This window comes from Athene noctua, chromosome 17 (assembly GCF_965140245.1).
Source record: "Athene noctua chromosome 17, bAthNoc1.hap1.1, whole genome shotgun sequence".
In the NCBI taxonomy this organism is placed as follows: Eukaryota; Metazoa; Chordata; class Aves; order Strigiformes; family Strigidae; genus Athene; species Athene noctua.
The window spans coordinates 13,546,282-13,690,460 of NC_134053.1; the positions used below are offsets into that span (position 1 = coordinate 13,546,282).

The 144,179-nt window shown below is 47.3% G+C and overlaps 1 protein-coding gene and 1 long non-coding RNA gene across 9 annotated transcripts; one reads left to right on the forward strand and one right to left on the reverse strand.

Moving 5' to 3' along the window:
* Positions 1-18,698: 18,698 nt before the first annotated feature.
* Positions 18,699-103,625, reverse strand: TBX5 (T-box transcription factor 5). 8 transcript variants are annotated; one of them, XM_074920995.1, is made up of 9 exons: positions 103,536-103,625; positions 56,189-56,364; positions 54,283-54,377; positions 51,428-51,547; positions 50,629-50,776; positions 48,248-48,400; positions 39,419-39,510; positions 28,062-28,288; positions 18,699-19,776 (listed from the first exon to the last, which is right to left on the reverse strand). In XM_074920995.1, the coding sequence occupies exons 2-9, from the start codon at positions 56,333-56,335 to the stop codon at positions 19,193-19,195; spliced, it is 1,566 nt and encodes a 521-aa protein (XP_074777096.1). In that variant the 5' UTR covers positions 56,336-56,364; positions 103,536-103,625; the 3' UTR covers positions 18,699-19,192. The 8 variants fall into 8 exon arrangements, with proteins under 8 accessions (XP_074777096.1, XP_074777097.1, XP_074777098.1 ...); XM_074920996.1 differs by lacking the exon at positions 103,536-103,625 and adding an exon at positions 87,886-87,990; XM_074920997.1 differs by lacking the exon at positions 103,536-103,625 and adding an exon at positions 63,979-64,214.
* LOC141967322 (uncharacterized) lies at positions 60,438-67,308 on the forward strand. The gene is made up of 3 exons (XR_012634683.1): positions 60,438-60,609; positions 62,615-62,725; positions 66,176-67,308. It is a non-coding gene; the product is annotated as an uncharacterized LOC141967322 (long non-coding RNA).
* Positions 103,626-144,179: the final 40,554 nt, after the last annotated feature.

Here is a 144,179-nt window from a genome sequence, read left to right on the forward strand (position 1 = left end):
CCAGCGAGAGAGTTTCCACAGATTTTCCCAGGTCTCTTCTGTAAGAAGCAAACAAAACTATTCATGGAAAGCAGTCCTCATCTTGTATGGTGAAATGTTTGCTTTGGAGAGTAGAAGAACATATGCATTAGTGGGGTGGAAAATGGGGATTAGGTATTCTCATGCAGCTATTTATCTCCTGGGCCCACCTCTGTAAAATAGTTGAGCAGGTGCATAACTGAATTCACTGCTGGAAAATGAAAATGCAGAGTGAGCATGTGCTAGACCAAGCATGAGAAAAGCGCTGGTGAGGACATGGTAGTGCGAGTTCAGCACATGCCCAATGTCAGAGATGGTTTGAACTTAGTTGGCAACTTGTGCAAGCAAACACCATTATCTCACCCTCACTTACCTTGTGACCAAAGGCTGGATGGTCAAGGGATTTAAACAAACGTTTGATTTTAAGTATTACAGGTTTTTACTGGTCTAAGGCTTAGTGAAATACAAGTTCTCCCTAAGGCTGGTCTTTGGGTGAAGTTCTTGGCTTTACAGAGGCCAATTCCCTCTCCTGCGTACCTCACCAAGTACAGGGAAACCACAGAGTCTGGCACTCTCCATTGGTCTTGCAAGCCCAAGCCCACATCTGCTGGAAAAGTTCCTCACTCCATCACCTAGCATGCTTGCCAGTCTCTGTAGATGTTGCTTTGGAAGAGATTTGCCATCTGTGGGATGAACAGGCAACAGACTCACTGAAGAACTGTAAGAGCCCAAGAGGGGCCACATCTGATGAGCCATAAGCCATCCAAAGCTCCTCCCTTCCAAACAGTGCGAGGTTGTCTTTTATGTCATCATACTCAGGTGATCAATGGAACTGTCTGCTAAAGAATCCATTGTTTATCTAACACTGCTAAGTCCACAGCTTTCTTACACCTAAAAGGAAAAGAAGGTCCTGGAGCAAAGGGCTTCAGCCAAAGCATGGTTGTGTCAATGGTATATGTGTCATTTACCTCACTGATGCCTCCATCCCAGCAAATTTGGTTAAAGCAAAGATGTTTCATTTTTGACTAGCAGATTGACCTACTGCCCATCAAAGAGAACAGAAAATTTGTTCTTGATTTGCAATGCTACATCAGGCTCCTGGGTGTTGAACCACAAAGCCAGCCCTGGGGAAAGCCTGAAGCCAGTCGGTTTCCTTTTGTAGCACTGTATCTCTCTTTCTATTTCTAGTGCACTTTAAAGTACAGGAGGTTGTGTGCTTCTTATCACTTCCAAGCAGCGCTATAACACAAGAAGCAAGCAGCAGACAGTCCATGCCAAAGCATGAGTTAGGAAACAGGCCTAGTGGGGATTTTTTTTTTTGCTGTTGCTGTGATGATTATAGTGTTCTTGTTGACTTTGTCTCTGCTTTAGAAGAATGTAACCACCACCAAGAGCAAATATCAGAATAGAAGCTGCATTTCTGTGGAACCAGCCACTGTTTCCCATTTCTGTTTATCTTTCTGTCTAGGCATAGGAGAGGCTCACAACAGAAATCTGACTCTGTGCCAACACCATGTCCTCACCCAAAGCCAGTGCATTGTCTCGCACTTCTGGGGCATCCCTACGACCACGTGTTTTATCTGTACTTTTGCTGCAGTGCTGACCTGCAGTGTCTCTAGGAGCCAAAGAATACACATGTTGCTTAAAGAAAATCCTGAATGGTTATCTTAGATTTGGTGCCTTAATTTCAAATTCCTAAAATTATATGATGAGGACTCTCAGCCCTGACTGCAAGAACAGCTGATCTCTCTGGGAGGTATAGTTTTCTCCCTGTGCTCGTTTTGGCTGGGATCGAGTTAATTTTCAAGGAAAGCATGTGTGGGGATGGGGTTACACTGCCAGCCATCCCATTCTGCCCTGGAAGAGGGATAGATACTGTGCTTGCCAGGGTATTGCAAGTGCTGGTACAGTCTATGCAAGGTGAAGGCTCCCAAGTATATTTTGGTGTTTTAGTACCTTTTTCAGTAGGTTGATGATTACAGTGCTTGTAGGAACATGCATCAGATGGACACAAGTAGAAGATGAAGTTCACAGGCATGTTCTCTCAGAAAAGCTTATGGGCTCTGCTCTGTTTGGACCTGATCTCCCTAGGTCTTGTTCCAGGCAGCCTCATACACAAGTCAGGGTGGGAATTTGCTGGAAAAGCCCCTTTCAGGTTGACATTAGGGAGGTCAGGACACAGATCACAGGAGACAGTCCTACAGACAGTTCTCAAAAAAAGGGCCATCAGCCCCAAAACACATCCCTGTTCTCACTTATTGCATCCCATCCTCCTCTCAACTTTCACTCCTTTCCCTTCAAGCTCCCCAGCACACGTTTCTTTTTCTATAAAAATGTCTAGCTGGCTCTTAAAAGCACATAAGACCTTTGTGACCTTCATTTTACTGCCCTGTCAGGGAATTTTGTCTAGAATTCCCTTTTCACTAATGGCCAGACAGTGGTCCCACTGACTTTGAACCTCCTTCCCAATACCAGTATGAGCCATTTACCCTGCTCAGTCCCTTCCTAATTTGGAGAACCTAGATTTAGGGGTTTAGGTCCCCCCACAAAGAGTATGCTTTGGATGCAGACTCATCCCTGATTGCCCCAGTCCATACGAGAGTAACATCCTTCCTTACAACCACAAGCAAAAGCGGTTACTGTTTTGAGTATGGTCACTCTCCCAAGGTGATGCCATAACTTGTCTAAGTTCCCAGCTGATTCCTTGATACAGGGAAGCCCAGTGTCCCTTGTCCTTTTTCTAGCTGAGTTTTTTACCCTGTTGTAGCTTTAGAGCTGAAGACATCAAAAGATTTCTGTGATTTATGCAAGGGCTTTATGCCTTCCTCCTTTCTCTTTTGTTCTAATAGTCTGACTTCTCAATATGACCTTGAAAGCATTCTGATGTCTCATCATATGGTTTAAGAAGTGCACATTTTTGTGCCAAGAAGAGTGATTATTGACCAAGAATGAAAGATCTTGTTATTTAGGCTCTGGAGAACAGAACAGAAAGAAGCAGCTTGGTAACTTGTCTTGAGTAAGAGCAGAAGCAAAGCCTATAAAGCTGTCTGCCTCTCTGCCTCACTCCCTTTCGGACACATCTTTCAAAGCTTCACCTCCAAATGTGAACTTCCAAAAGCTACAACCTTATCAAAGGAGAGGGAACACAGCCCAGTCATTGTTATTCCCTAGAGAATTCAAAATGACATAAAAACAAATAAACCCAAAGATTACATTACAGAAAACTACTGATGGATTTGAAAGACAGCATATAGAGGGCTGTATATTCCAGACCCTTGGGCATTGCAAGCTCCAGGGATGCTCAGACTTCTTCCTTTTGCCAACATTAATAAGACATAGCTTGAGGTCATTGCTCACACCAAAAGCAAAAGTTATCCAACTTCTCTTATCTGCTCCCCTGTCTTTATCCAGCCGGAAAACACTGTGTATTCCTTTAACCATCTTTCAGACATGGTCTAGTTACTCATTAGACCTTAAAGTGGAGGCTTTGGTGCCTTGGACAGAGTGTAAGCACTTAAAAGAGGAGGGATGGATTTATCAGAGCTGTGGTTTTCCACTTGTGGCCATCATTCCCTGGGGACTCTGTGGCTTACATTCAAAGGGAAGGGCTGGTGCCAGTGGGTTTGACACTCACCTCTGCATCAGGAAACTTTTCAGGGACTCTGGACAGATGGTTGATCAAGTGAAGAGAAAAAGGAAGGGGTGGAAGCCCCTCAGGAGGCGGAGAGAAGCAGAGATAGCATGAGAGTACAGTCCATTTGCATTTTCTTTCATTTCCAGGGTAATTTCTGCCGTTGCATTTACTCCAAGGGGAGCCAGCCTGGATGGGTACCAGGGGAGACCTACCAAGCCACAGTAGACTAGAGAAGAGAGGCACTGAACTCACACTCACTGGAGTACAGGCCCCCAGGTTGTACCCAACTTTGCTGAATGATTCCCAGCCAGAGTGCCCACTACCCAGAGCCCCAAGGGCTACTCACCTGTTGCTGTATCTCAAATCACCATTCCTCTGATTCCAGCTCCATCAGCCAACACACAGGAGAACAGTCTCTCTCCTTACATGAGAAAACTCAAGTCCAAAGGGGCATCCTGGGAGTCCCGGAAATAATTTCCCAGCTGAAGCAGCCATCCCTCCACCGCACTGAATTACTCCCAGCTGCCAGGACTGAGGAGCAGAAGTGACTGATGCCAGCTGACTAAAAAGGCTAGATGGACAGGCAGACAGACAGAGGGATGGATGGATGGATGGATATATATATACACACACATATACATACACATTGAGTTGGATGCATAGAGAGAATTATAGTTTCTTGAAGCAAGTTTCTGCCCCACAGCTTATTTGACCTCATATTCTGTTTCTCCCTTGCTAAGCTAATAATCTCACTCGCGGAACCTTATCAAGTGATGTTTGACAATCCACTAACTATACTGCATCCAGGAGTTTTTTTGTCCCGCACCACAGCAGCAATATCTCCAAAGAACTCCTACTAAAGCCAGGACCACTCCTCATAAATCACACACACACATTGGCCGTCTCGTAATCAATCTTCCCCAGGTGTTCCCTCACTCAACCTTACCACGATCATCTTGAGGCTTTTCCTGGCAACTCCAATTTTTATTTCCCCCCCACTAAAGCAACCGCCTGGCTATGCTCAGCGTCTTTGGCTTTTGTGTTTCTCCCTGGTAACATCCTGCTACCACTTTTCTTTTTGCTGAAGTTTCAACAGTCCATAGATACCTTCTTCAAATGTCTGATGAGGTTGCAACTCCCACAAAGATATTATATTGACATCTCCACCTCAATGTTTGGTTGCCTACCAGTCAAGCAGATTAAAAATATTTTATAGACACCTTACAAATACCTTGTGTATATATATATTAAAAAATATATAGTATATATTTATATATCTTATTTATGGGTTTGGGGGTTTTTTTTAGATACATATAAAAATATAAAACCAGCCCACTTCATTCCTTTTCCCTATCATCATGGCATGAAGCTACAGATCTCCAGGAGCCCTTCCCTGGTACCCAGAGAAAGTTTTTTCTCTTGAAACACTTTTTTTCAAGAGAAAATGTAATTTTTTAACAATGATAATTTTAAGCTTAAATTGCCCAGTGTATTTGAAGGCAGTTGATAAATCATCAAAAAAGTGAAACATTTCTCTACACTGAATTATCTTGTAATGAAAAAAAAAAGATTAATTTTGCTGTAGCTTCAGTTTTGAACAACTTTTTTTTGCTTGTTTTCATCTCTCACATGAAAAACATGCTGTTTGCTAGTAAAACCTCTACTGCTTTTCATCTTTAAAAAATCATTAAACAAAGCATTGAATGCATTTTTAATTCCTATTTTTGGTAATAGCTCAGGCTTAGCACCACACTGACAAAGCCACATGCCTTCTAGTGCAGAGCTGGCTGACATCCAGTCAGCTGAGGGTACGGGCAGAGAAGGTCATGTCTGCTTGCAAAAGACCACACAGACGTCCCCTGAAATCCCTCTGAGGTTCTCTGCCTAAATGCAAAGCTAAGTGTCAAGAAAAAGCCCCATTCCTGGGATAGCTTCTGTTTGTGCAAGACTATCAAAGCTAAGAAATAATCTGGGACTCTCTCTTCTCCATCTTGTCTGGCTTTTCCCTACATCCCACCAGGCTCCTGGAGAACCCTTGCAGTGGGGGACATGCTGTGGGGCACCTGCAGGTAGGGACATCGCTGCCGGCACGCCTGCAGCAGCACGGAGCTCGTTAAACCTGCCTCTCCCAGCCAGAACAGGGGTTCCCAGACCAGGGGGCACAGAGCTGCTCTGGGTACACAGACCACTTCACGGTGGTATTTGAAGTGCTTGAATGCAGCCCAGAGAGCTAAGAGCCTTCTCTGGGGCAGCACGTGGTCCCCGGGCAGAGCTGGGAGCTGCCACCACCGTTGGCCGGTGCTTCTGATGTGCACACAAGCAGCTTCCCCAACACCCGTGCCAAGCTGGGGACCAGACGCGTCTCTCCACAGCCCAGCCACTGGCTGCGTTTTGGGGATGGGTAAAACGCAGTAAATGCCACGAGTCAGCGAAAAAAAGTTTTGCAAAGTGGTATCTCTCTATTACTACCCTGAAGCCCTCTGTTTGGGTCAAAAAAGGAAAAGTTGGCATGTCTCAACTTTTTTATTTTTAATTTTCTTGGGTGTTAATAAAACTTGTTGCACATAGAAAGTCACAACCCTCTCCTTTTCCCAGGACCATTTGCACAAGACCCCTGCTCTGAACCATCACTGGAGCTGCCTGAAAATCTTGGGCTGCCCCAACAATCTGAGCCTATTTGGGATGCTTGAAGACAGAGGAAAAAAAAAACAAACAAACAAAAAACCCCACCACATTTCTAAGTAGCTTTAATATATGGTTAAGGGAGCCCAGCTCCTCTGAAACTGAGACCATTGTGACTAAAGTGTTAGCCACTTGAGATAGCACAGAAAAGTCGAGGTCCCCGCCCTTTTTATATCTATTGTCTAGTTCTGGAAACCATCCTGTGAGTAGCCACTTGGACTTTAATAGGATGAATCATTGTTAAAACCATCATGTGCTTATAAATGTTTACATGAGTGGGCCTTAAATGGAGACACCACAGGGGGGGGAAAAAAAAATTCATTAACCTAACAGCTGCAGCCAGAGCTGAAAGGTACTTGTCTGATCTGACGTTTCTTGATTTAAAAATCAAACTATCCTCACAGGTGCAGAATTACTAACCCCAGCACTTGGGACATCCCCAGAAGTAATTTCCTCTGCTAGTAAATGACACCAGTAGTCATAGTGTCTGATGCAGACACACCAGCAGTACTAAAGAGGAAAGTAATTCAAGGGAATAAATGTCTCCTGGCACTGGGAGTTACAGGACTAGACACGTGTTGGGAATGGAAGGGTCTAAATCTACAAGGAAAGACCCATGTTCATCCTAAAGAGATCACTGAGAAGCAGCAAAGAGCAGCAGAGAAAGGGCAGCCTGACCATGCCTTTCCCCTGAAGAACACCCAAAGCACACGCACATACACATATTTCACTCCAGTGAATGATGTTGCCCTCTGCCATCTACCTTTAGAAGAAATTCCCATCATCTCCTGGTCATTAACCTGCTACGTCTTTCTTGGTTTATCCTTTATTTGAGGTAATCACATTGTGTATGTGAGATAAATTCTAGTCTTAGATCAAAGTTTAGGAAAGTTTTTGAGACTGTTCCTTGCAGCCACACGTGTTATTTTTAAATAACATGCACACTCAGGATACTGTCAGATAGGCAGCTCCTCAGGGTTAGTGGTAAGATTCCCACCAACTTCAGCAGCCTTCAGATCAGGCCCTCTACGAGATAAACCTTAGGCCCCTACCAGACTTCCCTGGCATGGGATCTGGGAGGTTTGCCATTGGCTTTGAGACTTTGAATCAGGGCCAAATGATTGCAGCTCCTGGTTTAGGGGAAAAGGAAACAGAAAGGAACTACAGTCTTAAAGGATTAGAAGGAAGAGCTAAAAATAAAGTACCAGCAATGCCAGATCCCAAACTTTTACTGCTTTCCTTGCAAAGAAGATGGGCTTTCCTGTTGTTTTACTGAGGGGAATCAGCCCTCTGCGTCACTTGAAAGAGCAGGACACTGATGGAAAACTTACTGATATTATTCAAGAGCAGTCATTCCTGTTGTTCTTCCTTCTTCCTAGGACTCATCCTCTGGCTAAACATGGAGAAGAGCAAGTGATTCAGCCTCTTCCTAGTGAGCATTGCCTAGCCACTTCAGCTGATTTCCATGAAGAACTACGGTCTATCAGTGGGTATTGCTACTTGTGCAGCTTATGATGGCAACCTAAGAACAGAGAAATATCCCTGCCTTTGCTTCCTCCTGCCTTGCTGTTCATCCCCTCCTGCTTTTTCCTTCAAGTCTACATTGTTTTTTCTATATCATCCAGACAGCAACGACACTCAGGAAACAGGAGTGGAAAAGAGAATGTGGGAGCAGTAAACTGAGAGACGCCAAGCTGGTTGGAAGTGATATGGGGTGGGAGGATAATGAGGGGAGAGCTGTATGGGTGATGCTGGTCTTGAGATGGGAAAAAGCAGTCCCACAGGTACCGTGGGCTGGAGGTATACTGTCATCACCTGCAAGGTGAGAACTAGACAGGATTTCAGCTGCAGACCACAGGTGGGCTCCAACACCATGGAAAGCCCAGCTCCTGTGAGCATCAGCCCGGTCATGGGATGTTAGCAGAGCACCTACTGAGCTTTTGAGCTTCACTTGCTGTTGACATCCAAATCCAGTGCTGTGTGAGGCCTGGTTCATGGTTAAGATTACCAAAAATCCTGCCTGAGCCTTTGAACCAAAATTCCAGTTTTCAGTCTAGCTGATTCTGCCTTGCGGCCTGGATGACATTTTGGGGTCCTTCAGATCATATCTCCCACCTGGTCCCTTTCCAGGTCACCCCACCACAGATGGACAAGAACAGAAGCAGGTGTCACCAGGACACCACTCGGCAAATTAAGGCTCATTGAGGGATTTTTCTGTGAATAAATGAACAGCAGAATACCACACTCAAACTTTTCCCGAGCAGATAGTTCACTCTTGAGAGGGAGCCCAATGCTTGGACCTAAAAAACTGTACACACAGAGATATGTTACATATTTATTCAAGGCAGAAATTGGCCAGGAAATGGCTATAAAACACACATTTTGAATAAAAGGAGGGAGATTTATGGCTCTTTTGCAAATCTGAGTCATATCTTTCTGCATCCCCCAGGCAGGAATACCCTAATCACTAACATACCCCAAACATGTACGCACAGTGGGCCTAGAATTGCTTCCTTCTGGCCACAGCTCCAGCTAAAGACGTGATAGGGATTGAGCTACTTTATCTGACAGTTGGTAAATGAATTGCCAATTCATTCTGAGCTCGGAGGGGGATTTTTTCCCCTTTAAAAAAAAGGGTCCTTTTATATACGTCTTTGATCAGTCAGGGCCTTGACAAATTATTTTCTGAGGAATTTCTTGAGCCCTAATGCCATGAGGAGGAAAAAAAGAAAAAAAAAAAAAAAGGATTTGCTCTCAAAGAAAAGCTTTTATGTCTCAAAAATGACAGCGATGTAAGGGGCTTTCCTCCATTTCCCCTCATCTCCTTCGCTTCAAGAAATGGAGGCAGGTAGCCTGAAGATTTTTCCATCCCACCTAATGCCAGGAGGCAAACAGGGAGGAGGCACTGCCAGGTCTCCCAGCCTGATTCCTCCCCAGCATGGGGGAGCACCGTGAACTCTAGCAGAGACTGAACAGAAAGGTCATGGTCATCACTGACACTAATAAAGAGGCCCTTCAGCACTAGTATGAGCAATGGGAGCAGAAGACAGCTCAGGGTTGTGTCACCAAGAAGCTGCTTGCTTACCACAAACAGCAGCACTAAGCATTTTGGAAAGGTTGAGCTACAAGGGAGCATCTCCCCGCTGGCACTGCCGGCTGCTGGGATCGCTCCAAATTGTGAGAATAAAGCAAGATTTTCTTGTCTTCTACTAGAGTCTGGGGCAGGAGGGGAGTTTTCTGGGTTCGTCATTTTACTCTTTTTATCCTGTCTTTTCATCTCTCTTCTCCAGGCAAGTATCGCATCCTTGATTGAATCCCAAGCAGTACAGGCAATGAGTCACACGAGACAGTTCTGGGCAATGGCCACACAGTCTACTATCATTAATGTACAAATAACTTATCCCCCAGTTATCCCAATCATCTGTCCTGCAGGAGGACAGACTCCCAACAGTACAGGATTCAATTAATACAGTTCCACTACACTGAACTTTATCAGGATGGCTCAAGCTCAAAAAAAAACCCACAAGACTTTTTTTCCAGCCTAACCCTGCATGGGCACATATGTAACTTGTCTACAGGAATATTCCTACTGGAATCCCAATAGCAGCCCCACTGCAGACAAGACTGATGGATAAAGCCTTTTGCTTAAGGGTTAGATGGTCCAGAGAGCATGTTGTAGCTTTATTTCCTAAAGAAATGAGACTAATCAAATCACTGCAGCTGTCTCTGGGGAGCTTTTCACCTTCATGAGTCAAATTCAACCACCTTCAACAAAAAGACAGAATTAAAAATTTCAGGTTGAATATTGTTGAAGGTCCTCATTAAGAAGACATAGAGCTTGAAGAGTTTTTCAAGCTTGGCCACTCTTTAAATAGTACCTGTTAAACTTTTCCTGGCTCACAAAGCCTCCAGATTTGGCTTCAGATTAAGTCCTAATTTAGGTTATATATAGCTACTGTTACATCTCAGCTAGCTGCATCTCTCAGGCATAGGGCCACCTCTCTTGCTCTTAGAAGTCAGTCCTCTTGGGAAGAGCAGCAGCCCTCTGCCAACCAGCAGGAATAGGAGACACCGCTACAGGCTGGACCCAGCTAATGAAATGAGGGGGGGCTTGCCCCATCCATCGATAACTGATCAAGTTGTTAAAGTCATCCTAAAAGCTGCCACAATCAGATGAGAAAAAAAGATATCGCACACACCTTTCCTGCACTTTATTAACAGCTGTGTAAACATGAGTAAAACCCAAGCAAACCAAATTAAAAATAATCCCATCTAAGGATCAGCAATACCCTGGGATGGTGATAATCCTGTTCAGAGCGAGAGCTCACTTCCTTATGGGCAAGAGTCTTCAAATGTTGGCATAGACTAAGCCACCATGTCTGGAAGACAGACATTAGGAAAATATTTAAGATTTTTTTAAGATTTTTTTTTTTTAATGCTATAACACAGCTAGGAATGAGGTGGTTCTTTTGATTCCTAGTCCTGACTTTGGCATGTTTTGTTTCTCTTCATTAGAGTTGAGCAACATTTTTGGATGGTGGGGTGGCATGAGGTGAAAACTGTCTTTTTTTCCACAAAAAAAAAGCTAATTACATCATATGCCCTTACAAAAGGATTCAGCCACTGCAATGAGAGCTACCCTCACCTCCCATCCCAGCAGCAGTGTTTTATGTCAAAATTTAAGCAGCTTTTATGTTTCCTGTTCCAGGAGATGCTTTACGTAGAAACATATTTTATTGTTTCAGGTGATTTGTTTAAAAGTTGAGGGAAAACCAAAATTATTTCTTTGTAACCTAGACAAATTATGTCATTCAAGCTGGTTACATACACCCCAAAAAAAAAGTGGTTATCCGCATTGGTCCAATAGTGGTATTTCATTTCCTTTGCAAAGGGTTTCTGGAGGCTTTGATGGTCACCCAATAGTGCAAGGTTGCCTTGTATGTGGCTTGTGACCCTGGCTACACAGTGCTGCTTCCTTCCCTTGCTACACAATCTCAGTGTAGGACACTTGGAAATGAACCAAAACAGAATTTTATTATTTGCTCCCCACGTAGGCAAGTGCTGCAGTCGCTGCCAAGCTGGGTTTGTCATCACCACCTTGACTGGCATTGACCCAATAGTAATATTGGTGTCCATCACTCAGTGAGGCTGTTAAAGTGTCTGTGTACAGGCACACACTCATAACTCACTGACCAGCTCCAGACTGCTTATGGCATCATGGACCATCCATGGTCCATCGACCCTCTGTCTTAAATTAAAAGCTCTTCAAGTGTGGAATTACCTCTCCTTCCCTGCCTGGGCATGCCAAATGCCAAGCTCAGGCAGAGTAGCCAGCACTACTTGAACAGCAGCAAATAGATCATGCTAACCTAGCTTTCCAAACAGGCTTCAGCTAGACTTGCTTTCCCCAGATATGTGCCCCACAAAACCATCCTGTGTTTTAGTGGGCCACAGTGTTTCTAATTAAAGGCTACGATGAAGAAGGTGCATGCAGACATCCTCAGGTTTATAGTGATCTTGAGGTGGAAAATGTTAGAGAACCTGCCCAGCCTAACTTTCTGATGAATATCAGGACCCACAACTTTGACAGTCTCTTATAGTGTTCTCCAAGTTCAAATTGATGAGGTATGGACTGGATAAGTAGACAACAAGGTGAGTGGAAAATTGGCTAGATCATCTGGTGTAAAGGATGGTCAGCAGCAGCAAAAAGTCCAATTGTGCTGGCTACTAGCAGCATCCTTCAAGGGTCAGTATTGGCCAATGATACCAATGCTTTTTGGTACCTTAATATCTTAACGACCAGGATAATAGGACAGAGCACACTCTCACCAAGTTCACAGATAACACCAAACAGCCAATCCACCGGGAGGCATAGCTGCTACTCAGAGGGATCCCAACAAGCCGGAGAAGTGTGATGGCAGGAACCTCATGAATTTCAAAGGTTCAGAGGCAAAGCCCTCCATCTGGCATGGGCAATCCCATACAACAGGACAGGCTGGGGCTAGAAAGCAACTTTACAGAAAAGGACTTGGGGGTCCTGTGAACAAGTTGAACAGGAGCCAACCATGCAGCAAAGATCAGCAGCACCCTAAACTGTAGGAGCAGAAACATAACCAGCAGGTCCAGGGCTGTGATCATAAAGGATGTGTTAGTAGTCCAGACACCAAGAGCAAGAAAAGAGGAAATAGTACTCCATCGTGACCACCTCATTGCCATTTAATGAAAGTCTTCCTCTGAAAACCCCAGGGACAACAAACCAATTTCTGATTCACCACATGCCAGGTCTTAGTAAAAGCTGAAGTGAAGTACTGATGATTTTGGGATCCCTAGAGCTGGCGATGGGGATATCACAACAGCACAAAGCCCCACAGTGATACAGATACACATTAGTAATGGTGTTCGCCACATGCCAGATCACAGAAAGTAGAGGAGTAGCAGCGGTATACTATTATCGTGATATTAGCAAAAATAATAATATACTTGTCTGGCCTTATGCAACAAAAACATAATACCATCATTTACGAATATAAGTGCTACTGGAGCCCTCAATCCCTTGCTATTATAAGAGCTCACTATGTGCTGCAGCAGGTTTCTGCCTCTTCCCCCCCCGTCGCAATTTAGTCCCATACTTTCTGTTCATAATTCAAGCAACATTTTTTGCCTTGAGGCAGATTAAAAGTCATTTGTTAGGTCTTAAGGAGAGGACACACACCCCCCACGTCCGCCCCAACTTGTAGCACGTTATACACCCCTAAGTGAGACCACTGCACAGTTACATAGAAACCCATTCATAAGGTCCAACTGCCATCTCCTCATCACATCCCCCTTTTTTACTTGCTTGTGCTTAAATGTGCTCCCAACAGCAGTAGTGCTGCTGAGCTGACACTGTCACTAACAGCTGCTAATGGAAAAACTTCATGGCAAAGCCCAAGACTGGTCTTGTCTCTGCCTTTAATCCCTGTGGTGGGAGGGTTTATCCTGGTGGAAATGATGCTGATGGAAAGCCTTGGGGAGTGTCCCCAGGTGCTGCTGCCTGACTCAGGGTGGCTGCAGATCCCACAGGACTCTCCTCCTGCTGATGGACAGCAATAGGCATTGCCCAAGTATTCCCAGGAGAGGGGCAACGTTAACAGCACAGCTGGCTGGGATGCTCAGAGAAGCAACATTGCCCCACCACCAGCTCTCCTGATGGACAGTAGGAGCCATTGCTCCTAGCTGCATTTTATTTATCTCATAGGGGAACCATGGCAGACTCTTGCTGACATTTCACTGTAGCTGAGTCCTCCCAGGTGCAGGGTAAAGCCTACAAAACCCACACCAAAGCACAGTCAGAACCAGCCACTGAGGCTGTAGGATTTGTTTCAACCAAACAAAGGAAGTAGAAGACATTGGAGCCACCGGGTGTGATGGGTTCCAAGGGAAACATGTCAGTATTTCACTCTGAAATGAGTTCAGGTTGAAAAATTTCCTTTGAAATTTCAAAAGAATAAAATCTTCTGTAAATAAAATATTTCTCCTTTTTTGGGATGGGAATTTATTCAAGCCACTTTCTAAACATTTTCCATTCACTTAAAACTTTGAAATTTTTATTACTAAAAAAAAAAAATGCAGTGAAGGCATTCACTTTTCCAGGGAGAACTCAAAAAAACCCCCCAAAAAGCAAAATATTTTTTGTCTGGTGATGAGTTCTAGTCCCACCTCCAAGTGGGACAAGTCATTTCTTTTCTCTGCCTCACTTTCCTCTCCAGTAAAATTTCCAACTTTATTATATATCCTAAAACTCAACAAAGAAGAAAAAACAAGGTGGTAGTGGGGGAAAGACTCAGAATCCCTTGAGAGTGTCATATAATCACAGGACTCCAGGAACTGGAAACTTTAAGAGAAAAAAAACCACACTTTTGCGAATCACATGAGACCCATCATAAAATTGTCAGAGTTGGCAGCACCGTAAAATCTATGATATTGTGGGCTGGATTTATGAGCAAGAATCTTGAGGCTTTGGGATATTTTTTTCCCTCAGCCCTAGAGGCACAAAGGCAGTTTTCGGGAGGTCGGCTCTGCTCTGGGAGCTCAGCCCAAAGCAGCACTGAGCAGGAGAGGGGTGACTTTGCCCCTCTCAAGCATCCTTATCCCTAGGAAAAAACCTCAGCAGTGCAGGTCTGGGAGATGCTGATCCCAGCAGGTACCGCAGTGGGGAAAAGCCACCTCCCGAAACTACCCAGCATCCTTGCTGTTGAAACCTGAAATGTGGAGGTGAGCTGATAGGGGCAAACAAAGAGCTCTCTGTGCCTGCTCAGGGCATCTGCAGCCTCCCCAGGTATGAGCCATGGTAACTGCAGGGAGTACTTTAGCCTAGGAAGGCAGCTGAAAAAACAGCATTGTGACCACAGCCTGGGAATTTGTGTTTGCTCTTTCAAAGATGTTTTTAGCAGAGATTGGGTTTCTTTCTATCCTTCTCTGCTTGAAGGAATTAAGCAGCCTGCACTTATTTATTATGGTTCATCTATAAAGCCCTGTTTTTCTTCTGCCTGATGATGTTTCACGGCTACTTTCCACACCTCCAGAGAAGGAAGTTTGCTTCAAGGCTCCTCACCAAAAGGTAGAGGTTTGAGGCAAGGAGGTCTCCTGCCCATGAGGAGGAGGGTGGGCCACCATTGCCTTCTCCACCCACCATACCAGCCCTTCTTGGCTTTACAGGGCTCCCTCTGGAGAGCAGCTCCCTCCTCATCCAGGGACACCATCCACCCGCCAGCAAGTTCAGCTCTCCTGGACAACTCCACCATCCCTGTCCCCAGGCCCATGGCAGAAGCACCCCAAGTCCAGCCCACCCCTGACACGCTCAGTGGTGCTTATGGGAAACCACCAGGCAATGCTGAGGATTGTTTTCTGCCTCCTGGGACTTGTAGGCAAGAAGAGAAAGCCTGGTGGTGGCCATGCTCAGTCCTTTGTACCGCGCTGGGATGGTGTTCCTCAAGGTTCAAGGCCTCTTATAGATCAATTGCCAGTTTTGCTCTGAATAGGGTGAATTTTGCAATCTCTTTTGTCCAATTCTTTCAATGATAGTAACTCTTCAGTAATTTGTTTCATTGATTGTTTATTATTATTGTCATCATTATCATAATCTGGTAAGGAATAAGTCCGTAAAAAGAGAAATGAAGGAAATCACTCCAGGCTCTTTGTAATATAAAATCACAATCAAAGGGAGAGAAAACTCCTTGACAGCTCCTAGTATTGTTTTGGACCAGTTGGGAGGAAGTACAAGCTGTTTCTCAAGGCTCAACATAGACCAGGCACGTTCACATCCAGGCTGGGAGTCCCCATGGGCCTTTGAACAAGTCACATTTTTCTTTCATGTCGTATCACACTCCTCACTGTCCTACTCACTCGAATGGAAGAGCAGGCTATGCTCATATGGCCCAACTGGGCTTCATCAAGGAAAAAGCACAGAGAGGCCATATGGAAGCAGTAGCCAGTAACAAACTCTTTGAGAAGTAGAAGGCTATATTGCATCCTCCTACCCACCTTTGCTTTTATCCCAGATTTTGTGGGTGTGACAGGTCCATCCTCCTGGTCCATCCTCCTGACACTGATGGCCTCCCTACTCCTCATGCCAATGTGGCCTCACAAGGCTGTGTCCTTGAGGAGATACCTGGCTTTTCAGCAGCCAAAACCCAACAATCAGAGCCCATTGTGGCCTTGCAGACTCTGCCAAAGAGCCTTGATATTTCTCTGAAGAGCCAAAAAAATAATGCAAGGAACTCGGAGGAAATTAGTCAAGTTGAAAGCTTGAGGCTTTCCTTATGAGGCTTGATAAAGAATTTACCATGCAGGTTTAGTTTCCGTAATATTCTTTGAGATGCATGGCACACATTTCTGGTAAGACCTTTTTACTTACAGAATAATCACTGGCCGTTTAATTACATGTAAATTACCACATAGAGATAAGATGATTACATGATTATCAGTGGGATAATGAAGCCTGGAAAGTACAATGTAATTGACAGCTAAATACAGTGTAATTTTTTTATTCCTTAACTCAAAATTCAGTTTACTCAGTCATTTATCTTGGACAACTGCATATTCTGAAGGAACAGCATGTGATTTACTGAGCAATGCAACATTTGAATAATTCCCTGGAGGTGGCTCCACAAAGACAAACAGCTTTGTGTATAACTTGAGGTCCCAGCCGTGCCTGCGGAGGGGTTACGTGATGCCTACATCTCCTTCTTCCTACAGATGCGGCCAATACCCAGAGTGAGTTCCGAGGGCAGCGCAACATTGCATTTTGGCTGTGTCGAACACAGCTCTTGCAAGCAGAAGACAGTAAAAGCAGAGACAGCTGAAGAAAGAAAGCTGCGTTGTAGCCAGTGCTGGGACAGCTCCAACAGACACCATTCCCCAGGTCCCACCTGCCAAAAGACAGCTAGGTGGGAACATCACTGTGAAGGGGCTCTACTAATCCTACTTGCTTTCCGTCCCTTTGCAAGGTGTGCCTAGATCTCTGGTGCCCAGGAGGCTGCCAGGCGTGCATTGGCAGTGCCGCTGCTGCAGCCAGATGTGCCGTTGCTGGTGGGACAGCCTGGGGACACCTCTGTGCTTCATTCGCAGGACCCAGCCATGCTGCTCCCTGGGGTGGCCACAGCTCACCGGCCACACAGAGGAAACCTTTCTGCTGGGCTTCTTGGATGCAATCTCTTTATTTCTCTGGAGCTCATTTTCCCATTTTGTTTCTAATCCACAAGACATCCAGATCCTCCCCTCCTTTGCTGAGGCTGAGATGTGGCCCCACACCTTCCCCAGGCCAGACATCCCCCATCGACCCCACCTACATAGGAACAGGGGGCAGCTCCACCTCCATGAGGGCTTCGTAGTGCCACCCCAGCACCCACCTGGATTCCCATTCCCCTGCTTCTAAATCTGGCTCAATGGGCTAGTGACCCCAGGAGAGCATGTCCCTTGGGGATGGGTTGGGTGGGGAGGACCTGGGGGACCCAGGCAGCTCTGTAGCAGACAAACACACAGCCCAGGGCAGAGCAGTCTCAAGCTCAGCCTGTCACTGCCTGACAGCCTTCCCCACTGGGATGCTGTACCTCCTGTGGTACATCAGAAATAAATAAAAATCAAACTGACCGACATCAGGTAGAAATAACCATAAAAACCCACACCAAAACCAAAAGAAAATTTAAAATGGGTGGCCAGGTCCCTTGCCATTGAGAGCATGTGGTATTTATTAGACATAAATCGGCACACAAGGATAGGAAAGCGTAGCTAGGTAGGGATAATTTTTTTCTTCTTAGCTACCTGTCGATAATCCCTCCCATGCACATACCAGCACTCCCACACATTCACACCCACATTCTGAGTTGCTGACACACAGGTATACCTCTTGTTAATTAGAATTACTTTTAATTAAAAATATATGTAAATTATATAGTGTGCACAGCATGGAGAAAAAAAAAAAAAAAAGAAGAAAAGAAAGCAAACTTCTGTTTCAATAAAAAATTTAACCCCTTTGAATCAGCTGCTTTGCTGGCTTTGTGACAGACTATGAGTTATTAGAACTGCCATGTATAAATAAATAGTACCAGGAAATTCTACACCTGAAAAATTCTGCAGTAGACATGTTTACTTACACACATTTGGTTTTTCTTCTCTTCTTGCATCTCCAACTCCCAGCCTCTCATGATCATTTTCTGCTTCTTTTAAACACATTTATTTAATATCTCACCTAATATACCCAGACTAGTATCCTTTTTTCTTTTTTTCTTTTTTTTTTTTTTTGAGAGGAAGAAAAAGAATACACAATAAAATTAAAGTCCGGGATTGCAAACAAGCATCATCATCATTTTTATGAGCAAACTTTTTCCTTTTGCTGTCTGCATCCTCTCCCCCCCTTTCCCCCCTCGCAGTTGGCTCAGAGCCTCGCTTTCCACATGCCGGTAAAAATTCGGCAGGAGACAAGCTGTGGCTGTTTTTAAGTTTGAAAGATACCCCGTGCTTCCATCAGAGACAGCTGATGGACTGGGAAAGACTGGGAGATGGGAAGGAAAGAAGACTGAGAGAATCACACGCAAGTGGGAAAGGAGATGAGTTTACAGGGCTTGTTCCTGCAGAGACATGTTTTGGGGCATTTGTAAGGAAACACAGCACCCTGCAGGGAGTGATTTCACCCGTGGTACAATGTCTGGGTGAGGTAGGTACCTGCTTTTCTTATTTGTGGGTTTGTAAAACCTCTTTCTGTTGAAAAGTAACAATGATAATACTAATGCCAAAAAAAAAAAAACCCACAAAAAAACACCACTCCAAAATCCACCCTTGGTAAAAAGGGCTGGTGTCTTTTTTGAGAAAATTGAAAGAAAAAATATATATATATTATTATTTATTATATAACATTGTCAACATCAACACCACAAAAAAAGTAACATCCTAGTTGTTTTCGTTCAAGCACTCTGACTGTGTTGAGAAAGGCAGTAGGAGTTTGGTGTCCCTTGGAGAACAAAAAGAGCAGGAGGGCAGAGGAGGGGGGGGACAAGGGCACAGGGCTGGCGGTGGCAGCAACACAAACTGGGTGGGGACCGTGGCAGGGAAGAAATGTGTCGATCTGTTGATTTTTCTTTTGAAACAAAAGAAAAAAAAAAAACGGGGGGGGGGGCAAGTCACACCGAGGCCAATGACTATTTCATCTGTGGTTTCAGTGTCCATCCCTCTCGAGTGCTATCAGTGAACATTCAGTTAAAGGAGTCTTGCAAAATACTCTCACTTTTATTATCAACAGGGTATTTTTTTCCTTTTCCTTTTCCCTTTTTTTTTTTTTTTTTTTCCCGTGGCTAATGCTCTTGCACTTTCCTGACCGCCTTGTTAGCTGTTCTCGCTCCACTCTGGCACCATGCCCACGCCATGGACCGAGTGGTACTGGTGGGGCGAAAGGGTTCGAGGCACACCGTGGGAATACAGGAACTCTGCGGGCTGTAAGCTGCTGGGGGGGGACTGGATGCCAGTTTGAGGTCCACACTGCCGGACGATGGGTTGGTGAGAAACCGAGGTTTGGTGCTGAAACATGCTATGGGTATCTCCTATTTGGGGGGAGGTATGGTTGGCCACACTGCTGAGCCGGGGCATCAACGGCCCCGAGGTGAAGTGGGCAGAGAAATGCTGGTAGGGTAACCTGTCCATCGGCTGCATGGCAGACACTGTGCAACTGCTGTAGGATGGCACGCTCGGCCACGTGTTACAGCTGATGTCTTCTAGGCTGGGCACAGGGTCCGTGGGGGGCGCGGAGCTGGCATACATACATGCTTGGCGCTGGGCTGATTCAGTCCTGTATGAAGTGTTCAGTCCCTGCTGCTGGGGGTAACTGGACCTGTAGAAAGGATCCTCTTCTGCTGGAGAAGTTTCCATATAGGGCTTCTTGTAAGGATGTTCGGTGGTGGAACATTCCTCATCTGTTGGGAGAGAAAACTCCTGGTAACAACCAACAATACTATGCCCTTGGTTGAATTTCCCTCTCCATAGTCTTCATTTTACCAAGGACACAGTCTGCACAGAGCTAATCCAGACACTTCTTTCAGTTACATCAGCGTAAATCCAGATTCCTTCCTTGGAATCTATTTCAATCAATCCTGCTGAAACCAAGCCTTGCACTTGGCCCTGTCTGCTGGACTGGGGATGGTATTAACTGGGAGCTCTGGGATGAAAATCAAGGCTATAAGATGCTGGAGGGATCCTGAGGATTAGCTTGCTTGGGGATACCCCATGCACAACCCCACACCACCAAGCTCCTCATCTGCTTTCTGCTGCCAGCAGAAGTAACATCTGCCTGCAGATACAGTGCACCTAACAGAGGTCCCCATTCCCAGCTGAGAGGCTCAGAGCTGATGCTGTTAACTAAAAGCCTTTACAATGATATGTTTTTGTGACAAATGAGACAAAAATGAAGATCACAATAAAAATCCCCCCTGGAAAGCATCAGCGATGGCACAGTTGAGACAATCAGATTTAGAGTTTTAGAGCGCCTGTCTTTAGCTGTGCCAAGGGAGCTGGGCATATAAATCCACACAGGGCTCTGTGCTGGAGCCAAGTGTAACAAAAAAGAAAAGTAAATTTCACAGCTAGAAACAAGAAGGCGCAGCTTGCAGAGCCCTTTGTTTCCTGCAGCATCCCAGGCCAACAGAGGGAAGGAGATAAACAATTTAGGTGAAATCTCTAGGGTGAAGCAAAATGAATAAATGAATATGCACTTATTTATTCATTCGCAGGGTCATCAAATGAAATCCAGCTCTGCTGGAATGGATGGCAAAGTTCCCAGGGATGAGAACTTCACCAAGAGATTTTAAGGACAGCGAGGCAAGGGAAGGGGAGCCTGTTCTGACCCGGATTAACTTTGCTGCTGCTTCAAGAACAAGATTTCTGGTGCAGGCAGAAAAACATCCCACTTTGTATAAAGTCCTCTTGGCTGCACCCTTTCAATGGGGGTAAAAATTGAAAGAATACTGCAATAAATGGCCCTTTGCGAAGTTTATCAATCAACATATTTTGAGCTCAAATTTTTTTCACCCCCAAAATAAAAAAAAAGAAAGAGTTCCACAAAAAAAGAGGACTAAAAGCATCTGCCTCTGAAGAAGCACTTGTGAAAACAGGGGTGTTGCTGCTGAGCTGCTCCAAAGCTGTGCCCATGTCTCACCTTCAAGAGGTGCAGATGGGCAGTGCAGGCACCTTTTGTTTCTTGTAAACCTACACATGTGCATACCCTTATTGCTATAAACAGCCACGTGCTTTCTCCTGGAAGTTGCACCCACTCTGCTTGTAAAATAACCCATTACTTCCACTCAGGTGACTACCAAGTCCAGCTGGAACAACTGCTGCTGTTAATCTTCTTGGCCTGACAACCCCAGAAAACATCAGGCGCTGAGGTACACACCATGCAGACTTTCCCCGTGGTGTCCTTTGACTTTGTAATAGCAGCTGCCCGTAAAGTCAGCTGGAAAGCCACGGTCCCATTTCATGCTTTCTTCCTGACAACAGCAAAACCTGGCTTCTTAGTTCCAGCAATGCAGAGCCCTGATAATCAAGTTATCTTCCTCTTCTGACTTCTCTTGTAAGTAGGATGAGATAAGCAAGCAGTGCAATCACATCTTTAAAATAGCTGACACAATACACAGATAGATGCAAAAGTGTATCACACTCCTTAATCCTGATCGGGTTCATTTCATATAGGAGTGGTGGAGAGGATGTAGACCCCTGAAAGACAAAAGCTGGAAACACGGGTCTAAGCTCCCTCCTGAATGTGGGTCTATCACAGGAGGTACATCTGGAAGGACAGCCTGAGCTCTAGCTTTTACAGACAGCCTAAAAGTTTTGGATCCCTAACCCACCACTGAGTAATAAGAACGCTAGGGTGGAAAAACAATATCTTGTAAAATGAAGCATTGTTCTGCTAATAAAGTTTTCAGCATTAAACCGCATTACTCTGCTGGCATTAGAAATCATTGGCTTGGGGTTTGACTGTTTATTTTATTTTTTTAAAATATACAACACAAAACAGTCAAACTCTGTTTTCCGTTGTGTAAAAATGTGCCTGACTTACAACCTGAGGTTGCTAATTTTTCCATTTAGCCCAGACATTTTGCTGCCTGCCACAGCCCAGCCAGGCAGAGCCGCAGCATTACAGATCCACTTCCAGAATTCATCGCAGGTGAAGAGAGAAAAAAAAAAAAACCAACCACGATTTCAGTGGAAACCCTATAGGTGCTCTCTCTTCTTCTGTAAGCTCTCACGATCATGCTGGACTCTCTAGAGACAGGCTCACTGATGTCATTTGTGGAAAGGACACCATCACCCCAGATCTGAAGATGTGTAAAGGACACCATACCCATCTCCAAACAGGACATAGTCACTAATGAAGGATTACAGCCTACTCTAACAGCTTCTGCCTGCCCTCTGGCCCCTCTTCCTGATGATTTTCCCCATCTATGTAACCTCAAAGTGCTGGAGAGGGAAGAGAACAGTCCATCTTCATCTTCAGATGGGATGTTGCAGACCAGAGATCCTCAGCTGGTGCCAGCTAACAAACATAAACTGCTCTAGGCACCCTAGTCTGATCTAGCATTGTCCCACCACTCCTCACAGAGGAGACCAGAGCCAGCACAGAGAAGGTGAAGTGCATCCCCATGGTGTGTGGAACAGATCTGGGGGTGGAAGGGGGACATCTTCAAGTAAGAGAATGACAGAAGGAGGACAAGTCAAACAGAGCTCTCACGCAATGCTGAAGGCTGGAGTTTAAATTAATCCCTACCTGCTCTGGAGCCTGGACAGACTATCTCAAGGCCATAATCCTCTCTTTGAAGGTCCTCTCACCTTCTTGGCATCAGCATAAACAGAACATAGGAGATAACTCCTCTAGTCTGGTCTGGGTTTGATTATTGATGTTGGTTCCCTGATAGCACTTCATTTTCCTCTTCCTGGTGCCACAGAGCCCTAGGAGGTGCTGGGCACCTCTAGGAGATGCTGGGCACCTTTCACTTCTGTTGCTATTCTTGGAAGCCAAGGATGATGATCAGCTCTTGTGACCAGCCCCTTGATACTGTGCAAACCTCAAAAAGCAAAAGGTTCTGCCAAGCAGGGGAAGCTGCCAGCGCTTGGGAGAAGCTGCTCCGAAGTGGATCCAAGGAAAACGGAGCCTGCAGAATGGGATGGAAACTGGCTCCCTCACAAGGAATTTGATGATCTATCTAATGAAGGAGCTTGAGCGAGAGCATAAGCAGTTCCAAGATTTCCGGTATTTACTACTTCCAGCTGGGTTGTAAATACCACACAAATGGCTTTTTAAATGGAATTTTCCCAATTCCAAGATTAGGGCCGTCCAGAATGAAATGCAAACATGTACAAACTCTGGGCTTCAGGGTGCACTGAGCCCATCTCCTCCCCTGGTGTAAATCAGGAGAGCTTCTTTCCAATTCATGACAATCAGCTCCCTAGGACAGAAGACAATGAAGGATGGGGCCCAACTGTTTTAGTTTTTAAAGTTCACCCACACTTCCAGGGAATTACAGTAGGTTCATCACAACCTTGTGAGGAAGACACAATGGGTGATTATCACTAACACTGCTGTTTTATCCAGTCTGGTTTCTAGTATGAATCTAGCACGAGCCTGAATAGTCAATACCAGTGTGCAAGACCGACAAAGGTTGTCAAAGAAGAAAAGAAAATGGCAGATTCAATCAAAACAAACATCCCTAAAGGGCAAATAAAACATACATCCTAGGACAAGAAGCCTGAGACACGCTCGTTAATTCAGCAATCTCACACTTTGCAATGGCTGTGTCGCATTGCAGGGGAACACGACAGAAGGGGTTGTGGGGCAGAGGCAATCCAGCACTAAAGTCTGGAACCTCATCCAGAGGCAACAGGTTGCCAGCACTGCCTGCAGAGGCACAGGAGGCACCTCCTGAGAGGAGACCATGAAGCTACTGAGACTACAGTGCCACAAGCAATGTGGCTGCACAGCAAAAGCTGGGTACACACGAGACCCCTGAATATCTCCCCACCCTGCAGGCAGGCTCTTCTCCTTCACCCTCAGTGCCCCAGCAGCCACCTTGCTCCAGGCTCCACTGCCTCTACCCAAGCTGTAGACAGCTCAAGCTTTGGCCAACTCATTGCATCTCCTAACATCAGCAGGACAAGCAGCATGTCCTCCAAGAAGACATCCCATACCTGACAGTTGTCCTACAGACTCATTGAGTGAAAGAAAAGCCAAGTGGGGTGAGGGAGAAATCAGTTCAGTCAACAAAGAGGTCTAGCCACCCTAACAGTACCTGTTCTTGAGGAGAAGGGGGAAAGGCATTGCTGTATCTCCACCGACCTCATCAGAGCAGAAAGGAGATGAAAGGTATATTCTTCCCCATGGTCAAGGTCATGTCCAAGCTAGGTGGCTGAAGGATACAGTCCTCACTGGTTGGAGCCGGTGCGTTCTGCCACATCCCTCTTCTCCCTCAAAGTGCCAACATGACAACTTTTATAACCTCCCCAGGGAGAGGCTGTTTCAGTCGCCTCCTGTTCAGCATCACAAGCATCCCAGAAATCTGCCAAGTGGTTGAGATTGTGTAAGGCTGGGAGGGAGCAGAGGTTTAGAGTGATGGCTTTTTAGTTCACAGGAAGTCTGAGGGAGAGGATAACACAAGGGAAAACAAGCCCCAATGCCCTAATTGGGATGTGGGGCTAAAATGAAAGACAGAAAGCAAGCTGCCTGCTGGTAAGTCCTTTTGGGCTTCTCCAAGCACAACAATGAGAGAGGGAGAGGTGGAGAACAACTAGAAAAAAGGCAAAGCTCTAACTGGTCTTTGCCACAGCCTGAAAATCCACATCAAGTACTGAGGCCACTCCTTGGTAGGATACTGGATTGGAGTTAATTGTGAAATGCCATAAGCAATCTCAGTGTGGAGCTGGGATACAGTGCAGGATGATTCTCTCCTGGGGGACTGCCATTCCCTGACATTCAGCATGTTCACAAAGTGCCTGGAGCAGCGACCCTGTTGCACCATGCTAGGGTCATTCCCAATGCTGCAACCCCGCACTCCCACCTGTGCACCAGGAATCGCTAGATCTAGGGGTCTGGGATGTGTCCTTCCTTCCTTCCTTCCTCCCTCACCCAAAAGAGTATCACGTCCCTGAAACAGAGGAGCCTTCAAAGATAACCTCCCCACCCAGCCCTGCTGCCCTCCCCTAATGCAATTCCATATCAGATCTCCAGAGTGAATCCATCTTGACTTGACAGCTAAGAACAACACTGTCAACCACAGAGCTAAATCTTTGTCTTGGGTCACCAAGGAAGTAGAAGTTTAATAAGGTGCCTTTGAGTTGCTCAAATACAGATCTGTTCTTAACTGAGCCTAAACCAAGACCTGACCTTCTGATTAAAAAGCATACAGAGAAACATCATGAGATGTCAAAGCTGGAAGGAGCCATATCTGAGAGACTATCTTGGAAAACAGTGGCGGTATTTGCTACAGAAGGTACAGATACCAGCTGGTCTCAAACCCAGTTGAGCTGCTCTCTGCCACTGCGAGAATTCATCTTTAACCACAGCCTTGTAAAAGGGAAATAATCTGTTTGAGATAAATCCTAAGATGACTGAAGAGGCGTCAAAGTTTGGGGAGCTGATGATCCAAGGAAATCAATAAAACTTCCAGTCCAGAAAATGGACAGAGATGCATTAGGGGTGAACACGCTCTTGTTTTCATGTTTTCTTAGATGGTGAGGCTTGTTAAAAGTTATGCAGAAAAGTAGGAAAGCAGGATTGCTCTGAGGGAAAGCTTAATATTACACTTAGAAAGGAAAGGCTGGAGAAGGCAGGAAAAGCAGAATATTGTAGGTAAGTTTCTTTTCCCAAGTTCAATAAAGATCCTTGCTCAGTGCTAGAAGAAAGTGCCATGCTCACTCTGAGTTTGAGATGAAATCTTAGATCATGTTCTGATTTATCTGAACAGAATTGCTCATCTCTAGTGACTTTTTTTTTAATTAATTTCACTTTGGAAAGAGCTGCTTGGCAGCTTATGTTGGCTCTCTGTTTCCCATTAACTTTGTGTTTCTTTTCTTTAAGCCCCAGTGGCTGTTTTCGATTTACTAGATGCATGGGGAGGGGGAAAAAGGCACAAGGAGGAAAGCAGAGACTTAGGCTCCTGAGATGTACAGCTTCATGGAAGAAGCCAGTGGTATCGGACAGGACACTGTCTCTCTTTGATTAAAGCATTTGGCGGCTTTGATAAAAGGCCCTTAACTGCTTGTGCCACTCAAGCCATCGTAGAGATAATGAGGGGCCATCAGCCGTACAGACAAGGACTCACTTTGCCAGTCTCCTGCAAGGGCCATGCAGGCCAAAAGGGGCCAGGGAGCTTATTACAGGGCAGATAGTCGTCTCTTTCGTGACAATAAGAGGAAGTGAGATAATTGAGGGATTGAGGGAAACCACCCATGGAGACACCACTTAACGGGAATCCCAAAACTGGAAGGAAACCTCTGTTGGTTCCTTATCACGTTACAATGTGGAGGCAAATGATGAATTGCCCTGTGGTACAGGGACATGCAGCAGTCAGAGATTGTCCAAAGGGTTTGTTGCCATTTGGGCCAGATTGTTTTGGTTAGTTTTTGCAAAGGGGAAGAGGAGCGGTGAAAGCTCAGCTCTTGGGGCAAAGGAGCACTGAGGACAGATTGCAGGCTGAGGGACGCCAAGGGCAAACTGGACCTGTCTTTCCATTGCCCACAGCCACCCATTTGTGTCCCAGCACCTCACACTTACAGTCCCGCACCAGCACAGGGGTAGCAAGGGCCCCACACCCCACCTCTGACCTTAGGGGACACTCCAGGAAGTCACATCAGCTCCTTATTCCCTATATTACAGGTAGCTCAAGTCTAGCATCACCATTTCCAATCACAGCTATGATACACACTATATGAGTACAAGGGTTGCCTGGTCAGCTGGAGAAGTCAGAAAATGATGCCTCTGTTTCCCACTGTTCTGCTCAGTTTCAGGAAAATATTAAGATTTCTCAACTTTTTTTTTTTTGTTGCATATATACTAGTACACAACACACATGATGTTACAACATTCAGGGGATTCACCAAGGATGTGAGAGAGATTTCCACTGCCCTCCCACCTCATCTGCCAGCACTCCCCAGCATCCACTACCTTAGACTGTGTGTCTACAGTGCACATCCCAGTGCCTCAGGGGTGACGTTACTAAAAATAATGACATGTGGCTGACTGATAGGACTGTGCAGGGAAGCAGGAAGGGATCTGTTGTGGGGAGAGGCTACAGGGCTGGAGAACTTTTCAGTGCATTCAAATACCATGGTGCATGCTGACTCCTGTTAACTTTTTCTGTGCAATGAAGACTAAATCCTGAGAAAGAGGAACAGGGGTAGGCAGTAACTATCTCCTGCCCACGGCATAGGGTTACATTCAGCCCTGGAAATTCTCTATTTCATTCTGAGTGTCTGGGGTGGAGCTGATCTGAGGCTTTTGCTATCTCAGTCCTGTAAGTGTTTCTGCATCTAAGTACTCCCCTTGCTTTGGGAGAGACTGCAAACTGCTCTCTCTTGCCTGAGAACAATTATCCCATCGATATCATGGGGCTCTTCACGCCAGGACGAGCTGAGCAGTCAGTGTAAAGCCCTCACAGTTTGATCCCTCAGGCTCTGTCAAAGCAGGTCAGTCGCACCAGAGGTGAAGGAACATGGATATCATGATTTTCAGTCCCACGGCCCATTCATTAGACCGAGCATTTAAGTGGAATTGCATTCTACAGACAGACAACTGTCTCCCAGCTGTGAGACTCTTAGTTGAAAACTGCAAAATCTAAGCTGTCAAGGTATCTCCCTTTGGAGATTAACCCTCTTTGAGGGGCTATGGAGACAGATAGGTCATCTTTATCTCCAGCACTAGCTATCTTACTAAATGTGGATTCAACATGGGTGAAAGGTACTGCCAACCCTCCAAACAGCTTGCGCCCAGTCCGGCAGCAGAGATGGGATTTTAGGCAAACACTGGTGAGAGTAGTTTCCCATGGGGAGCTGCCCGCCTCCAGCGCACAACCCTCATCCCTTGCTCATCAAGTGTCACCGTAAAGAAAGCTGGGGCTGTCCAGCTTGTGGGCAAGGGGAAATTGTAGAAAACAATGCTGTCAGTCATGTCAGGAAGGGGAAGGCACCGAGTGGGGAGCAGCCAAGGTCTGACCTTTTCTCTTGGTGCAGTGGTAGATCTGGCTGTGCTCCTGGGAGATCGGGTAGGGGTTGGCAGGCGGTAGCAGGTCCTGGGAGGTGCTCGACACCCCGTTCTCGCACTGGTACTGGGAACCCAGGTTGGAGGAGGCAGAAAGGACCCTGGTCTCACCACTGAAGGGGCTGTGATTCGAGGACACTTTTTGTCTCACTGTGCTCCTGGGAACAACCGGGTACTCTTTACTAAAAGCAAAGAAAGAAAAGAAAAAAAGAAAAAAAAAAAAAAGAAAAAAAAACCAAGGCAGAAAAGCAATAAATTAATAAGTAGATCAGTGGATTAACAAATGAAGGCAGCACATTAGTGTCATGGTGTTTGTTTAGACTTTCAGGAAAATAGAGACATTCCTCCCAGGAGACTGCAGCCCCATCACACTTTATCCATGCAGCACTCTTGTATTTCACCTTCCTTTTGGTATCTTTCTCTTTAGATTCATGCCTTTTCCACCACAACTGCTATTTTACACTCATATGTAAAATAGGTATTTGCAGATATAACAACATACACAAGATTCATATTTACATATTATGATAGCATTTATAAATTATATACCGTTTATACTGTATATGTGGTACCATTTATACTGTATATGTGGATGCACACGTGCATGTAAATAAAAAGCTCATTTCTGCCAAGCTGACTTGGAGATGGATTAAATATTTAGGTCTACTTTTTCCCCTTATGGTATTTATCCCCATTCCTTTTCCCCAGGGTCTGCCAGCCTGGTTGTCCTGGATGGGGGAATCACTGGACTAGAGAACAAGCTCCACTCCAGAATGCTCAGAAAAGAGAAATAAATAAATCACCAAGACCTGATGCACGCCAGAGCCACACGCCTCGGTGGAGCCAGGCTGGGAGGGTGAGCACTAATGGAAAGTCTGGTTTGTTCCTTTGCTCTGAAATCTGGTTTGAAGCAGAGATGCTTTGCCACCACTGGCTGGAAATCCCCTCTCCTACAAGACCCTACAGTGTGTTTTTGAGACATTTCTCCAGGCACATCAGCAACGTGGCTGGATAAGATTATTCCTGCTCTGCAGGAGAGAGAACTGAAGCTGAGTAGGGGGTCTCAGAGACTCCAGGCAAGGTGCAAGCCTCCTCCTGGGCTGTCTAAGACAGCTGGGTGCTTCCTGAACCCAAAGACTTGTTAAGATGCATAAAGATAAGGTAGTACAGCAGCACCTTGCAAAGAGCCACGAGGCTCAGAGCAGTCACAAACCAGAGCCCAGATTCCAACACAAGTTTCCTTCTTTAAGGCTATAACCATTGGACCAAGCTGGCTTTGAGATACCCTACTCACATGCCCAAAATCATTGTGCTGGAACAAGAACAGATCCTCAGATCCCAGCTCACCTGAACACTTACATGTGGAGGACGAGCCCTGAATCTCCATTTATGCCCCTTAGAGAGGACCTATCACTGTAGCAACTCAGAACTTATTCACAAAATTTAACAATACCAATTATATAAACCTACTCACAGCAGGGAGCTTTCATCCAAACCACTGCGGTGGTTGCTGCCAGAAACATCAGCAACCAGGCTGTAATGGAGGGGAAACTCACCCAGGAGCTCAAAACCAAATAAATGTGTCTCTTATTGTGCCACGAAAGCTTTCCAAACCCTGGGCACTGGTGGCTTGCCAAGGAGAGTCTATTCCAAAGGTGGGGTTTCTTCCCCTGGAAGCCCAGCAGCTCTTCCCCACAGGGCTGGCAGGAGCATGGCTTCCCATTCCAGGCAGATTTTCCCAGAACAGAAGTCTAGACTGTGCACGAGGAAGATGGACTGGGAGGATGCAGAGACCTATCCCTCAGATACACAAGACAGCAATGGATGCCAGGGTATGTGGTGGGCTTCAGAGGACCTCTTTGCCTGTGGACCCCCAGCACAAGCATTTCCACCCCAAGAGCTCTTGCTGGAGGGCAGCTTTAGTGGCTTTTCAGGAAGGTCAGGAGCTATAGCCTTAAAAACATCCTGAGTGACCTTCAAATCTACATTCTAGAGGATCTCCCAGCCCTACCAGGTCTCGGTTTTGAGATGCCTGCTCCTGTCATGCTCCACCTTCACACAGCAATTCCTCATGGAAATAGTATCAGCATGACACCCCAAAGTCGCATCCCCACCATGTTTCTCTTCCAAAGAGACAATCTACAGGGAGATGATACATGGACCTTGCCCTTAGCTCTCCTTCCTAATGAGAGGCTGCTGCATGGATTGGCTGGTTCCTTCTTCCTCAGCTCCAACACTACTAATATCCAATCCCCCCAAGATATGACAAAGTCTCATTTTTTTTTCAGTGGGGTACCTGTGAGCTACAGCAGAGGAGAAGGACCATGGCATGATGCCACAACGAGTTCTCTGTGTCTTTTGGGGGGGGATGTAGAGATGACTGCTTTCACAGTTTCTCCCTGCTTCAGTGGGGGGAAACTGAATGTCTCTTTGGGATGTGGGATTAGATCTGTATGGGGGTTTCCTACAGTAAATTCTCACGGTAACTTACAGGGACCCCATCAAAACATCAGACCCTCACTGTGCAAAGCACCACACAAACACTAAGAAGCCATCCCCATCACGGATACTTCTCACCTAAATCAACACTTTCTCTGTCTCAACAGAGAGCTGAAAGGGAGAAAAATTTACAACCTGATTGTTTTTTCTTTGTGAAAAAAAAAAAAAAAATTTCTTTCCTTAAAGGAGCTGTCTGCCTGAAACAGTAATATTTTTACCCTGAATGCCAGCATAGGTGGTGTCAAGATCCCACTCTCCCATTGTGCACTGGAGATCAAATTCCTTTCAGACTGCATTTCCCAGGGGACAGGACAGCCTCCACGGCCATAAAAGAGGGCCGTGGTGTTCTGCAGGAGACACGGTGCGAGCAAGGAGTCATGCTAGAGAGGGAACAGGTTGGAGACAGCAGGTTCCCAAACAACAGTTCCCAGGAGGTATCGCAATGACTTCCCTCCAGACTGAAATATTTCCATTTCAGTCAAAACATGTTGGGTGTTATTTTTGCCAAAAAATCAACTATTTGAGGAGGGAGAGGAAGGAAAGTATTTTCTAACTAAATATCTAAAATATTCTCTTCCTTTCACTTTGCCATTTTTTTGTACACAAAGGTGGTTATCTCTGTATTTCTGCCTTTTTCTTCTTTACAGGAGCTGAGCTCTAGCAAAGAGATATCTCTGGTACCTTGTAAAGCAACAGTCATCTTGAACTATTTATACTGTTTCCTGAGCCCACTCAACATGCAGTGTGCACAGCTACCATGTCCGTTTGTCCTTCAGTCCTTAAAAATGTATTACATACTTTTTTTTTTTTTTTTTTTTTTAGTGCCTAAAAGTCACTATTCCCAAAATAGCTGATTATAATCCTGGGTCACAGTTTAATGGAATGAAAGGTTTTGCTCACTGCTGGCACAAAATGACTGTTGTGTCCAGAAATTTTGCTGTCAAAAAAAAATTGTAGTAAAATAGGAAGGGGAAAAAAAAGTGTTAAAGCTTGACTTTCACGGGCAATATAGGAAATTGTCCACACAGCAAGGAAGAGACTGTTGTTCCTGGGCCAGAATATGAGTTAGTTTTACATGGGAGTGTTAATGGGCTACATTTTTCTTGCATTAAAAATTGTAAAATTAGAAGAAAAAAAGATGTTGGTTGGGGAAAGAATTTACAAGGAAGGAAGCTGTCACTGGTCTATTTAAAGTCTGTTGGAGGCTAATGATGAATATTCAGTTACCGTAGCTGGTGCATTACAATAGCAGAGGAGGATGGGGAGGAAGAGGGGAGCACATTGTGCAAGGCTCTGTACAGTCTGTGCCACCAGGCTTCCAGCGAAAGGGCCACCAGGAGAGAATATTACTTTGATTTTTCATTAAAGCTTGGGGGAACAAATCAGGGATGAGGTCCAAGTCTATCGTGAAGGCACTCAGTCCTGAAGTCTGGACCGCTAACTCCCACCTGGCTAGATGTTTCCCCGACACCAGCTCTGCATAACCATTTCCTAATAACACACGCATTCCTCTTTTGAGTTCATATAAACCTGACCCTACAGATCAGGACTTACAAGGGAATACTTCCTGCATTTCCCCGAGCTCTTCCACCCAAATCAAACCTCTCCCAGGTGGAATTAATAAACAAGATGTCATTTTCTCTCATGACATCTTACCCCTCCCTTGGCCAAATGATGCCCTCACCAGGACAGGCTCAAGAATTCCGTAAGATCACCAATGCCACAAATTCATATCTAGCAAAGAATTCAAAGGAGCATATTCAAGACTGTTTTGTAATCTCAGAGCTGAAAACCTTGTTGGCCTCTGCAAACTAACAAAAACTGTGGAAAAATTATAAATACAGACCTCCACAGAGTGACATACGGTCTATTTTCTTGCTTATCACTACGCTGTAAAAGAGTAATAATTTTCAATGTGTTTTCACACGCAGACTTGAGGCTTCCTAATATACAAGTCAGTGCATAGTAAATGGAGTTGCCAGACAAAAACCTCCTTAAAATTTTTTTTTAAGATCCACAGTTTATAAACAGGAAGCTTCTGCCTTGAAGCATCCAACCCCTACTGGTCCTAAGCAAATTATTTTAGAAGATGCTTCTGATATTTCTGCAACAAAGTATTATATACCAAGGCTTTCCAGAGCTACTGTAGCTCATGGTAACAAGACTTCAAAAGATTTATTAAATGTGAGGTCCCAAGGACCATACTGATATCTGCTCAGGACTGTGATATGGAAGATTTCCCTGTGGTTAGTTGCTGCCATGTTCTTACGGCATCCTTTTGAAGCCCCTGAGCTGGGCACTGTCTAGATCTTGTTTCCAATGGCAATTCCTAGCCTAAAATCTGACCAAAGGTATATCAGTGGCCAAACAGAGTGATTCCCCTACACTCTTTCCAAACTGCTGGGAGATTTTCACCTCTCCTTGGTCTGTCACTATAAAAGGACAAATGTTTGTCATCCTATCAGTCCCATCCCCTCCGTCCACCCAGCACCGTGGATACAGTGGTGCAGACTCAGACCTCAACTCCAGATGGACAATTATAACTCAAAGGCATCTGGGTCTGTATTTCCCAGGCCACCAATTGTTGTCCTTCCTGCTAAGACTCAAGAGTAGGAAAGAAATGGAAGCCAGCCATAACAGATATAGAAAGAGGAAGAGAAAAAAGTGGCTGGAATAAGTATACCATCTCCCAGGAAAAAAATAAAACAGAAAACAATTGGCAATTGTCAATGTACATTCATTTCAGCTTATTTCCAGCATATTTAAATAAAATTGAACCACTCTCAGAAGACTGTCTGGAGAGTCTGAAGTGCGTAAACTACAGCAGAAAAGGACTTTGTAGGAGAGGAACTTCTGAGTATTCCCTTCAGTCTTACCCTCAGATCAAATATGAGCTCTGTCTGCATGGGGGCTGCAGGCCAGTCCCACAGAAAATAATACCCTAGACTATATGTCTCGTTATATAAGTCAGAATGTTCACTGAGCATTATGGGAGGCTGCTCACTAGAGCATTCTCCACCAACATATCAAATGTCCTGACCTTCTTGCCAAGATGTGAAAGGATCCAATAACCCTGGCTTGGGTGCATGAATGGTATGTTAACATTAGTGCAGCAGCGCAGCCCAAAGAAATCCCTGCAACAAACCCAAGAACCAGCAGTGAAAAGAACCAGCTAGAGATCTAGAGCTATCATTATCAGACAAATAAAAAAAACTAGATTCCTGCAGACAAATACCACTGTTCATATTAGAGTAAAAGGAGATGGAGCATGGATGTTGGCCAATAGAGACAGCATCAGCATCCCTTCATGCTGGGCTGAGCTTCTGCCGATCAGATCCTGCCGATCAGAAGCATCTTCAGCAGATCCCCCAAAGAAGGGGCAGCGGAGAAAACTGTATCTATCCTGTGTTTCTTAAGCTGACTTTCTCACTTTAAAAGAGCTGTGGATACCCCTCCAGTGAAGTCTGTAGAGCCTTATTTTGGATTTCATCTGAATTCCATCAAATTCTATAGAATACGGTTCAAGCCTACAGTTTCCAATGGGGCTTTGACCAGGAAAATTTCCTTGGGGACATTTGCTGGAGGAAATCATCGTCTCTCCAACAGATGTTATAACTCTAAGTTTCACACTGAAAATGTCTCAGACAGTGTGTGACTCTCGGGAGATTTCAGTAACAGAACATGGGAAATAAAAGTGGATGTAAAGATGCAATGAGAAGATGCAAGAAGAGCAAGGCTGTTTGCAGTGGACCAAGATCTACTTGTATTAGTCAGACTGGTGCCTATCTGTTGAACATGCCAGGGTAGACAACCCTTTTGTAGCCTAGAGGCTCATCCATTTATTCTACTGGAACTCCAAAATGCACTGTCTTCTCCATTATGCCAGCTCTGAATCATGGTACTGATTTTATGTCCTTTTTGTCTGACCCAGTTTCTGTTCTCAGTTACACCAGGGAATCTTTGAAATAATTCCTTTGGAGCCAGGAAGATTACTGTGGACTAATGCCAAAGACAGCAAACTATAGTTCATGATATTTGCTGGAGAAAACTTATACACAACATCAAACTACATGCCACTCTTCTTTGTCAAGTGGATCATTCTAGATCTTTGTCTCACTTTGAAAGGGCCCAGGATACCCATCAAGGGAGCTAAGAGCCACCCTTTCATGTAATCATCTTTCCTCTCAAAAGCTTTCCTAATAAAAACCTTCAAGGACTAAATTGCATCAATTTGAATGAACAGTAACTATAGCCCGAGACTTCCAGAAGCATTTCAGCACCCATAATAACCACTGAAGACAATGGGAGTTGCAGATGATCAGCAAAGAGTTTAACAGAATTTCTCTTTCACAGTGCTCTAGCCCCAGACCCACAAACATTTCTGCCCTGCTGTCTTTTGGCAGTCACAGATTTTAAAAATCCCAACAAACTAAAAGCTATGACTTGCATGCAACTCCCCAAATCACTCAATAGTTTTGGGTTATTAATACGGCTCCATTGACTCTCATGCATGGGGAATTTCAAGGGCAAATTCCTACACTGGCATCTGCAATGCAGATCTCATCGTCTCTCTGCATAAGCTTCACCATCTGTGGATTTCTGCTACGTGTTTTGCTCTTGCTCTCCACACCAAATTCCCCTTGGCAGAGGCAGAAGTTCTAAGCAGAGACAAAAGGAATTTTTACAGTACAGAGGGGCAAGAAATCCAAAAGGAATACTTTGCCCCAAATTCCCAGCATCACAACTACATAATTTTTACCTGATTTATGTTTTTTAATTGCAGTGTGACCACAGGATACAGATGCAATGTAATTCACATCACTCTACACATTTTCCTCTAGTGTGTTTTCCTTTTTTTTTTTTTTTTTTAATTCAAGGAAATAACAAACTCATGCTCAGGAACTTGAAAACTTTTAAAAAGTCTGTACTCCCAGAGCACTCATCCTGTCAAAGAAACTGCTAAAGTGGTCCCATGCATCTTGGGAAAGAAAAGCAGTAGGGGGAAAATGAACACATATCAGAGGTCTCTGTGTTCACTGAAATTTGGATCTCTCTGAAGCTCATGGCTATTCTTTTTTAAATGAAATCATCTGCTGTTGAAAGGCTTAATATCACTACTGAATGAAGTTTCCTACCTGGACAGACTTATTAACTTTTCTTCTGGGAAAAAGGAGGAGAAAACCACCACAGAGGCCTTGCAAAGGAGAAGGACACAGAGAGGGATGGACACAGAAAGACATCGTCATCCACCCTGCAAAGTTCCTGTCCCCAGAGGACACTCAGGCCAACACATTGTTCTTGCTTGGCCAGAGCACTCGGAAGCAAGCAGAGATGGAGGGAGAGTCCTCAATGAGGCACCCGAGACCTTGCTCTGAGCTCACTCTTGGCACTGGAAGTTGTCTTTCTTCCCTGCTACATCTTTCTTTCTCTTAGTCTGTACCGTTCGCCAAGGGTAGGTGTTCAATGGATAAATCATCAGGACAAGTCTCCACTGGCACTTAAACCTACTTCTACTTGACCCGACTGCAAGACCTGTTCAGAGGTGAGTCATTCTGGACCCAGCAAACTGGTCTCCCTCCCACCCTCTGACAGCCAAAGGCACAAAGAGACCACCAGAGCTGGCCAGATGGCAATTCTTTCTGTTAGGATGTACTTTATCTCATGTAATTTTAGGTATTTAAAAGGCAGGCATCTACTCTAAGCAAATCATTCAGACTGCAGGTGAGACAGGCAGAGGGAAGGCTCCTCACCCACCATGCCATCCAAGTGGTGAGTTCTCAAAAGAAAGCAGCTTTGCTCTCTGGAAGCGCCCACCATGCTCCGCTTTGCGCAGAGGGAGCCTAGACACCAGTCCAACCTGGGGACACTGCTTCTAGACGGCATCTTCAACCACCACACACCTCCTCTAGTCTGACCACACAGCACATTAGGACCTGAAGGTTTAGTGCTAGAATCTATAAGCACACACCAGGGCTCAGGCCTCCAAGGCATGCAAGTGTAGGGGGGGTGAGCAGAGGGACACGTTTTGGCCATAGCTGGGGACAGCTTTCCCCAAAACTGGGATGTCACAAGCCAGCTCACACACCCGGCTGGGTCAATGCTGCCTCTCATCCTTGTCTGCTGGGGTCTGCTTCTCCCAGGGCTGCTTTCAGCTAGGAGATGCCCCTCTGCAATAGCCCTACGCAGGGAATCAAGAAACATTTGAGATTTAAATAAAGAAAACATATAGGTGCCGAGGCTTTCCTCAGCATGAAAAATTCATTCTCTCCATGACTATACCCCTTAATGAGATGATCAGTGACCTGATGAATGTCAGGTCACCAGTTTCCAGTACAAAAGGCTGTGCACTGTTTTTAAAAAGTGTTGTATTTCTAGCTACCTTTTGTCTATAATGAAGGCATAGCACTAAAAATACATCCCACTATATTCTCCAAAGGCATAAATAGACATCATTCCCCTAAAGCTAAGACAGACTTACTTATGCCTGCTAGCTGGGGAGCAGGTCCATCCCTGGGAAACAACTTCACTACATATGCACACACACACACATACATTTATATATTAGAATATATTTTTATATATTTAATTATATTTTAATATATATTTATATGTTAAACCTGTATAAACCCACAAAGGTAGGTCATACTTCTCTAACATACTCAATCCTGAATGGTTCTTTATCTTATATATGCAATTTATTTTTATATATATAATTTATTTTATATATGTTTTCATATATTTTTATATATAATTTTGTATATATTCAAATATATATAAAAAACCACAAAGGCTGGTGCATATTTGTCTAATATTTTCAACCCTGAATGGGTCTTTGTTTTACTATAATAATCTTATCCTGCTCTCCCTTAAAAAAATGACATCTTTGTAAAGGTACACAGTCATTTCTATGCTATCGGTACAGAGGATAAGTTATTAAGGAAGTGAGCATCAGAAATTATCCTGTAAAGCCAACGCTGTGGATTTTAACCCTTTCAACCCTACCAGGTCTGAGAGGGTGTATTTATATATTCCAAGTGTTTCTGTTCACTGTATCATCGACTATGACCACAGGCCCGCATAAAAATGCCAAGCAATTTTTAGCACAAGCTCAGCATGGCTAGATGCCATGCTCTTCATATGGCATGAAGCCCTTCTAATAGTCCTCACTGTTTTACCTCCTCCCTCCTGCTCCAAAAAAACCTCCACGATGAATGTAAACCTTCAAATCTTTCCATTGACTGTAATGAAAGGGTAGTTTAGCAGCAAAAATGTGCGGGGGACATCGTTACTCAAGTTCCAGTAGAGGTTGGGAGGCTGGCATGGGAGGGAGGGGGAGAAAAACTATTTCAAGTGGTAGTGCACCCATAAATAAATAAATATTGACATATTATGCCAGGATCTGTGCTGTCGTTGGAAAGGGCAGGCAGGGAACACAGGGCACATTCAGAAGACCACAGAGATGATTTAGATTGAGAAGAGCAAGTGTTATATATACATTTAAACATATATATATATATATATCTATATGTTTTTCTGGGTCCAAGACTGAAAATGTTGGTACACAGGAGTACATTTGCCCATTTTGAGTAGAGTTATGAGTGTAAGCGTTTGCAGGATTACAGGCATTATTTGTTGCCCACTGGCACAATTTGCACAGCAATGGAGAGACATGCTCAGGTCACCAGCTATGGCAACCAGAAGAGACTCCTGCATCGGCACTGGCATCTGCACTCCAGCCTGCAGTGGCTGCCGGCAGCCGGCTCCCGGGTGGGCGGTGGAGAGAGCCCTCCCAGCAGAAGGTCACAGCGCAGGCCCCTGCAGCCCTCCGCTGAGAGCCAGCTCTGCTGCTCCCAGAGAATAAGGGGTCTGAGTCGCTCCTGTCCTCCTGGATGGAAAAAAACCTATATTGAGCATCGACATCTGCCTCAGCTATAATCATGGGTATGGCAATGTTCCTGCAAAACATTTGCACCAGGAAGCAACTCGACACACGGACAAAGTTCCGAGTGAAGTGCATGAAGTTAATTACTGGCAGTACCTGACATTTAGAAAAGGACTTTAAACAGGATTTTTAAACAAGATTTAGGCTTGATTTTCAGCTTAAGTACTTACATCCAAAACGACCTCTTCAGCCACCTGGCCCTGGAGATCCCAACATTTTCTAATACCTTCCTTCAACCTGAAACCACGTCTATGCTCCCACTCTGCACATCCAGAACCAACCAGGTAAACACCCCTCCTGCCAAAGACTCTCCAAAAGCCAGAAACCAGCACAACACAGCTCTCCACACCAAGATCTCCAGAGACATCTGGAGCATCCTTAACAAGCCTGCTCCCAGAAAAAGGCTGTGAGCTTTGTCTTTAAAGCACTGTCACCTGGGGAGAAAAGCACCCAACAGCTCTTCTGCAGCAGCCTGATGACCAGAGTGTGTCAGAGGTAGTCCAAGTCTCTTGTTGCTTTAGACAGGTTTAAGCACACATACAGCCACAGAGACATCTGTTTAGCACAAAGCTAGAGGCTGTTCTGAAAGGGCACATGTCAGAAAGAAATACAAGGTTTCTGCGGCCAAGAGAACAACCCACAAGTGAGATCCTACCTCTGTAACCCAGTAGTTAAGGCATTCACCTCAGAGTGGGGAGTCCTGGATTTTGGCCCCACATCCTGACAATATTTCAACAGCTTGCCATAAATTGCACATGCAGATGTCAGAAGAGGGACTGCCATTAAGTCCTGGCTTAACTCAAGCCACAAGTGACATGCAAAGCAAAGCCCAGGTGGCTCTCGCGATCCCCATGAAGGAGGCACGCATTACCTCTGCATCCTGGACATCCTGTGGAGCTCCATGTCATCGCTGCCGCGGAAGCCTTTCGCAAAGGGGTTGTTCTCAATCTTTAACTGGGTGATCTGAAAGGGAGGAAATGTAATGGGTTCATTGCAAGTCCAAGGTATGGCCAGGGAGAGAAGGGATATAGTTTATTAAACCCAAGCCAATAGGGATGTGGGGGAAAGCACAGCTTTCAGGAGCTCAAGTCATCCTTCAGCTCAGGCACTGACCACTCCAGATGGGCCTTCCTCTAGACCTCTCCTCTGGAAAAATATCTCCTGTCAACAACATCTCGCTTCTCTCAGGCTTCTCCCATAACTAACATGCGGGACTGCATGCACACACTCAAATTTGTCTCTGGAGGAAATCTGCTTTCTTAAAGTTACTTACTTACTTTTTGCTGTTGGGACAGAAAGGGCTGCAGTGACCAGAGGACCAAGGACAACAGTCATACTGCCTGAACAAATCCCACTGATGCCAACAAGCATTTTCTCATCAATGTGCAGCCATGAACAAAACCTTACCCTTCAGACCCTCGATCTCCTTACTGAGACTGGTAAGGCTCACCCTTTCTGTATTTCAGACCAGTCAAATGTACTCCAGGTGCTCTGCATCTGACATCCTTCCCCAACCAGCCCCACACCTGTAAACACCACATAGACTAACTACCTAAGGTACTTGAAGAGCACCTCCACCTCTGACCATCATGCTGTGGAGGAATATTTGTCTCCCCATCAATCCTAGAGGAATTAAGAGGGATTAGTTTGCTCCCTCAGTTGGCTGCCTTCAGCATCTAAATGTCACCTCAGACTCCTAACTTTGGTCCTCTTACAGCATCTGAGTTAAACATTTAAAGCAGCTGCCGTACAGAACGCACCCTTATCAAAACCAACTGTGTTGCTCAAAGAGATGCAATCCTCTCCTTCACATACCTTCCCTGAGGGTTTAGGTGGGTAGGTTTTCTCAAGACAGGGGTTGTCATTTAAACGAATATTAGCTGTGGACCAGCAACACTCTCAAATGCCCTGCTGACCTTGTGCAAACTCACTCTGCCATGCCAGATGTGATGCAAATGCTTTGCAGAGCAGGGCTGAGTCTGGATCAAGTGTAATCTAGTTGCAACGTCCTAATATTCAGGCATAAGAGGCAACAGTTCCCCTTCTTTGCTTTCTCCATCGCTGCCTGGCAGTCCGAGCCCTCAGCCAGGAGAGCTGCTTGCACTTGTCCAGGAGGAGAGACAAGCCTGTGTTTGCCACTGGAGGAACTTCATGAGCTCTCCACATTTTATGGAAACACTGTCCTTCCTTCCTATTGAAAGTTGGCCAATGGGAAGGAAAGAGCTTGAGATTAATGCTGGGAGAACAGAGAGAGGTTCATGTTCACCAAGTCAAGCACACACAACTGGACCCACCTCTTTGCCAAAATTCAAAGAGAAAAATCTGGCTCAGCTAGTGTCAATAGCAAACCCCGCCAGGTGTCTGCATGACCAGATTATTTTTCTATTTTCTCATTTTATAGCATACTTTTTTCCAAAGGCTGTTTGTTTATTTGCCATCTTTGCCTAATTCAGCCCCAAATCTCACACAAAGACCCCATCACCCCTACGCTTGTCCCCGTGGGCATTCCCATTAAATCTTGACCTAATTTAGTACATAAACAGGGCATTGCGGTTTTTTTTGTCACACATTTCAGTTTCAAAGAGAAGGGTAAACAACCAATCTATTTGGTCCAATTCGCCATTTGAGCCGTTCTCTCTCAGTAAAACAGGGGTGCATTTTATAATTAAAAGCCCTGAATCATTAGACAACGAGCTGCATATTTTGCAAAGAAACTGCCTATCGGTTTCCACCATAGAGGTGGTGGCACTTCTATAATGAATAATAGGCATTATTCAACTTTTTGAATGTTTCTAAGCAATTTGCATTCTGAAGCACACTAAATGTACGAGTTGTCCTCACTTGCCGAACCCAATGGCAATATTTGCTTGCATAAGTGAAGTCCTTCACTGAGTGAGGATTTACAGTATTGGCACCAGCACACAAATGTACAAAGGGCCGGATTCATCCCAACCTAACCGAAGGCATTTTAACCAAGGCGCCTGCACTGGGAACCTCGTCTCCCAGCATTCCTGCTGGAATCAATGGAGGGAGATGGGGACTGCCAGAGGGCACTGGGGCTCTGAGGTGGGTAGCACTGCCGTCACAGGTCCCCCACACTCTCCATTCACCAGAGAAGGAGTCGTCAACATGCTAGCCCCTAATTTAAGGACCTCAGATGAATGCCCTGTTTGATGAATCAAGTCTTTAATCACCCACAAAATGTCGGACAAAATATCCTATGGACCTCAATCTTGCAAATATGTTGTTTTATGAGTAGAGAAGTCCCCTAACCCACATCAGGAACACTCTTACAAGCAAAGGTATTAACATACGTGTCGGTGGCAGAAAGCCCCAAGTGAAGCATGACTAACTTCAGTCTCCTTAAAATTAAAGATCTGCTGGATTGAAGACATCTAGAGACCAGGGACTACAGAAGGTTTGAAATTAGGTCTCAGCTCTTTGGTGTACTTCGGATAGATTGCAGCAGGAGCTTTCAGAACAAAGTTTCCCTGGATGATAACTCATGGCATCAGCCCTAGCACTAGGCCAGGAGAGTCCAAGCCAGATTTAAGAAAACCGTACACAACAAAACAGAAAATAGAGAAAAGTTGGTGAATCCCTGCTTTAGAAAACAGCCCGTGGAAGATATTTTGTTTGGCTAGTTTTTGCCTGACTTACAAACTATTTCAGATGTGGAAAAGCAAACGAATGGGTGGAAATAACCTTCTTCTGGATCAACTTTGCCATAGCAAAACTGTTTAATTGACTGTAACTCATTGGGGTGGGAAAGAAAAAGCTGTCAGAAAGTCAATTGACAGTTACATCATGAAAAATAAAAAAAATACAACGTCCTGCAAGGTCATTAAGACAGATTGCCCAGGGCTAAATTATATAGCACAAATTCAATAAAACTATAGGGCTTTGTTTATGTATTTGTTACTGAAAGAAATTGATGGCAAACTTCTCTCCTGACCACTGATTTCTAAAGCCACTGCAGACTCTTCTAAGACAAGAGCTTTCCAGGGTGAAGCCTCCCAGATTTACACTTTTCGGGGCTTGTCTGACCTATGGGTTCATCTTTACTTTAACGGGAAGTGACAGTTCCCAATGAAATCTCAGCGCTGCTCCTCTGCACTATTTTCTCTGGGCTAACTGGTCACAAAGCATTTCTGATGAGACATTTCCAATGGCATCTTTAGCTCCAGCATGATAAAATTTAGCTTTGCATCTAGTTAGGTCTAGGAAAGATGTTTCACTTTTTTCTTTTTTTTTTTTTTTTTTTTAATGGCCAGATATTTATATGGGTATTTGTGTCTACAGGCTCATGAATATTGCTATGGTCAGGGTCAAAACTACCGCTCAGTATTACTTTTTGTCAAGTGCTTGCCATAATAAGATTTTTTTCTCAATTTCTTCTAACTTTACAAAACTTTGTTAGGGCTGAAATGTTCCGCACCAGGTATATGTCCTGGTGTCCATTTTATTTACTTATTTTGCTATCAACCAAACGGGTCCCACTTTTGTTTGAGCACTTCAGCTAGGGGAAAACACACCACCCTGACCCTCTTGGGCTCTTCTGAAACTGTCCTAAAGGCTGGGCATACTGGAAAACGGACTTCATGTTCTACAAGGGATGGGACCCTTACTTTCCAAGCTCTCTTCTTGTGAACATCTCTTGAACCACTTAAAAGTCTGAGTTGGAAAAAAAAATACCATTCAGGTAGTGATGGAGAGGTTGAGGCATTACCCTTAAGCTGAGCATGCATGGACATCCTCATGCTGTGGGGATACGTGCTGTCCCTGCCGTGCAGGTGGCCATGGTTCTGTTTAACATGTCTGAGATACGTCAGGACCATCCCTGCCAGCACTGCAGCCAGCTGTGATGGGAGTAACTGGGAGACCGGGCTTCAGGCTTGAAAGCACAGAGCCTTTTTCTTTTACACTCTCACATACCCCAGGTGAAAACCAAGTCAGGATGGAGGAGGAAGCCAAACCAGAGAAGTGGGAAGGAAAGAAATAGATGAAGACAAGGTGCCTGCTGAGACTACATACAGCTGGCTGCGCCAAACAGAGGAGCTGGATGGGGAGCTGGGACTCAGAACCCAAAGTAAAGGCCAGGGGAAGGAAAGGCTGCTGACAGGGGGGAGGAGATGCTGAACCCAGAAGCCAGTGAAGGAAATGGGAGGGACTGAGAGCCAGTGTCTGGTCGGTGGTACTGGTGCAAGACAGAGGGGCTCATTGAGGAGGCTGCTGGCTGAACTGGGAGACAAGAAGAGAGAATGAGAAGAGACAGACTTTGCACAGTGTTGGGTACAGGGGGAAGGAGCTGGGTTGGGAGGCAGAAGTGAAGGTGGAGAAAGACTGGGTATCTTTACAGAGTTTGGTGAGGGGTCTGGATTGAGGATTAAAACAAGTGGGATGGGACTGGCTGAGCACCCTGTCCCCAGGCTGGCAGGGAAGCAGGGAGACAGGACTGGTTCAGACACAGGTTGTGAAGGACACAAGACCTCTTGAAGGCAACACTCTCCCAGTGAAGCCTGCAATGGGACTAAGCGTTTGAGAGAAGAGATATAAGAAGCCCCAGAGAAGGTCAGTGAGAGGAGAAGGGATCACTGCTGTCCCTGAGCGACCAAGGACTGCACAAAAGCCACCAGTCCTGGAGACAAAAGAGAGCTATATAGTCTCACTTCACTTAACCCCAGGGAGTCCTGCCTCTCTCAGTGCTTGTGGAACCCCCCTCCCTTTGGAGAACCCTCCTTTGGAGAAGGGCCTGCCCTGAGTAAGGAGAGAGGTTGTCCCTTCTTGACATCGACGTGACAAGACACAGGGCTAATGGCCCCAGGCCAGGCAGGGAGAATCTGGGGGACACAACCCTACAATACTGCTGCGGGGGACTGAACCAGATCCAGTCTCTGCATGGAAGCACTGCCTGGGATGCCAGCCAGGCCACCACATCGGCCTCTACTGAAGTGATGGAGGTGGCTACCTGCAACCAAAGACAAGGAGAACTGAGCTGTCAGGGCAAAACGTAGCGAGCCCAGGGACCTGCCCACCTCCAGCAGCAGCTACACCTACACAACCCTGTGAGATGCCTTAACAGAGCGGCAAAAGGCCACATGCTCAGAGGAGAGCCACACAGGCAACTCTCCAAAACTTGGCAGGATGGAACACCAGTTGACTTGGCCAATTTAACAGCACTCTTTTAGTACAGAGTTCTTTCTGAGATGGGATGAACCTATATAATCAGAAAGCTCACCAGCATGTTTCTCTGTACCCAGTGACTCTCTGGGAGTGCATCAGATTAGTCTTTAGCCAGGCCCTTTTCTGGTCCTCTGCTTTGCTATGGTGCACCTAGCATTTCTGGGTGCCTAGAGCATCCCAGCTGGGGCTAACATTTCCTTAAAAAAATGTGGGCTACCAAGAATGTTAAATATCTTAGGGGGAAAAAAAAAAAAAAAAAAGCATAAAACCGGATATCCTGAGGGGGAGAAACCAATATAAAGCCCAAATCCAGCTAACGGGGAAAGTAGGTTGTAAAAATTAATGAGAATAATTGTTGTGAATTCTTGCTTTTGAAAGAACCCTCAAGAGGGCAGAACCTTAATTATTTCTGTCTATTAGGGTTCATTTCCTGGTCCTAAGCAGAGAGCTCGTACCTAATAAATACGAGCTAGTAACACAATGATTTAAGCTACAGCAAAATGGTACTTAACTGCAGGGGAAGTTAATATTTGGGAATCAACCTGATTGCAAGCACCCATTGTGTAAATGGCAAGGAAATGAAATGTGCATGTGACCTATTTTAACACCTCAATATTTCTGGGGTATTTTTTCAGGGTTGCAGAGAGGGGGGAGGTGGTCAGCCGAGCTGCTGACAACCACACTGAAAACTTTACCAAAACTTTCTTCGTAGCTTAAGCCGCCTTTTGGGGAGTAGGGCTGGGGAAGGGGAGATCCCAGTGTGCTTAAATATCTTTTCAGGCTGTCTAAAATATCAGGGGAAATAAGCACAAGCCTACATTGGGATTGCAGCTGTGCTATTGAAATAAATTGACCGATCTGAAATTAGGCAGGTATTTCTATAAGCTGTGTAAGCATAGACACAAATGCATCTGTGGGCAAGTAATTCAATTAATATTGTAATATAGCCCACCTATAACATAGCCCTTGAAACATAAAACGCATGCATGTATAAATTCGTGTATATATGTGCATGTATGTGTAAAATACATGAGTGTGTAAAAACTGTGTGTAAAATATACAAACTGTGTGCGATTGTGCGGATAGGAAAGTTTGCATGAATGATGCGCTACAGGTGATGGGTGGAAGTGAGAGAGAGATGGCTGTAAATGGGAAAAAATAGGTTGCGCACTGACAAACAGACGTGGCAAAGGACAGGTAGACCCTCCTTGGGGAGCCTGATGCAGACAGACAGAGATTGGTGGGACTGAGGTTGTTTATGGCAATGGGAAATGCAGACTGCATCGCCACGTGAAAATACATTTTGCCCAGCAACATCTCAGCTGTGAAAGCTGAACTCAGGTTTCTGCCTGTGGAAAAGACCCCACTTGCCACTTGATTCAGCTGAAGGACATTACTCTGCGCACAGCCAGCTTCTGCAACAGTACCAGCTGCGCGCCGCCTCAGCCCCAATATTATTCTCCATCTGTACTGGGGCAAGCTACAAATTTTATTCCCTTCCCTGGAGGGAGATGCCATTTAGGGTAGATCATTCCCTGGTTTATTTTTATGGCTCTATCTTTCTCAATTGGGTCTTTATCTTGGGGCTACAGCCACTCTTTATTTGTTCCCCCGATGATTCGGTGCAGCAACAAGAGGAATGCGTGTGTTGGAGGGGAGGGATGTAAGTGTATGTAAAATGTGTAGGGGTGTGTGTAAAATATGTAGTGGTGTCTGCGCGCGGGTGCATGTGTCTGCTGGGATGCGAGCGCGTGTGTGTCTGTAGGGATCCCTGCGTTTGTCAGTGCGTATGTTTTGACAGAGACAGATACGCAGATGTCGTTTCTTATCAACCAGATGTTGTTGATTTACAATCAAATATTCCTGCTCCTCCTAATATGGCAGTTTTCCCAAACTACTGTACTTACATGTTTCTGCTTTGCTTTTATTTGCATGATAATTTCTTTTTCTATAAAACAGTCCTATTTTTCTTCAAAGGAAAGCAGTTAAATTCAGGTCTGCTTTCTTATAGGGAAATGCCTTTAAAGCAAGCAGTGTGTCCTGTTTTATTAACTCCCAGTTCTATTAATATTATATTCTTTCTCCGAATCCATCAAGCAGAAGTTAAACTTGATTTTATAGCATCCACAGTGGAGTTATAATTTAAGGCATAATTTGGCGAGTACTCAATTTGGATTCAGTTTGCTTGTCCTGATCGTGCCAACAGCTCCTATTTAAAGGGCAGGGAAGTATTTTCTTTTCTTCTTAGTTATGGTGAAACACTCTTTCTTCTCCAGCCTACCTCTGCTCTCTGTGTCTCCCTTGACAACTGATGGGCGAAGGAAACACAATCATTTTATGCAGGTTTAGGAGCTTCCTATTTACATTTCCAGGAAAGCATCTAGGACTTTTCTGGGGTGTTCAATGACCTTTCTCCATTTGAAAAACAATTATTTCACTGTCAAGTGCAAAGAAACCATCCTACCTGCCCCTAAGCACAAGTAAAACTTTGTAGTAATTATTTTCTATGCAAATGGGGGAGGATTTTGCTTTTATTCTGAAGGAAAATTGGCATTTAATGGGGCTCTGCCCTAGAGAGGGCCTGCAGACAGCAGTGAGGGGCAGCTGGTGAAAGGCATCCCTAATACATCTGCTGGGAACTACCCCAGCCTTGAGCCTTCCTCCCCCTCTGGCCTCACTGGGTGGGAAAGCCCAAAAGCAGAGCAGGGGAAGGTGAGGGGGCAGCAGCTCAGCAGCGGGGTCCTCCTGGGTGGGCAGAGGGGGACAGCAGCAGGAACCCACACGTGTCTGCCCAGCAGTACCCCAAGAAAACCTTACTTGAGGATTTTTTTTTTTTTTTTTTTTTTTTTGCTTTGTTTTGCTTGGGCAGGCAGGGAGCTGATTTCAGGCACAGAGCCTCCCTTTCCTTCCAGGGCCTCTTCGCTGCCAACCCCTCAGCCCCCCGCCGACCTCCCCACAGGGCTGCCCGAGGAAGGAGCCCTGTCCCAAACAAAGGGCCGGAGCACAGCCAGCCCGGGTTATCAGCCCCCCGGCCGCGGAGGGGAGCGCCGGGCTCCCTTCTGCAGATTACAAGCCTTTGACCGATGGGGAGAGGGGAGAAGATAAAGCCAACTTCCTCGGTTGGTTGTCTCCTCTCTGAGCAAACCATCCTGTTGAGTTAATTCCCCCTCGGCTTGCGCTAAGCCCCGTCTTTAGACATTTTGTATGTGTCGCCAGGAATAACAGGGGATGGGATGGGGGTGTGGTGAGAGGAAAGGAAAAGGGGGAAGAAAAAAAAAGAAGGGGGGAAAAAAAGCAAAAAGAAGAAGAAAACACAAGGGAGGAAAAGAACTAAAAGGAGAAGGGAAGAACAAACTAAAAGGAGAAGGAGGGAAGCAAAAGGAGAAGGGGGGTGAAATAGAAAAAGGAGAGGGGGGGGGTGTGGAGGGAGAAGAAGGGGAATGGGGAGCCAGGCCCTCGGGAGGAGGGGAGGCCGGGGACGCAGCGGGCCGGTGCGAGGGCCGGCCCAGCCCCTCACCTTGTGGTTCTGGTAGGAGGTGACGGCGATGAAGGCGGTCTCCGGGAAGACGTGGGTGCAGAAGGCGGTGTTCTTGGAGCCGAAGCCGTTGTTCTCGTCCGCTTTCACGATGTGGAGCCGGGGCTGGTATTTGTGCATGGAGTTCAGGATGATCTGGGCAAGGGGAGAAGGAGAGGACATCCCGTGGGAATGGAGGGGGCACAGCGCAGCTCATCCCCCTGCTGCCCGGGGAGGGGGAGAAGAGGAAGAGGAGGATGAGAGGGGCCCGCAGGTCCTCGGCTTCCCTTCCCTAAAATTTTCTCCCTCCTCAGAACTCCCCCAGAAGGGCTGACATAAGTGCCGGGGGGGGGGGGGGGGGGACGGGGACGACGGACGAACGCACACATCTCTCAAGAAAATCCCCCCCCACAACCAAGGAGCACATCAGGGCCAGGTGATGCTGTCAAAGGTGCCTCCCTACCCGCTGCTCCCCTCCCAGCCCTGGGCTATGCTGCTGTCCCCCCAGACCCTCGGGGGGGGGGGGGGGGGGGGGGGGGGGGCCGGAGCTGGTTCCCCAACACGTGTTGGCATCCTGGACCTGCGGGTGGGGGCTTCCCGCCTTTCCAGGACCGTCACAGCCCCACCCCAGCCCCCCAAAACCTCCCATCTCACCACCACAACGGCCCAGGCACCTCAAGCCCCCTCTCCCCCGCCAAGGAGGGCAAAGAGGCAAGAGTGGGGAGGGAAGCGGGGGGCAGGAGGGATTTAGTGTGCCCCCCCGCCCCCGCCAGCCACCCGCAGAGGATGGGAGAGGAGGGTGGCGGGGAACGCGCTGTGTTCAAGATAAAAAGCGGTCCCTGCTCGGTACCGGGTTAATCTCGGGGGAAGGGGGCGAGGGGGGGGCGACGGGGGGCCGCTCGGTCACGATAATGACTGCCGGACCCTGGCGACAGCGAGACGCAGCGCGCCCCGCCGCCGCCTCCCCCGTCCCGGGGGTTTAAGCAAATTGCTTTGACATCCAGGAAAGTCGTAGACATCAACGGTGAACGATCTAATGGTTTTTAATTTCATTACAGCGACTCTAATTGAGAGACTCCTGGTGCAGCTCCTCCTCTGAAGTCCCTTATTGTCCCCTCAGCGCCTTCGGTTTGTTTAGAGGGACTTTTCCCCAGAGCCGCCTGTTCTCAGCGGGGATGCCTGGCCCCGTCCCCCGGGGCCGGATCCCCTCCTGGGACTGCTCCCCAAAATCAGCCCGGGGGGTCGGAGAGGTCCCCCCGGCTGCGCCGCTGCGGAGCGCCCGCTCTCCCCTCCCTCTTCCCAGGGCCGGGGGGGCGGGAAGGACCTGATCCCTGGAAAGCAGCGCTTGCAAACTACTTTGCCACCAGCTCAAGGCAAAAATAAAATAAAATAAAAATTATGAAAAGAAAAATAAAAAAATCAAGTCCCCCAACTGGAGGGGGAAAGAAAAGCTCCTAAAAAGATGCTCAGCATTGGGGTGGGCTGGGGGCTTCTCTGGCGGCTCTCTTCGGCAACCCCCCACTTGCTTCTTAGAGACCATGTGGGCGAGGATTTAATAGCACAAGATTTATCATTAAAAAGCGAAAAAAAACAAAAAACCAAACCTAAACGTGGAAAAAAAAATACAACTGAAGTGTTGAAACGAGACTGGAGAAAAATACGCTCTTGGAAAGGGATGGCGGGATCTGGATTCGCATACACGCTTAAGTAATTATATATATATTTTTATAGAGAGATATATATTATTCATACATGCAGTTATATATGTGCTCAGAGGAACCCGCATCTTTGGAGACCTTCGAAGGAGGGCTGTTTCTGGCTGCAGAATTCACACAAGCTTTCACGGCCCCACGAGTCTAGCAAAGACCTTTTTATGTCCAAGAAGCTGTAGCGGGACTTCAATATTTTTTTTTTTATTGTCTTTAATTATTGTTGCATTTTTCTGGATCGAGGGATCCACATGGTTTTAGGTCCTATTTCCTCGAATAATTATGCCTGATTGATTTTACCTGTTAGCCAAATTCACGGAGGCAGCGAGCAGATCTTAATGCTCCAAGAGTCCCCACGATATTAAAACCAGGTAGCGAAATATTCAGTTAAGCTGGGTGAGTTTTGCCCACTCGTGAACTCCACCGCCCAGGAGTCTGTAATCTATTCCTACGTGGTGCTGCGACATAACCCATTTTTAAGGTTTATGCTTCCATTTTTTGGCGTGTCCTTCACTGGGGTTCATCCTACCCTCCCAGGGAAGAAAACACCACCCCGCCAACACAGCGGATTTGGGGATGGGTGACATCACCGTGATCTGGGTGGCGGGTGGGTGGTTTGGGGGGAGAACACGTGTGGGCAGGGCCGTGAGCACGCGTGGAGCCCCCGATACTTACATGTCCGAAGGGGTCGAGGTGGTTGTTGGTGAGTTTGAGCTTCTGGAAAGAAACCAGCTGCCTCATCCAGTGGGCGCCCGTGGCCGGGGAGTCGGGGTGCACGTACAGCCGCCCGGGCATGGCCGGCTCTGCCTTCCCTGTCACCGACCTGCGTGGGGACACAGGCACTGAGTTCCAGGCGGAGGGGGCTCTCCCGTGGGCTTCTGCTCCCCCAGCCATCCCCTCCCGTGGGCTTCCCCCCCACTCGGGTATCCCCGGGCGCGGGGGCAGCGCGGTGCTTGACAGTCACGCCGTGCTTGGGGGAAAAAAAAGGCATTTACAAACACCGCGGGGAGAGTCGATGGAGCTCTTTGGCGCCTGTCCCGACGGAGATGGCTCTCGCTGTTCCCCCGTTTAACCCCATCCTTGCCCCTCTCCCTAATTACCGGCACCCAAGCCAGAAGCAAAGGATGGACCGTGTACCAATCCTTAAAGATTTTCCTGCCCGGAGATATTCCCTTCCTTAATATAATTAAACTATCGGCTCCGCAATAGCCAATAATCTCACCGCCAAACAGGATTACAGTTATCGCTAGCTAATTGCGACAGACTTTTTCTCTTTTGTTGATGTATTTCTCTCCCACCATCCCGAAAGGCTCAAGTGAAGCCCCTGCAGCGCAACATCTCTCTTTTGCGGGGGAAAAAGAAGGATGAGCCGCCGATTCGAGGGTACCCCCCAACCTGTGCCGCCCAGGTCTGGCCAGCCCAGAAAGCCCGACGCGAAACTCCTCACCCTGCCCTTTCCCCCACGCGTGCATACCATTTATTATCTGCAAATTTGTATCTGTGATCATCCGCTGGTACAATATCCATCAACAGTATGTACTTAGTTTTTGGATTAAGTCCAGTGACCTTCACTTTGTAACTGGGGAACATACGCCTATAAAAAAAGAAAAATAAAAGTACATAAGTATAAAAGCAGAGAAGGGAAATTTTTCCAAGGTGGTTTCACGTGTGTGTTTGCGAGGAGATGAGGGATGTCACTTAACAAAAGGGCAACGCCACACTCTCAGAGGGACCTTCCCGAAAGGCTCGGGCAGAGAGGGGTGCACCCATCCCCTGGGGTGGGGGAGATGTGTGGGTGCCGCTGGGTCCCGCCCCGGGTCACAGCTGAGGCCAAACGGGTGGTTTATCAAGGCAGAATTATAATTACGAGGCTGGTGGGGTTATTTATTCACCTACTCGTGTGCCTGCTCGTCTATTCGTATCTTTATTATTATTTGTTTCGCCAAGGCTTCGACTCCCCCTTCTTTGAGAGCAAATCTGATGGTAAGAACTTTCGGAAGCAAGTTACTTCCTTCTATACAGAAACGGCTGGAACAGCAGGGGACATTTGCCAAAGTAAAAATATATCTATTTCTGTAATTATATGTATTTAAAATACGTATATTTCAACCACCCCCCATGTGTATTAATGGCTCTGTGTGCAGATATTAAAAAACCCCTCCACGCACTCAGGTGTAACACCAAATCTGTGTGCAGCCGTATGCGCGTACAGAGACATCAGCAAACACACCTGACAAATCCTTGGAAACACTCGGGTACACACTGAAGACAGGGGCTTTTCGAAATATTTTCCATTACTGCGAGGCAGGGACTTAAAACACTGATGTTATTTTAGTTTGAGCTTTCCAAATATTTAAAAATAAAGCAGATTAAAATGTATCCCTGGACTAAAACACGCATAAACAAAAACCCCACACCTCTAAAAATACTGCACACTTCTCTGAGGCTCGGGCTCTTATCTCTGCGATAGGGCATCTGGGTTGGGTTTTAATTCGGTTGTAAAAAAGTGGAGGGGGCAAACTGCCAACCAAGAAAGCGAGAATTTAGCTTTAACGTTTTAAGGGAGAAGAATTCCACCTGAAGAATGATCTGTGACCATCGAAAACACCTGACCAGCAAGAACAGGGACTTCTCCAACAATAAACATGGGGAATTATATAAATAAGGAAACCTATTCCGCATCTCCCTAAAGTCCCTGCAGTGTAAATGTCTCTTTTATTGCTCTCCAGATGAGGTTTCTATCCACTGCGATTTTTTGTTTGAAATTTCTGCAAGGTGGTTTATGTCTCCCCTCCGTGCTCTGCTTTTTTGCCTTTTTTTTTTTTTTTTTTTTTTTTTTTTTCTCTCCTGTGAACTCAGGTTTTTCGGGAGGTCCCTCCACTCCCCCAGCCCATGTCCCGGCATCGGGCTGCGGGGGTCGGCAGGACCCCGGCCCCCAGCAGCTTCCCTCCATACACACACCCACCCCCCTTTGTAACACGTCCCTTTGGACACAAGACTCTTCTTGGAAACCGATTTTTCCAGCAACATCGAGGTTCAAGGGGAAGGCGAGCCGTGAAACAGATATGTTCCCTAAAACTTTATACACCCAGCTCTTTTTTTTTTTTTTTCCTCCCTCTTCGGGCAAATTTTGGAAGACCACAACAAATACCAGATGACAGAGCAAAATGAAAGTTTGGTTCTGCGTTGATTATTGTGCCCTTGCAATCTAAAGCTACTACTATTTCTACGCGTGGAGGGGTTTTTCCCTTCTTCCGCCGAGGATTTTAATTTAAAATCACAACGAAAAGAATCTCTGTCGGGCTGCCCCCAGTTTGCCGATGGGACTGGAGAGACTATTTTACTGGGTCTCGCTGGCTTAGGCACTCTTCAATTTAACAGTCCTCCAACACACTAATATTAAGAGTAATGTTAAATCGCCTCAAAGGCACTCGAATACACACGCGTACACATATAAATATCTATGGATCAGGTTTACTAAGCCGGTCATGGAATCGATTACGTGAAATCCCAATAAAGTTGGATTTGCGAGGCTGTATATTTTTCTACACACCCACGCAGACAAACACACACATCCAGAAATGTGTATCTGGACGCAGTTAGATCCGCATGCTATTTATTTGCAGACACATCTATCTATGCATCTAAACAGCTTTGCTATCAGTATATAAACAGTAGCTTAAGACCACATATACTTTTAAATGGGGTGGCGTGGGTGTTCTGGATCTATTCGCCTCAGCGCTCGCAAAATAAATAAGGAACTTCTGTAAACAGCGCAAGGCATTACAAAATTGCAGAAGGGCCTTTAATTAATAATAATTAATAATAATAATAATAATAATAATAATAATAATAATAACAACAAAAGCGCCCAGCAAGCTGCTCTAAACAAGGTTAGGTTTTGGCCAAGTAGTTGCAACTCGCGTTCGCCTGGAAAGTTTCCAAAGGCCTGAAATTGGGATTAACGATCCAACTGTTCTGGTTAAGAAAGAAGCCAGAAGAAACAATTTCTTCCGACTGTATCCTGGCGGGGAGGGCTCTCCCCACGCCCGCCCCGGGCACCGCCGGGCAGGGCTCTGCGGGCGCTGCCGGGGCCCCCATGGCACACACGCACACGGGTGGGCCTTGCACACGAGAGACGTGACCGCATCAGGGTCAGGGGGAGACGGGCTGCGGCCGCGGACACGCACCCCCACCCACGTGGCTGTGCGAATACGCGTGCCCCCCCCTCACTCCCCTGTAGGCAATTCCCCCCGCAAACACGCACAAACCGAGGCAGATTCAGCCACGCAGACACGAAGGGGAACGCGCCCACACACACATTCTTACCTCCCGGCCTTTGTTATGATCATCTCCGTCCCCACTTCGTGAAATTTCAGCCACAGCTCCCGTTCGTGCAAAAACACTTTTATCCCCTCCATGCCCTGCGAGGGAGGAAGGTACAAACCCTCAGCCCCGAGTGGGGCGGGGAGAGCCCCGCCGGGGGCAGCCGGGGGGGGCGGCGGGGCCCCGGCGGGAAGCTCGGCGGGAAAAGGCCGGGCGATGGGGGCCGCGGCATTCCCGGGATAAACCCAGCCGCTTGCGGGTTTGCAAAGCCGCGGAGAAAAAAAGGTTTCAGACCGGAGCTCGGTGATGCTGCTCAAGGGGGGGGCTGGGGCAGAACCCTGCGGGCCCTGGTGCTGCCGAGGGGGGCGGGGGAGGGATTCCCGCCCCAGCCCGCATCCTTCCCACTGCCGGGAGATGTACCCCAGTTCCCCGGCCCAGCTGCCCCAGGAACCAGCCGGAGGAGATTTGTGTGCCTCTTATGAATGATTTACACCCACCCGCTCCTCTTCTGCGGGCTGGGGCAGCGTGGGGTGTCAGCTCTGCTCCCCTCGCTGGCTCCTTTAGTTCCCCCCCCCCCCCCCCCCCAGCCCGCACCCCGCGGGGGCTGCTCACGGCCCGGCCCCAGGAACCCCGCGCCTGGCACCGCAGATGCCACCACGGGGACAATATCTCCCCCCACCGCGGGGTGGGAGGCACAGTGGACCCCCCCTAATCCAAGCACACCTTCTCCCCACTGAAAATGAAGTCGCAGCGCCCTGCCAAACTCTTCGGCGGGGGGGGGGGGGGGGGGGGGGGGGTGTTCCAAATGAATACGGTGGCCCCGAGTACCAGGGCAAGCCCGGGACCGGTACCCGTTGCCCGCACCGGGCCCCGCCGTGCCTCCTGCCCGCACCCCCGTGGGCGGCATCCACGGCGGGAGGAGGCTTCCCCCCGAGGGTTTACCTGCCAGGGGATAAGCGGGGCTCTCCGGAGGGGCTCGGCAGCCGCTAAAGGCGAGGCGATCTCGGTGGAAAAGCCCCTCTCCCCGCCTTCCCCCCCCCGCCCCGGGGCTGCCCAGAGCCGGCTGGGGCCGGGGGCCGGCTCCCGGTACCGCCCGGCCCGGGCGGGGAAGGCCCCGGCCACGGGGAAGGAGAAGCCGCGGGGTGGCCTGGCCCGCTGCCGCCTCGGCCTCCTCTCCTCGGCAGCGCCGAGGTCCGCCCGGAGCTGCGGCCGGTGGGTCTCGAGTGGGAGCCCACGCGTGGCCCGGCAATACGCAGCGCCCGGGGTGGGGGGCGAGGACTGATGGAGGGGGCATGAGGGGCACCCCAGGGCACGCCTGGCCCCGGGGTCGCTATGGGGGTGCCCACGCGTGACACCCCGTGCCTGCCCCCGGGGTCCGTCGCGCAGGTGCGGGCAGAGCTGTGTGCACACCACTGCGGCTGGATCTGCGTGTGCGTGGGTGCGCCCGGGTGTGCGAGGGGGGGCACATAGATATATTTATGCCTACACGAACACGCACGGGCATTCTTAGGTCCTTACATACACGCACACGTAGCTGGCTGGGTGTGTGTTCACGTGTGCGTTTGTACGCTCACGCGTGGGCTCCTGTGGGTCTGCGTCTGCCGCTGCAAGAGCTGCTGCCTCTCTCCCGTGTTTTGGGTGCTTTTCCGTGCGTCCCCCTCCACGCACCCCAACATTCACGCATGCACCTCCCTGCAGGTTTAGCACTCGAACAAGAACCCAAATAACACTGAAGCGGGATGAGGCCCACAATCAGGTGAGACTTTTCACTCCCGTGGGGCCTAAAACGACTCAGCACTGCCCAGAGCTGCAGCAGCCACCCAGCTGAGCTGATATTTGGGGGGAAAAAGGCAGAGAAAAGGGAAAAATAATGAGCGAGGAGGAGAGAGAGAGGAGCATGTGTCCTTACCTGCTGCGTGAAGGCTGCCTGGGGCGAGGTGGGGGACTTGCTGGTGGCCCCCAGCTGAGTGTCCTGCTTGGCTTCAGCCTGGAGCTCTTTGGCCTCCGAGTCAGCCGGCGTGGTCGGGAGCCCAAAGCCTTCCTCGCTATCCGCCATGTTATGAGCTTCCTTCGCTGAATCCCCCACTGCAGGCACACATCGGGGAGAGAGCAGAGATAAGAGACGCATAAGTCAATGCTGACGTTTAATAAAATATATATATATCCATACATATGTAATGGGGAGTGAGCCTTAGCGCTAGACAGGGCTGCCCGACAAACCCCCGCTGCCCGCAACTCACTTTCAGCCGCCCGGGGAGGGAGCAAGGCCCTTTAACTTTGGGAGAGGGAGAAATAAAGACTTTTATTTATTATCACAGCCCGCAAGGGATGATAGGATTTGGGGGGGGGGAGGGGGGGGAGGGAGGGGAAGGGGGAGGCGGTATTATTAAATGCATCTTTTGGAAAAGGTAAACAGCGTATTTTGGGTCTCTCTGGCAGGACACAGGGAGCAAGGCACCAGGGGGCCATGGCCCGGCCAGCTCATCACACAAGTGACTCTAGAGGTCGGAGGTCCGAGGTGGGGAGGTGGGGGCAGAGCCTCCCCTGAGCCCTGAACACCTCCAATTCCCCCCAGCTCACTGCGCTCGAGGGGGCTGAAAGTCCCCACTTTCTTCCCAGGGAAGGGGGAGCTTTCACCCCGGTCCAGCGTCTACCAGGCAAAAGCCACCGACACGCCAGACCCCTTATACAACCCCATTTTCATGGAAAATTCAACCTTCGCACCCCTACGGAAAAAAAAAAAAAAAAAAAAAAATAGAGCTTTTTCTCGCCCCACCCCGGACAGCTGCAAGTAAAGTAAAGGATGGACAAGATAATGAAAATATAAAAGTGCAAATAAATCAATAGGTCGAGACACTGTGCAAGGTAACATGCACTCGGGCTGGTGAACAGGGGTGGAACTGGGGCTGAAGTGAACTAAGCCAAAACATTTAGAGTAAAACTGCACCAGGAGAGAAAACGAGGTTAAAAAATACACGGTTTACATCTGATGCGAGTAACCACACTAAGTTTTAAAAGCAGTATTTTGACGCAGCTTTAAAGGCTCTATCAGGAATAGTAAAAGTTTCAAAGCAGCACCAAAAAAAAAAAAAAAAAAAAAAAAAGATAAAAGCAATTGAATTATCTGTTAGATTTTTGTTCTTAAGAAGTTTAGAGTTTTGGTAGCTTTAGAAAAAATATCTCTTGCATGTTTCAAAGGAGGGGATTCAATTTTGAAAGGCCAACCATATGGAGGCAATATTGGTTGTAAGTTCATGAGAATGTTTTGAAATGAGTTCTTCTCCTTGCAACAATATTTTAAAGCCGTTTAAAAAAAAAAAATTTAAAAAGCAATTCTTCTTTAAATGCAGAGGAAAATTGGGAGCAAAAAGGAGGGGGCAGAAAATTATCTTCCCTGCTAGAGGCGGGTAATATATACATGTACGTATATATAATTTAAAAAGACAAAAAGCGAAGGGACTCCAGGTCGGCAGCTCTGGAGCTGAAGATCATGTACAGAAACGGCCCGTGCCCCCCCCCTCCCTCCCCTCTTTTCCCACCGCACACCAGCCAGGCGCCTGGCAGTAACTGAGTGAAACCGCTACGAGCGCGGAAAGTGCTCGGAGGGGAGCGGAGCCGCGGGGCGCTGCGGGAGCCGCTGCCCCGGACCCGGGCCCAGGCCCGGGCCCAGCCCGCGGGGGCAGAGCCGCAGCTCCAGGGACCATTTAAGGCTTTTCTCTTCCCCTCCTCCTCTTCTTTTTTTTTTTTTTTTTTTTTTTTCTTCCCCTGGACTGTTGTGGTGGTGTTTTGTTTTGGGTTTGGTTTTTTTTCTTGCTGCAGCTTGGGAAGTGCCGGTTATCCATTTTTTAATCGATTTCCCTCCAGTTTGGAGCTATTATTCCCCTTGAGTTGGCAAAGTTAGGGGGGAGGACAGGAGGACGGGAGGGGAGGGAATAAAATAGATCATGTTTATTAAAACAAAGAGGAACACAGCTATGGCAGCGCAGGGCAGCCCGGCTCCAGCGAGCTTCCCCGATGCTCTCCGCGCGGAGACATAATTAAGCAGATATAAAAATAATAATCACTTTTTTTAAAAAGGGGGGTGACGGCAAAAAATAACCCGACAGCTAAGAGGAATTGGCCATCCATGGCTTCTAATTTTTTTTTTTTTTTCCCCTTTAAAGAGCTTCTGAGAAGAAATGGAGCTTGACAGAACCAGGCCGCGGTGGCTGTATGAAAAATGCATCTTGCGTTGCTAAAGTAGCACCAAGTGGTTTTGAGGGAGAGAAAAAAAAAAAAAAAAAAAAAAAAGGGAGGGGGGAGAAAAAAAATAAATACCCACCCTCTGCTTTTGTTCCGGCTTCACCCCGGCCCCCCCAGTCCCTCACACCGCCGCGGGAGCCCTGGGGAGAGCAGCCACCCCCCTCCTTCCCCTGCACCCCACGTCTCCCGAGGCCTCGCAGCTCCTCGGCAAAGACAATTTGTGTCTAACAATGCCCCCAGCCAGCCACTTTCGCTCTCCCTCGGTCACACACACGCACACAGAGATTACAGACACCGACGGACATACATGGCAATGGAAGAGCTGTTACCTTGCTTGTTGAATTCCATGCAATCAATGCATCTCCATATATATAATGTATGTGTATATTTTCCCCCTTTGCAATGGAAATTACAATGGGATCAGGCTTCTCGTGTGCATATTTCCTTTTATTTATTTATTTGCGGATCAGCATGTGAAAACCCAGCCTGGAAGAAAAAAATCTATCCAATGCAAGCCTGCTTGCCTGCTTCTCTCTCTCTCTCTCTCTCCTGCTCTCTCCAAACACTTCCAGGTTGTCAGACGCACTAGAAAGGATCCTGAGACCAAGATAAAGCCCCCCGCCCCCACCCCTTTCTCAGTCTGATCTGGAAGATACTGTTTTCCCCACCCCACTCTTTCTGCTCCCCACCTAAAAATAAAATCAAAAAATTGTAATAGTAATAAAATGAAGACGGAGAGGACGAAAGAGAGGAAAAAGAAAACGGCACACCCTTGGAAAAAAAAAAAAAAAAAAAAAAAAAAGAGAGAGGAAAAAAAATGAAAAAAGTTTCGAGCGAGCTGGCAGCCGCCGCTCCTCCGGGCAGGTTCGCGGCGCTGCCGCCGTGGCTGCGCGGAGCCGGGCGCGGAGCGCGGAGCGGAGCGCGGAGGTGACGTGGGCTCGTCCAGCTCCGTTCACCAAGTGCCGGGACCCACTGCCCAACCAGCTGGGATCCTGCTCCGGAGAGACTCACTCTCACACAGCCCTCCCTCCCGCCCCCTCCCCCCCCCCCCCCCCCAAATCTCCTTTTCCAGCCTATTTTTCTGGCCGGCAAACAAGAACAAGGCACAAAGACAATCATCAAACTCCCCAGCAACCCTCCCCCTCTCCCTTACCTCCTTCCCCGCTCCCTCCCTCCTCCATCCATCTCTCCCAACCAAAGAGAAAATTCAGCGCCTGGGAATATCCCCCCCTCCCCTCCCTCACCCCTTTAAATAAATCGCTGGCTCCGCTAAACTCGCACCACCCTCGGCCCCCCCTGCCCTCAAAGCCAGCCTAGAGGTGTGGATTTGAACCCAGCTCTATATTTACTAGTGGTCACAGAGGCCTTTTATTTGGGGGGGGGGGGGAGGATCCCCCCCAAGTGGACTCTCTTAATGGGTATAACCTGGGAAAAAAAGGAATTAATCTCGGCGATAGGACTGAAACCCAGCGAAGGTTGACCCCGGGGTGTGTGGGGGGGGTTGCGGCCCTTGTCCCCGCTCCTGGAGGCACCCAGGATCCTTCCCCTGCCCTTCCCCATCCTCTTCCTCACCCCTCGCAGCGCTGCCCGGCCGGCGGCTCGGCTCCCCACGGCCCCGCCGCCACGGCCGAGGGCCGCAGCCCCCCGGAGCTCTTTGCCGTGCTCAAATAATCAAACCGTCAGCGAGGAGCGGGGATGTGGGTTTATCTGCATCTTCCTTCGCTCCCCTTTTTTAATGTATTATTTGGAGGGTAAAGTTGAATAGGTCAGCGCAGGGTAAACAGCCTCCCTGTCGCATTCTGCAGGCTGAAGAGAACCAGATTGGCGAGGCGGATTTTTGATAAGACTCGGAATAAATGGCATGGTTTAGATCTGCTCTGCCCACCCTCCTCCTGCCCCCACCCTCTCCTCGGTGTCGTCCCCCCTGTCCTTCCCACCACCATCACCACCACCACCACCGCCAAAATCCTTCACTCTTTTCTGCCTTTCGGTCATTTCTTTTGCGTTTCGCGGAAGTTTTCAGCAAATCCACCCTTGCTCCCAGCTCTCGCAGGGCGCGATAACACCGGAGCCCTCTGAAAGTTTGAGGTGAGGAAGAGAAAAGTCTGGGGGTGAGCGGCTATTGGGGAGGGGGGTGCCTGTGTGGGTGTAGTTTGGCATCTCCCGAACCCTTTCCATGTGCACGCCAGTTCAAAGAGCTACTTGAGAAGAAACAGCCAACAGTAAACGGTTGCAAATAAGAATAATAAAATAACTGCACTTGTAGCCGCAGAGAATGAGCCAGAGAACGCTACTTAAACAAACAGAACAAAGCTTGTCCCATATTTCATTATTTTTAGAGGGGAAAGGAGCCGTGGAGCCCTTCCAAACACAAATAAACGAGCGAGCAAACCGGGCGGCGGCAGGAGCGGCCCCGGCTCCGGCCTTGGGGCGAGCGGGCAGCACCCGCAAAGCCCTTCCCATCGCATGGGCGCTGCTCGGAAAGGTGCAAACCGAGGGGAGGAAAAAAAAAAAAAAAAAAAAGCAAGCGATCAGCGTGGTGCTGGTGCCGGGAGCTGCGGGCAAGCCGGGGAAAGACGGGCGAGCGCGGCCGCGGGGGCTGTAGCCGCCCCGCCCCGCGCCTGTGCTGGGAGCATCTCCCGAGGCATTCAGCTCGCCCGAAAGAAGCGGGTTTTCTCTTCAAGAAAAAAAAAAAAAAAAAAAAGAAATGAAAGCAGCGAGGAGAAAGGTTTCTCGGAGCTGCTAGCGAGAGAAAACACGAGCTTCCCTCCCCTAGCCGGAAAGAAAGGCAAAAGTGAAAATCTCTGAAGTTTGTAAGAGCAAACCCGAGCACGGCCGCTGCCTGGGAAAGCACTCACCTCTCCAATGCCAAACTAGCTCTCAAACACCTTGAAGACAAGTTGAAAACGATGCAAATAAATCGAATTTATTTCCGTCTGCAGGTTGGGGGGGGGTGGGGGGGTGAAGAAGGAGGAAAAAAAAAAAATCAGCTGGGAAAGGGATGGCAAGTCCAGGCTCTCTAGGACTGTAATGTCAAGGCGAAGGAGCCTTCCAGCTAGAAGCCGATTTGTGGTCTCAGACAAATTAAATATTACTGTTTATTACCAGCCATACTCCAATAAAATAAAGAGAGTTCAAGGCGATAGCTGCTATCTCACGAGCTTTGCTCCTATAGGACACGGAGACGTCACCAACCACGCAACTGGCCTATTCTGTCATGGTTGACTGCAACAGTAATGGAAGGTTAATTTGTATTATTCTCCTCTTTTTAAAGCTCTATCAGTGAGATTCCTGCTTTTTTTTCTTCCCAAAGAAATCCATTCGGTGCAATGCAAAATACAGCGAGGCTCTGTGTGTGCAGCCTTTCTATATAGATTCATGTGTGTATATATACACATAAATATATATATTCACACTCCGAGACACACAACGCATATGTATATATGCGGGTGCGAGGGGCTATATATTATATATGAGTGTGTATCACCCAAACAGGCACGGAGTCACTGGGAACTCCAGGAAAACCCGCTCTTGCAATGGAAAGGGGGAAACTAGTAGCAAAGCTCCCGCTTCACCAGGAGCAGCCCAGTTAATCCAACGGTATTGGCTTTATTCAGCTTGCTTTTTTTTTTTTTTTTTTTGTTTTTTAAATAATGCTATTAGAACAAGCAGGAAACTTGTCAAATGAATGCTCAGGCGCCTCTGGAAGCAGGCACTCTGGGCTATACATAGTAAATGATAACCTGATTATTTGCACAGATTCAAGTGTGCTTCGGGAACCAATTATTTGCTCTGATTAAAAAAAAAAAAAAAAGTAGTAAATCGAGGCGATTATTTGCCAAATGAGATTGACAAGGGGAAAAAGAAAAAAAAAAAACAAACAACAACAAAAAAAAAACAAACACCCAAAACCCCAAAAATCCCTCCAAGTGCAGCCAGTGGCTGCAGAGGAGTCGCCGGCACTTCCCCGCTCCTCAGCTCTCCCTCAACCTGGAGGGATTTTGGGATGCACTCGCGGCCGCTGCAGAAAAATTTCACCAAAAAAAAAAAAAAAAGCGGGGGGGGGATGCTAAAACGTTTTTTCCTCCAACAGAAAAAGAGAGGAGGAGGAGGAAGAAGAGGAGGAGAAATAGGGAGAAAGAAAATAAAGAGCAACACCTAAGGAAGAGCGAGAAGTTCCCGCAGGAGCTGGACGCTGCAGAGGGTGAGTGTCCCAGGCAGGGACCCCCGGCCCTGCGCCGGCCGAGGGGGCTGCCCGCAGCCTTCCCCACCCGGCCGCCAAAGCCCTGCCTGGGTTTACCCGGTTTCCCCTAGCTGAGCTCTCCCCACCACTCCCCAGCTCTGCAGACACCCAGGGGAAGCCAGGCCCGCAGCAAAAAGCACCAACAATGAGGGGGGGGGGGGGGAGAGGCTGGGAAGGAAAAGCCCCCCTCGCCACCGCCACCCCTTGCCTCGATTTGCCCCAGTGCACCGCTGGATCCGGCCGCGCTCCTCACCTCGGGATCCCCTCAAATAACCGGCATGGGGGGAAAAACTCCACGGAGGAAGATTGTCCTGCGGGGATCCAGGCTGGCACTGACTGCCCAGAGGTGCTGGCGCTGCCGGAGCAGGATGGGACCTTCCTGCCGAAGCCTTACCCCAGAGCAGAAATAAAAGCCTCTCCTCGCACCCGATCCGCCCACCCCCCCAGTGCCCCCTGAGGTCCGCCCGAGGCGGCTGCAGCCGGGGGACGGGGAACCGCTTTCCCCCGCCGGCCCCGCTCCGGATCCGGCCCCCGAGCCGAGCCCCGAGCCGCGGGGTCCCGCTGCGGCTGGGCCCCAGCCACCCCCGGCGCGGGGGGGCGAGCAGCCGGGACACGTATGTACGCAGCCGTGTGTGCATGTGTATATGGTATAGGTGGGCATGCATGTATGAGTCCGAACACACGCACACAGTTTGCAAACACGCGCACGATGCCTTCTCCTTCCGCAAGTGTTTAAGCAAGTTTCAGATCTTTAAACTGAACGCGCAGCGTGAGCGCAGAGACAGTACAGATGCGCGTCACTAGACGCATCTGATTGTACACGCACATCGCAAAATCGTGGGTGCGTGGATCTGCGGGGAGCGTTGTGCACACTCGCACAACAGCGTCCGCGCAAGTGCAAAGCCGCCCGTGCCCCTTCCCTCGTCCCTGCGCCTGAATATTTACATTTCACCCATGGGTTACGCGCAGGGCTTGGGTGCGCGCAAGCAGCAGCCTGCCCCCACCCTCGGCGCAGCTCAGGGCGCAATTCTGCCCACACCCGAAACCCCGCGCGTGGAGAAAGGTGTGCACACCGCCTATACGTCGTACTCCATAGACATAGATCTGTGTGCGTATATATATATATATATAAAAAAAAACCTCCCGCATGCATAGAAACACTGGAGCGTCCATCAGCAGCCACGGACCCAAACACCCACACCGTGGGCACTTACCTACGCGGGTGTGGGGGTGCGTGGCTGGGCGGGGGGGTCCCCCGAGCCCTCTGCAGCCCCCCTCCCCCTTCCCCGGGCTCGATCCCTGTTGCTCAGCTCCTTGCGGCAGTCGGGAGCGCAGGATCAGGCCCACACAGACCGGGCCCCACCGCCCTGCCCGGGGGCCTCAGGCCGCGGGGAGCCCCCGTTTCTGGGGACCGCATGGCCAGAGGCCTGCGCAGCCCCTCTGCCCTCTTGGAGGGTGTCACTCGCCTCCGAGGTTTCTTCCTTTCGGATTTTACCCTGGAGAGGTGGAGGGAGGGGGGGGGGGGGGTGGCCGGGGTGCTGGCTTGCAGTGGGGTCGAGGTGTCAGCAGTAAGAAATAGTGCCGAGCATGAACTCACTCCCCCCCCCGCACACCCTTTAAAATCACTTCTTGGGGCGGCTTAACCAACTTGCAAAGTCTTTTGCTCTGCGCCCGCAGCCTGCGGCTCCTCGCAGACACCCTGCCCGGGGACGGCGCAGCGCGCCGCTGGCCGCCCCCACCTTGTAAAACATACATAATTCGGCTTTTTGGGCTTTCTAACTCCCCCTGTCCCCCCCGATTTAAATAATTTTTAGGTAGTTTACTTCCTCTCTTCGACCAGTTCTCTGTTCTTTTATTTCTAACTCCCCTTTGTTGGCTGCATCCCCGCTTTGGCGAAATACGCACCTGGGAGAAAACAAGTATTTAAAATAATCATCCTCTCTGGAAACATTTTGGTCCGTTCACTCGTTTTTTGGGTTTTTTTTGTTGGGTTTGTTTGTTGGGTTTTTTTCTGAATTACCGGAGCAGTGACTGACTGCATTGATTTAAGGGTTTATCAGCAAGATGTTTGTGTCAAAGTAACGCCAATACGGTTCTCCTCATGTCAGTATTTCCATTACAAAACTCTGCATTTAGTGGTCTAGAGTTTGTATGCTTAGACGAGCCTTCAGGGCTCGATACCTGGGTCGAGCTTCCTATTTTATTTTTTTGTAATTACAGGTGAACAGCAATTTTCTTTTAAAGTTTGTGGTTTCGGGTCCTTTATTCCTGCCCTTCTGGCTATTAAAAAAAAAAAAAAAAAAAAAAGCTTACAATTAAAAACTGTTCTCCCCTCCCTTCAGCCTATTAATTTCCCAGGCGAACTTCAGGCTTTAAAACAGTGACGAAGATGAAAAATAAGCAGCCGGCCAGGGGCAGGGCTGCAGAGCCCCGCGTGTATTGGGCACAACATTGTCCTTCGGAGACTCCCACGCGTGCCTGTGGTCTAGAGGTCCCTTTTTCTCCCAGTTGACAAGAGGGAGGGAGGACAGGGTCCCAAAGTCAAGCTAGAAGCATCCCTGTAACAAAACGAATCTATTCTCTGACTCCAAAACGCATCTCCCCGGGAATTAACTGCAGCGCGGGGGAGCCGGGGCTGGGCCCCTTCCCCAAATTTTCCTGTGGGCACAAGGGAAAAGGGGAATTAGGGTGCGTTTCTCTCTTTCCCCCCTCGCAGGGAGCCAGCCCGGGTGATTTTTTTTTTGGCACAGGGTGTCCATCGAATCCCCCTCCCCGCCCCGATCAGGGACTGATGCTCCCGATGGAGAGGGACGCGTTATCGATGCCAGAATGGAAAGGCTAATCTGCTCTTGCCAAACAGGCTGTCCGTCAGGGCGTTATCTCGGACCGAAGAAGAAAATAAAAGCAGATAAGGCCTTCGCTCTAGCTGTGGGGAGAAAGCTAATGGGGGCGAGAGGGGGAAAGGCTTCGCGCCCCGCGCCTTTCCCTGAAAGTGATCTTGCAATGACCTTGAGGGGGTTGCGGGGGGGCGGGATGGGTCGGGGGACTGGGGAGAGGAGCCCGAAGCGAAAGGCTTTGAATCAGTCGCCGAAAAAAAGGCCGCGCAAGGGACACCTGTAATTCTCCTTCGCGCCCACCCCGCCGGCGGCAGGACTGGCCCCGGCGAGACAAGCCCTTAGCGGGGAGGGGGCAGCCCGGGGCACCCACGCAGCTCCCTCAGCCCGGCAAACTTTCTTTCCAACTCATTTTTCTTCCTCTCTTTCGTCCTTTCCAATCCACCTCGCCTTCTTTCTTCTTTTTTTCCCTGCGTTTCTCCCCCCTTTTCTCGCCCCCTGCCCTAAATAACGCAGAGCCAAAGCGCAGCCGAGCCCGGTCGATCTGTTATGACCATCTTTTCCTTTATATTCACAGGATATCCGCAAATTTCGGGACCTGGAGACGCTCCCATGGAGGCGGGGGGGAGGCTGCTGCCCCCTCAGCCCCTCTTTGCGGGCGGGAACCGCGTTAACCCGCGTCCGTGCGGGTGTCACGGGCATCCTAAAACCCATCCTTTATCCGCGTGGGGAAAACAGAGATTATGTGAATCACCTAAACAGATCCTGAGCCTTTTGTTGTTGTTTTCAGCAAATATTAAGTGCGAAAATACTATCCACGTGAGGAAAATAAAAAAAAAAAAAAAAAAGAAAGCAGCACTTTCCTCCTTATAGGCACTTGTCCCTTGCGCCAGGGCTGGATGAGGCCGCAAGCTGTAAATCTTTGGGCCCTGCGTGCTAACCCCGGGTGCGCTCCGCGGCCGCATATGGCTCCGCGGCAACCAACGCAGAATAGAAATCGGTTTCCTAGGGGCAGAGACCCACAAGTGTGCGGGGAAGTACCAGCGAAGGTTGTGGGCAGTGGGCCTCGGCTGTATCCTGCTGCCCGCAGGGCAGGGGCTCCAGTTCTGAGGGCTGCAGGTAGCTTTCCTGGAGTATTTTTCAACACAGACAGAGGTGGGGAATGGGGCTGAGTATTTGGGTGCGAACAGATGCTGACATTGGCACTCGGCTTGGTGAATCCCGTTTTCTATAAGTCCTTGTGCGCCTCCATCTATATACATCTCCATAGATTCATACCTGTTCTACGTGTATTAAGCGTTCATGCCAGATATGGGCTTGTCTGTTTGGTTGTGGAGACAGAAACCCCTGCTTTTGAGAAAATATTAGGCCCTCATTTCATAGTCATAACTGACTAGTTATTTTTGGGGGGGGACAGATATGCCTGTTTACCTGCTCTGGTGCGCGTCTGCCGGCTGCCAGCACAGGGGCTGTGGGGTTAGCGCCTTTGCGAGCACATTTTGGGTACTGTACGCTTGGAAATCGTTCGTTTCCAACGAATAATCCTTTTTAGGGGAAAGGAAAGCTCAAATCTCCGCGGTACCCGCGGAGCCGAGCCCGGTTCCCACCCCCACCCCCCCACCTCCGGCTGCCGGGCGCAGGAACCGCCGGCCTCCCCGCTCCGGGGGCCGGAGTAGTCGCCGTTCAAGACAATGCCTATTTTCTGTCATTAATAACTCGTTTCTTCTCTTTTCTTTTTTTTCTTTTTTTTTTTTTAAAAAAAAAAAAAAAAAGGATCTCGTTTGGATCCAAGATTGTTTTTTATGATTCAGTTGGACAAGACGGAACACATGTTAGTTTAAGCAGGTTCATGAAATAGCTGTAAATCAAATAAAGTTTACGAGTTTAGCAGGAAATACTGAAAAGATGAAGAAAAAAAAAATCCGCCGCAGCAGAGACCAGCAGGCTAAAATAGTTGGTGGAGTTTTGTCCTGCTCTGTGTTTCTCTCTGTTCTCTTGTGCATCTTGCCGATTAAAGGCCTCGAGACCCCGTGTTGGCGCCAAGTGGCATGTTATTAATCAGTTATCCCTAGGTTCAGTCCACATAAGAGAGAAATTTAATCACCAGAAACCAGACCCGACATAAAAGAGAAATCTAAAATCAATTCCCGCCCGTCCCCCCCCCCCCCCCCCACTTCCCCACCTCCGAAGCGATCAGAGCAAGCAGCAGTAATCAAGAACTCGCTCCCTCTCCCTCTTAATTGCGGCGGGAGAACAGCAAACTTCTCCGAGCTCTACCCAGAAGAGCATTTGGAAAGGAAAAAAAATAAAATAAAAAAAAAAAAGGAAAAGAAAAAAAAAAAAAAAACAACCCAAGAAGGACCCGCCACCACAATGCTACAAGTTTGTCCTTGATCTCGCTATAAAAACGTGATGGGGGAGAAATATCCCAGGTGGAGCTTTTTATAATGTAAAGGGGGGGGGATTACGTTTATCGCTGTTAAAATGGTCTTTGAAGGCTCCCAGGGCAAGGGCTCGTTGGGGAGACGTGTCGTGTGTCCCCAGCTACCAGTCGGGGTATCCAGCCCCCCGGTCTCCTTCCCCCAGCCCAGGTTCCACTCAGGGATGGGAATGCTGGGGGGTGGGGGGGTAGGGGGGTGGATGTCCCCCCTCACGGGAGCTAAGCTCTTCCTTCGGGCAGTCCCCGACCCACCAGCAGTGCCCCCCCCTTTTCCTCCAAGGCGTTTTGGGTGGGAATACCCGGGTTTAGTTTAGGCCGCGTAGGTTGGAGTAAAAATCCTTGGCCCTTCTCGCTGCCTCGGGGACAGGGCAGCCGGGGAAGGTCCCCTCCTCCGGGAAGGGCCAGGGGTGACGGCAAGGGAGAAAGGACCAAAACATCTTATTCCCTCCCCCCAAAAAAATGCTTGAAACCCAGGGAAAGCGGAGGGCAGCTGCTGGAGGCTCCCGGGCTCGGACTCGCAGCTTCCACGCGTGTTTTTCTGGGAGCACCCCCCTCCACAGAGGGTTTCCCCTCGGCTGCTGGGCACGGCCTGGGGGGGAGGGGGGTGTCGCGGCTGTCCCTCGGCTGCGGCTCAGGGCCGTGAAGGGCACACGGGGGAGGCGGGCAGCCGCCTCGGTGCTATATTTGGAAAAGAATTTGGAAACCTTTCCAGCAAATCTGTGCGAAAGGTACCGGCCCGATGGGAGAGGCTGCCCTGGGGGCTGCCCCTTCCCCCGAGCCCCCACCCCACACACACACCCCCTGAGGTGGCAGCGTCCTGCTCCCCACCCGCGTGTTTATTCCTCGAAAGCCAAACGACGCGAGAAAAACTCTGGTGCAAACCTTTGCCTACCCACGCCCGAGGAGAGGCACTTCACCCTCGCTTACCCCCACCCACGATAACCAAGGTTTAGCCCCTCTGAAACCCCGTGGAGAGGCTCTACTTTGCCTGTGCCAGCCAGATTTTCTTGTTCTGCCGTAAAAAAAAAAAATAAAAAATATATATATATATATATATAATAGCAGGGGGGTGTCGGCTGGGCCTGGACTTCGGGGGACAAGGGGCGAGGGAGACCCACGGCCTCTCCGTGCTGCTCCCACCCGAGGCACCACCTGGGCAAACCTGCTTGGGGTATTTTAACGAAAACTGTAGTTTTCCCCGTGTTTTTCTCTCCACTATCACCCCCCACACACACACATACGCACACACAAAAAACCCTAGAAAGCATTGATTTGATTTGAGTTGCCTAATCTGTTGAGTTTTTGTTTTGTTTTGTTCCCCCCCCCCCCCCCCCCCCCCCACACGCTGTATGTGATCGTTTTCCTACAGCCCAAATAGACTGGAAACCACAGAGAAAATAATCAAAGTGCAGCATGTTTTCCCACAGTAGGAATGCATGTTAGCACTCTCTCCACGTCTTGATCCTCTGTTTGCGTGTGGGTATCCATGCGGAGATGCCTTCAGATGCAGATGCACAGATGCAGAATGCGTCTGGGTGTCCGGAAAACACCCGCACCCACGGACATGTCAGCCCACGGCCTCGAGGTGCAGCTACGGGTGAAGTTGGCTGCGTGGATCGGAGTATTTCGATAGAAACACGGGAAGATACGTGCACAAACAGAGGTACAGCCAACTTCTATCCGCCCGCATCGGAGTATTTCCCTGCAGCCCGTGGGTACAGAACCCCCCCGTGCCCGTGGGTGCTTCTTCCAGGCTCAGGCCATGGAACACAATACGGACCCATCGGCGCTGACCTAATAACTCTTCGGTTCCTCTGCCGAGCCGCCCACCCCCCCCAACCTCGGCATGATGCCGGGGAAAAGGGTGGAAAATAAGAGGGAAAGGCAAGGTTTGGGGAAGGAGAGGGGCCCTGCTGGTGGAAGGGCCCCCCGCCCCGGGCGGGCTGCGTCGGGGGCAGCGGGTGGGCTCCGAGGGGAAGAGGGGAGAGGGCTCGCTCTCCAGCAGAAAACGGTTTTCCAAAACCCCCCTCGCTGTCAAGCACATCCGTGACTCCTCCTCTGCCTGCGGAGCCGCTCCGCTCCCCCCTCCCCGCTCCCGCAGCTGGACGGCGTAGGTAGCTCCAGATAAGTGAAAGTGGTATTTTTATAGGCTGATAAAAGAGACTTATCTCGGCTTTCCCGAATCTGACAAAGATTCCCTAATTGGTCATTTGCCCACAGCAGCTTCCCCAGCCCGGGGCTCGACAGACGCTATTTTCAGCCTCCAAAGGGGGTGTCACGCCCCCGGGACCCCGCTCAGCTGCTGGTCCCCGGGCTCTTCCCTTCCCAAATCCCCCGGGATCGCGTATCCTCATTGCCATTCACCCGCACAGGCTGAGGCTGGGGCAGACGAGGAAGCCCCGCATCCCCGGACAAGGGCGGAGGTGCCAGCCCGGCACCGCCACGGCCCCCACACAGCCCGGGGGGGCCCTCGGGGGCAGTCACCGGGTGGATCAGGCCTCGGGGGCGAGTGTCTCTGACCCATCTCCTCCCAGTAGGAATCACTCCCTCGGGATTGCCCACCGAGGAGGGCTTATCCCTGAAGCCCTGTCCCTCTCTCTGTTGGCCGAGAGTGTCCGTAAACTGCTTATTAGGTCTTTTTGGTACACCAAATACATTTTGTCAGCTGGAATAAACCTCTCCATCATATACAAATGCACATTCAAGCAGGGAGAAAGCTCTCTTCTGGACAGACAATGGGTGGAGATGCACACAGTTTTGTACCAACCCTGCCTCCTCCAACTCACTGGCTGCTAAGATTAAATGGAAATTTAATTCTCAGGACTAAACACAAACAGCAAAAGCAGGGTCACCCCCTTCCTCCCACAGCTTCCCAAGGAGCCTGGGTCCCCCTAAAACATGCTGTGACCATCTCACTGCCAGTCCCAGCTCTACTCTGTGCATCAACTGAGATTTTTTTTTTCCCTCCAATGTATTTTAGTCACCAGGCCAGCAAAAATACCCCAAAGCATGAAGGAAATGCATTTCTGAACAGCCAGATCTTGCAGCTAGCTCGCATCACAAACCTTGAAGTAAGCCGGGAAGTCACCCACTAAACTTATTTCTCATTATCTTTTTTTTTTTTCCTGGGGCAGGGGGAAGGGACTCAGGGATTAACAGCCCATCTGACCTACCAGGGGTGTACGCACATGAATCAAACACAATCAAAGGCCCCAATGTCAGCATTAGCTTGACCCCTACGACTGGTTTGGGGCTCCGTATGCAGTGAGGCCTGTTCTGGTCAGAGCAGCATGAACCTTCCCCCGGGTTATTAATGCCTGCCAAGGCTCTGCCCAGCTCGGCCAAGCCCATCAGGTTGGGGTTACAGCCACCTCAGTCACGTCGGGACGTGAGGCCCATGGGGATGGACCTGGATCTTTAAACCATTCACTCAAAATCGTGGAGAAGAGGAAGGGATCAGGGAGTTTGTTGCAGTTTTTTTGTGTTTTTTTTTTTTTTTCTTGTGCTCATGTCTGTTGCCTTTCCATGACTTTTTTTGGTATGATTTCCCCTGAGTGGTTTTGGAAGGAGAAGCAGCTGTTCACATTCCGTTGGACCCTCTGCAGCCAGCAGTGTGGGGTAAGGCCAAGCCCTGTGGGAATAAGGAACATCCCAGCCCCACCATGCAGGGATTCAGGACCCACATCCCAGCAAATGTGCTCTAGATCTGGCCTTGAGGCTCAGCAGGTGTTGAAACATGAAGAAACTGAGCCTTTTTAACATTCAGACCAAGTCCCCATGGCATCTTCAGAAACAGGACTGGCACCTGAGCACATCCCTCAGAGAGAGGAACAAAGAGGGGCCCATCAGTTTCCAAATCAAACCTCCAGCAGGAGAGGGGTTTGTCTGTAGGTTCTGATTTTGATATAAGTATTTCAGAAAACGTCCCATGATCCCACTTTGTAGTGAACTTTTCCCACACCCAAAAGGGCACACAAATTAGAAAATGATCGTCGGGAGGGAAAGCCATGCTGCCCTGGCTCTGCAGGAGCAGTCTCTGAAGGGGGTTTACACAGTCCTATCAAGTTTTCAAGTTCACCCTCCATTTAAATATAATTTTTAATGAAAATAGTGGAACGCCCTCTTCTCCCCACCTAGTCCAACCTGGGCTACTTTTAATTCTTTAGTGCACAGTTTAACTTAATATTGACTTCCGCTTTTAACCTGCTCCTTCCTAATATATATAAATAAAATCCTCCTATTAAAAAAAAATAGATGGCAACACTCTCTCAGCAGTACTTGGCTCTTCAACTTTAAGAGGCTAGCTTCATTAAATCTTAGGGTTTTTTTGTAACAACTGGACAAGCAAGGGCTTGCATCGGAAATGCCAGTGGGAGCTGAGCAAGGGTCTTGTGGGTGGGAGGCCTGGCACCCAGCTGGCCATGGACCACCCTGCTGGCTTTCTCCAGGCATGAGAAGGGAGATTACAGCACAGTTCCCATCAAACTCAAGCTGCCAGAAAGCTCATCAAGCTCAGGAATCAGCCTGAGTTTCCTGAGAGTGAATTCAGAAGGGGGCTGGCCCTGAGGTGTCCACTCAGAGCAGATTCAGGGCCAGCAAGAAGCGTGAAGTTGTGGCTGCTTGAACCAGTCGCCCACTCTTGGATCATCACTGCTGGTCAGCCAGGCATGCTGGAAACACTGCTGCTGCTCACAGCATTACTTCTGCCAAAGCTTTTCTGCCACCAGATTTCAGAGGAGCAGCACGCTGCTGGATTCCAAACAGCAGCCGCTGGCCAGGCTGCCTGTGATCCACCCTCCCGGGGCCGGAGAGGCTCCTCAGCAAAGCCAGAACAGAGACTAGGTCACCGGGACGGAGCAGGGAGGACAGATCCACACATGGCAAACACCACGGTTGCAGTGCTAAGACTTCACCCAAAGTAAGTCCCTAGTTGGGGTCCTCCCTGTCCCAACTTGTTCGTCCATAGCTGCACCTAGGAGAGCTCTGCATCACCCACGGAGCTGGAAATATTAGTTCCCTGCATGCATCATAATTTTCACAACATCATCACAGAACAAGATCAAGAGAGATAGGTGCCCACTTAAATTTCAGTGGTATGCAAATACCTACATTTCTGACAGCTTTTTGAAGCCCTGGGACCAAGAGCTATTGCTCATCCTACTCGGTGGCTTCTGAACTGGTTCGGTGGTGTCTGTGCAGTCCCTAGCGCATAAGTGTCCTTATTACACCGTGCGGTCTCAGGGCCAGCGGCCCGTCCCACGCTCGCAGACCATCCCTGAGCAGTACCCTGGGGAGGATGATTGTGTCGGCCCTGATCCCCCTCACTCAGTAAAGGCAACATCTCTGGGTCTCAGACCAGTAGGAACATGGGAAGTCCAAGATCACTTGCTCTGTTCAATTTTGGGCCATTTTTTGAGCAACTGTGTGCCTATCTGCAGTTTGATGTCTTTCTTGAGGACATTACTTAATACAAAGGTCTTAGGTAGGACAAGTACTTTGAGATCCTGTCGTGGGCGCCTCTGCCATGGAAATAAGAGGCTTTAGCATCATATAACTTTGCCAAAGAGTGTAAGAGAACAAGTGGGCGTCTATTCATCCTCTCCCAGACCCTCTCTTAATTCTATCCAGAGCATAGTGCTGGCTACATTAGTAAGGCTGGAAACTCAGCAGCCCTCTAATTTGGGTAAGTCTTACTGGCAAACACTAAAATCCATCTGCTCCTATGGACACGGTTAAACTGCAGCCTAGATAGCTCCCACTGCAACTGCTGCCATAACTGAGAACAGAAAGTCCACTCAAAGGGAAAAGAGATGGAAAAGAGAGAAACTGCGTTGGGACTACAGGAAACAAAAGCAAATTTGCCCTGAGAACAAGTCCTTCGGTATCTGTTAGTTGGATTAAAGTGGTACTTAAGGACTTTTACAAGCCCTGTGCATCACAGAGAATTTCCTTGGAGTCAGAGAGTAGCTGATTTATGCTAAATCAGCCACAATGGATGTACCAACCCTAGGCAAGGTTCCTCAGGCCAGGACCTTGAGTAAACCCTCCAAAAAGCTTTGTCTTGTTTTCAAAAGACTGAGATTGATTATAAGCCATAAATCCAATATGCCACAGCTGTCTGGGGACTCTGGCAAGAGAAAACAGCAGCTCCAGCTAAGTAATGCCTCTTTCCCCAGGAAACCTGGGGTATCTATAGAAGGTCCTCCATCTAGCACCAGTCAGGTTGTGGTGCGATGGAGGTACCTCACTCATTGCAGCATTTCTGCACAAAACTGAAGCCTTTCCATTTCTCCTTCTACGGGAAGTCCTTAGCACACATTTGGCGCAGTTTACAGGATGATGATGACAATGTGTTTCTCCTAAATAAAATCCATTTTTAAAGAGTACATGTGCAATTACTTTGGGTTTTGGCCTGTATTCAGGAAAGAATTTCCCCTCGGGTCAGATTTGGCAGGGACTGGTAAGGTTTTCTTGCTTTCCTCTGTAGGGTGGGCCATGGTCCACTTCCTAAGATCATCTGGACATTTTCACCTAACAATTTCCCAGCTACTGCCGGGACCCGGGACACTGGCAATGCCCTTGATCTCTCCTGCATGCTTGAGATTTTGTGGCTTTTGGTCTTTTGTACTAACGGTCTTAAATTTGTTATAGGGTGTTGGGAAGTGTTTTATGGCCTGCAGCGTATGCAGTGGATGTTCTGGGGACCCCTCTGGATTAAGCGGCTATTACATGGTCACCTGTAATTGCGAGTGCCTGTACTCGATGAGGCAGGTGGTCCTTCCTCATGCTCTGTCACCCCTCCCTTATCTTCCAGTAGCAGGTCTCTGACATCCAGCTACAAGGCAATTACACCCCCAGCGTAGTCACATGTGACATCTCCCCTCTCTCTTATTTGAAGTGTGATGCTTATAAACCAAGCTGATAGAGGATATTAGGTTAATAAACAAGGTAGAAGTCCTGGGAGTGGGAAATTATGAAGCCTGGGCTCTGCTCCCATCTTGCTACTAACTGATTGCACAGGACCCTTCCCTCCTTCACACCACCTCAGTTAGGCATTTAGACCACCCTGGTTACCCCAGGCTCCCTTTGAAGTCAAAATAAAAAGGGTTTTATCTAGTCCTCACACCACTCTGCAACAGTAGGGATGACTTGTGCCTGCCCATCCACTGATAACAGAGAACCTCAACAACCAGTTTGAATGAAGTATCTACTTTTTAGATCTCTTAGCCCTGATGAATACACATGATGAGCTTAGCACTGTGAGTCTGGCCTTAGCTGAGTTTCCTACAGAACAGGTGACCAGGACAGGACCCGTCCATGTTAAATACAAGATCTTTACCACCAAACAGGGCGTGAAGTGGTACAGCACGATGCCTCCCACACTGTGACACAGGGGTACATGTTTGGGTATACGTTTCATCCCTAGTTATGTTAAGGTCTCCATGCAGACAAAATGGGACAGATGCTGCTGTTGCCCTGGTTATTGCCAAGAGTGGAAGGTAACAGAAATAAGTGACATCCTGCATAGCAACTCAGTCCTAAATTGCTACATTTCAGCCTAGGCAAAAACAATGCCTGTAGATCAGGAATACTTTTTGGATGAGGCATCATCCTGAAGCTCATATCTGGATGCTTCTGCTACTCATGTCTCACCTGTCTCTCACAGACAACAGTGATTTTGTTTAAAGCACATCATGCTCCATTAGACCCCCACACTTCCCCACCTAGAGAGAGCCCAGACAGCTTCGAGATCTCCTCCAGAAACACAAAATACCCAATGGACAGAATTGTTGGTGCTAAGCCATAGGGCTTGCTTGGGATCAAAGGGGTCTGTGTGCTCAAGTCCTTGGCCATGTCCTGAGCTCCACTTCTACAAACATGCTCTGCACAGCCGGGAAATCTGGTCTGAAACTGGCAACAGAAACACCCCCTCCTGCTACCAAATCCAATGTGCAGCACAGATATATTTCCCCCTAATCCTCCAAAGAGAAAAACAAACAAGCATACAAATGCCAAAACGTTAACTACTCCCCAAATTACTCAGACTACTGCTAATTAGTATAAATTTACAGCAGCTGCACTACTGGAAGTGAGCTCAGACTTTAGCTCTGGAAATTACCAGGGAGTATAATTTTCTACAGTTTTTCTGAACTTATAGACATCTACAGGAATGTTCCAGTATACTAACTAACTTCATCAGCATTTCTAAGCCTTCTTTATTCTGCTCATACAGGGGTAACCATGAAGCTCACAGGCATGAAATCCACAAATGCATTCCCTCTCAAAGACTCCTGTACACAGCAAGTTCAGCGATGTGTGTCCAGAGAACCACATAGGAGAGGGTGTGGAGCTCTCTAGCCTGATTTTTTACACCTCGTTCATCAGCTCTTACTGATCAGCACAGATCAATGTTGAGGGCTTTGGAGGTGTTCATCATGTTTGGATTTCATTTCTCAGTTTCCCGGTGGAATTACTGAGCAGTGATTTTCTGTGTGCATTATGAAGGCTTGGTCTCAGCAGAATACGATACAATGCATTTTTCTGGCAGGACAAGCTCTAGATCTGTTCGTCACTGTTCTTTAGAAAGGTGGAAAAGTGATCTGGATAATACTAGCCTTGAGTACCAGCTTGAGTTTGCAGCATCCATTACATTCTGCTATCACCCACCTGCCTTAGTCTCTGTGTGTCTCAGCAAGATGGCAGAGCTTCTGCAGTGAGTAAAATACAACCATCAATCTAATACTGCATTGACTAGCAGATTATTTTGCTACTTGGAGTCACCAACTACTACAATCTAGCAGACTTTCCTCCCTGAGTAATTCTCACACATTTAGATTCCACTTCCCGCTCCAGAACTGGAGATAAGATCATAAATAGCTTATGTGTGCTTAAAGAATGGATACAGTAACAGCAGGTAGGCAGACAGGTAGACAGACAGACAGACATGATGATAAGCCATACATCTGGCATGTAAGTATCATGGCAGTGGAATTACCATTCCCCAGCCAAGTTTCACGCTTTGGGGAGTTGTTTTGACATGCTGTCAATGCCGCACCAGAATAACCTGATTTATTTTCCTCGTTCTCTTTGAAAAGGTCTATTTGGTGCCATTTATTTTGCACTCACTTACTCGCCATCCTATCAGGAGGTGGGAGGTCAGCAGGGTCACTCCTAAGAGAGTATCACGTTCTGTACAGAATAGAGAAAATGCTCTAAGTTAGTGGGAAGGGAAGAATTCATGCTGGGGCCTCCTTTCAGCCTCAGCTCTCCCAGAGTAGACTCATATACTTCTTCCCTTCCCACATTCTTGCTCTTCCTTTCAAATGGAAAAGCCAGTACCACTGTTGCTGCTATCCCACCAGCAGCAATCCCTCCCTGCAAAGAGCCTGCTTCAGTTTTGCTTCATTTGTGCCTCCATCTAGCCTTGGCTGGGAATTCTCAGGACTCCCATCTCAATGCATCCTCCCTGTATCGCACAATAAAATCCTTTAGTCTTTTCTGTCTCTGTATATAAAATAGATGTCGAGTCCCAAGTGGCTCTAAGAGGAACTGAAGGCACAGCAGTAGCCAGAAGAAAGACACTTTGCTCATTTCATCAGGGATCATTAAAATGGACTAAGGCATTTTTAAACAGAAGGTACATGGCGAATACCCATATTGGCATATGCACACTTGTAAACCCAGCACTTGTGCCTGGTGCCCAGTTCACGTGCCAGCTGTCACGCTGGTTTTGCTCCGAGATAGCAAACTTCACATCCTTCCAAGCCCACCTCAACCAGGCAAGACACACAGTTTGGCAAGAGCTACCCAGGCAGGGAAAATGGCCTCTGTCCCATGGAAGCAAAAAATTGTTGTGACAACAGATCTGCTACTGAGACACTTTGAACCCACAAACCATTGCAGCAAAAGTGGACTTGATGATCAAGATGCAGTAACTTCAAAGGCAGACAGCACAAGAGAGAAACCGTGGGTGAGTTATGTGACCTTTTTCTTCTTCTGGAACGTGACATGGATGGCCAAGGATGGCACAGGAATGGAAATAGTCAGAGCCTGATGGATCCATCTGTAGCAGAAGGAGCAGCCCAGGGAAGCGGAGAGCACAGGCAACTGTCCAAGCCACTTGACTTCAGCAGCAGCAGCTCAGACCTGCTTGGTAGCAAGGCAGGATCTCCCTCCCACTGAATAGCACCTGTTTTATCACTGCCTCCTACACACAACTAGCCTTTTGCACTCTTTTCTCGATGTTTACATCAGTCAGGTATATTGTCTACACGTCCTGTGAGCACAGTAAAAGCTCTAACAGGACAATTTTAACCAGACTCCTCAGCTGGCACCTTTGCTTTGTTTAGTTCATTAGCTGGGGAACATCTAAGCTCAGTACTAGGAGGGGACTGGCCTGGGCATTAGATCATGGAATAAAACAAGCTCCGTGTGCAGCTGAGAGCCAACACTTGACACCTGCCTTCTTCCATCTTCACAGCCCGGTACTTCTGCTGCTCCAGTCTACAGGCCTCCATTCAGTTAATCACCCTCACACTTGATAGCTACTGCCTGGCCAGCTGTCCTGATGTTTCCAAACACATGAACCCACTCCCCTGGTCCTCTACACAGAGGAATGAGCATTGCACTCACCACATTGTGTGTGTCTCAGAAATCAGTAGAGTACTGGAAGAATTATGTATGGTTGAGATAAGCACAGAGGCAAAGTACAGACATCTATGCAAAGGTCTCCTTCCCCCCAGGCTGAGCCAGCAGCTAAAGAGAAGAGGCAACTTTGTTGTTTTAAAAAAAAAAAAATCATTAAAAAAACCAAGTCAACAGTCAAAAATAGAAAGCAAATACTATTAGGAATAATAATAGCACCTCAGAAGTAACAATCAACTCAGGATCATGATCTAAGGTAACATAAAAATAGCCACAAAGTCCAAGGGAAAAGAGGGAGATATTTCTAGCATGCACACTGCAAAATTCCCTCTGGAAAGGCAGACAGGTTTGCTTCATTTCCTCTTCAGCTTTTGCTGAAATATCAAACAGCACAAAAGCCCCCATTTGCACTGAGAATACAACTGTTGAGTGCATAAGCTCTCTCCACATCACATTAGGCACATTTCCATTCAACCACCAGCCTCTTTGACTCCCATTCCTATTTTGAAAGACAGAGAACTCTGAACCAAGAAGCTGGTTTTGACAATCCTTTATTTGCAAATCTGCTTGTCTTTCAAAGCCATTTTAGCTAGGAAACTTCACCGAATGAGAAAACGAAGCTCTCACTGATTTCTGCATCTGTCAAGAGCAAAGACTTCCCCAGAGAAGGAACTGAGCTCGTCAAGGAGGCTCTCTCCTCCTGTTCCCTGCTGACATGCCCTCTTTTCCCTTTCTCACTATTCAATCTGAGCTATTCCACATCCTTATTATTTAAAATCCAGCTGCTTTTCCATTCTCTACTATCTTAGATCTGTCTCTTCTTCCACTCGACTTCTCTCAGAGCTGTGGTAAGGACCGTTTCCTATTCCACATGTTCCTCTTAAAATAATGTAGTAGCTGGAAACAAAAAAAAAACCAAACCAACCAACCAACCAAACAAAAAAGAGGAAGAACAGCAAATGAGCTTATAGAAGAGTTTGCAGGCCATAAATTGAGATCCAAGACTGACAAGCAATGCTGTAAACCCAAGAAAGGCTGAGGGAGAGGAGGGCAGCCTTTCTCACTGATTCACACACCAAGGAGCAGGAGGGGATGATGGTCACATCATGGTAAACATAACAGGCTGGTTGAGATCCCCAAACCAGGCTCTTGGAGATGAGAGTTGAATAAATACTTCAATGTCCTTCTTAATTACTCTTTTTATTATCATGTTTTAGTTACCTCAAGTGGAGTGTGTGAAGGGATTAGTAAATAATGCTTTCCTTTGTTAACCTTCCTGTCTGCTTTTTGCTGCTTTGCCAAGATCTGACACCCTCCAAAACAAACAGAAAATACATGAATAAATGAAGACTTCATCAGCTCCACAAGGTGTTGAAACAAGAGTGGTGCAAAAAGGCTCAGATGGGTTAGTTTGATGGATAGGAGAGAACATCCCCAGAATTCCCATTACAGAACCTTTTATGGTAGCAATCGATATTGTGGGATTAAGAGAGTTGCAAGATCTTTCCATGTGATTTTTATATGATTTTCTGCAGCTCAGAGGCTGTGCTCTGCTTCTTTCAGTACAGCAGGGCTGATAAAAATTGTCAGAGAGTCTGTAAGTGTAACGCTGCTAGCAAAGCTCAAACTGTTTACCTTGGACTATTTGGGATCCACAGAGGACATCCTAGTAGTCTGAGCAGGGTTGCTACCTTGTTTTAAGCCTCGCTGCAACACTCCAAGGTGTCTAATCTAGGCAACTAAACAGCATAGCCTGCTTTCAGAATGTCTTTCTGTGAAAGCAAATACCACTCGAGGGACATCATGGCCCCAGGTGTGGAAGGATGTGCTGTGTGAGGTCACTCATGGCTAAGTAGTTATCTTCAAGACAACATCCTCCATTAAATTTTGAGTCTGTGGAGAAGTAGCAACAAGGAGAATGACCAAAAGGGGGATGGTATGAGTGCGGGCCAGCCCTTGGGTCTTGCAATAAGAGGAGAAGGGATCACGTGAGATCTGTCTGCCCTCCTGCGAGGATGACAACAGCTCCCCAGAGCACAGCAGGGTGCTGGATGCACAGTGTATCTCAGCCATGCCAGAGACACCCACTCTCCACCTGACCTCAGGGAAAGCTGGAGAGTCTCCTGCCATGAGCCTTCACCTTCCTGGTGGCATCTCAGCCTGCTTCACCCACCTCCATCTCCCAGGCACTGGCGGGGCTCTGAGCCCCTGCTGTGGGGTGCACAGCTGGGGGGCAGGGGCAGCACCAAGACCACCTCATCCAGGACCTTTTTTCTCCCTCTGCCCACTTTGTATTTATATTGCAGCCTTGTTTCTTGCCAGTTTGTTCTTCCTTGCAGGGAGGAGAAGGAGAAAAAGGGAGTCTCAGTGCCCAAACACCAAGATCCTTCTGAGAGCTTTCTCCTGCCACAGAAAGTCCCTTCATCATCCCTAAGATTAACACAAAAGCATCTGAGGTTAATATCGGAGAAGCCAAGCTATAAACTGAGAATTATGCTTCAGCTTAAATAAATCATAACCTTTGAGGCCAGGTCTGTGTCTGGGCAGGGGAAGCTCTGGGGAGCACTGGGACCCCCCTGGGGGTTGGGAGTGAGGGGATGCGGCGAGCAGGGGCTGAGTACTCGGAGGCCTCTTCTGACTCACCAGGACCAACCTCCTGGGAGCTACCCAGGGGGAATCTGCCCTGCTTTTGGGGGGCTTCTGGAGGGAGAGCCTCCTCCTCCACCCCAGGGCCGCTTCCTCTCTCCCTGCGGGAAATGTCCCTCTAATGATTCCCCTGCCTCCCTGCTCTGCAGTTTGTCAGGCCGGCTGACTTCAAGCCATCCTGCATCTGTTTCGCCTAGAGAGCCACGCTCGCCTACATTTTAATAAACCCTATAATTTACACATTTCCCTCATACCCTGTAATTTCACCACCCCGAGACACAGCAAAGGGAGAAAGCGCAGAGCTGGGAGCACTCGTGGAAAGCTCTGCCAGAGAATCAAGAAATAAGTAGAAGGCTTAAATCTGCAGCAGTAAAATAATCCAGGGGAGGGAGCCAACAATGACTGAAAAATAAACATCTCCCCCTGCAAAAGCCCACAGCCAGCCCCGCTCCTTGCAGGCCGGTGCTGCCAAGAGATCGGGTGCACTGGGAAACATGCCTAGGGACTCCAGAAAAAAAAAAAAAAAAAAAAAAAGTGGGTTATATGGACCCCTTTTATAAGGCAACTGTTAGTGGTAACTAAGTTTAAATTTATATGTTCAATAAAGTCTCTTTCCCCCCCCCCCTTCCAAGTGCCAGAACCACTCGAGGAAGCCGACACACGCTTCCCATTTGAAAATGTGTTATTTGACCATTTTTATTCTCTGCTTTTGTTCTTGGGGCTGCAGCCCCTCCAAAGGCGAGGGGGGGCATTTCTGCGCCAAGATCAAAGCGGTTCTGTGTATACACACACTCGTGCAAATTATGTATTTGTGATCAAGTAACGCAGCATCAGGAAAAGCTAGGCGGGCATGTGGGAGAGTGAGATATTTACACAGGCCTGGCCAGAGGCAGAGGCATTATTTTAAGTGTTTTTCACTGGTGCCAAGTCATCTGTTCACATATACGTGTGCGCGCGTAAAGATGATGGAGAGACCAGCTCTCCAGAGCCAGGAAATTCAGCATTAACCCCCCAATTCCACAACGTATCTGCCCGGACTCCTGACACACTCCAAACCTGCATGCCCCCCGACTTTGTTCCTGTCCTAATGACGGTGGAGTTCAGGGTTCCTGTCACAGCAAGTCACGATCATGCATGAACCAGGACTGCTACAAAAAATGTCGGCCCCTCTCACTTCCCCAGCGCAGCTTTATAGCCCACATAAAGGAATATATATATTTCCCCTATAAAGACACAGCTTAACCAAAGGATCTCGGGTTCTTTGGCATCGGGGGGGGCGGAATATAAGAAAATAAAAAGTGGAAAAGAAAAGAAATCTGGGCTGTGCTGCAGACTCCCCAGATGGGAAATGAAAAGCTGCCGCTCGAGTTTTGGAGCAGGAAGGGTAAAGAGTGGAGGGCGAGGAAGGAGGACCGGGGGATGCAGGATCTGCCGGGACCCCGAGACTCCCGGTTGTCCCCGCTTGCAGGGGCTTACTCCCTCCTGCCCCCGCCAGCCAGGACCCGGACGAAGAGAAAAGCCCTGCTGCCCGTCCCTTGGGTGCGGCGGGGGGAGCCCATCCCGGGGGGATCGGAAAGAGGAGAAAGAGAGAAGCCAAGCCTGGCAGCGTGTTTACGATGTAATATCACGATAAAACTTACACTGAAATTATTTCACAACCAAACCGGGGCAGGGGGTGCAGGGGGAAGCTCGAATCGACTCTACATGTCCTTTCCAGGAGGGTGGCTGCCGGAGGAGACGGCAGGAGGGTGGGTAAAGGTCCCCCGGGGAACTGTAAAGCAGAAAGTCTCTCCTCCGCGCCAGCACGAAGCCTGGGAGGCGCAGACACAGAGAAGAAACTCCAAAATAGGGCGCAAAAGCACAGCGCCCTGGAGCCTTGGGAAACGGGGAGACATACAGCCCCCCCCCCCCCCCCCTTACTGCGGGGAGGGAGCCCCTGGGATGGGGAAGGGGACCCCGGCCCGTAGTGATCCTGCTTGTGGCAGGGAGATGCAGCCCCCGGCATCGCGGAGCAGCATCCCCGGCCGCACCGCATCCCCAGCCCGGCCGGCTGCGGGGCTGCTCCCCCCACGCCGCTCCCCCCTTCTCCTTCCACTCAATCTGCATTATTATTAGCAGTATTTTATCCTAGGAAAAACAAACGTCTCTCTCCCTTCCCACCACACACCGGGGGGGTAAGGGGTGGCAGGCCCAGATAACAAAGCAGCTGGTGTGGAACGAAGTTGTAAGGAAATAATTGATATGTAATAAGGCTGAGTGAATCTATCCCAAAGAAAATATTGCGTAAGCGGTTATGATTAAACATGCCCGGGCGAAAGGCGCTCTCATAAAGGAGTAATGGAGCTAAGGAAACAAATGATCATTGGGAATGTTAAACACAGAGGGGCATTTCATCACACAAACATAAATTCAGCTTGAAAGAGACTTAGGAGAAAAAAAAAAAAAAAAAAAAGAAAAAAGCCCCCCTCTCCCCCCGTTACCCTCAGGTTGTCCGATGGACGCCGTTTGAAGATGCTGGCAGTGCGGGGGGGCGGCAAGAGACCCCGCTGGCAAAGGAGGGCCCGATCCTGCCGCACGGTTTTAGACCCGGAGCAGACCCCGAGCCTCCTTCCCCGCCCCCCCCGAGCTTGTGGCCGGGCCGGGCCGCCCGGCCCGTCCTGCCGTGGGGGCACCCCCCACCCCCCCCGTGGGTCCGGGCCGGATCCTTCCTCCCGACGACGACAAGGAGCCGCAGCAATCCCCTCCATCCCCTCCTGCCCGATTTTCCCCCCTCCACAAAGGGATATCCCCGACCGGGCAGCGCATCCCTCTGTCTTGTTTCTATCCCAAATCCCGAGCCCAAATTTCCCCATTTTTATTAACAAAAGGGGGGGGGGGGGGGGGGAAAGCCTAATATTATCCCAGATTAAAAAAAAAAAAAGCGCAAATAAATAGCCAGAACGTCCCTTCCTTTTAACATCGCTCTTCTCTCCCGCCTAAATCCCATTTGCAAAGCCAGGGAGCGCGATCGCACGGTGGGAAAATTTCGCCGCTTATTCCGGGACCAAACCTCCGCCGCTGGACTTGGTTGGAGCTGGCGGCTTTACAGGCGGCAACGTGCTCTTGGCTGAAGCCCTCGCCGTCAGGCACAGGAATCCGGGCTAGGAAATTCGTTAGGAGGGAAATAATTTGCTGCCCCGACTGCTTTTGGGCAATTTCGGCTCAGGGGAACCGGCCCAAGCACGGCCGGGACCAGCTCCGCTCCCACCTGGCTGAAAACCAGGCGGTGTGCCGGGTCGTTATTAAGCATTTTAACTGACTTAAAATATCATTCTCATTTTACCCCCCCGCCTAAAACCACCTGGGGAGGGTGTTTGCACCCACTCGTGACTACAGGACCGGCCCTGCCACTGCCCCAAGCCCGGGCTGTTTGCAGGGCTGCAGGAGCTTGTTTTCGTTTGAATTAAATCCGGGGAAGGGGTGGGGGGAGGAGAGACGAGAGAGATGTTTGTGTAACAACTTGAAATAATTTACCCCAGAAAAAGGAAATCTGGGCAAGAGTTTATCAGGCAGTTCCCTTTGCCAGCATGTTTAAAATGTATAAGTAATTTTAAAGTGTGTCTTCACTTAATATATTTTCCCCTTTCTCCTTCAGATGACAAGGAAGACCAGTGATTGCAAGATGTCTACAGATAGCGCCCTTTAAGAGTTTCCACATTGTATGGTTAGGGGAAAAAAAAAACGTGTTTGTGGTTCCTACGTCCCTGCCGACAACTTTCTTACAGTCTCAGTTTACGGCTGCTATTGTTCGGGCTGCGCACGGCGGCTTTTAAATTACGCTGTTCTCCCCAGGAAAAAAAAAAAAAAAAAAAAAAAGAGAGGGGGAGGAATTCAGGGGTGTCTGTGTGTGTCTAATGGGAGAGAAAATTATTTCCTCTAAAAATACGGAAAAGGGAGAAAAATCCTCAAAATCGCGCCCGAAGTGACTCCCAGAAAATCCAGGTTTAACGGTGGCTCTGAGTTGGGTTTGACGCGGGGGGTGGGGGGGCATTAGAGAGAATCACTGAACCTTTGGGGTTTGGGGAAAAATAAAGCGGTTTGCGGAGAATATTAGCGAGGCACCCATTTTCTTGGCAGACGCGGGGCCAGGCTGAGAGGGAAAGGAGCTGTCTGGTTTCGGGCAAAGCCCGGCTACAGTTAGGCTCGGGATTAAAAACCATCATCGAGATCGCTACGAAACCAGAGCCGCTCGAGAGCTAAATCACAACGGCTTCAACACAAGAGCAAAAAGCATTCCCCCCCCCCCCCCCCCCCCTTTGGAAAAGGAGGCGAATTCCCTACTTTCCAGACAGAAAACACTTTTTTTTTTTTTTTTTTTTTTTTTTTTTCCTCCTGTCCCCATAATTTAAACTTCGAATATCTCCTGCTCCGGCGAGCTCGCGCAATGCACTTGCTGAAGAAATCACGGCCGTGCCTTTTGCCAGGGAGAGCTCCTGGGCGGGTGTGAGTGTCTGGAGAGTTTTCGCAGGACTTTCTCCATCTCGGAGGGAAGATGTTTCATTTCTGATTTCCTCCTTGCCTCTTCAACAGGGGTGCGGAGAGCTCCCTCCCACCACCCTGCGCTCAAATCAAAGCTTTGAAATAGCCTTTAAAGCCGAAGGAAGAATGAGCCGGCTCCTTCCTTCGGCTTCGTGTTGAATATTAAGATCGGTCGGACAAATTAGCCGGGGTTTCTGCAGGATGGAGCAGCCTCGCAAAGAGAAGGATGGAGGAAATTGTCCTGAGCTCCAGGAAAATATATTTTCTTGGGGCAGGCAGCAATGGCAGCCGGCAGATAGTTTGTGCGCAAACACCCACAGCGGGATCAGGCAGGAGAAATAAAATTTTCCAAATAATCGTGCACAGAAACGCGTTTACCCACGGGTTTCCCAAAGCATCAAAACAAGCCGTGAAATCGATTTGCAGGATCGGGCTCTTTGAATTGCCAAATATTTGTTTAATTTTGTTGATTTGGGGAGTGGACATCATTTAGGATCCTGAATCTATTTTACCCTGACCTGGACGAATACAACCAGAAGTTACTCGCATTTTAGGCGCATTTAAAACCCCGTTCTAAAACTAGCCCCCAAAACCCCGGAGTGGTGGAATCGTTACTGTCGCACTACCAACTCGATGTTAATTCTCCAATCACAGATTTTACTCCAAATCACCCCAGTGTAAAGACATTACTTTTCCCCGTGTACTGATCTACCTCAGCCCTACCAACGCTTTTAGTTTTTACGAATTTGTGAACGAGCAAAGAGGCATCTTCAAGCTCTCGGGCAACAAGAAAATCACCGAAACGAGCTTCTCCCAGCAGAGAACGCATTCACTGGGAAGAAAAAAGAAAAAAAAAAAAACAACAACAAAACACAACAAACACCCCACCCAAAAACAACAACAACAAAACCCAGGAAAAAAACAACAAACTAACAACAACAACAAAAAAAAACCAAACCCAAACCCCTTTATTCGTCCCCATGTCCCCGGGTTTTTTTCCTGGGGGCCAGAGCCGCGCAGCCGTCGGGGCCGCATCTCGGAGCCCGCTTGCCCTCAGCCCGCAGACCCCGTCCAGGCACACTTTGCGCCCTTCGATTGACACAGGGAGCACGGGGCGGCCGGGCCGTGGTTTATATGAATCATGGTTTTCATTATTTTCGAGGTGGGAGGGAGGCGGAAATAGAAAAGAAATATATGTATTTATGCTGAGCTACTTCTTGGACATGAGCAGCGGCAAAGGCGGAGATACAGGACAGAGCCCCGAAAGGGCAGGGCGCTGCTCGGTAGCAGTTTTCTAAACACATGCGTGTGTCCTCCGGCTCCTCGAGCCCCTAACCTGCCTGCCCTTCACCCTGCCACCCGCGGAGGTTGCGCGCTGCCCGCGGGAGAGCTGCCCTCCGCACCCGCGGAGCCTCAGCCGCATCCCCCTGCTCGCCCCATCCTTAGCAGCCACCGGGAGGGAAGAGCCAGCCCCTCACCCTCCATGACAAGCTGCTAACGCACATCGCCAAACAGCATCTTAGAAAACAAAACGGGCCAAAAAAAAAAAAAAAAAAAAAATTAAAAACCCAAACCCAAAGCTTTGTGCCATCTATAATCAGGGGGTGCCAGATCCCACCGACGGCGCAGGAAAGGGGAGGCGGGGAAAGGGGGTGGGTTTTTCTTTGATGAATTCCTAAACAATTCCTATTATTACTTTCTTCACCAACCAAGGGTGAATACGGGGTCCAAATGGCAAGATTTGCTTTTCAAAGAGTAACATGAAATCAAAACACCTGTTATACATTAGCCCTCTCCCACTTCCACCTCCCCTGTAAACGAAATCATTTAAATAAAATAAAGAAAGAAAAAAATATGAGAGAATAAGCTTATTGTTTTTCTCCCCAACATATGGGATCAGAGCTGGAGAACCGGGCATCACTTCAGGTGAACAAATGAATATTAAAGCATTTGGGAAGCGATCAGGCAAGTTCTACCAGAGCATCTTTAGGCACATTCGCATCCAAAAGCGGTGGAGGCAAAGGCAGCCCCAGACCTACCCTCAAACTCCTCTGCCCGGTACAGACACCCGGAGGGCAGCGAGCCCAGAGGCAGCCGTCAAGCGCTCACAGCCCCAGCCAGCGCACCCCAAACTCTCCGCACCCACGGCTGGGGCCTCAACACTCCCCTGCCACAGCCAGCACGTGTCCACCCCGTCGGGTCCACCCCACTAACCTCAGGCCAACCCCACCCGCGCCCACCCACTGGGGTATCCCCACATTCTCCCATCACAGCTGACCCCACTCGTGTCCACCCCAGCGGTTGCCAACCCCAGGCGTGGCCCTGCAGCCCAGACCAGCGGAGCCCCCAGGCAGGGGCAGCGGGGCAGGGGGGTGCCTGGGGGAGCCCTCCTTTACCTTGGCGGCAGGCAGGGGCTCGGCAGAGGTCTCATGGATGCCGAGGCCGCAGTGGCCCTGGCAGCAGGCTCGGCTGGCTACAGGCCCTATTTCCGCTTGTAACTAGGAGGGGACCCAATGCCTCTCCTCGATAAGGTATCACAGTGTCTCTGCAGTCGGCGGTCAGCACCTTAGCTCGGAGCTCCACGGCACCGCTGGCAGCCGTGCTGGGACAGCAGGGAGATGTCGAGGCATTTCTGGGAATAATCACATCACACAAGTGCTTACATTCCGGCTTCCTTTCTCTTTATCCCTACCACCAAGTTTGAAGTCACACCTTCTACCGGATTGTTTAAGGTCTCCGGGTTGGAGTGGGGGTGGGTGGCAGTGAAGGAGTGCGTGTGTGTGTGTGTGTTGTGAGGGGGGGGTTGCTGGTTGTTAATCTATAGGGTTCCTCCAGGCCAATAAAACTAACATGGTCAGAAATTTCTTCTTTTCAATAGAAATGTCTCCTTCTCCCCCCCTTCAACCCCTAACCCTTTCTGTTTGTTTTTTTGCCTGGACTTAAGGGTCTGCAAGGAGCGCTGCAAGGTTGGAAGTCCTGAAAGCTGCTCAGATGAAGCTGCAAAGTAACAAAAAGACTTTGTTTTCCCTATACAGTCACACAGGGGTTCTGGTATACGCATACACATTGTGGAAAATGCACCTGGACAGGAGACTATATAAAAGTATCTTATACACAGGCACGTGCACTACAGTAGGTCTCCTGAAATGCGACTGAAGGCCTTAAACCTGCAGCATCCGGGAGGCTCCGTATGTATGCGCTGGTATGAAAATAATCTGCAGTAAATATCTGCGGGTGTGTGCACACAAATACCTCTTTACACATCTGGTACACACTTATACAGGCATTTATCATAATTAGCTTTAGTTCTTAAAAACTTGAAAGGTGGGATTTTGACTGGGAGCTGGGTAGCTCCCAGTGCTATAACTAGCTCTGAAAATTCACTTTTCTTGCAGAAAATCACCAACCAGAATCTTTTTCATCGTGTATTTTTCTGCATTCCCCCTCTGCTCTCTCTCCAGATTACCTACGGCTTTGTGCTACCATCTACTGTACGCTGCGCTCACCTCTTCAACCCCTTCATCTGAGCAGCGACTGGAGATCTACTCAGAAATCGGAAAATCAACCTGAATATTCATTCGCGTAACAGGTCAGCAGAAACAAGCACTGATGGTGCTTGCTATGTGCTGGTGGGTCAGTTGAATCCCCTCTGCTTATGTTTTATATCAGGCACTCAGCTTCTCTGCTTAGCAGTAGCAGTCCAGAAGACACAGGCTGGTTTATGTATTTTCTGGTTTCACCACCACCACCACCACCCCCCCCCCCAGGATACAGGATTTTGCTATTTTACAAAAATGGCAATTTTGGGCAGTGGAAACTGGTCATGAGGCACCCAGCACTCGCACATTTTAATGGAGAAGGTAAAATCAAGCAGATGGAGACAAGTGCTATCTGACTGAGAGGCAGCGTGGACTATTGCATGGCTACTGTCAGAGGGCAAAGCCTTTGGCAGTGCCCTTGATCTCGCTGTTACCCTTCCTATCCTTCATTTAGGTCCCTCTTTTCATAATGTAACCACCCTGGGACCAGTAACTGTCTCTTCTTCACGTAGCTTTTGTACAAATCCAGGACCCCCATCACACTATGACTCTATTTTCTAATAAATAATCAGAGCATATGTGCACCATGCCTATCACCGCAAAACCCAGGGTTTGGCTTGGATTTCTAGTTATCACCTAGTGCCAATAATAATAACAATAATAATAATAATATGAACATTGCTTTGTGGATTCAAACCTGCCAGCAAGGCAGTAAGCCAAGTATTACACTTGTGGGAGGTATCTTGCAGAGTACTCCAAGGATCTTTTGTTAGGTCTGGCCTTATTTAATATTTTCATTAATGACCCTGTAAATGGATTACACAGCCCATTAATAAAATTGGCAGATGCTACCCAGTTAAGGGAACTCATGAAAGGCAAGAGAGGATTAAAAAAGGGGGAAAAAGAGGACAGAGGAAAGCAGAAAGAAAGGACAGAGAAAGAGCACAGAATTATTTGTGAGGATAAATTCAGAGAAAAGTGGCTGAACAATTATTCAAAATCCAGATTCTTCAATTGTGGTTTTATCCAAAATCCTGTAAAAATATATTATTAGTCCCAGGGAGAGCACGGGGCAGAAGGTTAGCCTGAAGTTTGCAGTAAGGAGTGCTGGGAGGGTGGGTACTGCAGCAGGAGCTCTGCTCACACACGGCGGTGGGATACAAGGGACGTGCACCCTATTGCTGGGCAATCGCCAAAAAAGCCAGAGAAAGTTTTCGAAGAACAAAAAGAAATGCTCATGCTGAAAAGGGCAGAAAGGACCTCCAGTTTTGAGGACAAGTATCATTGGGTGCTACAAACAGCTAGTGCAGAGAAGCCCCCATATCTTTTGGGGTTCCCTGTGCTTCTGCCACGTATCAGCAAATCAGTCTGTTACAACTGGATCACTTGTGGTTTTTGATCGTGATGCAGAAGATGCCAGACCACAGTAGATCTGATAGGGGCTGCTAATCTCGGACCTTGACTGCCCAACCTTTCCCCCTCAGCTCTGTTATGGGCATCCCAGGGAGCATCTGAAAAATAACACTCCCTAACCATGAGGGGTCTGTGAGGATGAGCATAAAGAGAAAATGCACTTGCTCTCCTTTATTGAATATCTGGGATCCTATGACTGTTGCCCACCCCTTGGCCCATTCCCCCGAGCACTGACAGGGTGCTGGTGGGGCCCAAGCACACAGTCCCTCTGCTCCTTCCTGCTGGGCAAATGAGAGCCTGGCAGTAAGCAGCCCAGGAAAGATGAGACTATACAATGAGGCATGGGCAATTTTACAATGAATAAGCAGGAAAATGCTCCCCGTGAGCTCTACTGGCCTGAGAAGGGTGGAACGTGTTTCAATTCTCTGCTGACTGGAGAATTAAAAGGACAGAATCTTCTGAACAAAAAGTGAATTGATCACGTACAAAATGGGAACAGGGAAAAAAGAGGATGAACATTATGACCCAATAGGTGTTTCTACCTCTCTCACCTCTGATAGCCATTTCAGGATGTATAGATGGATGCAAAGCAAAAAGCAATATGGGCTTTCCAAGTGGTTACACAGGTGCTGGCAGAAGAGCTTAGATACCGAGCAAACGTATCAGGTGTTCAGAGCCCCTCTGTCAGAACAGGGCTGTGGATTTAAACTGAACCAGGGACATGAGCACAAAGTACCAGATGTTCCACCGATGGAAATCAGAATGAATTCAATGACACCAGGAATCCTGTAGCAACATGGGATGGTCTGAGGCTCTATATCCTCAAAGGCTGTGGATTTGAGTGTGTCCTGCTTACAGAGGCAGGCAGGCTTACATGGACAAAGTATTCACGCCTTAAGCTTTTACGGGTTATTGGACACTTAACTTCTGAGGATCTGTTATGCCAAGGACTGTAGCTTGATTAAAATCTGCTTCCAGATGTCAGACTTTTTTTCCTAAATAATAATGATACTACTACTTCTGAAAAACAAAGAAGGAACAAAAAACCTAACACTGGACCCAGTTTACCATTGCATTACACCTGTTTTACATCACACACACAAATAATAATTATGCCAGTACAAAACCTACCTGTTTCAAAGAATCAAACCTCTATTCTAATCCTGACTATTTCATTGACATACAAATGCCTAAAGCCCTAAGTATTTTAACATTTTCTCTTTCCCTTTCAGCACTTGCTGTTAAACTGTTGGCTTTTTTCTTTTTACACTGGGTCACCACTACAAAAATCTTAGCCAAACTATGTGAAGCCATGAATATGATTACAGCCTGCTAATGTAAACAGGCAGGAAGGGGTAAAATAGGTGGTGGTTGGGTTTGGGGTTTTTTTTTTGGTGTATGTGTGAGAGAGAGAGAGAGAAGAGAGGGGGATCCAGATCCAGTTTATAAACATCCATCTCCAGTAATGAGTCCTCTAGGAAGAAATGAAAAATAGCCCAGGCCTGGTAAAGTCAATTAAGTTGCTTTTAAATAAGAGGTTACCCAGAGAGGCCAAGAGTTAACATGTAAAGGCTTATTGCCAGTGCTGTAAAAAATAAAAGGAGGATTGAATATTTGAAGACATTTGGTTGCTATTATAAACAAGTGGATCTAATAGTGTGGGTACATTCATAGACTAACTGTAGAAGTTGGGCATCTTATAAGGACACATTGAAAGGAAAAACTGCAAGGTTCCCTGGCTAAATAATTCCAAATGGGTCATTATAAAACCACTGATACAACACGTGTGGTTAGGACACAGGGCATTTATAAGAAAAGCTTTTCAAACCAACCAATAATGAGCAGCTAACAACAAGAGCACAGCCAAAGGTGTATGTAATCTGCAGAGAACACATGGCAAAGCTTTACGGTGCAAATTCTTATAATGACCTGGAGAGCAGATGGCCCTGACACCATTTCGAGCCGTTTGGAAAAATCAGCTAAGTTTATCACATTCTTAAGATTCAGAATTGGGAAAGTGAGCTTAGTGATGGCACCTTCCAGGGAGGAAAGGGCTGTATTTCAAGAGACAAGAAATGAAGGAAAAGACAAAGGGATTACAGAGGTGCTACTCTTTTCTGATAGAAAGTCTGAATTTTTCTCCTCAGAGCAAAAGACTAATTTTTGTTTGGGTTTCAAGAAGATTACACGGAACTGCTAAAGTAATCTGGGCACAGATCTGTAATTCTTGAGAAGACAAGTATCTTGGAGGTGGAGAGGCATCATAACCCCAGGCACCAAAGTCACCTTCTCGCAGAGGTCCGTGCTGACCCACGCACCCTCTCCCATGGAGGGCAGCTTCCCAAGATACCCTGGGCTGCTCACTCTTCCCATCAGAAATGATGGAAATGCATCTCTCTGCTCCAGCTCCGTCAGGACCAATCCATTCCCACAACATGCGTGGCACCCCTGTGAGATGTAGCATGTCCATCCATACCAATGTAGCTGTGTCCACAAGATTTGCTAGTTTTTCAAGGGGAAACAGTCACTGGTTGACTGGCATAATTGACAAAGCCACAGCACCCCTTCCCAACAGCAGAGTCAAGACATCTAGCAGAAGTTTTGACCACCACAGACTCTACCTTCCACAGCCTGAGGAGCAGTTCGAGGTTGGCCACTGACCTGACCTATTCATCCCCCCACACCATATATTTAAATATCTGAGCCTCTCTTTACCTTTCACACACTCATCTTTGTATCATACAAGTGAGGGACAGTAGATGGGAAAATGAGGTCCAAGGAAACAAGAGGGGCCATATTTTGTGTTCCTAAAAAGGGAGACAGACCCTGCAATGAGGAAGCTTTCAGAAACATCAGCACAGACTTAAGCATTAAGCTGCTCCTGACTACACAACAGAAGAAAATTCCCTCTGCCCATGTAGACCCAGAGGTGAGTCTGTCCCAGCTGAGGCTACAATGTGAATTCCCAGGAGATCCAGTATCCCCATGCAGGATGCACATCTTCAACATAAAAAAGGGGAATGTGGGATCAGGATTCCCATTTTGAAATTTAAATGTGAACAGTGGATCCCTCAGCATGGATCAGTGAGTTGCTGCTCCCACTCTGGAGCACAGCTCTTATGTCCTGCATGCTCAGTAAGGAGCGGAACGGTGGGACCACATGCCCTGCCTTTCCCGAGCCTCCTGCCTGCCTGCCTCCTTCACACCCGCCTGTCAGCTGCAAGGGAACACGACATCAGCAAACACAAGGTCAAGCGAATTAACGTCACCAGAAAGGAAATGGGGTCAGAGTTAAGCGGCATTCCCCTGCATCGACCACAGGCTGAGAGCGTGGACGGGGACAATTAACTCAGCAGCTTGATGAGGAGACTACATCTTCAGTCCCCTTTTCCTTTGAAGGGAGAGGAAGGAAAGGGTAGTCACCAGAAACCATTGCTACCTTACAGCACCCACCTGAAGGACCAACCAGGAACACAGCCCCACCACACCTGGCTGCGGAACGAGCCCCACTGATCCGATGGCAAAGGCGGCTCCTGCCCTGGCTGCCCTCTGGAGCACAGCATGGGATGGCAGAGGAGGAGGTATGAGTGCAAATCTGCCTCTATTTGTTTAAGTCACTGGTAAATTAGTGCTGCAAATCTGCCAGGCTGACCCTGTGGTTTCAGTGAGATTTTTTCTGGCTTTCTGGTCTGGGGTATTATACACACAGGTTTCCTTTCTAGCCCTTGATAAACATTTCTGACCAACTACTCAGAAAGAACAGGGTGGGGGGAACATTCCCAAATCCCAGTGCGAAAACCCCAATGCCTCCCCCCTCATGTAAACACTGCTCTTGTCACTAGACAGGGGCTGCCTCTCCCAGCCACAGTACCTGCACGCTGCAGGGTCAGGCTGGGTGTCAGCAAGTGTGTATGGCACTGGGGAAGCCCTGAGATTATTTATTAACTTGTGCCAGCTGTATCAAAGAGAAAAGCAGTGAGACCCTGGAGACACTGGGGAGAAAGGGAAGAGAGGTTGGGTCCATAGGGGGAAGAGGTCAGGTTTGAGGGGATGCCAACAAAGGGTGTCCATAAAATCCCTAAAACCTGGGTTCAGAAATTGTTCAGAGCCCAACTCCTACCTCCAGAGACCCCACCAGCGCCTCAAGGCAGCAGGCACAGCAGGGAGCAGATATGGCTTGGGCAGCGCTCCGCATCCTTGCCAGCCAGGATCAAACACGTGCGGCTCTTCCGAAGCTGAGGTGATGGCCTCCACCTTGGAGCAAACTAAAGTCTTCTTGGATCTATTTTGTGGGTGAAAAGCCCTCTCTTTCAGGGATGTGCTTAGTGTTACAACATCCAGTGCTACAGATCATAAAACCTGGACTTTCCAAGTCTTATTTCCAAGGACTTTCCAAGGGGTCCACCTTGGTACGATCCCCTGTAGAACAAGGCCCCAGTGCTTGGCCTATTTCCCTAAGGAAAGGAGATGACCTCTGCACACATGTACCTGCCTCCGTTAGTTCATTTGTCTCTTGTCTCCATTCACAGTTATTGAGTGTTTGGTCTCATTTCCATCACATTTAGCAGACTGCTGTCACTCTTATAGAAACAAAGGGCCTATGCAGTGTGGAAGAAGAAAAGGTTGGGGCCCTCACTCAGACAGACACATGACTTCAGCCACACTATTGGACATCAGAGAATCCACAAACGAGAGCTTCATTAGAAAAGCTGTGCAAGCAGCAAGAAGTTCACTGGACTAGACACCAGAAAATTTATCTCCGAGAATACTTCTGGCAACCAAGTTTCTTTCCGTTTCAGGACTCATTTGCCCTTTGCAAACATGCTTTTAAGATCCACTGCAGAAGAAGTCACTAGGGAGAGAGGGCTCACACCATGGAAGGGCTGGTCCACCACTGCCCATGCTGGCAGTAGTCTTTCTGCTTATCAGGGAGGAACCACAACTCAAGCTGTTCTCCAGGATCATGGGGTAACACCTTCTGCAGCGTGACTGTGGTGGCTGGGAGAGCCACAGCGGCACTGTGAGCTGGGGTCTCGCTGATGGGGCAGGGAGCCTTCTCGGACTAATGGCAAAGGATGGGAAGAGGATGCAGAAACATCAGCATCAAGTGTAACACAGAGGGCTGGCTCTAAGCACATGCAATTTAGCAGGTGCCTTGGCAGCAGGTTGCCATGCAATCAAAGACCCGTCATCTGTGCCAGAGCCCCAGGGAGCCAGCCTGGCTGCTGCTGTGGAGGACAAAGAGCTGCCATGTCATGCTGAAAAGCTCCCCCAGTAGAAAAAGCCCAAGTCTTCCAGCAGCAGCAAGCGAGCCAAACCCAGGTGGACTTCTTGCCAGCTCCTTCTCCTCCCCCTTCCCACAGCACAAGCAGCACAGCTCCAGCCTCTCTGCTGTGGCTGGAAAGTTCAGTTTGTCCTGCAGCACTGAAAAGCCTCAAGCCCACTCTGGCTGTGCTGCGCTCAGGTAATACCTGTCACACATGTAAACCTCATAACATACACCTCATCCCTTCTTACCCACACAGAGCATCTCTCCTAAATCCCCCTTGTGCTAAAATACAAGAGTAGGAAAGAGAAAAGAAACAGAGATGTGTGATAGAGTTACAATCAAGTCTGCAGCTGGAAAGAACTGGATGATCTCATAAATCCTTGAATTCTTGAGGACAGCAACTCTCTGCTTCACTTTGTTCAACCCTTATCCCTGGAACACTCTACCCATGTAGTAGGAAGGACCAGGAGCTGATCTGTGCCTGTATGAGCATCAGCTCTGTGCTACCACTTGACTTTGCATGCTAAGCTGGTGCACAGGGAGATGGACCCTCAGCCTAGAACGCAGAGCAATGGGCTGGCTCTCATAACCCCCATCCCTGTCCTTCACTTTTCTGTGCCTCATTTTCCCCATCTGCAAAAGTAAGACTCTGCATATGGGAAAAAACCTTCTGTATCAGCCAGGAGACAAAATCCACTTAGTACTGCATCAAAAAAGGAAAAGTGCCCCTAGAGGGAGATCAGTCAGCATGGGGTTGTCCCTACGCCCCAGCTTCGATTAGATCCTCCACCACAGAATAAACAACTTTCACCTTGCCGTGACCCCAGGGAGTCCTACAGCCCGCCTACGTGGCAAAGCCGCCAGCGTCCCCACGCAGCCAGAGGAGCCCGGAGCCTCCCACTTGCAAGGGACAAGTGGGCAGCCTGGCCAGAGCCAAGCCCAGCTGTGCCCCATGCCTGCCTGACCGTGGGTCCCATGCCACCGGCACATGGGACACCTGAACTGCAGAGCAACTGCTGCCTTTAGCTGAAGTAAGGCAGCTCAGCATGTGGAAAAGGGCAGAGTGTTATTGTGCTTCACCTATATATAAATAAAATAATTGTGCTTCTTTGGGATGAAATATATATTCAATATATGACATACTGTGCTTCATAGCTGAAATACATGTATTCAATCTGCCCGTATATTACTCCTATACTTCTTGTCAGGCTTCTCCCCCAAGCTGAGGGGGAGGGATCCATCTGAGCTACCAATTAAAGCCCAGCTCTCGTTAAAGGCACCATTGTAGGGAAGGAAAAAAAAAAAAAAAGAAAAAGATAATTCTGTCAGCACAGATGTCTCCTACGCTGAGGGGTTTGTAAAGAAATAAAACCTGAGCCGCTATTATACCATTTGCAAAGTTATAGATTGTAAATAAACAGACCGGAACAGTTCCCCCACCTATAAGATACTGCAAGTCAGTGGACAGCACTGACAAGCTGGAGTCTTGCTGTAACTAGCTTATCTTTCTAATCCTCTGGATTATTAATAGTAGTAGGGCTGTGATAGAGTCCAGAGGCCACGCCGTGACAGACACCACTGTGTGAAGCATCCTACAAACACACGGGGAGAGGCTGGTCCCGCCTCTCCAGAGTTCGCAAGGCAGAAGGATGGGACCAGGCAGGCACAGAAAGATGAGGTGAGGTGCCCAAGGCTGCAGGCCATACTAGTAGCAGAGGAGAAAAAGAATCTGCTTTCTTCCAAGCTCTTTGCCTGTCCCACCAGGTTCAGAGCAGGGTTAGCACTGACCCTGTCTCCCACTCTCTCTCCCACAGTCCTCTGGCAACAGAGGTAAAGACAGTACTGGCAACATCCTCTGTTGGCTTGATGATACAGCAAATGCACACTAAAGGCAGAGAGAAGATCAGGACCATGCAGGACCCAGCCTCAAAGTGGTCAGCTCACCACCCAATCTGACACAAAATCCTGTTCCTTTGCTATGTTTTTAGCAGGGTTAATCTGCCATCAGCTCAGTTTGCCTGTGGGCTGAACAGGCTCAGGTGCCTGGGGCAGCAGTAAGAGGAGGTTGGTCCTGCTCCTCCAGCCTCAGTGAGACCCTCCAGCGGGATTCTATCAAGCTCCTGGATGACCAAAAGGAAAGCCTGAAGTTCAACAGGAGCTCACAGCAGTGTCAAACCCAGAGTCTCTCTCTGCCCCCTGCCCACCTTTTGCTCCCACTCACTGCGTTAGAAGGAACCTCTTGCTCCTAGCTCTGCCCATGCTTCTGGGACTGCACAAGCCTGGGTGAACAGGACAACTCTTTTTCTGCAGACAGATCTCCTAAACTACCCACAGCCCTCGGCTGGGTACCAGCCTGATTGCTGGTGTGACGCCAAACACTTTGAACGCCCCTGCTTCCATCAAGGTCATGGCTAAAATTCCACATTGCCCTCTTCCTGCATCCTCCTACTCAAAGCCAATCCCCCACTCTGAATCTGCTGTCCCTGAGAGCATTCACTTTGCCTTTTGCTCATTTAACTTGGCTCCTGCCTGGATGCCCACAAAGCCTTGAATTTCCTGCTGGCTCAGGACTGCTCAAGCTCAGCCCCGTTTCCTCCAGAGGCAAATGGGTGCATTCACCGTAGCAATAAAAACCAAGCGACATTCTGGGCATGGGGCCTAATCCAACTCCCAGTGAGGTGGAGGAACGTTATTGCATTCAACAGGGGCACTGGGGGGGAAAGGCAGGAGGAGGGTCCGGATGGCAGGGATGGGACAGTGACACTGCCAGGCTGGGGGACCTCTTCCGAGGTCACAGCTGGGAAGGCAGCAAGTGGAAAATGCCTTTTCCATTGCGTGGATGCCCCCTTGTTCTCATTCATGTTTTCTCAGTGCTACCTTGTGCTTCTTAAGCAAGCCATAAATTCAGTCATATGGGTTTTCTCTGTCCTCTTTTTTTTTTTTTTTTGACATCCATTTAATGACTTTTCTCTTTAATATATGGCAGGCATTTTCCTTCTAAAATACCTGAGGTTTAGGACAGGTAGTAAATGGAGACCTCTCACAGAACCACTGGCCCAGAACCCAGTCTTATTGGCGCTTAGAAAAGGAGATCCATTTTTCCTCTCTGCTCTTCAATTAGCTGTAATGTTTGCCTTTAAAACATAAAATTAGAAGCCTTTTTGGAGGCACAAAGCAATATTATACTGCAAAACACATTTTTATTCTCCCCTCCCTGCTACGAGTTTAGCACAGCAGATATATTAGACAGCTGGTTTCTAGGCACCGCTCTCTTCTGAAGATTTAAGGTCCAACTTTCAGTTCCCTGTGAAAATAATGACCTCCCTTGCTCTTTGTAGGCCTGTGCTTGATCCTACTCATATTAGCAGGACCTTTAAGGTCGAATACTACAGGATTTAGTGCTGAAAAGCAGAGGCATTGAACAGACAAACATCTCAAAGTCCATCCGACTGAGCCATTCATTGAATACATAGGTCACAAGTTCCTGTTCAGTACTGTCAGGCCTTCTCACATACCCAAGGGCTGCTTTCTTAAGGAGAGGCATAACACAGTCATTCTCACCCACCCAGATGTCTCTAGTGAGGAATCAAAGCACAGGGATGGTGAAGACTTGGGGAGTGAGTCACTGGTGGGACATGGTGATTGAGATCCCAGAGACCCATACCTGAATGAGGTTGTGCTGAACACGAGACTGGGTCTAATGCCAGCCCCTTCAGCCCTAACTCCTGCCCAGATCAGGATTACCAGTGGTAGCCTCAGCCCACCGTTGCCCCACCACGACAAAGTCCTGGCACAGGAGCCACATCCAAAGTACCAGAGCGCCGCACGCAGCTCACGAATCACAGGATAGCTACTCTTGCTTGAAAAGACCAGAGAACAACTTAATGCTTCTGCGGAACCTGAGCACACACTTCCCACTCTGGTCCCCCCTTTTGCATCCAGTCTGAAGAGGCTTTGAACCCATCACTACTCCAGGTAGGCGGCTTAACCTTAAATTATAACAGCTGATGCTTTTGGCTCCAGAGATCTCTGCTTTGATTACTATGAGGCTGTACAACACAGCCGTGGCCACCCATACTTTTGTGAATCTTTAGTCAGATGGTATTACAAAGGTGAAGCCAACCAAACTCAGAGGAACAACTCCACTGGTTGTACTCAGTGGGGATATCCAGCTGGTCCATGCCATTCTCTTCCTGGCATTGGCCTTGCTGTCACAAATTCATAAATAAACACATTCTGAGACAAAAAGGAGTTGACATAGATATTTTCTTAAAGTGGTTCAAATCACCCACAGCATACAAGAATGAAAAATGTCCCAGGATGGGAACTATTGATCTCAAGAGGCAGTGAATTGTGCTCCATGTTGGATCAAAGGGGAGTACAAAGCAGAGAAGAGCCACTTTCTCCACCACACGTCGATGATTTTCCAGATGTCTTTTATGGGAAATAATGGCACTCAGAGCACTGTTAACAAAAAGCAGCCAAGTCACAGGAAAGGGAGTCTTGACTCTTTTATCTCACTAGTGTTACTCATCCATCTCTAGAGCTAGCTGATAGCAGAATGATTGATTCCGAAATTACAGGAAAAAGGAAAAAAACGTCAATGAAACCACTAAGACATATTAGCAGATGTACCTGCCCCAAGAATTCTCTCTGTACCCTCAATTCCCATTCACCTTCCTTATCTGCTGGGACACAGGACACAGGTTTGGCAACATTAGTCACCAAAAAGAGGGGAGTATGGACAGGTCAGTAGAGATTCAGCTGCTGCACCAGGACCCCAGTATTTCTAGAGAATCCACCAAAACCTAGAAATACCCTTGAGAAATCATGACATATGTTACCTTGATACTTGCCAGCTCTAAGTAGCAGAAAAATCCCTTTTTCCCTTCCCAGAAGAATTTCCCTGTGAGCATAGAGAAAGAAGCTGATTTCTCTTTCTTTTTCCTCATTTTTACCAGAAATTTCATTCCCCCCATTCTGTGGCCTCTTTACATTGAAACAGGAGGGGAGGCTTCTGACAGAAAAAACACCAAACCAAAAATACGGTGTGTGTTCAACACGGCTGAGCTTGAGATTTGGCAATGGCACGAGGCCTCAAGGTTCCCTGCTCTGGTCCCAGGGCCCTCCACCACTCGGCAGCCAGTTGGTCTCTCTCACGAGCCCTCAAGTGTTTGTGCCCAAGTAGTGGGAGGCATTTTGTGGTGTAGATGCTCTGGGAACCCTTCTGGAGCCCATTACAGGATTGCCCAGGAGTGCAGGGCTGAGCAGTCAGGGTGGTTCCTCTCAGACCATCTATACATCTAACATAAAGCAGGTGTGTTGCCCTACTGCTCTCAAACCTTTTGAAGTTCACCAAGTGCCTCAAGTCTCTTACTTTGCTGAATACAGAAGTACTTTTCCTTGCTTCTCCAGGTCTTCTCTAAGAGGAAACGATAAAGGCAGCTGAACTCAACAGTCAGTCCAAGTGCCTGAAGTCACATGTGGGCAGCGAGAGAAAAGGGACTAGATTTTAGGGGCGATGAACTAGAGCTGTCTTCCTTGTCTTCACCCAGATTTGTGAGGGTTCAGCACTTCTGAGAACGGCTCTGTTTCTATTTAGGTGCCTAAAACCGGCTGGAGATGCATAAATTTAGGTTTGCCCCTCCAGAGCCTTAGTGCAGAGCTTGACATTCAAGAGCTCATTGAAAAAACATGGGATTTTTTTTGTGTGTGTGAACACTGTTCATTGACGTGTCTGAGGAGCTCCAAGTTTTCCACTCCCTCTGAGTTGTTTCAAAACTACGCATTTTCACCAAAACCATTCACCCAAACCAAAACAAAACAAGTGGACTGTTTTCTGTCAAAGTTTCAAAAACACCAACCCACTTACAAGACACAGCTTAAGAATCCCTCAATTAATGAAAATGTTAAATCGGAGGGAAAAGAAAAATCTTCAGGAAAACCAAAGAGAAGTTAAAAACAACTCCTTCAGGAAAGAGAATTTTAATTAAAAATAATATCCCGGTGGAAAATTTATGTTTCTACCTAAGGATTTAAATTGCAGAAACAGCAAAGTGGACTTTTTTAATGCCATCAGCATCCAAGAGTGGAAAACACCAGATTTCAAATTCATACATTCTATATTTGAACATCTTGTTTCTATTTAATAGAAAAGGCCTTCTTTCTAAGAGTTTTTTTTTCTTTTCTTTTTTTCGTCTTTTCTTTTTTTTTTTTTTTAAAGACATATAATTCATCCTAATATATTACAAATGGCACACTAAAAGAGCATGCCCGGAAAATATTAATAATTGAATTCAAATGAGTTTTTCCTGAGAGTCTAGAATCGAGGGGAGAAATTCCTAGTGTATTTGTGAGGGAAAACGGGGGCGGGGGGGGAGGGCAAATCTAGACAGAGGTTGGGTTTTTTTTCCAGGCTCTCTGAGAAACGGACTGTGTGCTGCGTGGAGTCTCTCCGAGCATGACAGAAAAAGGATTAAAGCAGGTGACACTTTGAACTTAGCTTAGATAAGTGACCCTCAAAATCAACAGTCCAAAAGTTTAGTACACAGATTCCCTGGACACGTCTAGTCGGGTCTTCGTCAAAACCTTCCCGACTTCAGTGAGTCAAATTAAAATAAAGAAGACAGGTTGCTCGGGTTATCTTCTAATATTGTTTTAGCCACTTATTAGCACTAATGGACAATTAGTGGCCGGCGCAGATTTTTTCTGTAATACGAAGCAGAGGGGAAAATTCTTTGTTTGCTTCTGTGTGCGGGAACCTCTTCTGTGGTTGAATGTATAAAAATAGCAGCCAGAAAAGAAGTGTGAAAGACACTAGTTAAACAGTCCAATTTCCAAAGAAGAATATAGTTGAAAACAGATCCTTCTACAGAGTTAAGAAATCCTCCTGATGCACTTGAAGCATAAGGAAGTCTGCACTTTATAAACAACCAAATATATGCCCAGGATAAAAGGCGAGGCTTTTTGAACTCCTAGCTGGCGTGTTAGGAAGACCTTTAATGACATTAGCAGTTCTTCAAAACCAGAAAGGCCACATTATTTCTGATCCTATATGGTCACCACATGTAGCTTTATAAAGAGGAAAAAAAAAAAAAAATCCTCTCTTCATGCCAATAAATAACTTGCCAGAAGAGAAAATATTTACCACTGCTTTTCAAAATTCTTTACGCATGCAGTAAAATCCTCCTCTGAGAAAATGAGCCCGTAAAGAAACCCAAGGCGTTTCCTCTAGCACTACCGGCGGTGCGGGCCCGGCCGCTCGGCTCCGCTCCTCTCCGCGGGGCTCCGCGCCCGCTCCGCGGCTCCGCGCCGCAGCCCAGCCTCGGCCTTTCGTCCCCTCGTTAACAGCTGAGGGCCGGTGCGGTTCCCAGCGCCTGGGAGGGAGCTGGGGTGCGCGGAGAGGAGCAGGCACCGCCGGGTATAATCATCATGTTAATAATAATAATAATAATAATAACGAGAATACCTGGCAATAGCTGCGCGCTTTGCCGCCGCTGCCCGGCGCGCAGGCAGGAAGATCTCCTGCTCCGCGGACGCGCTGCTGACCACAAGCACAAGGTATTAATGGAGCTATAATTGAGGGCTAACAGACACGTCCCGCCACCTCTGGGGCTCGGGCAGGCTCGATCGCTTCCTTAAGCGGTGAAGTTTCGTTAAGCCGGGACTTAAAGCGAGAGCAGCGAGCAGGTTCCTCCCCCGCCAAGCCAAGTTTTGGGGTGTAAAAATTTATATTCGCTGGCTCCAAGCAGCGAAAGAAAACACCCACCCCATCCCTGCGCCCCGGCCAGCCCGGTTGCGAGGCCGCGGAGCTCCCGCCGCCCCCGTGAGCATCGTCCGCGGGCGCGGAGCGGGCGCCGGCTCCTGTCTGCCTGCGGGAGCAAACCCTCCCGCCGCAGAGCCGCGGGTTTTCGCCTTTCAGGGAGATCAATGGCTTGTTTCTGGTTTGGGGGAACGGTCTCAAACACACACACAATAAATCACCTGCGGCCCGGCCGCTCCGCGGGTCCGCCCGGCCCGGGGAAGCGCGGCGGCGGGGGCTCCTCTTCGCTTTATTCGCATCTCACGTAGGGTGTTTTAACAGCCCCGTGCAGTTACAGAGAGCGGGGATTTAACACCTTCCCCACAGCTCTCGCCGCTCTGTTTTCCCTTCTTGCTCCAAAAACGCTTTTTCTAATCACGTTGCACATTTCAACATTTCCCCCCCCCCCCCCCCCTCTCCTAAATGAGGCAAATCTGTTTTTTAAAAATTACCAGGAAGGGAAAAAAAAAAATACTTGAAGAATCCCAGCCTAAAAAGACCCGTATTTTAACCCCCGGATCGTAGCTTTCCCCGAGAGGTAAAGCTCAGAGGGTTGTTCGCTTGCTGCCGCCGCACCGGGAGCCCAAGAAAGTGGTTTTGCGGGAAGGAAAACTATAAACAATCCCCCGAACAAGCAAAAAACTTTATCCTGGGGACCGATCTGGTTCCCATCTAGTAATTCACCAGATCGTCTTAGTACGAAGAGGAAAAATAATATATATATATATATATACACATAACGAATTAAAAAATTAAGATAAAATATGGGATTTTTGTGCCTACGAATAAACGTGGAAGTCAGGAAAGGGTAATAATAGCTCAAGCAGAGGGACCTGGTGTATCTAAGAGCTCTCAAACAATTGCAGTTTTCCACTTTTTTCCCCTGTATCCAGCCCTAGAGACTGCTCCGGGGCGGGATTTTGGCGGAGAACGGCGGCTCTGCCCGGTCGGGAAGGGCAGAACAAGCTCCTTCGCCCGGAACGAAGAGACACCGGCACCCGCAGTGGGTGACAGCACCCAGGCACACACCTCCACGAAGAAAATCTTTATTTTCTAGTTAGTTCAGTTTTTGGTTTTTTGTTTGTTTGGTTGGTTGGTTTTTTCCTTTCTTTCTTTTTCTCCTGAACTCTAAATCCTCTCACTTGGAGCCGCTCTCCTCACGGTTGGCTGGACACAGGTTTGCATTTAAGCTGTGTGCTCTCGGCTCCGCTGTTCCTCTAAAACACGGGGCAGAATTTATTATTCTCCGTCCCCTGACGAAGGCGCGGAGCAGCCGCTGGGTCCGTCCCGGGCAGCCACCGAGGCAGGAGCACCCTGCTCCACCGCCCACAGCTCCCCACGGCAGAATCCGCTTTTACCGAGGAGTTTACAAACTCAAGCTCCCCCGTGCCACGCTTTTTGGTTTTGTTTAATACCGCACAAGCCTTAAGAGGGGGAATCCCCCAGAACTTTGCTTTTCAAACCCTGCAAGTGTTAGATTCTCTAAAGCTGTTTGCAGAAGCACTCAATTGCCCGAATAATAAATACGTATTTTATCCTCACCGTCTTTCTCTACGTCTAATTTTATTTGGAGGTTGTTCCCATTAGTTTTTCGGCTGGGTGAAGGGGAACGAGCCCCAGCCCGGAGCGCTGGGGAGCTCTTCCCGGGCAGAGCACCTTTTTTCTTCCCGAACACCCGACCCCAGTTCTGCCCAGCAAACTCTCCAGCTACTTTCCAGGAACGGGAGGGAGAAAAGCTCTGTGCCAAACTATTCGCAAGAGCACTTCAAAATAAATGAGTTGCCTACTAAAACTTAATGTTATACAAGATGTCCATTTGTCTATATTAGATTTTAAGCAGCTGTTCGTATGCTCAAATCCACTCCCCCTCCCGCGAATTTAACTGAAGAGAGGGAAGCAAAAAGATAAAACAGAGCATTGTTTATTTTCTTGGCTCCTCTCGGCTCCCCACTCCGCGGTGCGCTGGAGCGGAGCCTCCACGCTCAGCCTGCGCGGAGCGGAGCGGCGCGGCCGGCTCTGCACAAACAACGCCCCGTCATTAGGACGGGACTGCTGGTTTCCCTAGAGTCGGGTTTAAATTGTTTCTTTGTTCCCTGAGAAAAGAGAAAAAAAAAAAAAAAAAAGAAGAAAAACCAACTGAGAGCTGGGAGATGGGGGATAACGAGACAAAAAGAGGACCGCGGGGGTCCGCGCCCCCCCGCTCCGGCAGCCTCTGTCTGCGCAGCGCCCGGCCTTATCGGAGCCCAGCGCTAAAAAGAGATAATTTGGACTGTGAGACTGGGGTGGTTTGGATTTTCCCCCCCCTCCCCCGGGCAGCTGCTGCCCGCACCGCCGGGGGGAGAGGCTGCGGGGAACCCCCCCCCGTCTCACAGACGGGGCTCCTGCCGCCGCTCTCCCTGCTTAGCCCGGCGGAGGAGCCTCCGCTGCCAAGGGAAAATTCCCGAAAACAAATCTTTGAGAAACGAGTTTTCAGCATTAGAAACGCCGGGGTTTGCCGGGGAGCCGCGGCAGGCGGGGGTCGGGGAAAGCGACTCCCTCCACCCACCCAAAACCCGTCCCAAACCTTCCCCCACCCCCTCTCCCCCGGACCTCGGCCCCATCCTCATCACAACAGTCCTTTCTCGGTCCTTTTTCTCCTTCCCTGGCCCTTTCCGTGTCTGTGGACAAACCCCCTGGAAACCCCAGCTCCCAGCCCCAGGCTCCAGCATCTCTCGCACAGAATCAGCGCAGGCTGTACATATTATATACATACCCACACTACACACATACACACACGCTTCCTGCCGCGTCGAGCTACTCCACTACGATTTACTCCGCTTTCTACATCCCTCATTAATCTCGCTTGCCAATTTAAACCGTTTCCTTTCGGCTGCACGGATTTTTATTTTTTTAAGGAAAGGGGTATTTTCCAAACTCTTTGCAGCCAGGACCCGATCTCGCCGCTCCCATCCCCTCCAGTTTTTCGCTTGGCAGGATGGGACCCCTAAAATTCTTTCCCTGCGTTGTTCGGTAATTAGAGAGCCGAGGTCTGTAGGGAGAGGTAATCTGGGATTTTATTTTTTTTTTATTAAACCAACTAACCAACTGATATATCGAGGGGGGAAAGATAAACTTGCCGACACACAAGCCCTTCTTCGAGGTCTAGATATGTTTGCTCAAAGCCAAAAGCCGTTGCGTTTTACTCGGGGAAGGGAAAACAAAAAAAAACAAAAAAAAAAAAAAAAAAGGACCCAAACCAAACTACAAGCAGGAGGTTAATAGCTTAAATGAGAGACTCGGGCAAGGAATGCAGGATCGGCTCCCTCCCCCCATTAATAGCCTTAAACGACTTTACATTTTTATACTCGGAGTTGAGTACTCAAGAACTCTGAGCGTGTTTGTAAGACTAGAAAGATCTATTGAGAGAGTTTCTTTTTTAATAGCGCATTAATGTTTCCCAAGACTTCGTATTAACTCAAGAATCACTGAAGGTCGATTTGTAAGTGTCTGGACACTATAAAAGTGTTTGTAAAGCAAAGTCAGTTGCGTGCATTAAAATAAGGAGGTTCCTTTGTGAGATTTCATGCCAGGCCAGGAGCCCTTTTAAATGCTATTCAACTGCCTCATTAGAAGGAGCTAACAGGAGTCAGGCCTCCTCTTTAACCCCCCTCCCCCCGTGTCCTCCCCTCAAATCAGCCCCTTAATACATAGACTGGCCGATTAGGGGCTTTTAAAAGCCGGGCCTGTCCCGGATAGCCGGTTTCCTATCCTGCTATTGTGACAGCTCTTCCCTGCTATCAATTACATCCCACCCCAAGCTAAACACCCCTCCCGCCCTCCGCCGAGCACCTCCACCAGCTCCGCCGAGGGGAGCAAGCCCCGGCCACCCCCTCCCTGGGCACTGTGCTTCAATCCTGCCCCAGGCCACATGCCTAAGAAGATGGACATCCCTTCCCTTCCCCTCTCAGTCAAAAAAAAAAAAAAAAAAAAAAAAAAAAGTATGCCTGGACCCGAAAATCCGTTTCCGAATAGATTAACAACCCCTCCTGTGTTAACACCAGCTCTGTTCTTTTTCTTATTAGATCACGGAGATGAATGGGGCGGTGGGGGGAGAAGGAGCGAAGCGGCAGGGGAAGGTTGGTCACCATTATCTGCACTCCACATGTTCTCTGTAGGTATATATAAAATATAGGAATGGAGTCCCCTTTAAGTAGTTCTTTTATGACTTGTTTTAACAGAAAACACAGAATAAGCCAATGTTTGATATTACAATATAAAACACATTTGTGGTATGCTAGGGGCTGGCTTGTTCCTCCCTCCTTCCCCCAGTTCTGTTCCTCACTCCAATCTGGTCCAGAACTCGCCCCTCTTAGTCGAATGGGCACAAACCTTCCACCCCCTGAAATGGAGTGTCCTCCCTGGTCTGCAGCCACGCAGAACTTCAGACCCTTGAAAGAGAATTTGTGCTTGCAACTCATGTGAATATGAAACTCCAGTTCTTTATTATTATTGCTACTAGGCATAATGTTAGAATCATAATTCTCCATTTATGTGGGGGCCTGGATTCAAGAAGCCTATTGGAGCCTGATAGAACAGAACAACATATAAATCTGAAATCAAAGCCAAACATGTCCTAATAAAAAACAACCCAACGCAAAAATCTGGTGGAGAAACGGCAAACCCATTCTTGCTCCCATACACCAAGTTCCCAGTCCATAACTACATAACAATAATTAAAAAGAGCCCCAAGGCCTCCAGCTGGCCACAAATACAGTCCCAAATACTAATTGCAATCTTGAATGTGTGGGCAGAAATGCCAAGTGTCAAGAGAAAAAGCACAGCTGAGAACTCACTTGGGCACTCGATTTTGCAAATGTTCACAGGGCTGTTACCCATGAGCAGAGGCAGCCATTTCGCCCAGGCTGGGGTCTCACCTCTGCTCTAAACCTAAACTCAGCGTCTCTTAGAAAGTCTGCACACTTCCAATTTTAATCAGAATCGCAAGATCTCCTCTTAGGCTTGGGACAAGTCTATGAGGATATAATTAGAGCCAGTTGCAAACCATCACCTTGTCATGGAAATGAAATAGGTTTGCTTGACACTATTCTCTGGGGTTAGAGCAAGGTCCCTCCTCAACCAGAAGACAAGGATTACTGAAGATTGGTCTCATGAAGAAAAACTAGGAGGTTCAGACACCACAGAGGCATGACAAAGGACATCAGGACAAAATGAAGCAGCATTTGCACCAACTCAACCATAGATCTGGGCTATTGCTGCAGCAGAAAGGGATCCTGATGCAGGTGAAATGTTACAGGGCATGGTGTGCCACAAAAGACCATCATTTTGAGTTTGTGCCTGCCCTAAAGAAGAAAAGCAGCCCTTCCTTACAGCTCTCTGTCCTCACAGGGAAAAGATACAATTCCTTATTTTCAGGGCCAAATACTCCTTTCTATTCACATGAGCCCAGCCACCGAGCCCCGATGACAGTCATGTCTTAGCCTGGAAGGCCCCAATTCAGAAATGTACCCCATCAGCAAACCACTTCAGCACCTGCTTAACTTTGGGGCTGGATTAAATCGGCCTCCAGAACATGCTTTCAATGTATTAATAGTTTAAAGCAGTGGGAACAGATTGCAGCGGGTGGTATTTAAAAAACAGGCTGCATTTGGATCTATATGAGGGGAAAGCAATCCAAAAAAATCAAAAAGAAATAATTATTTCAGTAAAAAAAAATTAAAAGGATTAAAAAGTAAGAAGGATGAACATCTTCTCAAATAGATATATTTTAAAAGAAATGCCTCTGCCCACCCCCTCCCCCTGCTAGCATATTTCAAGCACTTTGGATGTTTGTGTCTGTCTTCCTTTCAAGGAACCCTGAGCACATGAATGGGCAGAGCAGCAGAATGAATGGGACACTTCAAAGAAAATGAAAACCATTACTGGGAAATCTGTTTATAGAGAGGATGAATGATTATGAGAGAAGATGCCAGAAGAGAGAGAACACAAGTGAGGGTGCTCTCTGCACAGTGCACAGCATAACTCAGGGGGTTTCAGACCTCTCCTTAGCAGTACACCCTTGTATAAATTTTGGGTGAACCCCTCCCCAAGGCTTCCCAGAGCCCCCTCCAATGCCATGGGAATGGTAGCATTCCTGAGACCCCCCATGCACCTGCTCCTGAGCCCCCAGAGGGGTGACCCCCCTCCTCCCTCCTGATGTCAAGATGGGATATTAAAAGAAATTATTTCTATTGCCTGGTGTAGTTGAGAAATGGATAAACAGCGTGTCATTCACGTTCCAAGAGGGTAAACTCCATTTACCCTCGACACCACCGCAGAGACCCTGCCCTGAGAACTGCAGATTTTATCTGAACCTTACAACATTCTCACAGAGTCTCATCCATCTCCAGTACTGCTTTGTGCTAAGTTTGCAGAGCGCTTTGCATTGCATGTGCACTGCCTGGGGACCAGAAAATTTCTGCTGGTTCCTCTAGACCCAGATGCAACCTTTCCCAAATTTATCCAACTGAATTACTGGCAGCCAAATCACAGCTAGGCCTCTCTTTTGGGGAAGAGATGAGGAAAAAAAAAAAAAAAAGCTGACAAGTATTCCCCTCTTGGCACCAATTGTACAACCAGCCCAATTTTCCACACAAGGAGCCTGAGAGATTTCCATGCCTCCATTCAGCATCTAAAGCATCCATGCAGATCTACCAAGGCAGAACAAATGACCCCTTGTCATCCTCACCTTCATCAACCTTGCTCAAGCAGAACATATGTGCCCAGATACATGACAGATGGACAAATGTGTTGGTTACCCCCAAATCAGTGCTGTGGTTGAATCTTGCTTGCTGGCAGATAGAGAAGAGAGAAAGGCAAGTGATACAGACCATGTTAACAGTGCAGTGAAGTTTAGGAACCACAGCTTTATGCTAGAGCAAGGAGGTGACAGTAGAAAATAGCCCTCAACCACTCTTGTTGGTTTTGGCATAAAGAGGCAGAAAATATTTGTGCTTCTTTGAATACTAAGAATATTTGCACCATGACCAGTGTGGTTTTCACAGCACTCTCAGGAGATGCAGGGAGACGAATGCCGGCATCCCTGTGGCTGGGTCAGTGGCATGTGATGCACTAGCATTAGTCCTTTAAGAGCTCAGGGAGTGATCCCAAGGCAGCATCATTCAGAGCACTAGCTGATGGAGCCACCAGTTTTTCCCATGCCACTGACTTCTTCAGGAGGAATCAAATCCTTCCTAGACATGTCCAGTATAACAGAAGACACTAATAAAGCTTGATGCCTTCACACTAAAATGGCCCATAGTCTCTAGGGCTCCTTCAGCAAGACAAGGGCAGAGCTGGGACCATGCTATTACCTGGGTTATGCTCCAAGACCCCCAAACACAGCATCATGCTCAAAGAAAAGCAACAACTGATGGGTCACTGGCAAATGTAGCTGGGAAGCTACCTGCTAAAGTCCTTCCTTGGATCCTCTACAGACTTGGCATCTGCCTGTTCCTCCCCTCTCCATAGGAGCTCACTACCTACCACTTTGGCAGATAGTCAGATCCACTGCGCACCCAGCTTTCTTGGTGGAGCCCTACACTGTCTTTCACATAGGTGGGCACCATCAGCTCTCTGCCACTCTAATCATCTCCCATTACAAATTGGACTTCAATAATCAAAAGTGAAACATGAATGTAGGCTGAACTCCAGCAGAGCGTGACGGCAGCAGCTGTGCCAACTAGCTGTCAGTGGCTTGTTTCATGTCCTCCTCTCAAGGGAGGGACAGGGAGTACAAGTCAGTGATGGATCAGCTTGGTGTCAGCAACTCAACATGGATACCCACTTGCAGTGCTCATATCTCACATATAATCCCCCCAGTATCTTGCAGAAGCGATAACTTTTGACCCATGTCTATAAAGAGGTTCTCACTTATCCTTACCTGCTTAGGTATCTGATTTAGGTTGCCCATTTTACAGATCAGGCAGATAAAATGCCCTTTCTATCTGTGCCTGGACACACATGGGCACAAGGCACTATAAAAGCCCTGAAACAGCACAATTGCCCAACTGCCTCTCCTGAGCTTGGGTGCACTATGCTGCGAGCAGGTTGGTGCTGCGTGCTGACTGCTATAATCCTCAATTCCTGTTCCAGGAAACATCTCCAGCTTCTTACAAGAGACCCTTCAGGTGAACCAACCACCAGCTGGTACCATAATACTAATGCCAGCCTACAGGTGCTAATAGAAAAGGGGGAGAGGAAAACACAAGCACTTCCCCCATTCCTTGTTCCAGGACAACCTCCCACCAGCATCACTCAGCATGGGAGACCACATGAGCGTGGGGAAAGCTGCCAGGCTCCAGCTCAGCGACACAATCAGAAAGTACTCAGGCTTCACTCCCAGGGTTTACTGTGATGTCACCAAAGCTCCCTGTCCATGTATTTATCTAACAGGAATAAATGATTGGGAACCACAAATTGCAAAGTTATAAATATGTCCGGAGAGGTGACATCATAACAAATGAGATGAGAACAGAGCTCCAGTGACTTATGATGTCATCACAACCCCTGGATGTATGCACACCCTTGGATACAATTCCATAGCTTTATTTTGTTGGGGGTGATTGTGTGGCTTTTTGAGTTTAAATAAAGAATAAGTCTTTGGTCTTATTTCTCTCCATCATGCTTTCCCTCCTACCTAAAGCCAGCTGCCATATTCACTGCCTTCTTTGTGTTTCAGAGGTACCAAGTCTTACCCTAATACACTCAAAATATACTCTAGAAGGAAAGGAGTAGTTACTCAAGCCAGGTAAGTGAAGGTTGTTTGAAAACCAGAAAAAGATATGAGGATATGATGAAGTTACTGGGTTTTTCCTAAGCAGTTTTTTGAGAGGGTTGAAGAGAGTGAGTAGAAGGGAAAGAAATCAATTGTTACGTTAACCCAGTATGTCATTTGGCACCTGACTTAGAAGGATGCCGAACATCTCCAGGTTTCATTAATTTTCTAGAAACATAGTTCAGGATTGCACACCACCCTTAAAGCAAGAATTGCAGGAAAAATTTCTCAAAAGCACAAGTGACTTAAATTCCAAAGCACTACTGGAGGAAAAATAAACTGGTGGAATTCAGGCTTTGAAATCACTTTGATTCCTGAAAATTTTATATTTACATGCAAACTTGCTGAGGTATATGGCTAATACTAAGGTCTCACATACTACAGTCAGAAGGTCTCAGAAGAGCGCAAAATCCACATTGAAGTAAAGTTCAGCAGGACCTGGGATGCCTAAACTCATCTATCTGGCTTCATTGGAAATCCCAGTCTGAAGTCTAGTAACTAAACTGGAACCGACACTGAGAGGGATCCCATTCCTGACATTTCTGCAAAATCAAAATAGCAAAGTGTTTCAAGTCAGCGTGTTCCAACACCATGTCAGCTGAGCATGCTGCCCATGGTCCAAGGACGGACTGAACAGCTTCACAAGGCCACTGCCAGTCCTGTTAGCAGCTTCCCCCATCACAGCACTGAACCTGCAAGGTCTGGGTTTATTGCCCACTGCTAAAATGCAAGTGGGGCAATTTCTGAGCAACAGGCTTGCTTAATTTCCCTGAGGAAGATCTGGGCCAAAACTATGAAGGCTTTCCTGCTTCTTGACTCTCAGCTGGTACATCCCCAGGACACCATGCCAGGCTGACGTACCACCTCTGGGGTTTCTTCCCCGTGCTTCACACGCAGATCTTGTCCTGCCATAAACGGCAGCAACATCCCCAAGTGGAAACTGAAACCTAAACCCTCTCTCCTTCAAAGCTGGAGAGAGACTGGTGTGGGAGGTAGAAATTGGCCCACTGGGTAAAGTTTACAGTTGAAAGCCTTTGCTCCAAGCATGGTAGGGCTCTAAGTCAAAAGAATACAGCTGGGTCCACATCAATGCTGGAAAGTGAATTTACTGACAACAGCTTTGCTTTGCTTCCAAGGTTTTTTTGGTTGGTGGTTGGTTTTTTGGGTTTGTTTTTTTTTTTCAGTCCACAGAGCCAGTTCTGCAAGCCACATGCTGGCCTGAGTCTTGGGAGGCCAAATCAGTATTTCCTTCCCCCTGCACAGACTTCCTATATGAGACGGGCATGTCCTTTAGCACCTCTGTCCAGGTAGGGAGCTGTGGCGCAAGTTAAACTTACTGCAGAGATTAACACAACACAGTTTTGAGATCAAGCAGTCTACATGCATGAAAACCTAGAGATCTGCAGCTGAATTTTGGAGGGGGTTCCTATTCCTACATCCAGACAGCACCAAACTTCAGCTCAAACCCTCACAAAGGGGGCTTTCCAGACCCCAAATCCCATCACTGCTTCTGATACGAACTAAAGGGTCAAACCCCTCCGAACTTCAGCAAAGCTTTGCCCCAAGATCCAAGCTCTAGGGCTTGGTTTTTAATGGTGTATTTACTGATGAGGTGAAATATGAATCTGGTTTTGACTTTAAAAAGCCAATTGTATTTTGGGGGCGGAGGGAGGGGGAAGGGGTGCTCTGACCTGACCCGCTAATCTCTTTTTCTTCCTTTAAAGTTGTCTTCTAAATCTGAACATTAAAGGTGATTAGATACCTAAGGGACTTCCCATGTCATTAGTTAATACTTTAGAGCTTGTTTTGGTTCCAGCTAGCAGTAATGCAGAGCCCTTTTGATAATACATCACCCTGCTCAAATATGCCTGCACAGTCTCCAGATGATATACCCCACCAGTGTCTGCCTCTGTACAGCTCGCAGATTGGAAGGGTCGGAGACGAGTTTAATTTAAAGATGAGCCGCCCTTGGGCTGCCAAAGGAAATGGCGTGTCAGCTACGTCAAAAATAGATACTGTTGTGCAGATATATGGAGGGAGAGATGGACGCTGCCAGTGCTATCAATTACCTGGATTGCCTTTAAATGTCAAAGCAAATCCTTACCCATTCCTTCTCTAAAACCTAAATCACTGAGAGAGACAAGGTCAACCCAAGCAGGCTGGAATGCTGGGAGAGGAAAACATGTACATAACATTGCGTGTGTGAGGGGATAATTTGTGTGCACACACATACTGAAGGAGCATTAAAAGCATATTGACTCATGGATTCAAATTCTGAAATAGCATTGCTGGGTTTTCATGTGTCAAAACCATCAGTCCCCAAAAGAAAGATCCTTTCCAAGTCAATAAAAGTGGCCTCCTGGACTAAATATATTTAAAATTCTCATGTCACTCCTATTTTGCATTGTTTCAGGTTGGGTTTTTCGTTTTTTTTTTTTCCTGTGGGGATATAAGTGCCTTTGGCAGATTCAGAAGAAACCCCACAAATCTAAACTGCCTTTGGGAAAGACCAGAGCAGACTATCTCTGTATATACTTTTCCCTCTCGCTCCTGAGCAAATAATACAAGCATTACATATGTGCACCTAAATATCATCATCCTTGAAGGCAGACCTCCTGGGAAACAGCATGAAATGATCCCTTGGGAAAGGCCCCAGCCCTTTCGGGAACAGGATATGGGAAAATTGAGGAGTGGGGGAAAAGGGGAAATCATCAAATCCTACAGGTGGGTAAATAAAAGGAGACAAAGTTTATTACAATAGAGAGGCAAACATAAGGTTTAAGCTTGGTCTCTTAAGAAATGAGGTTTATGCAATCAGTCTGCACGTGGGATACATATATAAAATATAAATAAAATAAACATACTTATCTCCCCCGTCTCCAATAACTTTCAGATTTGTTGGCCAATTCCAACCTAGCTTGGTGGAGGGGGCAGAGGTCTTACAGTTCCTATAAGTTTTATGAAAATAGGACCTTGTCCTGTATCCTGAGGCCTATTAATGCCCACACTGAAAGAAATTGTTGAGCTCACGTTGCAGCTTATTAGTAATATTATTAGACACTGGAGAATCCACAGGGGAGAGAGAAATATTAAGAAGGCCCCAATGGCAGGAAAAGCTTCAGTTGGAGTTTGCACCTTCTTAGGCACTAGAGGATCCAACCACAAGACACCAACTGGTTGAAACCCCCATTTCATTGCATCTCCTGCTAATAACCTCTACTTTTACATAAAGATATTTTGTGTATTCCCAGCCTGGCCTCACAGCAAACTTGCGCCAGCCAATTAAGCTGAGCTGTAATTTACAGCTCCCTGCTCCCTTAGCCTTCTTCCTAGGAGGGATCGGTTAGCGATGCTGAGACACACAGAAGAGGAATGTAATCACAGAGGTTCATTTATCACCTGCATTTTCAGTGAAGGCGCTGGCCTGATTTCTGTACTCTTCTTCCTTCAACAGGATTGTCTCCTCTAGATAACTCCACACCAGGCCAGCAACCAGATGTACATTAAGCGCTGATTTCAGTGCAGTGCGTCCGAGAGCCCAGCCGCTTCCCATGCATGGGACATAGGGTAAAAATGTAAAGAATTTCAGATAAACACATTTGGAAAGCCACTTAGGGCTACTGGACAGATGAAGGCGAGGGAGGCAGGGGAATATTTTTGCAATGAACAGGCAAAGAGGGACACTATTCATCTGTTGTGAAGCATGTTAGGGAGCTGCTCTCTAGTTCTAGACACTTTGAGTTTTGGCTGGCCAGGAGATCCTCAAGCACCAAAGACTTTAAAAAGGAGCCCTGTAAGAACAGGGAGACCACAGAGGGGGTGGAGAACATAGATCAGATGTTAAGATTTGCCTGACAGCTGTCCCTGGTTTAGTTCCAGTTGTTTGCCAAATTGGGTAAAATACTCAACACTGGTTGGCCTAAGGCTTCCTTAGTGCTGTGCCACACAGATACTGCATGGATGAACAAGCACTTTTGGTACCACCATACACTCACAACGAAGAGTGTCGCAAGACAATCCACCTGGAACGCTTCATTTCTGAAGGAAAACTGTCACAAAATAGCTGCGGGGCTTTAGATTACAACCGTATGACACCACAGCAGGGTATAGACCTGACCTGCTCCCAACCCTACAAGCCCATCTCCAGCATCACGGGGCATCTGCTCAGGACATGTCAGTCAAATTGTCCCCTTTTCTATCCATTCCCACCGCGCTATGAAATACTGCTCCCTTCCTCCAGGGGCTGTTTGCCCAGTTACATCTGCGTATGACAAGCTGGGGGATTTTAGGCTGTTTCAGTGCAAACTAAGAGACCCTTTTAAATTTCATGTATCTGTCTGCCAGCTGAGAGTCAGGATGATGCAGGTGGCCGTGGGAACAAGTCAAAGAGTCAGCAATGGCCTGAAGCAGAGCAAGCAGAAGGCAAGAGGCAAAACCCTCTCCTTCTGTAAGTGGAGGATCAAAATATTATTGTAGGAAGGAGAAGCTTGTTACTACACCGAAGCATTAGGCTGGGTGATCCCATGGCAGCTGGGATGCCACTGATTTCAGCAAAGCTGTGATCCAGCCCTTCCTTCTTTCACCAGCTGACTCTGAAAAGCCTGGAAGCAACCACAGCCCACCAGCTTTGCAGAGCAAGTGCAGCAAATGCTGGTCAAAGCCACCTGCCCTGAGCACCCTGGGCTCTGTTCCAGCCTCCAGAAACCAGTTTTGGGGTCAATGGGAAGTTCACTTTGGCCCTCAGGAGAGGGGAACTTACCCATCCAATTAACAACTAAAACACTGCTGCTTCTTATATGTGCAGACTCCCAGCGGTGTTGGGGTCTATATGAATAATTGATGGCCAGATGGAGCTGTGGTTATCAGTATGACTGTAATGCTGTGCTGGGAAGAAATTTCCAGTCCATAAGGAACAGAAAATGCCTCCTTCCCTCCTCGCACAGGAACATTATGGCCCACTATCATGTTCTCGTTGCTCTTTCAAGCCTGCTTTTGTGCACTGGACACAGACTCCCATGGTGGAGCATTTCGCCCTGTATGGGCTCGATTCTGCAGTCTCGAAGTTGCAATTTCCCCAGGAATGCCTGGAATTTCCCCCTTTATGCAACACACGTTTGGCAGGTTCCTGCTTTGATGAGTGAATATCTTCATTTACCAGGGGAAGTATTCCCACACACATGCTATCTCTTTGAACAACTCAAGCCACTAGCTTAAACCCAAGGCAGATGAATTGCCCTTCTTCCTTCTCAGGGCCTCTAAAGATCCTGAGATTTTTATTTTTTTTTTTAAGGGTGCATGTTTTGATTTAAACTTCACAGCTCAGAGCTGTCTTTTCTTCAACTGCATGTTTGCCACTTGGCAGAAAGCTCTGGGGTTTGCCAACTGGGAAAAACTTTTTTTTAGTATTATTATCAAAGCTTTACCAGAAATCCTTATTTTCCAAAGTAAGAAAATACTTTCCAAGTATTTTTCCAAGTAAGATTCCCATTTCTTGGTTTATTAGTTGAGAAGGGTGTTGCTTTAATGTTATGCTATATGATAAAGGAATATATCGAAGAGAAAGAAATTGCAACCTGGAAACTGAAGATTCATACTTTGGAAAAGACCTCTTCAGAGCATACCTGTCCTTTGAGTTTTACACAAACAGAATAGCTTGAAGAAACTTCTCCAAACTGAGTGCCATATTTCCAGCAGAATAAACATTTAAAGTTGAATAATGGGACAACCAAAGGCAAGTAATTTTTCTCCTGTTGCACCCTCCCTCAAGTCCATTAGGAAGGCGTGAGCATGTACTGCAGGGATTCCCTTCCCTGTAGGACCTAGTGCTCGCTTGCAGTTTCCTGATCTTGGGGAGGTTTGATCTGAAAGCTGATCACTAAGAGAAATCTCTGGGCCAGCTGCCAGACTTGTGCCAGCCAGCTGAGCCATGCCAGGCTGCATCCAGTGATGAAGCCCTTGACTTTGGGTGGAGAAGTGAGGAAGAGAAAAACCTTGTGAGCACAGGGCTACAAACAGCAATTCTGCCTCTGCAAAAGCTCAGTCTGCCAGTCTGTTCTCAGCCTCAAGCTCTTATGGAAAACCATTAGTTTTAAAATAATCATGCAAACCATTTCTCTCCTTTAAAGATTTGTCCTGGGCCATATCTGAATCCCCAAGGATGTTCAGGTCACTCTGCTGGGCGGCAGCAAGAGTCCCTCTGCGCAGCAGGGTTAGGAGTCAGAGCACTGCCATCAGCAGGGGAAGGAGGAGAACTGCTGGGGACCAGGCAGGGCTTTAGCATCTGTACACCACCACAGTTCTGGCTTTTGCTATTTAGCAAAGTCTAAGCTGCTATTTCGCTTGGAGGACTCCCCGTTTCGGTGCATCTCACAATACACTTCATACCTACAGACGTTAAATTGCCTCTCTGTACTTGCAAATTCTGGGCAACATCACTGCTCCATTCCCAGCTCACAGGCTCTTTTGTAAGAAAAAATGAAGCCAGGTATAATACTATTTCCCGAGAGACTTCCCATCTGCAGAACTCAAAGTGTGGATCAGTGTTCAAGGGGGACTCAAACCTGCATCTAGGTTTGCCTTGGCCTTAGCACTAAATGCCAGGCAAAGGATGAAGTGAGAGACTACATGGGAACGAGTTCCAGCATAGCAAAGACATCACCCCAGTTCAACACACCAGCAAAATCAGGAAGTCAGTGTCAGGAAGAGATCAGAAAACAGGATTGTCTCTTAAAGAAATGGCAGGGTGTTGATTTCATTTCTTCCTGATTTCAGGTTGAAAGGAAAAATAAAATATTTTCCAGAATGGAACTTCTGAATTATCCCAAGATGGAATTTTTTGCTTTAATGTGTGATCCAAAAATCAAAACAAAATTGAGTCAGAATAAAAACAATGTCAAAGTGGAAGGGGAAAATAAACATTCAAATTTCAAACTCTTTCTGAATTTCCTCTGAAGCTCAGCTGAATTAGGACATGTTCCCGCAGCACCTTCCTCTGCAGGCAAGTCAGCTGCTACTTAGGGAAACTTCTCTCCTTCACCATTTTGGGCCAAGAAACCAAGTATCCTCCGCTTAAACTAAATTCAGAGAAATCAGACAGAAGTTTCAGCCTCACAACCAGGGCAAAATACACCTGAATCCTGTACCTGGAAAGCATAAAGTGATCCTTTTGAATTTGTCTCCTCTGTGCAATCCTTTTGTCTTAGTTAAGGGTCCCATCTCCAGCATTCAGGAAGCAGAAATCACTTCTCCCTCGAAGACCTGTGCTGCTGGAGCTTCATAGGACTCCCTGATGCACTGAAGGAAGATGGGCAAAACTCAGCAGGCCTCTGAAAGCTATCGGAAGAAAAATATCCCTGTACAAAAGAAAATCGTAACTAGGCAGTGATGTTGGGGGTTATGTCATTATGGTCCTGTTTCAAGCTCTAGTGTGCTGATTTCTGATTAAAAGGTGGTGGTGGGGAATTAAAAAAAAAAAAAAATCTTTTTCCTGGTGAGTACGGCACTGGGATGGTTTGGGAGCGCCGCAGCATCGCCCCGAAATCCGCATCATTTCAGTGCCCTCTCGTGGCCGCCGCCCCCGCTGCAGCCGCGCCAGCCCGGCCGCCGTCACGGACCGTGGCCCGGGGGAAAGCGCCTCGCCGCGGGGGAGACGGACAGTGATGCTCCCAGGGATGTCGGCAGAACCTGTACGTTGCTCAGGGACAGCAAGATACGGGGCTGTATCTAGGCCATTGTGTTTATCTGCACAATTTCTCCTCTCTGAGCAGGTATAATCTCTAACCTCAGTCTTCACCTCCTGCAGCAGTGATTTTCACCAACTCATTAAATCTCACATTAAAAAGTCTCTTTTCCACCTGCTTTCTGACAGAGCCACCAAGGAACCAAACCTCTTGATATTAATCCCTTACTGAATCACAATGCTTTCATCCTGCACTGCATGCCACCAGGCACATACAGGACCCTCACTGCAGGGCAAAACAAGCCATCCTCTTCAAGGACATCACCCCGGGCTGTGCCCTTTCAGACTTGTCAAATAGTGCCACAACAGGCACCACGTCTAGAGGAGCATCAGGTCTCCATCAGAGAGGGGAGATGGAGTGATGCTGCAGGCTGGGAACACGCCTTCACATGCACAGAGCAGAGCGAGGAGTCATACCTCTTCCCTCTGGTCTCAGCATGTTGTGGCCTCTCCAGGGAGGTCAGTGGATGAGGACCACGCGAGTGTTGCAACCACACCCAGGTGTTGCCTTGGCTGCAGGGAGAGGCTTGGGATGGGAGCCAGTGGTGAGAGTCTCCTGGCAGGCCTGCCAGATCTGATAGCTTGGTGAAAAGCACAGCTTGTACATGCAGTGAGATGAAATAATATGCAATTAGAAAGATGTTTTCCATGGGCAGAAAAGATGGCAGGAAGGTGGCAAGGGACTTGCTTCCTATACAGCAGAACGTTTTCCTAAGACCTCAAGACCCCTGCAGTGTTGTATCATGTTCAAGCAGTCATCTAGGTATGGGTTGCTCAGTTTTAAACACCTTGAGTGCTGACCTACTGCTATGAGCCAGCCCTTTTCCCAGGGATAGTAACAGCATTCAAAACCTTTCTTATGCTGTGCATGATCTTGCCTGTTCTTTCAGCCTATTTTGATGACTTGCTCTATTTCCACAGCAAACAGGCCTGAAAAGATACGCGGCCTTTGAATTTCTATGTCATTCTAATAGCATCAGCATTATGTGGTCCCCAGCGAACTCTAATTGATCCCTTTTGTCCAAAGAGTTTTGTTATTCCAGATTCACGGCAGAGTAACTCCAGACTAAATGTCAAGAGAACAGACTAAATCCAAACCTAATCCCATTCTGTTGGTGGCGCATGACTTGAGTTTTACCCCCGGGAAGAACAGACCCGTGTTCAAACCTAATAGGAGTCAACATACTGAAAATCTATCCCATACAATCTCTCCTGGACATGGCTTTTCCATGCATATAAAAATCCAAATTTCTCTTTGCAGTTCAAATGTTATATTGCTAGATATTCTTTGCATTCATGACAACTGCAAATTACTTTTCAAAATCAGCTCTTATCTAATAAATTCACAAACAATACAGGAATTTAAGAGAGAGAGGGGAAGCTCTCTGGTACAAGTTCAGCTGTCCATCTGTACAGCTGAGGTAGTTTTGTCTTAACCAGCACATTAACATTTACATTCCCCTCCCAACACTGTTAAAGGTTCAATCACTCCTCCATTAAATTTCCCATGAAAAGTATAGTACAAATAGTTGTGAAAAAAAAAAATCTTACTATGTCCTTTAGAAGATAAGACAAAATTACAGGTGGTCTTGGGATTTCTATTTGGGAAAATGACCCTGTCTCAGGTGCTTTCAGTCTGAATAATTGTCTGTTTTTTAAAAGTGGTATTTTCTGTGACACCCTTCACCTCTGCCTGCCACACACATTTTAAGCAGAAAAAATATTAATTTTATTTTTTAAAAAAGTTCACTTGTAGGGGGAAAAGAAGATTTCCATTTTACACTGTCAGCTGAGGAGTTTTTGTTGCCTCTGGACAGGTGATTTACCAGGATGAGAGGGAAATGAAGTCATTTGGTTCCTCACCATCACCATCTTCTACGTTAATGCCAAAGGACTCAGAACGGGGGAAAGAGAAGGAGAGTCACCTCAAAGCTGCTCTGCTCCACAACAGTCAAAAGACCCTAAGGACACACAGGAGAGTCAAAAACCCTCCAGTTCCTCTCAGTTGCCCTCATTCTTGGCTCCTGCAGTAACAATCAGGGTAAATTTGGTTCTGTTGCAGTAGCACCTTCCTCACTCACATCCTCCCCTGCAAACACAATTATTTTCCAGCATGGAAGAGTTCAACTTTGTTTTGGGTCCTGCTGAACTGAAAGGACTACTTCTGCACGAGTGAAAGCAGGGACAAACATACAGGGTTTGGGTTTGTGCCTCATCTCATGCTCTGATCCTGTAAGGCTAGAGGAAGGGGCGAACCTCTGGGTTTTGACTGTTTTAAGGAATATTTTTAGCTTCCCTCTCCTTTACCCGTGTCTCAAAGCAAGAAACAGGGAAAGGATCACACCTTTAGTCTTTCTTCTTCAGTTGGCAACACCCTGGCACCCCAAAATCCTCCACACTTAGACTGAAATAGGTTATTCCCAGTTGCAGATGGACACGGCTGGACGATGATTTTTTTCCATCTGACCCAAGTGTAAGACAGGGCAGGACTCAGGGCCAAGTTGTAGGGAAAATCCAGGCTCTTCACCCCTCAGCCAGGTCTGCAGTTTGGTGCAAGCCCAAGACCCAAGTATAGGTTTGTTTGTGAGTGACATGGGCAAGAGAAAACCACTTTCTGACATGAGCCCATTTGCAGAGAGCAGTAAATCTACCCAGGAAGAGCAGGAGTGAGAGCAAGTGTTTTGCAGACAGACCAGTAATGCCAGTTATACAGCACCTATGCACAGCGCTGAGCCTAAGGCTACACTCTCACTACTCTTCAAATTTCCCACTTTTATGCATTTCTTCCAAACTTTGATGAAGGATCTACTCCTCAGATCCAAATCCCTGCCTGAGGCATCACAGGACAGAGTGAAAGTTTCTTTCTGAGGCTGGATTTCTCTGTCTCCAGCCTGTTTGCACTGTCCCACCCACTTCTCAGCCCTTGCCAGGAACATGGGTTTCTGCAAGCTTGTTCTTGTGCAAGGCAGAGCCCTGGAAATGTCAGAAAATGTGCTTTGTTCCCAAGTTCTGCCTTGGTGAAAACTGAAGGTAGAATATGAGGACGTGCCCAGGGAAACCCAGCTTTATGCAAACAGCCCTGCTTGTCACCGAACCGCCACACTTGCTGGGTCTTTTCCATGCAAAGCAAATAGGGAGGAGATGAGGTGCTCCCAGGCACTGCTTTAAGGGATTGCCCTGCCAGTGCAATGCTGGGGGCAGGAAGAATAAGGAGCTTAAGTTGCAGCTCCGTCTCCCAGCAGGACTGCTGGCCCCCCATGCATGTTCGCCCTCCTGCTACAAAATCAGCTACATGGCCTTGGACAAGCCACCAAGCAGGCAAGAGGCAGAGGGTGAAAACAGGGCAAACCCTTCAGAAAAGGGACTGTCTTCTTGCACTGGGATTCATCCAGATTTTAAAGATGCCAGTGTCCAGCCCACTCAACCTGGGACCACTTTCCACGTATAACCATGCTGTTTGCAAAGCCCTACTGCAATCCAACTAGGTGAAAGGAGAGACATCCTTTAGTCGCCTGGTGAGCCCAGAGTGAAGCGTGACAGGGAGCAGATGAGCTCTGCAGCACAGCGGGTTCTCCCCAGGCACCGCACACAGAGCACAGCTCTGATGGCTCGAAGCAGCCTGCCAGACTCGCTGCTGGCACAAATAGGCCAAGGTGCTTTCCTTTCACTCCCTCTCACTCCACCCAAAACTGGAAGAGACCAGACACTTCCTTGCAGGCAGTGCAGGGCCCCGGGCGGGCAGGCATGCTGAGCTCACCCACAGCCCTTCCATCTACTCTGCCAGCAGAGACTTCCCAGGTGAGAGATGAAAAGCAGATGCCATAAGCTGGCTTGGAATTCAGGTCTGTGAAACCAGAGCTCCCAAAAAGGACTTTGTATTGAAAGAGGGGCCTCAGCAAGAGCCTGGAGACCAGACATGCTCCCAGCCTCTCCTCAGACCTTGCCTCCAGGACACCACTGCTCAGTTGGCTTCTCTCCAATCAACTGTCCTGATTGCAATCTGCACTACAAACAACAGTTGCATTCTGGCAGAGGCAGTTTTCTGCCATGGCTATTTGCACTCCCTGCAGGCTGAATACATGATGACGACAAAAGGACAGTCCCAGTAATAAGTTACATCCACAGAAGAAGAAATCAGAGTGGTCATAGATATTAACACAAGGAGTTCAAGTACTAAGACATTACAATTGGGTTCACATACCTGGCTGTTTGAGACTTCTTTGAACATCACTGCTTTTAATTACAAGTTTTTCTATACTCCTCTATTCTCCCCACACCATGTGTGACTCATGGATCGGACTACTAAGCAGACCAGGGATTCCCATGATTTCTGGAGCTGGAGGTAACACCCCAGTATCAGACCTCCATGTGTACACCACACTGGAAAGCCAGATCACCTGGCTGCATGGCAAAGATACAAACAAGGGACATAATTCCTTTAAAGGGGTGGCTTGGGTACAACTGGTATTACAGTTCATCTCTAGACTCCACTGGTGACTCAAATCACATGGGCAAATTCAGCTATCAAGGGTCTGAAAGCTTCTTGTTCAGCCTCAGAGCTGGTTGAAGACCTCACATTGGCTCTGTGTCCCCCAACAACATGATGCTTCACCAGAGGATACCCAAGAAGCACATCTAGCCATCCTCTTGCCCACAGTTGCTATACTCTTGTGGCATATTCCCATGTCCTGCAGTTTCCCAGATAGAGATTATGTTGGGCCTATTGATTACAACCTTGGACATCTTCCCCTAACCGCACTGCTTCAGAATAAGCTAAGAGGCAGAAATCCAAGATATTTTCATTCCAATCTTCAAAGAGGATACTCAAAACAAAAGGGAACACTTCAATAAAGCATGTATAAACAGGGAGCACCTGGCAGCATTGAGCCTTGAGATACACAATAAAAAAGTTACCAGTAAAGTCAGGGAACAAAAAGGATGCCTTGGTGTGGGTATAGCTCTTCGTTAGAGGCCATGAGAGTGTTAACCTGCTTTCTATACAAAGCTCTGTACAGAGAAATGGACAGCTAGTTGCATTTGTTTCAAAGCAGGTCTCTGTTCTCCAGATCACACGCTCAGAGGAAGCAGGCAATCATCAGCTTCTCCAGGGATACAGATACACAGAGAAACACTGCAACTTAATGGAAATGTTCCTCTGGGTCAAGTGGCAGAGCTAACTGCTTTCTTAATGTAGTCATCTTCATTTCAGGAAGGAAGAATCAATTAACAGCCTCTGAGCAGGGAAGTCTCCTGGTGAGCAGTCTTACATATCTTAGAGATCATGCCCCACACTTGATCAGAGAGCCCAGCTTTTAGTGCACCTGGGCCAGTCCTCCACTCCATTGCCTGCAATAGCATCACTGCAACATCTGGCTTCACCCTGAAAGTACCAGGAAACTTCAGGGTGGAACTGTCATCCCACAGAAGCATTTGCTAAGCCAGCAGGAAAAAGTAAAGCTCCTGACGGTGACAAAACTATCTGGTAGAAAGACTGCACCCACTCAGCAAGGAAGAGCAGCAGAGCATATCCTCAAAAAATAAGTTTTTCCTCTCTAGAGAGAAATGCTCTCCCCCTCCATCACATCCGAGGTGAACACTTTTTTAAACATACTAACATCACAGAAACTTCACAGCTTCATTTCTACAGTTTGCTCCCCCCACAGTTCCCATTTTCACAGCTCAACTAGTATAAACTAGTGAAGAGATCCCTCTGCCCCTGTGAACCTGGAAAGCACAGGGACAAAGCTGAACTGCAACCCAACTCCTCATCTCTGGAGGAGCAGTCTGGAAGCATCTCTAAAAATAACTAGCTCTGACTTGCCTGAAACCACCTAGAAATTCATATGGTGCCTTACTAACCTTGTCAAAGCTATAGCAACAAGTCCTTATAGCACCAGTAATGTTACTGCCTCAGCTCTATCTTAATAACCATCAGTCTGGCCATGTATCTGAAATTTAACCAGTGATTATCTCATACTATCAAATTCTCCTTCCATCTAACCCAGATCCTGAAGTGATCTTTATTTTTTAAAAAAACCTTTCAGGCCAGGTAATTTCCAAACAGAACGCTAAATCACTAATCTCATCCAGCAAAACTTATTTCGCAATTAAGCCTTGTAATTTCTGTGGGACAAAGCTCCTTGCCATAAGTCAGGAGATCAGAACATGGCCTGCAGGGCTGAGAGCTTGAGTAACACCTAGAGAATACCAATACTCTCCTGACATGATCCTAATAAATAATTACTAAAATGATATAGGGAAGGAGATCATTATAGACAGAGACTTAACTACAGGTGTTACACACAGCAAATCTGTGAAGCATATTAAGGGATTTAAAGGTCTGTATGGATTGCTGAAAAGCAATTATCCAGGCAGAGAAGACAGCACCTGCTTGAGAGCAGTTGTAGACACCAGCTACTTAAGACAGCAAATGAAGACTTCATCCAATTGAAACCAAAGGGGTGTTCAATAAACCAAGAGCAGATTGCCAACCCGAGGTCTGAAAACTACTATAGAGTCAGTTAATGTCCAAAATGTACAGTATATTCTGGAGTCAAGAAACCGAGACATCAATTCTGACCAAAGTGTGAACCCCAGGTTCACCTTTTCCTTCTCCAAGAAGGACCAGCTCAGAAACCTTGTCTCAATATTTCAGAGGACTTAATACAGAAATAAATCCATTTCTAAGCTAACAGAGCTGCTGGGTGATCATTTATACCCATTTATATGCCAGTCCCTGTTAAGAAATGCCACTGAATAGTGTGTTGCAGAGGTGACACCCATGGTCTAAGGGATACCACCAAGTTGCATACAGTGCCTCCGATGTGTTCTCCGCTCTAAAGTTGTGTGACTATGTTTCTTTGGTTTGGGCTCCCCCTGTCCCCAAAGTGAGAAGGGATGGGGAGAGCAGCGGAAGGCTAAAAATGGAGAAAAACATGCTGTCTGCCAAATCACCAATACAAGAATCGCTCAATTGACACAAACTCTACCCAGCCTGAGCCCCTGAAGCAGCTCCTGATGGGGAGATATGGGACTTCAGCTCATGATACACTCCTGATGCAGCTGGAAATATTTCCAGGAGTGTTTTCAGAAGCAGAGCAGCTTCTGTAAGAGCAGCCCAGACCCATGCAAGAGCCAGCCACACAAATGTGCTCCAGAGGACCCGGTCTGAAATCCTTGCATGTACTGGTGAACTTGGCCTTCCATACACTGCAGCTACTGGAACCATTTCTGTATAGTAGCTAGTGGTTAAATATTCATCCAGTGCATGGGAGACCCAAATGTAATTCCTTTGAGAGAAATACCTAGTTGCAGCACAGAGCTGCAGCCACACTGAGCTTTACAGGGATTGATGGGGAGTTACCCAGCTTGTTCTGCCCTTCGTTCTCACTGAAGTCAATGAGATTCCAGAGACAATAGAGGCAACAAATGTTAAGCCAACACCCCTTTAACAGTAAATCCTGCCTTTTAAAACAATAAGCATTCTTCTGACTACTCTGCTTAAAGTTTGCTTCTTTCCCTGTGCAATACCAAAATTAGATTTTAGCTGTCACTCATAGCTGTGGTATTTTTAACAATTTCATCTAGCTGTGAGTGAAAGATTGCTCAAGTCCATTTAAGCCCTATCTACCAATAGTTCCTGCTGCCAATGTGCATTGTCATTACATGCCCAGTACAATTCATCAGATCTGTGCTTACAGAAGTTCCAGCTTTCAGAAAGAAGAGGGCTCTGAGTTCCCTGGAGCACCCACATCTGGCCTAAGACTCCCTGAGCATGTTTTAATTAATTTGGATTAAGAAAATCATCAGACCATGGATTTGATTAGAAATGCTGTCAAGCCTCACTTTCCCTCTCAATTCCCTCCCTTCCTCCCCACGTACAGAAGAGCAGGAAGAGCTGCCTTAGTCCAGCTTCTATTTTTCTTGAAAAAGGACAGCAGTTTTGTTTCCACTAAAAGTGGAAACCCAGACGTGAGTTCCAGCAATAAGCAGTATGTAAAGAAATCCACTTCTTGCCAGGACTTTGTGCTTCTCTAATAACTTCAAGAAAAGCAAAAAAAAAAAAATCTAATGCAGAGCCAAAACATACCACTTGGACTTGCATGGGATCTGATCAAACATCTAAAAACATTTGAAATTCCAGGAAGGGAGAGCTTCCTCATTTTTAAGGAGTATACCAAAACGTACAGAAGGAATGAATTTGTTTCATTGGAAGTCCCTTATGATTTACCCCCATGATCAATATAAACCAAAAGCTTTGAAACAGACTATTTCAAGCACTCACCTGCAGTCTATGGGAGACATAGGACACCATTCAATTAAAAGATAATAAAACATGCTATGTTCAGCGTTTGTTTGCTCGAAATTCAAAAGGGTTTTCAGATCTGTCTGCTTAGCCTATCTCCTACAAAAGCCATAAATCTCTCTTCCAGCTAAACCAAACCATATTCTTATGTTTAAATCATATGAATGAGCTCAAAGACCAGAGGAATTTGCAAGCACCAGCCCTTTTCTTCCTTCCCAATATACCCTGTGGCCTTTGACAAGTCTCTAAAAATCCAGCTTTCAGGAGCACAGAGATTTCTTGTCTTTCATTTGGGAAATGTTTTTTGAATGACACTCTGCTGTTGTTGACCTGCTGATAATTTCACAAGAGCATGCTAGGGCTGAAAAGGATGTGTCCTGATCCCATAAACGCTATTAAAAGGCAGGGATATGCCGTGCTTACCTGCATGATAGCCAGTACACATCTGAAAGTCACCCTGAATACATAACTGCGTGGAGGAAAGGAGTCCCTGGTAAACAACCAACTAATATGTGAAGCAGACAACTGAGTATCAAATCATGTCAAGAAGCACTGAGCACAGGAATAGTAAAAAAAGATTAAATTCTGGGCAGATCAAGCACAAGAAACAAGCAGCACATACCCATCCTGTCTGTATTTCCCCCGAGCATCCTAACACACCATCACCCACTTCCTGGAAAAGCACCTTCCCAATGCCAAAGGGGGTCCTGCAATACAGGCCCCCATCTCAGGGGGCAAGTCCTCCAAAAAATAGTTCTCCTGATAAAGCCTATCAGCTGCAAAAGGCACCATTTGGTTCTCATGGAAAGTCAGGGGGAAAAACAATGTCCAGATCCAGGAGGCTCAGTTAGTAACAAGTCCAGAAAGCATCCTTCTGCAAAGAGCCTGGGGTGTGCCTCGTCCCACACTGGGTGCACTGTCCACAACTCAGAAGTGGGGGATCAGACACCCCATTGTACCATGAGGATGCTGAATCTAAGGCCTCATCTTAATGGGTAGGAGTTAGTTCTGATGTTTTGTTGGCATCCCTGAGTAGTCTTTCAGTATCAGCTTTTAAATGAAGGCAGTAATAGCCTGTACCGTTTAAACACTTTGGAGGAAGGATATGGCTTAGATAACTGGAGGTGCCATCTAAAAGGAGAACAATACTGTATCCACACTGACAGTTTGTTTCAGTAGAGAGTTTAAACCTTCACCACCTCACATACAGTGCAGAAGAGGAGGGAAAGCCTTGAGCAGAAAAATGAGAACAAGGCAAAAAAAGGCCTTTGAATTTAAACCACTTTGCAATCCTCAAATAATTTTGCTTCCCTGAGGAACCATCATCCCTCTTCCAGACAAGCAGCAGCAAGGTGGTCTCCCCCTTCAGAAAGCTTTGGATGATAATCAGCATGCACATTATGTTTAAGCTTTGAGGACTGAGCATTCCCACAGGATTCACGGATGGCAATGCTGAGCCAAAAATATGCATTTAACAGTTGCTTAAGTTCTGGCACCCATACATATTTCCTTATGATAAAGTCCAACACGGGCAGCCTTCAGATGTTGTGTAAATATTGTCAGTACTCTGACACAGCTCCTTTTTTTTTATTTTACACAATCCCCAAGTGTTTCATAAACACTAATTATATCTCCCGATTCCTCTAAATGAGCTGCAAGTGCTCTACAGATGAAGAAATTAAGGCAAAGTGAGGCTTCCTGCTTCCCACCAATGCATTGGCGGATGCGAGCGAGCTGAAGGAGCTTTACCTCCTCCCATGAATGAGACCACTACCTAACACAATAAGACAACACATTTACTGCAAGTTAGCAGTGTCACCAACCCAAATGGGATTTGAGGTTTCTAGTCCAGCAGAGTAGGAATTCAATGTTATTAGATTCTCAATGGCCAGCTTAAGCTCCCCCTAACACTGAAGGAATCCTCACTTTTAGAATCTTGTCATAGGCTGTACCATCTCCTGAGCTCTTCAGACTGTACAGAGCTCTTAGACAATGGATTCTATCCCAACTCCCTAGCTAGATCTTGCAGATATCTTCAAAGCAGTAACAGTACAACCAGTTCTGTCATAGCACAAGTATTCCTCTTTTGCATTTTGCCCCAGTACATAACTTCAGCCTGTCTAGTTATCACCTGGGTCCACATTTTGTTAAAGATGGTTCTGTCAATTCTTGTGTGCTTGCCAGGCATATTATAGTGCCAGCAAATATCAAAAGAACCATGAACACCACAAATGAGGTTGAGTCCAGAAGAGTTTCCAGGTGAGTACTACCTATACACAAAGCTTTTATTTCATGATTCATGACTTATTTGCAAAATAGGAGAAATAATCCCCAGCACTAAAGGTACATGTATCTAGAAGTCACTTCGGTGCAGAGCACTCCTCTGTTTTCCATCATCTGCTACCAAATCTATAACTACATATTGCTTTGCAAGGAATGATGGGTGTTATGAAGATGAACTGAAAGATTAAACTCAGAAGCGTTTTATGGAAGATAAACGGACATAATGTATCTGGCAAAGAGTGAGGCCTCAAGTCTTAATATGTTTCCTCATCATCTAAAAGAAGATATTTCAACATCTGGAGATAAGGGGAACATGACCAGCTGAGCTTCTTTCCTTCCCCTGGAGCATACAGAAGCAGCAGGGAGCACTGCAAAACCACATCATCTCACATCATTTCAAAGCCAGTGGAGTATGATAAGTAGTGTTGTGTTTTCTCCATTTTGAAATGAAACCAGCCTTAAAGAAAGGTTCATAGGTGGTTCTGCTAAATTATAACTATTGATTTTTGCTAAGCCTTGTCAATTCCACAACAGTTACCCATCCCTATTTCAGACAATAAAACAGTATCAGTCTGTCACTGGCAGGGAACACACCCACAGCTCCCGTGTGAGCTCCAGTGTCGACTGCTATGATATTTTTACCCCAGCACTCAGAAGGTGCTCCCTTCAAGCTGAAATGTAGCCCAGGCATGGAAGACTTTGCACCAGCCTGGAAAAAGGTAGGATCTCACCTGAGCCCTGCTTTTGCAAAAAGCCTTCAATATACCTTAACAGCCCTCAAGAGAATTTAAGCTCGTTCAAGGTTCCACATCTGAGCTAAATGCTTTGGCTCTAAGGAAAATATAAGATACTAAATCTGTTGCTGACTTGCTCAGTCATTTCCACTCCTGACTCCTTTTCTCCTCTGATCTTGGTGTTAGAAGTAGCACTACTGAAGCCTCCCAGGTCCTGGAGCCAACAGGCAGATGTGGCTGTGCCACTGAGGACTCAAAACAAGCCCATGCCACAAAGCCAGTAGCCTATTAGCAGTGCCTGGGACAGGTCAAAGGTATTTTGGCAAGAATCATCAAGGCAACCTATTTTCCTCCATTAACCAGCTCGTTGCCCATTGCACAGTAGCTCAGTATATAGACAGCAACCCATAGCCTTTGCACCACCCTCAGCCACATTTCCTACCAGCTCTGCATCCCAGCCCTTCCTCCTCTTCCCATATGACAGGCAAATCCATAAAGAGAGGAAAGATTGTCATTTATGGCCCTGCAATGCCTCTTAGGGACAAGACTCTGCCACAGCAGGCAAGTTCTGCACCATTAACCAGGACTGTGAGCTCTCTAGAGAAAGTAACTTGCTCCAAAATAGAGATAAAATACGCCGCCATGAAATACACTTAGTTCAGTTAAAGTGACTTTAAAAAATATTCTAAAGCATCAGAGTATTATATTTGTAATAGAGGTGAAATGCTAAGTACTGCAATTCGGTCTCTACAGAGAGGTCTTATACTGGGAGAAATTCCTTCCCTTTATAGAAAGATGTTACACCTAAATAACCTTGTATAAGAGGAAAAAGGGATAAGCAACTTCATTCTCACTGCAAAGCACAACTGACAGGATTTAATACCCAACGTTAATTTATTCAGGCATCAAAACTCTGCAAACATTTACTATGCTCTGACATGAAAGCACCAGGATTTGGAGCACAGGTCATGCTTTTACTATGCCTGGCACAAAAAACTTCAGTTTTATACAGCATGAGAAAGGTATAGTAAGAGCAAGAGGCCAGGACAGAGTATTTGCATCAGATCCATCTCAGGGGCACAGCAAACCACTGAAGGTAATTTGCATCCTGAATTTCTCAACACTTGCTTTACGGTCAAATTGAATGAGAACCACAGATTTGCTGCTGCTACCACCACTACTCCGGACTACAGCAGCCTGTGCCAACGCAGCAGACAGACTTTGGTTAAGTTCAGAAAGCAGCATGTGCACATGAGTGTTTTGTAATTGGAGTAGCTTATTGCACCTTACATAAGGATTAGACACTTAAATTCCATGCTTAGGCTTAGTTAGAAAGCCTTGCATTACTTGTCGCACATACATGTATCTCCAGTCATATACCTTGTGCATGAATAGGAATTTGAAAAAGGTATCAAGAGGAAGAAAGTGAACTATTGTTCTACCATACAGTAATGCAGTGTGGCCCAGAGGAGATCCAGGTATTGTAGGAAAAGTGAGTTTAACTGTTCTAGCCACACATGTCCAGTCTTTCAATGTTAGCAATTCAAGCTGTGGGCTGAAAAATCCTATTGCAGCTTCAGTTTCTACTTGTCACTTCGAGACAAAAATGTCACACATTCCAGAGATTAACCAGCAACAGTGTCCACTTGTTTCTACATCTGAACTGTGAAACAGGAAAAGCTTTATACTATCTTAATGAGCAAAATCACAATAAACAGTACGTGGGAGGAGCGTTTTCCAGGCATCCTGAACTGGGCTTTAACTCTTGGGTCCAAAAGCTATATGAACCACAACCTTATGTTGTCCCTTGAACCTAGCCTGTCTGGCGTGTTGGACACCTAGATCTTGGTCCGCATGTGAACAAATAGAGCAAAACTGATGGAAAAAATGTTTAAATTGGTGAAGGAGAAAGTTTCTAAGCTTTTGTCAATTTGTCCAAAGCAATCTGAGCAGACACACACCAGAAGAGGGAGTGTAACTTGCAGTGGCTGAGTGGAAGTCAGAGGAGCTCCTGACCTGGGGACATCACTGTACTGGATTTCTTCTAAGCAGCACATAATCAAAACAAACTTCTCAGAGAAGGTACAAGACACTTTGCTTCATTCTTCGCTCTTTGCAAATGGTAGTACTTAGTATTGATTGCTCAAATGCCAGGCAAGAGCATGGGATAGCTGGGACATCATCATGATCAGGACTTGACTCAGACGCAGCTGGGAAGGAAGTTCTAGCACTACAGACCCAGAACAAACCTGCCTACACTGCACAACACAGTCCAGCTCCACAGAGGAACAATTGTTTCAAAGCTCTGCATCAAGGAGAGGATGCTTTACACCTGCTGTTTCCCTCTCTGGAAATGCAAATAACTACACAGGTTGGGAGGCAGGTCTCCATCTTCGCAGCAATTTGACATGCTATTTGTTTTATCTGCCTTTCCTGCAGGACACAAAGTGACATGTGGCTTATGGCATTAGACAGCCTTCAAAAACTTCCCCACCACTGCAAATTAATCTCTAGGAGGGAAGAGCACACCAAAACAAAGCAACCTCTAAAGCAGAAAGGCTGCCTCCAGGGAAGTTACCTTACCTACTTCTGCCTCCTCCATCTTACCCCTTCATAAAACTCAAGTTCAAGTCCCAACAGGCACCACTTTTAATGTTCTGAGCTGCACACAGGAGCAGGGTACACATGCTACCGAGCCGGAGTTACGTGCTGCCCCATCTCTTGCTCCCAGTACCTCCCCCCTCTGCACCTCTGTTCACCCTAATTTCCAGGACATGAATTTAATGAAGATTAATGTGTACCCTCCAAACATGCACCATATGCTATTTCTGGAAAAGAATCATCACATAATTTTAATATTAAAGGATCATTTTTCCCCACCCTGAGCACATGAAGTTTAAGTACTGCTTAGTAGACCGGGATGTGTGCCCGATCCATTAAGTTATAGAAATCACCTCAAGCTCCACTTACAAAGTGGCATGACTCTGATTTTATTTTTTTTCCCCAAAATAACAACTGCATGTGCAAGACTGTTCTAGGTACAATCAGCTGGCCATATATACAGGGCATTAAGAGTGTGCAAAGGTAGGGATAACTTCATATAGCATCAGATGGCTTGAACAAGATATTGTTCATACAGCGACTAAAAGACTGATATTTATCTTTGACAAGCATTTTCTTGATGACTAGCAGGATCATGAGCTGGACATTCAGATTCCGCTCCAGAAGTGACCAATATTGCCAAAAAACTCAGATATTTCTCAGCATACAGAACAGAGGAGAGAAAAAAAAAAACAAACCCAAAAAAAAAGACAGGTAAGCTACTTATCAGCCAAGCTGTGTATAACCAAAGATCTGAAACTCATATTTGTAAGAGTGAGCTTAAACCATTCTTGCACTGGTCCCATAAGCAAAGCAGCTTAAGCTTCCCTTACTTAGGGTCTGGAGGTTGACACATATCAAATTTTCAGCCTTAAATAGGTGGTTACACCACCTTTAGAACTACCTTTCCACTTCATTTTTGGACTTGCAGGGAGCATAACAACTCGGCCATTAGGACATCCTAGCCCTGCCTCCTTCCACAACTTCAGCCCACTTCTAACACATTCAAACTCCCCCTGCACCATGAATAAATACAAGGCTAAAGCACAAGAGATGCGTTTTCTATACTTTTCTTCAAATTACTTGCATATCTCCTTGCCTATCTCCTTGCCTTGAAGGTACTTTGCTCTTCAGCCAGTAGTTGCTGGGACCAGCCGGCCAATTTTGCCTTTCTGCTTGGAGAGGCAAGAACTTGCACTCTTACCCCAGTTATGGATCAATCCTGCATCTAGCCACAGGAAAAAAAAATAATTCCTTGCAATCTAACCACCTCATGATTTAGGACACGAAGCCTTGTTTGACTAACAATCATTGCACAGCATACACGCAGCCCTGAGAGTGCCTTTTGGGAATATGCCAAATTCATATTTCTGTCATTTTCCCCATCTTGCATGTCCATATATCCACTTATACTCATTTCATTAGTAAATCGCCCTATCCATTTACTTAGCTATTTGTCAGTATGGCTGTCACTTTAATTACCTCTGTCTACATGGATTGCTATTATTTATCTGTCTTGTTTGCAATGCACCATCCACCAAAATACATTCCTCCCTTAACGATAGACACTGATGTTATCTGTGAGCCTGACCTAGGGAGCAATGCTCTTAAGAAAGACAAACTGTTTCAAAGCAGATTTGTGAATTATACTGTCTTGTTAAGACCTAACATTGATGACACTTCTGGAAAGTCAGTCATCACCACTCCCCTGAACAGTAAAGGAGTCTGACTCCACAGACATCACCCACATCTACAGCTACACAGGGCACATGTACACAGTCATGGGGTCTGGCACAGCTATCCAAGCCACTTACAGTCCATGGGCACACACCTGTAGCAACACGGACGTTCATAAAGCATTGACATTTGGCTAGATTTGGGTCCGTCTCCACCTGCATATGCCCTCTTGCTGAGGTTTTCTCACATGTAACTGTAGGATGAGGTTGGGCTGATCTGTGGTGACACGGCAGGGATGTTCATTTCCCTGTGAGATACCCAAATGAAACACTGTCCCTCCAGAAACGTCACACCCTGCACACTAGCTCTGCCTTAACTCTTTCCCTACACATTCTACTCTATTCCTTTCTCTGGAAGATTTTTTGAAGAAACCTTACAGATTTCTTCCTGAAATTAATAGCTTTCTTGCTCCACAGATTTTCCTTTTTCACTAAGTGGAAATCAAAACCAAACACGTTTGAATTAACCCATATCTCAAATCCAAGAGCATTCAACTGGATCCAAGGAGGAGACAAAGCACCTTTCACCAATAATCAAGCACACAAACCACGTTGCATACATCTCCACTCCTCTCTTGCCCATCTTTCCTCCTCCTCAAAGGCTCCCGTGATAGAAATATGCTAGAAAGTGTGATGGGGATTCATGGAAGACCCCTTGCATGCTTTTGTGCGCAGAGACTGGCGGCCTCAAGCCTGCACACTTGGACTGGGGGGGTCAGTTATGAGGAAATCCCATTCCCCTCTCCAGAGAAGGGATCTCTTCTTATCTAGTAGCCATGACAGTTAATCTGTGCTGGGATGCAAGGTGCTTGGTGGAGAAGCAGCCCATCATCTGCATGGCCTGTTCAGCAAAATTTGCTTCAGAAGGCACAACACCATGACCATGCTGCCCACCTGGAGTGCTTTTCTCTGTCTACTCATCACACAAATGAGGATTGACTCAGACCTGCTGACCAAGACCTTGGGCACCAGCTAATGAGTTGTGGATAAGCAGTAGGGAGAGCATAAGCATTTCAACAGATGATTCCAGCTGTGGTCAGTCCACATGTCTCAGCTTCTGCACACAACTTCCACCCATAGAGGCATACACAGCACCAGCTGCAGGGATGCACACCTCTTCAGGCCTCAGCTATAATCCACTTGGAAACACACACCCGTGCAGAAACTAGTTCCCTCAACTCCTTGAAGTAGAGCTTATAAAACAACACCCCTAAGCCCAGCTGTAGCAGTCAGATCCAAGGTCAGAAAAACATCCTGACTCTAGCTAAGACCATGACCCACACCTAGAAGGTATAATGGAGCCCACACATCTTTCCCACTGTGTTTTCCCAGCCTCCAGCCATCTGCAGTTAGTCTTGCAGTGCTCACATGCACATCAAACCCAGACATTTCAGCACAGATCTGTAAGTTTGTCTGGAGCACATGTCTTATGAGGAGCAGCTGAGGGATCTGGGGGGGTTTAGTCTGGAGAAGAGGAGGCTGAGGGGAGACCTCATGGCCCTCTACAGCTCCCTGAAAAGGAGGCTGCAGAGAGGGGGGATGAGTCTCTTAAACAAAATATCAAGCAATAGGACAAGAGGGAACGGCCTCAAGCTGCCCAGGGCAGGGTCAGGCTGGCTCTTAAGAAGTATTTCTTTGCAGAAGGGGTTGTTGGGTGTTGGAATGGGCTGCCCAGGGCAGGGGGGGTGCCCCCATCCCTGGAGGGGTTGAAGAGTCAGGTTGACCCAGCGCTGAGGGATCTGGCAGAGTTGAGCACATCAGTGTGAGGTTCAGGGTTGGACTAGATGATCTTCAAGGTCTTTTCCAACCAAGATGATTCTGTGAAGTCACACAGTTATTCTCTCTACATTTTCTTGGTGGCAACACCAGCTGGATCACTGCACACCTCATAGCGCCTTGCAGCTTCTGCACTAGCCTCACACTCGTAGGGCATGCTATGAACCAAACTAAACCAGGTTATTCTCCAGCCAGATCCACCCCGTAATGTGACCCAGGCAGCAAGGTTGGTGTGGGGCACCTTCAGCTGCTGTTGCTGCTTATGGTGCACTGTGATCTCTGGGAGACAAACTCTTAAAACAGAAGGACTCCTAGAAACACTATCCTCTTCACAAGCTGATCCAGCCCCTTAGGACAAGCTTAAGGGTTCATTGGAGAGACTAAAGGCCACAAGAACCAGTCTGTCACAGGGAAGGAGCTGCTGATATCAAGGGCACAGCCAGTGTCTGACATCCTTAAGAAGGTGAGAAATTTTCTCAGTGAAATAAATGCTAAATATGATCTTTAAGGCATAGAGAAGTGACAATCTTCTCTTGAAGAAAGGCAGAGCATTTCACATGATCTTTTCCTGAGAGGTACATGCATGGGTGGAGGCTGAGAAAGAAAACCCTCAACCCTGGAACAGTGGAGTACTGCCAGTTGTGATGGGTTTGCGATAAGCTAAAAAACATCCATAAGCATTTTACTTCAAAAGCAGGGAAAGAAGGAGGGGAGCTCCACAGAGTCAAATGCCTAGGGCATCCCATTTTCAGTCAGTGTAAGGTGGTTATTTTTAGAAAGCCTGCGTACACCTACAGGACTACTAAGGCTGGAAAGGAATTCGTCATTTTAATGATCTCCTTCTTCATGTCACCTTACAGGTGGCATTTCTACAAAGTTCTCTATCTCCAGGGAAAGCTGTCTGCAACACATTCTCCATAAATGACAAAATATCAAGGCAAAAGGCATTGTTACCAAAAATCCATTCCAAATGTAGAAGCAGACAAACTTCTAGCTGGGCCTCTGTTTCCCACTGTATGACAGACTCCTGCCCACTTCCCATCTCCTGTGGTAGTTTGCATTAGCCTGTGGGAAAAACAGCCAGAATACCCAATAGAGACCTACAGCTATGGTCTGCCATGGGAGACACAGACCAGGTGGGAAACCTGTTCATGAAAAATAGGCACATGAGACACCTGAACTGCAACTATTGCACTAGTTGCTTCAGGGGCCCTGGAAGGTAGATGAGTATCAGACCCAAACTGACATTTTCCAACACTGTTAAAGAACCACCAACTCCGAAGGTTGCAACCTAAAAGCACACGCTTTTCCACGGGATGGGAAGAGCTATGGTTTGAGGGTAAGGTGCTGGGCTTTATCTTTTCTTGCTTCCAGTTCAGGGGGACAGGTTACCATCAAGACAAAACAGTGGTAAAAAAATGGAGTCAGGTTATCCACCCCACCATTGACCATTTTCAGATGTCTGAATATAATGAGAAGTTGGCCAAAGGGGAGACCCGTAGGACACAGTGGCTATGCACAGAAGAGGCAGTCCTGAGTACCTACTGCCTCACAGCAACACAGATACCCAGTCTCCCCATAGTGAGCCTGGCATCCCCTTCCTCCTCCCCAGACTGTCACCAGCTGAGAGCATGCAGCAGGCCAGCGGTGGAAAACTGTAAGATGCTACAAGTCTTTTTCTTAAATCACAGAATCAGGGAATGGTTTGGGTTGGAAGGGACCAAAAAATGAAAGATGATCTAGTTCCAGGGCAGGGACACCTTTCACTAGACCAGGTTGCTCAGAGCCTCATCCAACCTGGCCTGGAACCCTTCCAGGGAGGGGGCAGCCACAAATTGTTTGTTCCAGTGCCTCACCACCCTCATAGTGAAGATTTTCTTCTTTATATGTAATCCAAATCTTCCCTTTGTCATGTCAGCTTTCCTTGTAGATAGAGGGTGGAGTGGTTCTTGTAGAAATGCCACCTGTAAGGTGGTGTGAAGAAGAGGACCATTAAAACAAATAATTCCTTTCCAGTCTTAGTACTCTTGTAGGTGTACACAGGTTTTTCTAAAAATAGTTTCCTTACAAGATTCCACCTTTCACTCCAAGGAGCCAACTATCTTGATCTCCTAAAAACCAACCCATAACAAACTTGCCAATGATCTTCTCCCCTACATGTATTAAATATTAGCCAAGTGATGGAGTCCCCAAAACATGAACACACACTTACAAAATGAACGACCTTGAATGTTATATTTTCAATCCTCCTGTGTCTGCTAATCAGGAGAAATTCCACTTGAGACAGTAAAGCTGCATTTCATACTCCCAAAGCCAAACCCAGTTGATACTGTGATGACCTTAATCCATAAAGTTGCCAAGAAACCCAAAAATCCCAAAATCTCCCTACCAGGAGGTCACTGTCACAAAGAGGTTAGTGAGGTTCAGAATTTATATAGTTTCTCTATGAAAGTCTCTAGTAACATCACAAAAGGTTCAGAAGAGCTATCAACCTCAGATGCTCTGGGTTGATAGTCACCAACTCAGAGGAGAGCTTATCCAAGGGCTAAGCTCTCATATCCCTGTGACAATTTTTTCCAGGTGACTTTTTATTTCTGCTGCTGCTGCAAAAGAAGAGACCCCTGTCTCTCAATACATACAACAATGTAAGGTGTCACAGCTCCACTCCATGTCCTTCACATGGCTCCCTGTGTTTCTACAATTTGTGTGAAAAAGGCCACAAAATAAACACTCGCTTAAAAGCAAGCTATTGTTCTTTGTCCTTGCATTACAGTTGTGTAAGATATAGGTACAATGAAGGTGGAAGAGGTAAATGAAAGAGAGAGTCTCTCATTTTTCTCCCCAACTTCGCCATCAAAACTGATCTGGGGCCAGCCCATCTTTCTGTGTCCACTCTCTATTCCACCACAAAGGAACAGAACATCTTCTTCCACTTCAAGTGACCAGTGAAACGCTCTTCAGAAATTCCCGCTTGTTCAAATATTTGAAGATGGCAAAGAGAAATCTTCTCTTGAAAGCTTGATAGCATCCCTTTAAATGAGCATTGCGGTTTCAGCTCAGCATTTTCTTCTTGTTTGCATGCTAGACACACACTTGGATGGCATCATGTTTCCCAGCTGAACCCAACCACATCCCTGCACCTGCATAGCTAGCAGCAACATGAGAAGTCTTCAGCACGCAATTCAGATAGAGATCTATTCAAGCAGCTTTATTGATGTTAATGGAGTTACCTGTGATTTACACACACGTAAATCAGAGCACAGGTGGATGATAAATTCTTGCAACTGGCAACAATATAGGGAAGGCCAATTTCACCCTTGGTATAACACTGCTGATGTCAAAAGCCATGCACCAAGCAGCAGCTGTGTTCATAGGCCACCTTAATCAGGTAAATGGGTTCATTGCAAACAAATCTGCAGATCCACACAGAACCACTTGCTAGCTCCAGCAGTGAGCTACACAGGTTCAGGATCCCACCCAGATTATGCTACAAGTTTACTGCTTTAAAGTACTGCCTTAAAAGAATATTTTCAGCAGATCTGGACATGCAATAGGCAATCACAGTTGTCTATGGTCATCTTATCCTTTGCAAAGACATTACCTTTGGACATGGATCATTTTGTAGAAGCAGTCGCGTTTGAAGCCACAGCAGAAGCTGTTTGGGGAAGTATAATCCTAACTGGCTTTCAGAACAAGCCTGTCAGTCTGATGCACAAGTATGGCAGCTGGTAAGGGCTTTCAACCAAAGACAAAGAGCTGTGGCATTGCTGTGCACATCACCACTCAGCCCTCAGCACCATTGACTGGCAATTAGGATACTTTGTCCTTTGCATTTTAAGCCTTTATTTCTCATGTTGGGGTTGGCAACCCACTTCCTCATGGTCACTCAGAAGTGTTTTCTTCCAGTTTGAGGCCTATAAAAACATCCTAGTTTCCTGGACCTTCATATGGCCAGAGAAGCAAGAAAGTCAGTTTGCAGTAGGGATCATCAGTACCCAAAAGAAGTTGAGCAGTAGTTGACTAACGCTTTCAAAGACCAGTTAACCATTGGATCCTGAGGGTCAAATATTCAGGAGAGATGGCAAATGGCCAAGCTACAGCTTCCCTCCCCTGGCTACAGGACCTAAGTATCAGGACCTTGGAAGCCAGACAATCAAGCAGGTCATAACTAATAGGGACAGCTAGAGACACATCTCTAAGCAGATTACAGAAATATGGGTTGTTTTAGGAGTCTCAGTCTCTCAACACTTCCAAGCAACAAATTCATGGGCAGATGGCCTCAAGATGTCCTCACTTCTCCACCTGGCCACCAGGGTGTATTCACTCCCCAGAGGCCACCACTCACACTCCCAGGGCTTAACCTCCTACTCCATTGTTTGCCACCCTGCCATGACTAATCTGGATTTACAACCTGGAAAGCAGTAGGGAAAAGAATCTGATCAAAAGGACGATCCTCACAGCCAGAAAACAAGAAAGAGCTGTGTAGCCAGTTGTTCCAGGACACTTAATCCATCAAGCCTTCGCCGTTCTACCCTTGGGCTTAGGCTGAGTCAGTTGTGATTTGCTTAAAACCATGAGAATTCCCTCCTCCTCTCAAAAAAAGCACCAGTTGTAAAGTTTGTCAAGAAGGGAAAAAAAACAGGGGGCTCACACTGCACTTTTACATTATGAATCAGTGGCTGGTGATCAGCCAACTGGCGATCCTCCATCTGTGGCATCTCCATATTTCTGAATGCCAAAGCAAACAGTTTGTTTTATCTAAAAACCTTTGCGTTCAGGTTATGTTACACCGCAGGTCCAGGACCACTCAGTCCCACAAGAATATCCCCCAACATCTTTCAGGGCTAGCTGCTACAAAAAACACCCATGTTAAGCCTTCTTGTAGTATCACTCTCCCCCAGGGAGAAAAGTGGGAGTTTGGGGTCCAAACACTTTTTTTTCCACAAAGAAGCAATAGATATATTGTAGCAGAGGCTAAGTCAGCAGCAGGAGTCATGAAGCATCAACCACTCTCTTTTTATCTGAGGTTATATCAAAAGACCAAGAGAAAACATCCAATTCATGAGCTGCTCAGGTACCCCAGTATACAAGGCTTTATCTTCCTTCTATCCCCCAAATCCCAACTTCTACCATCTTTGGTCTATCCCTTGCGCTGGCACTAAGATCCAGACTTTGCCAAGACTTTTTTCCACTCCCAGAAGCAGAGAATTTCCCTTGGCTTCTAGATCTAACACAAGCTGGGCTCAACCCTTCTCCAGCACTCTCCACACTTTGGAAGTGATCCAATATCCCCTGGACTCACAGAGGTTTTCCACTGGTTTTACTGGGTTCTGGATGTGGGCCTTAAAGATGTTTTCTTGCTTTTTTCCCCATAGCTTAGCAGAAGTCAGAACCACTTTGCCTGCAGTTTTACAAGAGGCAGCTGGTGAAAGGTTAGATAACCAGACAACATAGCCAAACCCAGGAGAGCCTAAAGAAACCCCTATTTGTGGGCTTTTATGCCAAGTTATTGCTTACAACCTTCTTTTTTCAGGAAAGGGCTGTCTATAAGCCAGAAGTTCCTTTCCTCTTTATCTAATGATCAAGTATCCTTTACAACATGACTCAAAGACACCGACCAGATGTGCATTTTAACTGCAAGTTCAGGGGAAAAACAGCAATAATCTACTGCAGAAGCACCAGGTAGGAAAACTACCTAGCTTGCAAAGTGGGATCAGTCTTTCTTCACTCGCAGCCTTCTAGATCACGTTCATCTTGAGCCTGCTTTTAGCTGAAGATTGGACAATGATCTACTGCATCTGCAGTAGAGATGCTTTCCTGGCCCAGCAGGAAATGCGAACACCTCATAACATCCCCAGAATCCCCTTAGATTTCTTGGCAATAGGAGGCAGAAACACATACAGCAGCACCTTTGCACACAGAGCAGACAGAATTTCAGACGTCTCAGAGCAATGATGTCCACAAACCTGAAATAGAATATTGTTTTCCATCATACTCATAGAAGAAACTCCTCCTGTCTTCTTCCCCAGATAATAATTCTGGGAAGGAACTAATCTTATAGTCTCCAAGGCAACAAACAATTTTGGGTGCCTTTAGGGGTTAAGCTTGAGACCCCTTCTCAAAACTGATTTTTGAGTGTCTGCATTCAGCATGTTGTAGGACAAGGGGAAAAAAAACCTCAAAGTCCTTTTAAACATCTCACACAAATGCTGTCGCTGAGAAAAAACTATGGAGGTCTCGAACCAAAAAGCATAATGAAATGTCAGGCAAGAGACTGTCTCACCTGAAATCTTTGCTTGTCAAACACTGGATGCTCTTCTCTGGAC

Bases quoted from the DNA above. Each gene is read 5' to 3' on its own strand.
- TBX5 (XM_074920990.1), bottom strand. The intron at 50,777-51,427 runs GTATGCACGCGT...GTCCCCACGCAG, and splicing joins AAATTTGCAGATAATAAATG to GTCGGTGACAGGGAAGGCAG. The intron at 48,401-50,628 runs GTAAGTATCGGG...CCCCTTGCCCAG, and splicing joins ACCTCGACCCCTTCGGACAT to ATCATCCTGAACTCCATGCA.